This window comes from Oncorhynchus kisutch, linkage group LG27 (genome assembly GCF_002021735.2).
Source record: "Oncorhynchus kisutch isolate 150728-3 linkage group LG27, Okis_V2, whole genome shotgun sequence".
Classification (NCBI taxonomy): domain Eukaryota; kingdom Metazoa; phylum Chordata; class Actinopteri; order Salmoniformes; family Salmonidae; genus Oncorhynchus; species Oncorhynchus kisutch.
Window position 1 is genome coordinate 20,787,655 of NC_034200.2, and position 121,896 is coordinate 20,909,550.

The 121,896-nt window shown below is 41.2% G+C and overlaps 4 protein-coding genes across 11 annotated transcripts; 2 read left to right on the forward strand and 2 right to left on the reverse strand.

The window, feature by feature from the left end:
* The first annotated feature begins 16,280 nt into the window (after positions 1-16,280).
* LOC109871882 (protein canopy-1) lies at positions 16,281-31,700 on the forward strand. 3 transcript variants are annotated; one of them, XM_020462898.2, is made up of 7 exons: positions 16,281-16,428; positions 16,537-16,639; positions 20,959-21,061; positions 23,845-23,960; positions 27,533-27,742; positions 28,634-28,730; positions 29,622-31,700. In XM_020462898.2, the coding sequence occupies exons 3-7, from the start codon at positions 20,968-20,970 to the stop codon at positions 29,660-29,662; spliced, it is 558 nt and encodes a 185-aa protein (XP_020318487.1). In that variant the 5' UTR covers positions 16,281-16,428; positions 16,537-16,639; positions 20,959-20,967; the 3' UTR covers positions 29,663-31,700. The 3 variants fall into 3 exon arrangements, with proteins under 3 accessions (XP_020318487.1, XP_020318488.1, XP_020318486.1); XM_020462899.2 differs by lacking the exon at positions 16,281-16,428 and adding an exon at positions 16,766-16,883 and having other exon boundaries at positions 16,439-16,639; XM_020462897.2 differs by lacking the exon at positions 16,281-16,428 and having other exon boundaries at positions 16,439-16,639.
* On the reverse strand, positions 31,301-48,387 carry LOC109872297 (homeobox protein engrailed-2b-like). Of its 2 annotated transcripts, XR_002252436.2 has the most exons (3): positions 48,232-48,387; positions 47,639-47,795; positions 31,301-38,271 (listed from the first exon to the last, which is right to left on the reverse strand). XR_002252436.2 is itself a non-coding variant. In XM_020463483.2 (2 exons), the coding sequence occupies exons 1-2, from the start codon at positions 40,673-40,675 to the stop codon at positions 37,943-37,945; spliced, it is 798 nt and encodes a 265-aa protein (XP_020319072.1). In that variant the 5' UTR covers positions 40,676-41,109; the 3' UTR covers positions 31,301-37,942. The 2 variants fall into 2 exon arrangements, 1 of the variants encoding a protein (XP_020319072.1); XM_020463483.2 differs by lacking the exons at positions 47,639-47,795; positions 48,232-48,387 and adding an exon at positions 40,207-41,109.
* Positions 48,388-50,027: 1,640 nt separating this feature from the next.
* On the forward strand, positions 50,028-60,238 carry LOC109871951 (PAX-interacting protein 1). Its single transcript, XM_020462995.2, has 20 exons — positions 50,028-50,265; positions 51,088-51,222; positions 51,344-51,387; positions 51,506-51,569; positions 51,691-51,801; positions 52,340-52,975; positions 53,136-53,931; positions 54,138-54,232; positions 54,358-54,453; positions 54,745-54,882; positions 55,176-55,297; positions 55,500-55,684; positions 55,821-55,932; positions 57,423-57,525; positions 57,711-57,879; positions 58,312-58,412; positions 58,603-58,737; positions 58,841-58,916; positions 59,031-59,091; positions 59,846-60,238. The coding sequence occupies exons 1-20, from the start codon at positions 50,185-50,187 to the stop codon at positions 59,859-59,861; spliced, it is 3,276 nt and encodes a 1,091-aa protein (XP_020318584.1). The 5' UTR covers positions 50,028-50,184; the 3' UTR covers positions 59,862-60,238.
* Positions 60,239-67,177: 6,939 nt separating this feature from the next.
* LOC109871726 (sickle tail protein) lies at positions 67,178-121,446 on the reverse strand. 5 transcript variants are annotated; one of them, XM_020462701.2, is made up of 20 exons: positions 120,956-121,446; positions 100,612-100,904; positions 97,921-98,116; positions 97,463-97,661; positions 96,741-96,837; positions 86,986-87,791; positions 85,636-85,763; positions 85,305-85,474; positions 84,309-84,493; positions 82,535-82,671; positions 82,113-82,260; positions 81,490-82,021; positions 80,941-81,232; positions 80,481-80,737; positions 80,045-80,215; positions 75,500-75,619; positions 72,452-72,535; positions 70,201-71,832; positions 69,466-69,603; positions 67,178-69,309 (listed from the first exon to the last, which is right to left on the reverse strand). In XM_020462701.2, the coding sequence occupies exons 1-20, from the start codon at positions 121,179-121,181 to the stop codon at positions 69,301-69,303; spliced, it is 5,820 nt and encodes a 1,939-aa protein (XP_020318290.1). In that variant the 5' UTR covers positions 121,182-121,446; the 3' UTR covers positions 67,178-69,300. The 5 variants fall into 5 exon arrangements, with proteins under 5 accessions (XP_020318290.1, XP_020318292.1, XP_020318289.1 ...); XM_020462703.2 differs by having other exon boundaries at positions 67,178-69,603; positions 71,734-71,832; XM_020462700.2 differs by having other exon boundaries at positions 67,178-69,603.
* Between the last annotated feature and the right edge of the window lie 450 nt (positions 121,447-121,896).

The following is a 121,896-nucleotide window of genomic DNA, read 5'->3' on the forward strand; positions in this document are numbered from 1 at the left end:
CTGGGATCTGCTGATCAAACATATGCTGTCCTGGGAACCTTGGCACTCTGAATGCCAGACAAGATAAAAAGAGGGGAAGTGAACATGAGGCGCTGTATTGCAACACTTCCGCTGATCTGATGTGACATCTCTACTTCTGTTGCACCTTAGGTGCAGGACAACACTCAGCAGGAGATCATTGTAAGTATGTCTCCACAAAGGGAGACAACACTAGAATACAGTGATGCCCTCACATGCTCACACAGATTCATCACTGGAGTGTTTGTTTATCAGAAAGGAGCGTTAAGTGACTGATAAAAAATACCATTTCTGATTGACCACCAGTTTGGTTCAACGACAGCAAAGGCAAAGCAGATCATCTGACATGCTAAAAAATACCAAACAGAATGAACGGCCCTTGTTCATCTTAATGTACTTCCAGCAGACAGGTGAGGGAGGTGATCTGAGATGGTGATTGAATAATACAACTCCACTGACTGAACAAATCTAGCCTTCAGTGTCCAGCCTTGTCCCCATTAACAGAGACTCAGTTAATTATATATCTATGCAGACAGACAGACAAGAGGAGCACCTCGCAATTATGGTCTTAATTATCCCCTCGAAAAAAGTCAGCTCCAAACCCACAGTAGGATTTAAATGAAAAGAACCACAACAATGCGATAGCTTTGTGAAAATGTGATAACCAAGCATGTTCTCCTGATAGCTAATCCCCCCATTTACAAAAATATAAACTGTTCAATGGGACTCTTTGGGATGAGGTGTGGGATGGGCAGAGTGGAAACACAAGCAATTTGTATGGAGATTACAGTTTCTGTTAGTGCTCTCAAATCTTTCACATCTTGAAATTGGCTTGCATTACAATTAATTGGAGAGAAATTAACTGCAATTGACCTTGATACTGTCTGCATGATTAATTTCACAATCTGATTAGACAGCAACAAATGCCTGCCTTGCCTTCCTTTCACTACTGTGGAATCAACATACAGTCTATGTATTACCAGCTTCCCTCACATTCATGGGAGGAATAAAACACTCAAAATGAAGAAGCATCCCCTTTTCCCTGATATGTGTAAATATACGTGCCTGGACTTGGCTTGGCATACATAGCCTGGCTGTGACACAGACTGGAATCAAATTTACTCCATCCCCTTTGGCATTAATAAGCTTGCCCCACAATGTGTCAATCAGAGCCACCTGATACCAGGGAAATGCAGCCTAGCCTACTGCACGCTGGAGGGGGCTAGACATTAGATCCCCACAGCCCATTTAGACTCTTTATACGGTTGTAATTAATTTACTGAACCAGTGAATGCTCAAAAATATATAGCTTTTTTTTTATTTTTGTCTGACTTTGATTGCACCACTTTTTGTACATACATGGAAAAGCTTATAGGCAGGGAACCAAAAGAGAGTGATACAAAACTACTACTTTTTTAGAACCTCTTTTTAGTTTCCGTCATTGGGGTACGCCTTGATATGCTAGACCCATGACTGTGCATCCTTCATCCTTCACAGCAAAACTAAGCCCCGCCCCTTGCCCTCTAAATGAAATAAATCATTAAATCCCTGATGCTCATATCCAACATTTCCAGTTGTGCAAGGATGCTTATCAATGTTTACCGATTCTCCAACCGTGTTTAGCCATGGCGAAGCGTTAAATAGTACCCCCTCATCCGTCACCCACCACCCCATGTGTGTGCTGCCCATGTTGGTTTGGAGAAAGAGTGAGCAGCTGCTACTCTCTGGGTGTCTCTGGGGACCCACAGCAGGCCTGGGTTTGCTTTGTGAGCACATCAAGGGCACAGCAATGAGAGGAAGGAGATCTTTACAGATACAATGAACAGAACACTCTCGCTCTCTCTCCTTGGAAAGTATATGGGCTGTAGTACCTATAGGCCTAGATACACATCTTCCATTTCCCCTGAGAGGTAGAGGTAAGCCAAGGACGTGCAGTCCTCTGAGGCAGAGGGTACTGTAACATGTGATGAAAATGGTGATTGTATAAATGGTCTTTATACATTATAGGTTTGTAAATGTAACACTGTTTCGTAACAGAGCTGTGCCAACTAGGTGTTGGGGAGAAAGCACTTAATTATATTTATTAAATATCTCAACATTACAATCCCATATCTTTTCAATATTGTCCCTTTGCGTTCATTTTTAGCCGTTTCATATTCTTTGTTCACTTTTAAATCCTATCCCACACAACCTCTTTCAAAAACGCGTTTCACATAAATAGTTGATGCCTGTGTGCTGTGCCTGTGTGCTGTGCCTGTGTGCTGTGCCTGTGCCTGTGTGCTGTGCTGTGCATGTGTGCTATGCCTGTGTGCTGTGCCTGTGCCTGTGCCTGTGTGCTGTGCCTGTGTGCTGTGTGCTGTGCCTGTGTGCTGTGTTGGCTGGTGAAATAACAGCACAAGTGTTATTCCTCGTCGTTACGATCAAACTCAGATCATACACATTAAATCGAGGAACACATAGGACATCAGATAGGTAAAAAAAAAACAGGGCAGATAGGAGGAGAACACAGCCCCATGCTTAAATTTAGACAGTCGAGGGGTGAAGGAGCGGGGGTATATTTTGGTCTGACGAGTCCCTCGGCTGTGTGTGTATATATTAAAGCTGTGATTGGATATTATCCCTGAACTGAACCCAGGAGCAGGACAATACTGATCATAAGGACTCATCAGTGTCGACACAAACTGTAGAGGGAGGGACAGATATTACACATACAACACAGCTGTTTAGAATGGGCAACTAGTGAAATACGTCGCAAAGCTTCATTTTGGAATGGAGTAGCATATTCATTCTTTGTGAAACTGTATGCTGTATTTTATTTGTTTTTGGCCAACATTATAATGAACATGTCACTGTCTGTGGAAGCTATACCTTGTACAGCAGTGGTGTAAAGATCAATGACTGCAGGCCTACAGTTGAATATCCTGTGACATCCCTTTAGTGAACATCACCTGGAGCACTGAAGAAAGCCAACAACCCTGACATGCTCCATATATTGTACATGTACCTGAATACTTCACACACAAGTAGCCGTCAGACGTCAGAGAAATGCCACAGTAAATGAGTGTACAGTATTACTCACCAGTGAATAAAGATGTTGACTGTTCATCCATGCTGCTCCTCCTCCACTTGACTCTGCTTTTGCAAGACTACCCCTTTTACACACCACCTGAAAACTCAGAGTATGACTAAAGGGACTATGGAATGGGAATTAAATGTATCATAATTGTATACATGTTTAAGCTGGTTATGCTAGACAACGGTTTTAATTAAACCCCATGAAAGTTTTCAAACGGGCATATTGCTAGCTCTAACAGATATTTAATTAAAAACCTAAAAACAAGGAACAATATGGTAAATCACAGGCAAAGCACACATTTCCTTTCATGTCATGCGCTCACACAATGGACGATTGCCAAGTCATCTAATATAATCCATGTATCAACATGGATATGAGAAGGAAATTACTTGGTTTAATTGTCTTTTTCTAAAGCAAACTCATACTACACCCACAAGGACATGTCAATAGAAGGGTAGAAGCTACCTGAAAAAAAAAGACGTCTGAGAGGATGGCAAACATTGCCACTATATAAACATGGTTGAAATAAAAATTGAAGGGCATCCCATAGGGCAATTACATTCATCCGCAGGCTGAGCGGATGGTCGGAGGCTGGAACATAGTTGTAAATCATTTGTACACTGCAAAATGATCACAAGAAGCCCAAATTGAGAAAGTATTTGACAAAAACAGAGTAATTTCAAACCTTGATTATATTGGGATACAATCACATAATATGGCATAATCATAATGCCCCCTCTATTTATGTGTGGGAATACTTGAAAACAGATTTCCTCATTTAAAAATCCCTTTAGGATGATTTCCTAGTGATTTTACAGTCTTTTATGTCCAACATCGAAAACAAAATACAAAAGTAAAAAGAAATTGGGGGGGGGGGGGGGCAGCCTACTGGGGAACCCTGCCATACGGGTTCCTGCAGCTTCACACACCAATAGGCATTCTTAAAATACTATAAGAAAAACATGGAAAAAGAGACGTGCTTACAACATTTCAGAAATCAGCATCTGAGGAGAAAATATTCCCTAGAAGTACTGGTAATACAGTTCAAATCAATAACACAATTTATGAAAATAACCTGGCTCAAATGGGAATAGGTCCAGAATCGTAGATGGAAGCTTGAATACATAGCAAAAACATACCATATTATTTCAACTGACAGGCAATCTCCTTTAATGCTGCGAATCAACAAGTATTTCTCTGATACTAAATGTCAAGATTAATTCCACCACCCTACGTAATAAGATCTTCAAATCAGTAGGCTTGAAATGCTTCCAACCAATAAAAAACTCTGTCACAGAGTGAATTTGGCTCCTCTTAAAATGGGTTGTATCATGAGTTAACACTATCTCTGCTGCCTACATCCAGAGAGGTGCCCCTGTTTTTCAGACAAAAATGGCACATCTGGGTTTCATTTAAAAAGATATGTGAATGATTAAAACAGTCAGCCCACTTTTTTGAAATACTTATTAACAGAAGTGTAAAAATTAATGGCATTCCTAAAAGTAAAGATGACAGAGTGCATCAACTACAGCAGTGTGCCTGTCACATTTGTAAAGCGACCAATCTCCCTACTACCCCCTCCCTCGATAAGCCACCAACCCCTCTCACCCACCCCAAAATCCCCCTCTCCCTGCCCTTTTGTTCCCCACTCCAGACACAAACAACGTGGCTCCCTGCTACAAATGATGGCAACATAGCTTAGCATAGAGCCTGCTGCACGACCATACTCACTGCAGAAGCGATCTGTGCATGTCTACCAAGAGGTCCATCTTTGAGTAACAAAATATTTTTAAAGATTGACTGGTGACCACGAGTTGTCAGTTTCATTTAAAAAAATGAATCACTCAAACTAGGGGTAACATCATAGACACTGTGTATAATTCAATTCTACAGAATGTCAAGATACAGTCTATGGTTAGGACAGTTAAATATAAAGTGATAATATAAGTCATACCTTATTATCTGGTTGCATGCAAGGATTCAAAAAGCATTGCAAAACTTTGCAGCAATATCCTGTGAATTAAAAAGTGACATCTTATCTTGGTGTTATAGGAAGCAACACATCTTTATCCATGGTGTAGATAAAGAGAGAGGGTTTTCTACAGTGTCCTTGGACCACATCGTATGCGAGTAACAGAACATCGACCACGGTGGAGAGGTATCACTCCAACACCAGCGGGGTAATCTAGGGTCTCATGAGAATGTAAAAACAAAGTCAGAGGAGCAACAATTATCCTCATTACATCCATCTAAAGAGGTCGATACTCTTTTATCCAGTGAAGATCTTTATCAGATCTAGTCTTAGTGAGGACAGAGGCCATTGTATTACCTGTCACTTGTAATTGGCAGTGAATCTCTGCAGCACAATGAATTTCTCTCCAAAGGGCCACAGCTCCCAAGGTCAGTGCAGAAAGCAGCAAGAAGGACGACAGAGGAACGTCAGCTCCTGCCAAACAAGCTGTCAGGACAAACTTTGTCAGTCAGGGCACAGATAGACAAATAAACTGCTAGATAGTAATAATAGATGTGATCGTCCCCCTCCCCAAACCCAGCCCATCCATCCTCCATCCCTCCCTCCCCTGGGACTAGAATAGATCTGAAATCTTACCTTCTTTAAAAATCCAATGCAATGTTATCTTTCGTGATACAAAAGAAAATAATACTTACTTGAAATTCATTACCTTGAGTCATTGATTTGGTGTCATCTATGTGGATTTCACCCAACGATGTGTATAAACCCTGGATTGCTGATGCTATGTACTGGCCAATGCGAGGCTTTGAAGCCACTGGAGGCCATATTGGTACTCCACAGAAAGAGCAGTCCTCCATAGGAATGAACGGAATTCTACAGTATTTCAACAAAATGTATTTAAGTATTTATTTCTTGTAGACTTAAAAAAAACTTTAAGGAATATTATTGTATATGTTTTTTTATGTTCAGTTCACTTAACATAATGTAAAAGCATGTAGTTAGGTGTCTGAAATAAAATAGACCTGTCAAAAACGAATGTAGACATTAATAAATATCTTCTATAGCTTCCAAAATATATTTTTTCACAATGGAGGAGTTCAGTGGTGGGTCGAGGCCAAAATAAGTGAAGTCGATCGATCTGCGGAGAGAGGATCTCATTTTTTGTATTTGACATTAAATAATTTCTACAAGACTTGTAAAATATGTCAGCACCTCTAGTTTGTGCACATTTATCTAAAAACATATCTTACCTGTCTGGTCAGGCAAAATCCCGGTACTGCTAAATGCCACCACTATTCGATGATCCAATCAGAACTCTAGTTCACTACATCATGGAAAAAGCAAGCAATATTTTTTTAAACATTTGCATGTGTTACTGTTGTATTGTACAAGAGCCAGATAATTTTTTTTACAGTTGCACTTTATAAGAAATATGTTCGGTAATGTCTTCATCCTGCAGTGTAAATTGCTAATCTTATTTTATTATGAACAAAGAACGAATGAAGATATTCAATAGCTGTTATATTCCTTACTTTGACTAGTTTCTAAGTTAAAAACCATAAAGCGCTCGATGACTACATTAGCATTATACAACTGTGGCAGCATTACTACAAGAACTGACAGTCCTCATCTCTCTCTCTCTCTGCCTCAAATCTGGTCCCAAATGAGCTTTTCAATTTCATTTCCTGGACAACAGGCATGAAAATAGACCCCTCTACTGACAATGCACGTGTGAATGTTAGAGGAGGAGAGTCAGAAGATTGTATACAACTTGCCAGGATTTTATGAACCTCACAATGAAAGGGAGATGGCTCATGCCCAAGCATTCCTCATTAGCCATGGCTGTTCGACACATGACAGGAACAGCTTAGCTGATAGGTTTATTGAATGGTCTCAGGCACTGTTCTTCCCGGGCACTGTTCCTCGAGATCTTTTTGCAAGGCTCATTGTGGTAGGCACAGTGAGAAAGATCAACAGTGAAATGCTCATCTAATAGTCTGGGGTCCTTGCCTGCAACAATTGCCAACATGCATGGCTCCCTCGTGAAAACCGATAAAGCAAAGTTCATGTACTTCCTAGAGGGATCAGTAAACCCACCAGCCACAGTGGGATGCAACTACACTTGTTCAAGTTATGAAACAGCAAGATACATTTGGAATGTTTGCCAACAGGGCACTAAAGTTCCTGATAACTACAGACAAAGCCAGCTAATCTAAAGTGGTAGATTTTGTCCCAGACACATACAAAACAATGGGCATCAGGAACGCTGAAGGAAGTCGTTGAGCAACAAAAGGGTGTCAGGTGACTAAAATATATTTGGACGACCAGAAAACCCCCAAACAATGGTCCAAATTCTTGTTGTGTGGCGATAACAAAGAATGTCTGCAACAGTTTGTCTTTGTGACATGATCCAAGACCAGGAAAGATCTGATTGAGGACATTACCCTAATAGATGGACATGGATCTGAGTGCCATGCGCTCAGAATGAACAGCAGCGGCACAGATCTTGTGGTTTTACCACTGCCAGCACTGTTCACAATACAACAGGAGGCCGTCACTTGGCTATTACTGGATTGCGAGCATGCATCACAGTACAGCACACATGTAGTGATCAAGAGTCCTGACACTGATGTGTTTGTACTGGCAGTCAATGTTTGCAAGGTTGGAGAAAACCTGTACTCCACACAGGGAAAGGGGATAACACACGCACTATACATGTCCAAAGGACAAACGACCACCTGGAAGAAGAAGTCTATAATGCTCTGATCGATCTCCACTGCTTCTCCAGCTGTGACACAGTGAGCGCTCTAGCACTCTGCATGGCATTGGCAAAGTGAAGGCAGCAAATACACGACTCTAGCCATGAACATTGCTCTACCTTCATACAGTTGGGAACAGCTTTCCAACAGCCACCAGACCTACAATCCATAGAAGCTTTCACGTGTTCAAGAAAGTTGTCAGATGTTCAGGAGCAGAAAGCGCTCAAATCAAATCAAATGTATTTATATAGCCCTTCATACATCAGCTGATATCTCAAAGTGCTGTACAGAAACCCAGCCTAAAACCCCAAACAGCAAGCAATGCAGATGTAGAAGCACGGTGGCTAGGAAAAACTCCCTAGAAAGGCCAAAACCTAGGAAGAAACCTAGAGGAACCAGGCTATGTGGGGTGGCCAGTCCTCTTCTGGCTGTACTGGGTGGAGATTATAACAGAACATGGCCAAGATGTTCAAATGTTCATAAATGACCAGCATGGTCAAATAATAATAATCATAGGCAGAACAGTTGAAACTGGAGCAGCAGCACAGCCAGGTGGACTGGGGACAGCAAGGAGTCATCATGCCAGGTAGTCCTGAGGCATGGTCCTAGGGCTCAGGTCCTCCAAGAGAGAGAAAGAAAGAGAGAATTAGAGAGAGCATACTTAAATTCACACAGAACACCGGATAGGACAGCGGAAGTAATCCAGATATAACAAACTGACTCTAGCCCCCCCGACACAAACTACTGCAGCATAAATTATGGAGGCTGACACAGGAGGGGTCAGGAGACACTGTGGCCCCATCCAATGATACCCCCGGACAGGGCCAAACAGGAAAGATATAACCCCACCCACTTTGCCAAAGCACAACCCCACACCACTAGAGGGATATCTTCAACCACCAACTTACCATCCTGAGACAAGGCCGAGTATAGCCCACAAAGATCTCCGCCACGGCACAACCCAAGGGGGGGCTCCAACCCAGACAGGAAGATCACATCAGTGACTCAATCCACTCAAGTGACGCACCCCTCCTATGGACGGCATGAAAGAGCACCAGTAAGCCAGTTCTAGTCAGGATTCTAGCAGCCGTATTTAGCACTAACTGAAGTTTATTTTGTGCATTATCCAGGTAGCCGGAAAGTAGAGCATTGCAGTAGTTTAACCTAGAAGTAACAAAAGCATGGATACATTTTTCTGCATAATTTTTGGACAGAAAGTTTCTGATTTTTGCAATGTTACGTAGATGGAAAAAAGCTGTCCTTGAAACAGTCTTGATATGTTCGTCAAAAGAGAGATCAGGGTCCAGAGTAATGCCGAGGTCCTTCACAGTTTTATTTGAGATGACTGTACAACCATTAAAATTAATTGTCAGATTCAACAGAAGATATCTTTGTTTCTTGGGACCTAGAACAAGAATCTCTGTTTTGTCCGAGTTTAAAAGTAGAAAGTTTGCAGCCATCCACTTCCTTATGCTCAGTCAGAAGACTACAACCAAACACAGACTCCTCGCATAAACACATCCAATGGACAAACTACCAAGCAGGAGAAGCCTACAGGAGAAGCCTGCAAAGCCAGCCAGAGATCTCCACCAATGGCCCATGGCTGGAAGATTGAGGGAGACTTCTTTGTGGTCAACTGGATAACACTCCCTCCTGCCCCAGTTAGCATCTTGGAGCTTGTGCACTGCTCCTGCAAGAAAACTCAATGTGTAAAAGGGAGATGGACCTGCAAATCGAACGAGCTACCATATACAGATCTGTGTCTTTGTGTGAACTGTGCAAACTGCACATCTAAGTGTAGCCTTTATCACATGACAGTGACAAAGTTGATCTGCTCTTGAATCGGAAAATTATGTTGACAAACTTTTGTTCAATTATATGTTACTTTTCCCACTATAATTTATGTCTGGTCAACCATAGGGAAGGCAAGTGAAGAATTATACATTTTACACTACTTACAAAATTGTGGATGATGTCTCTTCTATCTGATCATGTTCTCCAAAGCCCCAGCCTTCACATGGAACTGGGACCTGGGCCCTTACAGGTCTGCACTTGAAACAAGCCGTACCTTCCAGGAATATCCACACACAGACACCACCGTTCAAAAGTTTGGGGTCACAAAATCTCCTTGTTTTTGAAAAAATAAATAATAATAATAATAATAATTGTCCATTAAAATATCATCAAATTGATCAGAAATACAGCATAGACCTTGATAATGTTGTAAATGACTATAGTAGCTGGAAACAGACACCTCACAAGTCCTCAACTGGCAGCTTCATTAAATAAGCAGAGTTCTTCTGTCCTGTGTCTGTGTTATTTTGCCCATCTTAATCTTTTCTTTTTATTGGCCAGTCTGAGATATGGATTTTTCTGTGCAACTCTGCCTAGAAGGCCAGCGTCCCGGAGTCGCCTCTTCACTATTGAAGTTGAGACTGGTGTTTTGCAGGTACAATTTAATGAAGCTGCCAGTTCAGGACTTGTGAGGCATCTGTTTCTCAAACTAGACACTCGAATGTACTTGTCCTCTTGCTCAGTTGTGCACTGGGCCTCCCACTCCTCTTTCTATTCTGGTTAGGGAAGGGAGTCTTCACGGAACAGTTCCTTGGCAATTTCTCACATGGAATAGCCTTAATTTCTCAGAACAAGAATAGACTGACGAGTTTCAAAAGAGTTGACAAGTTTCAGAAGAAAGTTCTTTGTTTTTGGCCATTTTTGAGCCTGTACTTGAACCCACAAATGCTGATACTCCAGATACTCAACTAGTCAAAAAAGGCCAGTTTTATTGCTTCTTTAATCAGACAACAGTTTTCAGCTGTGCTAACATAATTGCAAAAGGGTTTTCTAATGATCAATTTGCAATTTAAAATGATAAACTTGGATTAGCTAAAACAACATGCCATTTGAACACAGGAGTGATGGTTGCTGATAATGGGCCTCTGTACACCTATGTAGATATTCCATACAATATCTGCCGTTTCCAGCTACAATAGTCATTTACAACATTCACAATGCCTACACTGTATTTCTGATCAATTTGATGTTATTTTAATTGACAAAAAATGTGTCAAAAACAAGGACATTTCTTAGTGACACCAAACTTTTGAACGGTAGTGTACACTTGGAGTTGGAGTCATTAAAACTCATTTTTCAACCACTCCACAAATTTCTTGTTAACAAACTATAGTTTTGGCAAGTCAGTTAGGACAAGTACTTTGTGCATGACACAAGTAATTTTTCCAACAATTGTTTACAGGCAGATTATTTCACTTCTAATTCACTGTATCACAATTCCAGAGGGTCAGAAGTTTACATTCAATAAATTGACTGTGCCTTTAAACAGCCTGGAAATTTTCAGAAAATTCTGTTATGGCTTTAGAAGCTTCTGATAGGCTAATTGACATCATTTGAGTCAATTGGAGGTGTACCTGTGGATGTATTTCAAGCCTGAAGGTACCACGTTCATCTGTACAAATAATAGTACGCAAGTATAAACACCATGGGATCACGCAGCCGTCATACCGCTCAGGAAGTAGACGCGTTCTGTCTCCTAGAGATGAACGTACTTTCATGCGAAAAGTGCAAATCAATCCCAGAATAACAGCAAGAGACCTTGTGAAGATACTGGAGGAAACGTGTACATAGTATCTATATCCACAGTAAAACGAGTCCTATATCAACATAACCTGAAAGGCCACTCAGCAAGGAAGAAGCCACTGCTCCAAAACCGCCATAAAAAAAGCCAGTCTACGGTTTGCAACTGCACATGGATCATACTTTTTGGAGAAATGACCTCTGGTCTGATGAAACAAAAATGGAAATGTTTGGCCATAATGACCATCGTTATGTTTGGAGGAAAAAGGGGGAGGCTTGCAAGCCGAAGAACACCATCCCAACCGTGAAGCACTGGGGTGGCAGCATCATGTTGTGGGGGTGCATTGCTGCAGGAGGGAGTGGTGCACTTCACAAAATAGATGAGATCATGAGGTAGGAAAATGATGTGGATATATTGAAGCAACATCTCAAGACATCAGTCAGGAAGTTAAAGCTTGGTCGCAAATGGGTCTTCCAAATGGACAATGACCCCAAGCATACTTCCGAAGTTGTGGCAAAATGGCTTATGGACAACAAAGTCCAGGTATTGGAGTGGCCATCACAAAGCCCTGACCTCAATCCCATAGAAAATGTGTGTGCAGAACTGAAAAAGTGTGTGCGAGCAAGGAGGCCTACAAACCTGATTCAGTTACACCAGCTCTGTCAGGAGGAATGGGCCAAAATTCACACAACTTATTGTGGGAAGCTTGTGGAAGTCTACATGAAATGCTTGACCCAGGTTAAACAATTTAAAGGCGATGCTACCAAATACAAATTGAGTGTATGTAAACTTCTGACCCACTGGGAATGTGATGAAAGAAATAAAAGCTGAAATAAATCATTCTCTCTACTATTATTCTGACCTTTCACATTCTTTAAATAAAGTGGTGATCCTAACTGACGTAAAACTGGGAATTTTTACTCTGATTAAATGTTAGGAATTGTGAAAAACTGAGTTTAAATGTATTTCGCTAAGGTGTATGTAAACTTCCGACTTCAACTGTACATACAGAGAACCTTGAAGAATAAAAAGTGACATGACAATGTATTTAACATGTCGGCCTCCAGAGAAAATAGCATTCTGACATAGAATAGAAGGTTACATTACATACTATTGGTACCATGGCCTACCATTAACTTACTATTACTAATAGCAAACAAACATAACGTTTCCAAAATGTTACATTCTATAACGTTATGTAACAAATTGTGCTCTAACCCTGGTGAATTCCTCAGCAGCTGGAAGTCGGCATTTAATGTGAGGGAGGCACTCATCTTTCCCTGACCTCCTGTATCTCCTCAGTCACACTCCTGAATACACTGCATTAAAAGCTTGCTTACATAGAATGTACACACACCTTTTATGTCATATTTCAATACTAAAATGATGGAATATGATCCTAGAACGCCTTACCTGAAAGTACTTCATTCCTTCTTCGCTGAGCTTGTTTACATCCTGTTTTGATGAATATGAGGTCACACTAAGATAAAACAAATTTAGTTTTTTTAAAAGTACACTAAAAGTACACTACCTTATCAGTCATCTAGGGTTAATACATATATGATGGGTTTCACCCTGGCCTGGACATTTTGTCCTTCAGTGTGAGTAGTTTGGTCTCCACCCCCCTCTGCCTCATCGTCCTCACATCTCAATAATCAGTATTTTCCAGAATATTCCCATCGTTAGTCCCCAGTTCACATAGACATCTAGTAATATGTGTACCCCAAAGGTTCCTATTCGGGTCCTACGAAGACCAAAGGTGGGCTATAGGCCTACTGTTAGGCCATGGCTAGAAGAGGGGGGACACCACTGACACCTACCTGTTCATTATGCTGTAATTCAACTCCAGTGACGTACACTAACTTCCCCCCAAAATACTATCAATCCATGTGAAAACTGAGCACTGGCATGCTCCTGCGGTGCCAAGCTGGTTGCAAGTTTTCCCAATGGCTGTTGGTCAACGCAGTCACGTAATCCCTGTTTGCTGATTTGTCAGGAGTAGATAACACATCGTACTGTATGTTTACTCTGACCTTGTTCTCATCCAGAAGCTCTCTGGGACATCAAAAAGCAACCTTTCAACTAAATGCTTACCTTTACCACTGACGGCTGCAGATGGGGGAAAAGTTCATCCAACCTCTTAGTTTGGGCCTCCTGCCCATTGTGCTAAAGGTCATCATTCAGCTCTTCATATGACATACCAACACAGTTCTGGGAAGCAAGACCTACTATCATTATATCACTATCAGTCCTTACTGAAGACCAAGTAGATAATAATTTACCATCAGAATTGTATCACTATCAGACATTTTTACACACTATATACAGTACATGCTGAAATGCAATTCAAGATCCATTCTATGGGGGCTCTGTAGAAAGCTTCACATTGATGGATATAAATATTTCAAAAGTGTCTATTTCAACTAATAGTTGAGTAATAATACTATTCTCTTCCAGAATAAAGAACCAACTCTATCATATCTATCACAATGTTTCATTTCTATTGAGACTTCTCAATGTACACATACTCCCCATTCATAAGAGAAGGGGATTTGTGGATAATATGCTGTTACTGGTCAGAAAACCAGGTTGAATTCCCCTGTGAAGGGACCACCTGTCACTAGCTGGAGGCACAATGTGAAACCAACAGTCATTCTAGCACACCTCTAGTTTGCTGATAGTGCTTGACTACTTTGAATTACTAACCACCAAAATTAAGAGACAAAAAACATTTTTATGTATAGAAAAGAAGCACCATGATATCATCACTTTGTCCATGAATGCAAAACAATGATGTCTAAATCAACACAAGCAATGGAAATCTCCTTTATCACAGGCACAGAATTAAGCTAAGCTAACATAACTAATTGTTCATTTCTAATAGAATGGACTAGGGTGAAAGGGTTATCCTAAAAGCCTGCAAGGAAGAATGATACCAGCACACCCATGGTTATTATACAATAAATGAGGGTTACGGTATTGACTACTACCCGTAAGATGAATGATAAAGGGTTAATAAAAAGTTTATAAAAGGTTAATTATTCGTTTATAAGATGTAAACAAACTATTATAGCACATTGTTGAAATTGTGTTATTGTTATTGACTGAGGAGCTACTCACTGATATACAACACACCCCTGTAGCCCCCACAAGGTGGGGGGGTGGGGCATGGGCTCTCTGGAGATCCCCCCGCTCCCCAGATAGCATATGAACAGGTAATAAGCATGACAACAATATTTAGAATTACAGAATTTTGCACATTTTTCTCTCTGCACCATGGCAATCTGTAGAATTGCAGGAAATGATCTTTAAAAATGCTAAATTCTCTCAGCCTTATTGCAAAATGTGTAGAATAGCATAAGATTAGATATATAATTGTACATTTTTCTATTTGCCCCATGGCAAAATGTGTAGAATTGTAGGAAGTTAGCTGTTTCCCCCCCAAAAATTGTCAGGCAGGTCACCCATGACACTGCTACAAGTTAGGTTTGTTTACCTGCACCTGCCCGCAATTGTTAATAACCCATCTGCAACCGCTCTAACAGGCTATGTGATGAAGTGAAAATCTGAGGCCTGCACCCGAGCCTAACCCACAAATAAAGATAATGCACTATAGGCTACAGTCAAATTTTTGATAAGGGGTGTAGGATTTTTTGTTGTTGCCTGATTTAGATATGTTTCTGCTTATATTTTCCAACATTTTGGTAGGCTATTTGTTAGTCAGCTTGTCTATAAATATATAGGCCTACATGCAGCTTCTCATGTCATTATATGTTTCCCTAGAAGACAAAATAAACCCTTGCTCACCAGAATGTCATAAATTGATAGAATGAATGCTTCAATCTAGTTGACATAGGTAAAGTTCTCCGTCATCTTTCGTGAAGCAAAGACGTTTAGGGACCGGTGAGGAAATGCAAAAAAATATTCTTTAAAATAATCTGAAGTTTGATGTTTTATACCTTCCAAAGTTCTTATCTGTATATAATATCGTTGCGGTTTTGACATTCTGCTTTTTGATACTACTATGACGAAGCTTTGCTGTGTCTATGCTGGAAGTGGCACGCTTTTATTCCCTCACTAGCCTATTTGACGTGTAAACAAATAAACTGGAAAGATTTAATTTGCAAAATTTCAAAATGACATCCGATTGTAAGAAAATAGAATGCTGTGGAAAATGACCCAACATGTTTCTGATAAGATTTCAGTTCAGCTTGGATGCATATTTTATGTGGTTGAAATACTATCAGCCTTTATGATGCTGATAAAGATAGCACCTCTACAGATAATATCTAATTGTGCATTCCCATTCTCTCAAGATGCTGAAATAAATAAATAATATTTATCCACTCCTGTTCCCAAGTCCAAATTGTGTCTACATTTTCTGTATCATTTTACTGGAAGACATTTTTAATTCTGCAGGGGTTATTTGAGGCTATGTGAGAGGTGTTAGACCTAACAGTCAGTGTCCAGATTTCAGTTTCCATTTAACCCATCTGGACAGTAGGCTACAGTTCAATTGACATGCCATAGGCCTATTTGAAGTCAACATCATATGACTGTCAACATTGTTTACCACTTCACCAAGTCGTTCCTTAACATTACTTTTCTGGCCCACCCTTCTCTGTATTTTCAAATCTCCTTTCGCAGATTTTCTCTTATTGAATTAAATTGAGAGACTGTCCTTTTTGCCTCCTTGGATTCACGTGGACTTTTACTGCCCGGTCAGTTATAACCGCGAAGACTGCGGGTTATGAGTCAACCCGCGCATCACTAGCTAATGACTCACTCACTCACAAGCATCAATTTAAAGTTCCCTCAAAAGCATGCGATTGTTTGGTCGATCTGGAACACACCTCAGAGCAACTAGACGCCGGTGTTCTCAGCATGTTCATTCAAGAGGCAGCGTTCAGTCATTGGCTATAATGTGCTGAGTTTACACAATACTATTGGCTCACTCAGATGTCATTGTTGTTTCCTAGCTGAACGTGGCAACTCCTGGAACAAGCATGTAAGTATGCACTGTCAGTAGACTAAGGTAGATGATCATGTTTCATTCAAAACAGATGAAGAGCAAAAAAAGAACTTCACTTTAGCCGTTTGTTTTATGTTCAATCAGAATCCACAACGTTGTCTCAGGGGTCTGAAGTCCGAATTCACCGATATAGCCCACCGTGCTGAAAAGTTGTTCCCCATTCTCACTCACCTGACCGTTGAAACAGGTAAGTTCACGTTTAGCCAAGGGTCTATTGCAAGCTAGTCGCCTATTATGCTTCTGACTGATGGAATTGTTAGTTCATGTCAGGATAGCATTTGGTCTGTCTTCATAATGTTTTTACCCTCCGTAGGCTACATGAAAAAAGGCTGCCCGACAACTTTATTTTGTTTCTCTATGTTGCATTCAACGCAGTCAACGTATTTTGACGCTTTCAAAACGCCGACTGGATGCCAGTGACATGTTGATCAGTATGTATGGACCACACCGCTTGCGTCGCAAAATAAATGTACACATTAATGTTATTTAATCATTGCACCCACAATGCTCGCGCGCGTCTGCGTGACCGCTGGCGGGCGTGCGTCCGCCATCGCGCGCATGTTTATTTTGACCAACACCAGACGCGATCAGGACACGCAGGTTGAAATATCAAAACTAACTCTGAACCAACTATATTAATTTGGGGACAGGTACATAACGACACATGGTTGATGATATTATCTAGCGTGTCCTGCGTTGCATATAATCTGACTGAGCATACAAGCATCTAAGTATCTGACTGAGCGGTGGTAGGCAGAAGCAGGCACGTAAACATTCATTCAAACGTTGTCCTTATTACAAATAAATAAATAAAATAATAAATAATCGTCCGATTGTGATTTTTCAACTACCGTTAGCGATTATTGGAGGACCAAAAAAGCCGATACCGATTAATCGGCCAATTTTTATTTATTTATTTGTAATAATGACATTTACAACAATACTGAATGAACACTTATTTTAACTTAATATAATACATCAATAAAATCTATTTAGCCTCAAGTAAATAATGAAACATGTTCAATTTGGTTTAAATAATGCAAAAACATAGTGTTGGAGAAGAGAGTAAAAGTGCAATATGTGCCATGTAAGAAAGCTAACATTTCAGTTCCTTGCTCAGAACATGAGAACATATGAAAGCTGGTGGTTCCTTTTAACATGAGTCTTCAATATTCCCAGGTAAGAAGTTTTAGATTGTTGTTATTATAGGACTATTACCCTCTATACCATTTGTATTTCATTAACCTTTGACTATTAGATGTTCTTATAGGCACTTTAGTATTGCCAGTGTAACAGTGTAGTTTCCGTACCTCTCCTCACTCCTCCCTGGGCTCGAACCAGCAACACAACGACAACAGCCACCATCGAAGCAGCGTTACCCATGCAGAGCAAGGGGAACAACTACTAGAAGGCTCAGAGCGAGTGATGTTTGAAATGCTATTAGCGCGCGCTAACTAGCGAGACATTTCACCTCGGTTACACCAGCCTCAGCTCGGGAGTTGATAGGCTTGAAGTCATAAACAGCGCAATGCTTGATGCACAACGAAGAGCGGCTGGCAAAACGCACAAAACTGCTGTTTGAATGAATGTTTACGCGCCTACTTCTGCCTACCACCGCTCAGTCAGATACTTAGATACTTGTATGCTTGTATGCTCAGTCAGATTATATGCAACACAGGACACGCTAGATAATATCTAGTAATATCATCAACCATGTGTAGTTAACTAGTGATTATGATTGATTGTTTTTTATAAGATAAGTTTAAGGCTAGCTAGCAACTTACCTTGGCTTACTGCATTCGCGTAACAGGCCGTCTCCTTGTGGAGTGCAACAAGAGAGAGGCAGGTCATTATTGCGTTGGATTAATTAACTGTATGGTTGCAAGATTAGATCCCCCGAGCTGAAAAGGTGAAAATCTGTGGTTCTGCCCCTGAACGAGGCAGTTAACCCACCGTTCCTAGGCCATCATTGAAAATAAGACTGTGTTCTTAACTAACTTGCCTAGTTAAATAAAGGTATTCAACTTTCTTTTTTTTCCGGCAAATCGGCACCCAAAAATAGCCATTTCCGATTGTTATGAAAACTTGAAATCGGCCCTAATTAATCGGCCATTCCGATTAATCGGTCGACCTCTAGTCCAAACACACCAAGAAATTTGTGAAGAGAGCACGACAACACATTTTCCCATTCAGGAGACTGAAATGATTTGGCATGTGTCCCGAGATCCTCAAATTTCTACAGCTGCACCATCGAGAGCATCCTGACCGGTTGCATCACTGCCTGGTATGGCAACTGCTCGGCATCCGACTGTAAGGCGTTACAGAGGGTAGTGCGTACAGCCCAGTACATCACTGGGGCCAAGCTACCTGCCATCCAGGACCTATATACTAGGCGGTGTCAGAGGAAGGCCCTAAGAATTGCCAAAGACTCCAGTCACACAAGTTATAGACTGTTCTTTCTGCTACCACACAGCAAGCGGTACCGGAGCACCAAGTCTAGGTCCAGAAGATCCAAAACAGCTTCTACAATTAATCAAAGGGCCACCTGGACTATTTGCCTTTCCTTTTTTTTACGCTATTGGTACTCGCTGTTTATTATCTATGCATAGTCCCTTTACCCCTACCTACATGTACAAATGACCTCAACTAACCTGTATCCCCGCATGTTGATCCTCAAACCTGGAGCCCCACAAGGGTGCGTACTCCGCCCCCTCCTGTACTCCCTGTTCACCCATGCCTGCGTGGCCAAGCACACCTCCAACGCAATCAACAAGTTTGCAGATGTCACAAGAGTAGTAAGCTTGATTACCAACAACAACAACGAGGCCCTGGGAGTGTGGTGCCAGGAAAATAACTTATCACTCAACGTCAACAAAACAAAGGAGATGATCGTGGACTAAAGCAAACAGCAGAGGGAGCATCCATCCATCCACATCGACAGGACAGCAGTGGAGAAGGTGGGAGCTTTTAAGTTGCTCGGCGTACACATCACTGACAAACTGAAATGGTCCACCCACACAGACAATGTGGAAGAAGAAGGCACCTCTTCAACCCCGGGAGGCTGAATACATTTGTCTTGTCACTTAAAACCCTCACAAACTTTTACAGATGCACAATTGAGAGCATCTTGTCGGGCTGTATCACCGCCTGGTACAGCAACTGCACCGCCCACAACTACAGGTCAGTACAGGTGCATCAAAGCTGGGACCGAGAGACTGAAAGAAGCTGTTTATCTCAAGGCCATCAGACTGTTAAATAGCCATCACTAGCACAGAGAGGCTGCTGCCTGCATACACAGATTTTAAATTAATGGCCACTTTAATAAATGGAACACAAGTCACTTTTATAATGTTACAATGATGTTTGCATATCTTGCATTACTCATCTCCTATGTATATACTGTATTCTATACTATTCTACTGTATCTTCGTCTATGCCGCTCTGACATTGCTCGTCCATATATTTATATATTCTTAATTCCATTCCTTACTTAGATTTGTGTGTATTGGGTATATGTTTTAGAATTGTTAGATATTAGATATTGCTGCACTGTCAGAACTAGAAGCACCACCATTTCGCTACGCCCGCAATGTGTGTAACCTTTATTTAACTAGGCAAGTCAGTTAAGAACAAATTCTTCTTTACAATGACGGCCTACCGCGGCCAAACCCGGATGACGCTGGACCAATTGTGCGCCGCACTATGGGACACCCAATCACGGCCAGATGTGATACAGCCTGCAAAACACGTGTATGTGACCGATTTGATTTGATTTGACTCTGTACCGGTACCCCCTGTATATAGCCTCGTTTTTGTTATTTTATTGTGTTACTTTTTATTTATTTATAAAAACAAATGTTTTACTTTATTTTATTTTTTAAATATCTTCTTAACTCTATTTTCTTAACTGCATTGTTGGTTAAAGGCTTGTAAGTAAGCATTTCACGGTAAGGTCTACCTACACCTGTTGTATTCGGTGCATGTGACAAATAACCATTTTATTTTATTTGGTATTCAGTATTTGTTTACATCCATGGCCACTCTATTCCGGTGCCGCTATTTTTCAATAGCAGGCTTTTCACTACCAGCTTGAAGTTGTAGACTAAGTTCTGTTTGAATATTTTGTCTAAAGATGACACAACTTGGCCAAGTTGTGGCCAACCTCTGACACACTTGTGGAGAGGCAGTCAGTTTTGTGGCCATGTTAAACCTACTTATACTCGGCCTCTGTACAATTATACCCCTTCACAGACGGAGTAACACATTGAAGTGCTACACATTCTTTTTTTAATGTCTAGACAGTTTGTGAAAATCTTTTCTTTCTTTTTTTAAAAACATTTTCTTTCTTAAGAAAGGCAACTTTTACAGTTATTTGCCTCCCAACCTGATTTCAGAATATGACTTGCTATATAGACTGTGGGAGGCGATGAATGGCAAATACCTTTTTTGTATTTGTATAATGAATTGGCTTTGCTTGCTTGCTTTATACATATCTCTTTCCCTCAGGCAACAAATATGGCATCATGGATTATAAAAATTGCCTTGATGGCAATGAGTATCTTAATCGAAACTACAGAAGGGAAAAAAGACAAGGTGCTGTATTGTTCAGGTAAATTGTGATGTTTATTTGTCCAGTTGGTCCTTTTTTACCTATTAGACATGGGGTTTTCAGGATGTACATGTAATGCAATAGTTATTGATAGTAAATGCAGTCTATAGATTTGCATAGTGAACAAGTATTGTCATAAAATATAAACTTTTGTGAAAGTTGAGTCACGCAAACTAAAGTCTTGTAAGCTCGTTTCATATCATTTGACCTGCCAGGGCAGCAGTTTCCTATTCTAGATTTGATAGTTTTCTTGATTATCAACCGTTTAGTTTTTAACCTTTGCTAAACACAATTTACACGTACAATTCTGGACAATCATTTTATTTGTTTTTTTTGGTGCAGTTTGTAAATATTTCTGTTGAATTTCAAAAGTGTACGAATGACAGAGAGTTACAACTATCTTTATCTAAAAATAAAAAAGGATCACTATGGAAACCTTTAATCATAATTCAACTTTTTCAGTTAATACATAGTTTTAGTCATTTTATTTTACAAAGCCAAATTGAACTTGGTGAAAGGCAGCTCATCACATGGCCATTTTCTTTCTTTGAACACTACAGCGACACCAACACTACAGTCTTACCAAACCTTGGAGTCATCCTTGCATGACTATGTAACACTTGTCAAGCTACCAATACAAAGTCTCAGCACGATACGCCATTAGTGTAGCCTACTGTGCGTCATAGTATCGATGACATTTTAAGAACTGTTAGAAGCCCTCCAGTCATACAGTCTGACATCTGGCATGAAAATCCTGTACAATTCTTAGTGAAGCATTACCCCCAATTGTAGATCTGATTTTTAAAATATTTTTTTTAACCACAACGACCAAAGCCTCTGTTTTTAATTAAAGAGTGACTGGATGCTATCTAACTTACCATTCTCAGGGTTAAAAGGTTAATGTACTTTGGTGTTGATATAATTTATATACATTTTATTTGGACCTCGTCAAAAGACGAGGCTTTAACACTTTTTACAGCAGTTTTCATACATACTCATTGAATTGAGCTTTGCTTGATCGTAACACTTAATCATTGAAATGGTCTTGAAAAAAATGTAATGGATAGCTGAATAGAGAGTGTGGAATGTGGACACATAAGGAGATATCAGTATACAAAATAGTATTGCATGGCTCTAGTCATGTTTTTGCATTTCCTTTGATGCTTTTGTGAGTATTAAGACTTTTGTTAAATAAAAAAGTAACACAAGTAGCATTTTAGTAACATTTTATTAAACTGTTATCATATTTTGAGCTATATACTGTATGTTTTCTTATCAACAGTTCTATAAATATAATTGCTTATTTACTTGTGTTTCTAGTAGTATCTCAATGTTGCTGTCATTCTGTTAATCATCCATCTGTCAAGCTTATTTCATTTGAACAGTTTTACTTTTCTTTACCTGTGGGCATACTATGGATCTACAGTTGAAGTCGGAAGTTTGCATACACCTTAGCCAAATACATTTAAACTCTGTTTTTCACAATTCCTGACATCTAATCCTAGTAAAAATTCCCTGTTTTAGGTCAGTTAGGATCACCACTTTATTTACATAATTTGAAATGTCAGAATAATAGTAGAGAGTGATTGATTTATTTCAGCTTTTATTTCTTTCATCACATTCCCAGTGGGTCAGAAGTTTACATACACTCAATTAGTATTTGGTAGCATTGCCTTTAAATTGTTTAACTTGAGTCAAATGTTTCGGGTAGCCTTCCACAAGCTTCCCACAATAAGTTGGGTGAATTTTGTTCCATTCCTCCTGACAGAGCTGGTGTAACTGAGTCAGGTTTTGTAGGCCTCCTTGCTCACACACGCTTTTTCAGTTCTATCCACATATTTTCTATAGTGTTGAGGTCAGGGCTTTGTGATGGCCACTCCAATACCTTGACTTTGTTGTCCTTAGCCATTTTGCCAGAACTTTGGAAGTATACTTGGGGTCACTGTCCATTTGGAAGACCCATTTGCGACCAAGCTTTAACTTCCTGACTGATGTCTTGAGATGTTGCTTCAATATATCCACATAATTTTCCTTCCTCGTGATCTCACCTATTTTGTGAAGTGCACCACTCCCTCCTGCAACAAAGCACCCCCACAACATGATGCTGCCACCTCCGTGCTCCACGGTTGGGATGGTGTTCTTTGGCTTGCAAGCCTCCTCCTTTTTCATCCAAACATAATGATGGTCATTTTGGCCAAACAGTTCTATTTTTGTTTCATCAGACCAGAGGACATTTCTTCAAGAAGTACGATCTTTGTCCCCATGTGCAGTTGCAAACTGTAGTCTGGCTTTTTTTATGGCGGTTTTGGAGCAGTGGCTTCTTCCTTGCTGAGCGGCCTTTCATGTTATGTCGATATAGGACTGGTTTTACTGTGGATATAGATAGGCTTTGAAATACATCCACAGGTACACCTCCAATTGACTCAAATTATGTCAATTAGCCTATCAGAAGCTTCTAAGGCCTTGACATCATTTACTGGAATTGTCCAAGCTTTTTAAAGGCACAGTCAACTTAGTGTACGTAAACTTCTGACCCACTGGAATTGTGATACAGTGAATTATACGTGAAATAATCTGTCTGTAAACAATTGTTGGAAAAATTACTTGTGTCATGCACAAAGTAGATGTCCTAACCGACTTGCCAAAACCATAGTTTGTTAACAGGAAATTTGTGGATTGAAAAAGGAGTTTTAATGACTCCAACCTAAGTGTATGTAAACTTCTGACTTCAACTGTATATATCCCTAACCTATATTGTACTAATCTATATCTGTTTCTTTTAGCATGCAGGGCTATTGTTGATGAGCTCAATTATTCAATCAGTCAGATTGATCCGAAGAAGACCATCAATGTGGGAGCCTTCAGACTCAAGCCTGATGGGAGCCTGACTGATAAAAAGGTAGCTACCTAAGTAAAAGCTTGTTGCCAAAGTGCACTCCGCTGAAGGCAAACATCTCATAGTACACACACGGCTATTGATTGAACTTCCTGGAAATAAAATATTTTATGAATTTAGAGATTGGATAGATGCATCATTCATATAGAATGCAAATTTATACCTAAAATACTTGACAAAACTTAGGCTAGGCCTAGTGGTTTTATAGTAGTTCCTGGTTTCCTGTAGCCTCGCAAGCCACCTGATCTCGTGAGCTTACATGAATGTTCGCTGCACAGTGGTAATCGTCTGGTAGTTACGTGGCTCGATTTCCTGAGTCTCGTACCTTGAGAAATGGAATGTAGTGTATTGTGAAATATCCCGGCAGAAGAAAACAAGAAAAGTAACATCAGTATGTAACTTCATGTCAGTTTGTGTCATTGTAAGCATTGGTAAATGCTTTATCACCGTGTTTCACCTACATTTCCGAAATCAGAAGCTTTGCTTATTGGTTAACCCTCTGGAAATTCAAAACCACGGTCTTCTCCTCTTTTCCTAACCAAGCATTGTTGTAGTGTGAAGAGGTCAGGCCTGGTGGTGTTCCAGTGTCATATCCCTAGTGTCCAGGGACTGTCATTAGCTGGTCAGCTCATCTGTTGATCTCAGGGGTTAATCCCCTTTTGATGGTAATTGATAGCTAATAACATGCTGTTTATTTACCTCGGCTGCTTCATGTTTTCCTCTTCCCCTTAAGTTAACTTTCAATTAAAAGGGATTATGACATATTTCCTAATATGACAACTCCAGTTCTCTCATTCATATTGGTTTGAATGTAATCAAACATACTATTATAAACATTTGAGTTGTCTTGGTCTTCTCTTGCCATCATCATTCCTTCCTGTTCATTATGCTCAATCTATGGATCAACTGTGTATGTCATATTCACAGACTCTCATTAAGTGTTTTATAAAATAGGGTTCATTTGAAAAATGCTAATTACAGTTTGTATACCCATGTGAGTCTTGTTCATATTCCATTTTGTTTGCCCTCAAGCTGTGGGGGTGTGCCTCTGCATTACCCCTCTTGTTGTTAGTAGAGAGAGAGTGTATGAATGCAATGATATAGCGCAACTATAATTACTGAATCAAAATGAATGTTGAGAAGAGTTAAGTAATGACTTAAGTAGTTTGATATTACAGTGCTCTGAACAGTAAGCACACTGACTTTTAAAGGGGCAATCAGCAGTTGCTACGTCCACTTTTGGACTTATAAATTAATGATATGTACCCATTTGATTCTTGAAAAATATAACATAAAAATGCCTCATGAGCTTAGTTGAACTGTCATAACTCATCAGAACCCCAAATAAAAGCATGTTTTACTCCAATGTTTAGAAACAAAGAAAATGTAAGCAAACACTGTTTATCCTCAACATGGTTAAAACTATAATTTTGATATCATGGATGGTCAGATCTTGCATCCATAGCTCTGTTATATGAATTTGAGTGATTACATTTCACCAGCCCATCTCTTAGTTTTTTACTTAATCAGTGGTGGGGAAACGCTTTGTTATTGTTTCAACTGATGATTAGCCCTTTAAGTGAAACGGCCAACAGACAGTGATGGCTGATCAACTTCTGTACTAACGGCCCTATTGAAGTGTAGGCCTACCTGTTGCGCTAATCAATGGCTTGTTATGACTTCTGAGCAGAAATCAAAGAAACCCTCCCCCACCCCACTGGCTTTTGACCCTGTCTGAATCAAGGAGGGAGGGGTGTCCAAGCTCAGATTCCATCATACGAGATTAGCTGGTCTTCAGTCTCCTTTGCTCTCCAGCAACCAGTGGGGCTCCCTGAAGGCAATGTTCACACCACAATGTTAAACAATGAATCATTAAGCCAAAGACATTGAACTTAATTGAATAAGTTGATGGAAGTTGTTCATGTCTTACCTTTTTCTGTACACACATATATATATTTATTTATTTGTTTTCTTCATTTATTCATTCTCAATTAATGTCTATTAATGATTCTGGTTGGACCATAGAGAGAAATTGTTGTCACTCTTCATTAAATTCAATTTCTGGATTGTCATGATAAAGGTACATACTGTGGCAATCGCTTTTCTGAAGACTATAACAACATTACACATTGTTGTAAATGGTGGCATTAATAGATTCTAGTTTTTATGAATTTGTGTTTTTCATTGGTCCATATTATTCTCACAAGAAATTGAAAGCCCCTTTCCTCAGTGTTACAATAATGGCTGGTTTTCAAATGGGAATTCAATGGAAGATAGCATCCCTGAGAAGCCTTTTCTCTGCCAGGCCTGCCTAGTCCCCTCCTCATTCTTCAGGAAATGTGTGATTGACTGGTCCCTTTCAAACCCCTCATACTGGTAAGGAAGGAATTTAATTCCACAACATTTTCAGGATTGCTTGATAAGGTTCTGCTTTAGGTTGGATTTTTTTAATACTGGACGTTTTTATTTCTATATATTTTTTACATTTAAGGTAGATGTTTCTTTAACAACTAAGTCAAGATCTCATCATACATTTTCATAAAATTCACTAATGGTGTAAAATAAAAATATAGAAACTAAGAATATCAAAATTGCATGTTAGAATCTTTAGCCCAATAATTGCTGTTATGGTTGAATGCAGTGCACACTTAAAATTCCACTTTGTTTGTTTTTTTGTTTTGCAATAACCTATTAGTTAACAGTTCAACATTCATGTTGAAGTCGTCAAGCCTTTGCTTTCTTTGATAGACCATCCTCAATATGAACTATTTATCTCTACATTCAAATAGCTTCCTGTCCTTTACATTGAAAAAGGAGAGATGTGTGGCAGGGCTCAGGCAGTTCCCTGAAACCTTTTTATCTTATTTGTGAGCAGATGGCAGTGAGCCATGGAAGCCCCTTTGTGTCACTAAGAGTCAGATATAAAAAAGGAGGAGGGGGAAATGCTTCTGTAATGTAATCAGTGGGTCCGGAAGGGTCCATACTGAGGATGAAAGGGGACAATAGGGTCAGGGATATATCTACATTGCACAAAATCCAGTTCATCTGCAATATGCCTCCCCCCTTCCCCTCACCCAGCATCTTTTGACCGGAATTGACAAGGAAAACTTCCTGCTTTGATCATTCGAGGGTGGAGAAGATGAACCACCAAAAGAGACCAAAGGATGAGACTGAACTGTTTACCCTGCACTTGGCTGCTGTTTTGGCCTCCCCCTGCTCCTTAACTCAGCCCCCCTCCCCGGCACTTTCACTGCACCCAGTCACCCTTTCCCCTCTCTCCTTCTGGTGAGGCCACGGGGGCGGGAGCATAGTGCACCTTGACCTGTCTAGACACTACTGCATGTTTTGTTCTGTTTCCAAGGGGAAGGGGTATACTTCTACAGGTTAAATGTCATAGTTCCAGCATAGGGGAAGTAGGGGTTGTTTGTGTGATGGGAATAGTAGTTAGGGGTCACCAACATGACCCAGACGGATCCTAAGCAACGTCATAGAACTGGACTCCATTAAGTTAAATTTAGATTAAACCTGATACATTTTTTTATATATATATACTTTTGTGTCTTTTTATCCACCAGGTCCCTCTTGCTAGATCTGAGACCAACTTGAGTGAGCTTCTGGATGGAGTTTGTGGTAGCATGAGTGACTATGCTCTTCATGTGGACCCAGACACCAAGAAAAAGCTATACAAAAGATTTGCTCCAAGAAGTTCTGATGCTGGGGATTTTCCTGATTTTAACAATTTCAAGTTCGATGGCCCAGGGGGATCCAATGCCCTACAATTTGCGGTTAGTTTGGCAATAATTTATTAATTTACTCACATATTAATATTTTTTATTTTCAGTCATGCTTTCATATAACATTCAGATTAGTATGTGATGTAGCTAAATGATTTCCTATGTTCTGCATGTCCACATACTTTTTCAAGTATTAGCCTTTCAAAAGTCTATTGAAATATTGGTAGCGGTGGGTAACTGCCTCTTATGTTTGGTTAACTGAGGTAAACTTCCATTTTAATTTTGAAAGCACAGAAGTCAATGTTATGCCTTGGTCGTAGATATCACAGCTTCATTTGATCTGAAAATCCAGTTCCGTTCTTAATTGGGCCCGTAACTTTTTAAACTGTCAGTTGGTATTGTTTTTCCACTTTACTTTAGTTAAGGTATATTGCATGCAGCGTAGTCTATAATATAGAAAGACAATAAATATCTGGAAATATGTGTATTAAAGCTTGCATTTTAAATTGTCATTATTATGATTATAATTTGTTTTTACAGTTTTTACAGTAACATTCAGTGTTGAAGTTTTTCATTCGGGAGACGTGCCAGGGGTTAACCCAAAATGCAGACGATAACGTATTTTCCTTTGTTCCTTTACAATTATATTGAGCTCTTGCATGTAAATTGCACATATTTAAGATCAAGTTAGGCACCACAAGCAAGTAATCTTATGATGCGCAAAGATGTGTGTGTGGAATCGCCAACTTGGAATCGTGTTGCCTATCTATGTTACATGAGTCATCCAAGATGGCTGAACAGCATGGCGAGAGGAAAAATGGCAGTCTCACTCACTGCTGTGCCCACTATTGTGTGAAACTACATGCTTGTGAACCTCTCATGTGCAGAGGACCTGGTGTGCTGTCTGTTGTGTGGTAACCTATCCCCTCTCTTCTGTTACAGTGTGAAAGCATTGTGGAGGAATTTGAAGATGATATCATCTCTCTTTTTGCCAAAGAGACAGACCATGTGGTCGACAAGTTATGCAATGAAGTATCAGGTACGGTTTCAGACATGTTGTGGTTTCTCACTCACCAGGCCTCCTGTTTGCCCCTTTCTGCATAGATACTAACTAGAACTGTTATTACTCACATTATTAGCCAAATGTATAACACCATTAGGTTTTGATTCGCTTTTTTATATGAATTTATTTAAATGACTTACAATGATTATTTGTTCATAGAAAATAGTGTTTGGGCTTTGGAGAGCTTTTGATTTGTAAAGAATAGAGTACAGATGCCCTGAGAATTCTCAATTTGGATATCGTAACATTTTAATATCGCAATTTTTCATGGCGCTACCCATAACATGTTTAGATGAGTACCGTGTGTGCCTACCAGGGAATACAAACATGACCACTTGTTTATTATGCATCCTAAAATAGAATATGAAAATGGATACATACAGACAATTACCATTTAAAACAGCTCTATTTGTAGTGTCATGATTTCCCCCTTACGTAACTATCGTCTTTGATCCGCCATTTTGTTTCAACCCTGTTAACTGACGGTTCTGAAACAGAGCAGCGTAACATTTTTAACAGATTGTTTTTGAATCGGTATAAAGTCACGGAGGATGATGTTGTGGATTCATATGAAACTGATACTCTATTAGATGAGCAAAATAGCCATTTTTGTTTAACAAGATTGCGGTTGTAGGCCGATAGTTTGAATGTGCTACGTGAAGTATGAGTTATTTGGAATTTATCATCCGAATAGAAACCACCGCTCCTATCTCGTATGTTTGTCAATATGATGTAGTTTGTTTTTCTGCGAGTGTCATTGCAGTAAATGTTGTGTCACCTACTGGATGTCTGCAAATATTGATAGTTATTTTCAGCAGGCCAACTGACAAGATGGCGGTCTAATATTTGTCAATATTTCATTTTCAGATCACTGTAAAGGCACAAAATTCCAGAGTGACGAACTATAGTTTTACATGCGTCTCTGCTGCGGGTGATTGGACCAGTTTAGATATATATTTCAAATGAAGAAATAATGCTTGAAGGATGTTGTATCAATCAAGTTGCATTCTTTTAAATAAAGTTTTCTATTTTAAATGGGGATGCTGGTATAATGTTGTCAGATACACAGAATTGTATCATGAGATAGAAAGTCAGGTTTGTTTCTTTAGGTAATCCTAGTAGGCCTAATTTTTTTAAATGCAGGAGGAAGAAGTGGCACTCAAAATAATAACATGGGTGTAAAAAATTAAAAAGCTAAGTTTGAATGTGCTGTACTCAGCTGTGAGAGACTGAGGAGGCCGCCATGTCAAAAAAAAGATGGCGTGGCAACCTACAGACAATGTCAAAGTGAGCTGGATCAGCAATTTTTGTCTATTTAAAACCACCTTCATCAGCTGAACAGTTCTAGAATTGTTTGTAATGTTATAGAATTCCGACTGTCTTGATTATCCAGAGGTCAACCGTTGGAGATGGTGGATTTCTGCATGGCAGATTGCATTTGATTTGCACGAGGAATTCTTAGATGAAGGAGGGAGTTGATTCTTGATTTTGAAATGGGCAGTCACTTTACGTCCTGTCATCTGCAACAATTGAATTCGTCGTGGTATCATTTTAAACCTTTGTGAGCTTTAAAATCTGTGCGAGTATGTCAAATGTTATAACAATTTATCCTAAAAAATGTATCCTCCCCCAAAAAATACACCTGTTTGCTTGATCTTATTTTTAGATGTTTTGTATTTTGTTATTTGAACTTTACGTTTGATGTTATGACTCATTTTTTTAAGGATATAGATCAGAATAGACCTGGGATGTTCTATTTATCGTTATCACATCAATTTGGGCAATTTATCACAATATGAATTTTTGTCCATATTGCCCAGCTTTAGATCAGAACATGTGAAAAATGAATCCAAGGGGATCTCCCTCTATCAGTGAATTTGCAATGTTACCAAATGTTTGCAGTGGGGGGAAAAACCTACATGAGAGCCTTAATAGTTATACATTGGCCTGATATAACCACCTCCCTATAACACAAATTAGTCTAAGTGCCTAAATCAAGTAAATTATCGTCCCAATTGTGATAACACTCATATCTCAGAGCACACCGGTTGTACATTCTCCTACAGATTGAACACTTCCTCCAGAGGAGATTTCTTTGTGCTATATATGCCAGGAAAAAGCTCAACTTCATGGACAATTTTCATATAATGACCCTCACAGCTTCATCATATAATGACAATTTTGGGGCGTTTATGATCTAAATATTTTAATTTCAAGGGAAATAATTTATCATTTTGGTACAGTTTTACACAAAATGTATCTATACTTCTTTGTGGAAATATTTGGGTCAGTTTTTGAAAAACATGTCAGACCTTTGGCCAAAGAACAAATGCATGGCTTTCACTGGCTACATGTGACAAATGAAACCCTATGAACCAGACTAGTTGAATACAAACAAGATACAATATATAATTTTCATTACCATCAGGAATTACAGCATTTTCCCCATACTGCACTTCCAGTTCTTTCAAAACAAAAGTCTTCAACTTGTTGCATTTTCCTTTAAATTGTGTGTTGGGAGTTTGTTCTGGTTTAAGAAAGTGTAAGCTTTTCTTTGTGTGTATAGCGTCTCTGGGTGTCTAGGGCTTGAGCTTAACTTCATGACAGATCAAGGGCTACCAAGGTGCTGTTGGCAAGGGGCTCAAAGTGGCAGGACAAACTGGACCACTAAATGCTCATTTTTTATGCATGTTAGTTCCTTTGCAGTATGCTGAGTGGACTGTTGGAAAGGGTTTCTCAGATGAAATGCAACCCTCACACAGGTAATGAGAACTATATGATAAACTATTTGTACAATTTCTCAAATGTAATTTCAATGGGCCTGGAAGACCATCTCATTCAGAAATGTTGTGAAAGTGAATCTTTCCCTTTGTCTCTATAAAGTTCAGTCACTGAGCTGCGGCATTAACTTGTATTCTAACAAGATTAAAATATATTTGTCCTGGAGATTAGCATACTTAAGTCCTCTTTTGCCTTTTTGCTAGTGGCAGTGTGCTTTGATCTGTGTTGCGTGGCAAGAGCCTAGCTTGGGCCCGGCCATCCGAGTGCCAAGTGTGAAATTGGCCTGATGTCATCCCTATTCTTCACCATATACATCTTTCACCAGCTTAATTATATTTCCGCCACAAAGCCCTAGCTCTTCATTCCATATTCAAGTTTGACTAGGAAGCGTTTAAAAACTATGGATGAATAACTCAGTGGGGGGAAGGGACAGGATGGGTCTTTTGTTTGAGAGACACACGAGGCATCCAATACTTTTCTGATAAGTATGTTCTTTTTGAATCAGACTGCCCTTTGCCTCTGCCAATTGGAAGAGGTTAAATTTTATGGCACAGGATATGTGAACTTATGATAACTAACACGTAGGGCAAGCTATTTATTTAGTTGTCTTTGGGCATTTGAATGTGGACCTTTTTTTAAGGTCTTGTGACTAGTGGTGGCTGGAGTGGTCAAATAATTTTCAGGTCGAGGCAGGCAATGAAAATGTGTTAGAACTTACTATCCAAACTTTAACTTTCATCAACATGAAGAGTTCTCCATGGACTTGTTGTGTACTTGATGCACAGATTTGTCCTGTTGAAGAAAAAAATAATATTTCAAAAGATTATTCTCTAATACTACTAACCACCTAGCAATTTTATGAAGTTGGCTTTAGCTAGCACATATAGGTTCCCAATCTCCCTAAACAGAAGTCTTCAACTTGTTGCAATTTCCTAGAAATTGTGTTTTGGGAGTTTATTCTGGTTTAAGAAAGTGTCAGCTTTATGTGTATAGCTGTCTCTGGGTGTCTAGGGCTTGAGCTTAACTTCATGACAGATCAAGGGTTACCAAGGTGCTGTTGGCAAGGGGCTCAAAATGGCTGGACAAACTGGACCACTAAATGCTAATTTCCTATGCATGTTAGTTCCTTTGCAGTATGCTGAGTGGACTCCTGGAGGGGGTTTCTCAGAGGAAATGTAACCCTCACACAGGTTATAAGGACTATGATAAACTATTTCTCAAATGTAATTTCAGTGGTCCAGGAAGACTATCTAATTCAGAAATGATTTGACCACTTGTGTGTTGTTGATGCTCAGTTGTGTTGTTGATGCTCAGATGCAGAGGTGTCATGCCCATAGGGGGCACGTGCTCCCTCAGATTGGTCCTGTTGTAATACTACTAGCCACCTAGCCGTTTTATGAAGTTGGCTTTACCTAAGACATCTAGGTTCCCAAACTCATGACTAGCTACCAAGAAGCCATTTCAGGCTATCAATGCTGTTAGAATAGCTAACTTGTTTCGTGGTACGTGCCCCAGCATACTGCAAAGGAACTATCTTAGCTGGCATGACTCACATTCCTTTCAATATTTTACCCACATTAGTGCAGAGAAGCATATTTAATTCTACAAAAAAATGTAACTACCAGTCAGGAGGATACAGAAAAATATGCAGAAAAATACACCTTTTTTGACAGATCTTAATTTTAGCCAGTTTGCTACAACAACAAAATAATCCTGCAGCGACAGGAAATGTGGATGAAAATTAATGGAGATTTTTTTTGTAAGGGTTGATGTATTTTTTGTTAGGGCAAATCAATTCTGACACTTTTAAAGTGGAAATTACACACTTTAGAAGCCTTTTTAAACTTTGAATACACTACAATTTTGCATTTACTGATGTACAAGAAAATTCTCAGCATCAAAATAGTCATCAAACATCTACATCTGTAGAATTAAGCATAATGATTATGGCTCTAGATTTCAGTAAAAAAATGGACTGCTAAATTCTCAAATTTTGGACTGGGGTGGGGAGGGGCTAGCGTAATTTGTTCCCCATCATATTTTTGAGGTGCTCAATAGACATCATTCATCACTGTTATTGAGAGTTGAGCTACAAGCTTATTGAGGATGGATTTTTTTTTGAACATTTTGATATTTACATAATTTTACGAGACTCCTTTTTAGGGACATTTTGAATTGTGATGTGTTGAAGAAGTGATGGGTTAAAGGAAATGAGCCTCCTGCAGCTGTGACCGAAGGCTTTGACCTTCATCGGGCTCCCGGCCACAGACTCCATTGAGGAACCAACCAAGTTGCTCAGCTCAGCGTCTGAGAGGCACCAGCTTTTCTCAACCCAGAGAGCTCATCAAGTCAGTGACCGTTGGGTGTTACTTCCACATACAAGCTGGGAAAGAATAGAAATGCAGATGAGGTTCTGGGGCATTGAGGAGCAGGTCAATACTGCGAATGGTCCGCACAGATAATTCTCCCTTTTGTGTTTGGATCCTTTTCTATTTTTTTTTAAAGCATCAGGTAATACTGAGACCGCAGAGTGTTGTAACCTGTATTGGTGACTGAAGTTCAGTCATATTTGATTGCGTTTTAATTGCTTGGTTATGTATGGCAGTTTTGAAATCAACATGAGTATAGTGTATTATGATCATATTGAAAAGGTGTCATTGTGATCTGGATTTGACCAACCTTACTTGGTTGATGTATGTTAGGGGAAATTGATCTTGTTGATAAGAGACTCCGTTACAGGCAGAAACTGGGGATGGGATAGCTCTCAACATTCTGGGTTAGTAACTTCTCTGTTTCCAAACAACACAGAAAAGTCTCAATGTTCATTTAATGAGGATATGTATCTTATTGAACCTACTAGTTTGAATGTTTCCATAAGCTTTTAATTCCCACTTTGTTATCTGCTGTGGACATGTCTGACAGAGCAAATTATTTCAAGGTAAATGTTATTTGTAGCAACTGAGTGAAGATGCTGTCATGGGATTCCTACAACACTTTGATTTCCTTAAAGAGTTTTGGCACATTTTTAAGCAATTTCTGGGATACAGAAATAATGTGTACAACTGTACTACATTTTGCTGTTGAGATGCTGGGTCTTCATGTTAGGCTCCTAAGCTCTATTCATGACTACTAAGTATAGGTGGCTTGCATTCAGCATAGTGCACCGTTGACTTGAGAAATGGAAATCTGTATTTTGACTTCGCTATGACTTGTGGGGTGGTCACCCGACTAACATGAGGTATACTATGCTGCATATCACTTAGGCTGTCTATAACATCATGGTGCGCCTTGGTGCAAGTTCATGTGTAACTTTTTTTGTGGTCAACATTTCGGTAGTAGTTTTCATTTAGTAAATACATTTTAGACTGTTTGCCTGGTGAAACTAACAGTCATATTTTCCATTGTCATTGGGGACAAGATACTTTCTCTATATACCATGTTTGAATTCTGTTCATTTTGAACAATTCAACTTTTTTTTAAGGAACTTGAACTCTGCAAGTAGTCCTATTACAGTAGGCCATTACTAGCATTTAATGTCAATGTAAACACCACTTTAATTGCAGACTGTGAAATAAAGTATAACCAAAATTTTGATGCATGAAATAATGTATTCTTTCAAGGTTTATTTAGCTGAGGACCACCTGCAAATAGCCAATTACACAATGCTGTTTACTCTTTATGAGAAAACAAGTCCACATATGTCTATTGAGAGCTAGCCCATCCAACAGTGAACTCGCATCATAGTATATTCCAAAAACATACCAACTGCTTATTAGAGGAAAATATTTTGAAGTTGCCCTATTGCCCACATTTTGTTCTGTACTGGTTAGCAGAATGAAATTTCCCCTGCTGTCTCATTAACCTTCAAGACAGGCCAGTAATTGTTATGCTAATTGATATTACGTTGTTTCAACACACATGTGACTTGGCCATATCACATTTATGCCTCAGAAATTATTTCCAGAGTGGATGTTTCTGAATTAACAGTAGGCTATTAGTCAGCCTGTATTTTAAGAGTACTAATTATGTTGTTTATTGTTTATAAGCACAAAAGAAAATAAAGGATTTAAAAGTGTGTTAGTATTCTTGTGGTTTATTTACTTACAGTTAAATACAAGGTTATGATACAAATTATTTACATTTGTCTGATATCAAAGAATACTGGGGGGGAAAAAACACAACCAAAACTTTGTCCTTCTTTATACAGGTTTCAAAATGATGTTGTAAATTCACGTTGTATACCATCTCTAATGGTAATAGCCCATTCCTGATAGAAACATGTAATGTGTTAGTTCTTTGTAGCACAGTACTCATAAGAAAAGTTCATTTACGGAACTTTTAAGGCAAAGTGTGTTTTAAGTTTGGATTTTAATTTACACACACTTTAATATTGACAATGAAAGATAAATTCACATCATAAGACCACAATTTGGTATGGATACAGCAACGTTTGTCTCACATGATATACAGGTGACAGATTGCAGCTTTCATGCAAAGGCCTCTAAACGTTTCATTCACAAAAACAAGGTATTGCAAGATAAATAAGTTATGTAAACATTCCAGAAGTCTCTTTTCGAGAAACATGACCACGTAGACTATGAGTATTGTTCATAAATATGAATGTTATGTTATTTGCAAATAATATGGATTTCATACTATAGAACGCATGGACTATTTGATATAGATAGGTGCGGTAAAGGATTCAATGGAACGCAGACCAGATTGGCGCACATTCAACAGATCTGCTCTAACAAAGTGTATTTTCTTTAAATCTGTCATATATTGTAACAGGCCCACAATATGGTTACTTAAGTCCGATTTTGGATATATTTGGCTGTTTTCGCTGCATAACATGTAGAAGTTGTCCCTTTTCAGGTTTAGAAGAAGTGACTGCTAAATGCTAACTCCTGCTCGTATAAACTGGTTAGCATAGCTAGCGTACAGAAATCGGTGGTGGTAGTCAAATTCGTTTGTAACTGTAATGCAGTTGATTGGTAACGATTACATGAACATGTGTTTGTGGTTGACATCCATACACGTATTATACTCCGAGTTTTACCTCAACATAGTGTGAAATACACATATAAACAATAGCCTAAATTTAGGCTACTTTTGCTGGGGGACAATGAGACTCGAGATCTTGACCCCATGGCCCTTTCCCCTAATCGTTTCCATGGCAATTCCAGTGATTTGGTCGAGTTCGATTGACCTCTTTACCGTATCTATTGCCTACATTATTTGTACAGTAAACCTATATATGACGCCCGTTGACGTTACTTCATCCCTGAAGTTGTTAATAAAACTATAATGATTGAAATGAAGACATACAGTCCGTATAGGCTTCACTTGGCACTGAAATCCTGATTTGAGCCGGGGTAAAAATGTATTTTGTTGGTAGTGGAACTGACCCAAAACGATTGCATTTCCATGATAATTTCAAAATGGATATCTGTTCAATTCCAGTTGTTGCCATCCACCACTCCTCCCTATTTAAAACCCATTGGATATGAGCTAAGCGCGCATGACTTAGCATTGTTAACCAATGGAAGTTGGTGTTATGCGCTTGCATACCAGACACATATTTCGGTTTATATAATACTGTTTTGTTTTTCTTACAATATGCTATCTATTTCAACAGAGGTCCTTTAGTGAAAGTTAAGTTAGGTTACATTCCTTTTTAGCCTCAACTCATTTCTATAGTTTGGGTCAAGTTTAAAGTAACGTATAGGCCTGTTGAATATATTTATTTGTATCAAATCTGTCTCATATCAATAGCCTATAAGTAGTCTAGGCCTACCCAAAGCGGAATTATTTTGCTGAAATAATTCAAATGTAATGCTCACGAGAACTATAGCCTAGCTAATGCAGAATTCGAATATAAAAAGACATTCTTATCAGATAATACGCATAATTCAATGCGTATGGTCCCTCCATATCAACTCAGAAAGGCTGTATTTTTTACACAAAACAAAGGAACCTCAAATGTATTTTCAACATAAACATCAAAATACAACGAAACAGTGTGATAAAAATTAAAATCATAGATAAACACAATTTAGGCTATTTAAATTCACAGTTTGCAAAATGCAGCAGAAAAAATCTTTGGACTTCAGCCTGTTTTCATTATTTCGTTAAACATGTCCACAAAGTCAAGTACGCCTACCAACAAAAAAAAAAGAACAACTTGCTAAAAACCCAACAAAAACCCAACAAACTTTAATGATGATGAAGCATTCTAAAGTTTCAGGGAGTACATGGCAAGTGTCAAAACACAAAATGGTTTAGTCCCTATATACTGTATATAGGCTACAGAAAATTGCAAAATCCTGTCTCATTCATGTTTAAATATCTGCTGGTATTATGTACACTGGCCCTTTAAAGTTATTTATTGCATTGTTTATTTTTCTTCAATCGCTGTCTGATTTTTCATCCTTAGATGATGTGGCATGATTGTATAGTCCTTGTGCCATCAGGTGCAAGGCTAAAGAGTTTTTATTTCCAGTAGCCTTCTTTATTTTGGCCCTCTTGTTTTGAAACCAGATTTTAATTTGAGATTCGTTGAGGCCGAGTTCTTGTGCCAGACTTTGTCTTCTCTGTTCGGTCAGGTACCGATTAGTCTGAAACTCCGTTTTTAGTCTCTGGAGCTGTTCTGCTGTGAAGGCCGTTCTTGGACGCTTGTCATCCTTGCTTGGTGTCGTTGTCGTGGTCGACTTCTTTGGTTTTCGAGATCTTGGCCCTGTAGATTAGAATACATTCAATGACCAAACTTTGAAACGAAAAAAAGTATACTTTCATCGTCCTCAATAACATGATCACTAATGTCAGACTAATTAATATGATGATCATCAGAACCTAGTAACATGCAAGAATAGGCCTAGTTGTAGGCCTAGTAGCCAAGGAGGCCTGGTAAGCCATATGGGCCTTTAGTAGCAGGCTAGTAGAATAAGTATTGTGTTTGGTATTAATATGAGCCACATTTCCAATATAGGCACAATAAACTATAGGCCTAAATGTCATTATAATTTAGTGTAGCCTATTCTAAAAGGGTGCGGGGTTTTGTGTGCATAGTAGACGATGATGGTGTTGATTGGGGTGGGGTTAGAGGGAGGCGGTATAGGCGCCCCTTTCTCACTGTTACCATAGGAACTACATTTATAAGCTTGCATTTTCATAAATGTGTAATGAATATTGTCAACATTTATTGAAACTCTGCTGTTTTGAGTAGGCTAGTTCTACACCAAATAAGAGATCGATTCGCAGCTACACGTTTATTGGCTTCACAATATACCATTTGAATATTATTATGCTCAATTGGCCCATCTTCCATCGAAGCATATTTTTTTCGTACTGCAAAATACCCTCCATTTTCTGGAATGGATTTTATTCCGTTTATTTCGTGATATGCACGCCTATGCTATTTAAGACTAAGTTTAAACAGTGGGAACGGTTTTTGTTTAGTAGCATAATGAAACGTTCTTTTGTTTGCCTATTATTTTTGAATTGTTCGGAGAAGTGAATGTATTCATACCATTATGCATAATATAGGGACTATAGGCAACATGTTATACGACAATGGGATATTAACAATATTAACTTTGTTAGTGCTTCTAAAGCTAAATTAATAGTGCAATATGACAATTCCTAAGTTTAATAAACGATGTTAACTAGTAACTAGAAATTAAATGAAAATGGCCAACTATAATAGTTGCTCTGATACACTTCTGAAGTTGAAGAAAAAATAAATAAAACAAACATTCAGCTATAGGCCATAATGGAAGATTGACATTAATAATCACAACCAGCAGCTAGGCCTGAGAATAGTTTGAGAATATTATGACAACTACAGGCTAAATATATCGGAGGAGAGAAGTAAAAGTAGCTAAAGTTTTATTCCTAATATTTTCCCCAGTTCTTTTCTCCAAACTTTGCACTCTAATTGTCTGATTGCACTCATATTATATTGCATGTGGACGGAATACACTTTTTGCCTCGCTCCATTGTAAACAAAATTCAAATTATATGTTTTTCTAAAGACTACTGAGGAACAATGGTGTAAACGTTTCACTACTGCTTTAAAAGTTACTTTGAAAGTTTACTACTTCGATATTTTTAATATTTCGATAGATTCAAACCTTTTTTCTCCAAAAATTATTTACTTCTATTTTTTCTTCTTCATTTTCTTTTTTTCTCTCTTTATAATTCAACTGGAATTGTCAGCTTGATAATAATTGCATGACTAGCCAAATATTTGTATGGTGACAATAGACTTATAATAGGCTAACAGTAAAAATAAAATGTACTTGTAGTAGCCTGACATATAGGCTATTTGGTTTGTAACCGCCAATATTATCCAATCAGAATTCCTAGGATAATCGAGGATTTCTGTAGTTATGGATAAATTCGGAATATTTTTCATTAATTGGCAGGTAAAAAAAAGATGTAGAATATTATTTTATTAATTTCCTAAAAGTTCAGGACAAAGCCTTGAAAATATGTTACACAAAGGGATACTTTAAATCCTTGTATTATGTGGCTGTAGGATGTGGTTTCAGGTTTATTTTTCGACATATTTAGTTCACCAAGTCAGTTTATATTGCACTCAAGCGATCCAATGGCTCATGGTATTCATATTCGGACTAAATACTAAGGCAATAAAAATACTAGACGTTACCTGATGATGGTCGGTCCGAATATCTTGTACAATACACCCAGGCTGGCCAGAGCATAGGTTTCGACGAAGGTGCAGAATTGGCATGAGAACTTTCCGAGTCGGAGCTCAGGCACTGATCTCCAATTTCTTCTCCGGGCTTGAGAAGCGTATCTGCAACAATATCTGCTTTTTTTGGCTCACTGACTGAACGAGAATTCGATGTTCCTTCCCCTGACACCGTCCCACCGAACTGCCCAGATTTTGGGGGAAGGCCAGGACTATTCTCTCGTCCATTGAGGTGATTCTCATCATAATTAAAAGTCCCATCTTTCCTCCGTCCAAAGTCTGGTCGTAAAATATTATCAATATAAAAGTTGGTGATCCGGTGCGGTTGCTGGTTCCCAGGTGCTTGGAGAAGAGGAAGAATAGCTCTGTTGGACTCTTCGCCCGAATCTTGATGCTCTCTATTGCCATTAGAATTTTCTTCCATAGTGAAATACTCAATGTCCAATTGTGGCACTTTTCTCGCTCTCCCACACAAAAGTATAAATATGAATTTATGAGGTTTCTAGTTTATTCCTCGTCCAATGCGTTTTTCAATAAAACGGAATAGGAAATAAAAACTAGTTCAGTTTTTTTCAGTATCTAGTTGTGGTAGTAGGCCTACTGAAAATCCGCCTCTTGCCTTTTTCACAAAGAAAAAACATACTTTAAAATGTATTTCTCCGCCTGGTTATGGTTGATATTTGTTGAGGAAGTAGCCTACCATATAAAATGCTGAGTTGTAGTGGTTCCCTTTTAGGACAAATCCAACATTAATGCTTCAACTTCTAAACTACGAGTAGATAGAGGTGCTAACTGCTCCTGAAATACTTCCACTATGGATTTTGGTTCTTATTTTTAATAGGCTACGAGTCCCCCCAGTGACGTTGCCGTCCGGTATCCAAGACACGTGCCTTGGACCAATAGAGTTCCTGAAATGTTACCACATGACCGATGACTCTACACTTGACAGCACCCATACTCCCAATTCCCAAAACTCTAGTATTAAAAAAACATAAACAAGTAGGACACTATTTCTGATTCAGTCAGCCATCCCAGGTAATTTTTTTATAATCAAAACCAAAGTATTTTCTGCAGAGTTTTTTGTAAGGCTATAGAGAAATCATTTCGTTGGTTTCTCGGTTCAAAGAGCACTAGGCATGCCCATGAAAAGGGGTATCCCCGAATGGGGGTGGGGGGGTGAAAAACTCAAATAGGCCTATGTTTTTAGAATTGAAAATAGTTGCATCATATTGATGGAGACGATTACCAAACATATAGGGATGAGCCAGCACTCGCTAAACGCTTTAGCAGTCCCCATCATTACCGAAGAAGTTCCCAGCGGTGTTTCCCTACTAGGTGCACATGATGGGTGGTTCACTTGCGAGGCTACTCGTTTTTTCGGCTATTGCACTTGAAGCAGTCCTATATTTCAAATTACATGGGGAATTTCATATTCGCCTATGGTGTCAAAGTAGCCTAATCAAAGATGGTGCATAATAGTCATCCGTCGTTGGTGTCTGGTTTTCTAATTAACTGATTGGCTACAATTCTACATAAAGATTGTTGCCCTAGTGGACGCTGACTATCTGTTTGGTCTTTAAGTCCATTCATGAACCAAAATTGGGTTGCGCTTAAAAAGGACCGTGGCGCTTTAAATATTGGCGATGCAACACAATGCTGTGATTTCACATGTTGCAGTTAAGAATTGAAGCCTAGTCTTCTCTCAGTGGCCTAAGCCATGGGTGATGTCCTCAGGTCCAGTCTTTAGGTAAAATGCAGCCATTAGCCCAAACAGGATAGACTATAGGCTAATGAATAATCATGAATGCTCATTCAAGGTTTGTGGTGAGGTATTTTGCAGAGCAGCATAGCCTAGGCTAGCCCACATAGGCCAACTCGTTCTCTCTTAAGTGGGATGCAAATTTGTTTCAGCAATGTCTGTTATTATTTTTTAAAGACAAACCTAAATCCTTTATGGCCAAATAACTATATCTTATGATTATTTGCAAAAGTCCCACATGGCATTTTTGACTGTATAGTGGGTCTATATACTGTCTGTCATATATGCCTACAATCGAAGAGGGTCATTTCGACATATGCCGAGCGAAATGAACTCCTGTTAACAAGAGCGCATCTTGCACTTCAAAATTGGTGCACTATAGGTGTGCAGTAGGTTATACTAATAGAGCCGTATTGAGCACATCGTTATTTTCTATTGCCTATAGCATCACCAAAAAACTCGATGTAGCCTATTGTTGGAAGAGGTCATATACCTGAATCCATATTTTGTGTTTGCTGGCCTATAGTTGGGGGAAGACAGAAGTTACTCCAAATGTTATCAACGATCCGCAAAAGATTACTGTACAAAAATAATGCACGAGAATAGCCTATTGATAATGATGGCTGTCGTGTTTTGACGGGAGTGCTTGTAAGTCCAACTATTACGAAAATAAATGTTTTCGACTGCTACTTTAAAAATATGAAATGTCCAAAACTGGCTGCTGTTTGAGAATATTGAGTTGGATTGAGCTGATCTATTTTCCCCTTTTCATTGTCTTAGTAGATGGATGTACAGGTTACGGGTTTATACATCACGAATAGAAAACCTTTGCATATAGGTCTATCAAAAACAGGTGGGGAAAAAATGTGTTCACGAAATAGTGTCAAATCTTTGCGTTATATGGCTGTATTAAATCATAAAAGGTTTTGAATCATTTCTACCCCCCCCCCCCCAAAAAAAATGTGGACCTAGTGTCTCAATATATGTTTGTGATTAGTTTTGTTTAGGGTATTTCTGTCGTGATACAGGCTATTATGACTATGTTTGCATATCATATTGATGCCATATTGATTAAGGTATTTAAAAAAAAAAGTGCACCTGCACCAAACATTAAATGCAGCATTTAATAGCACTTAAAAGGACAACGTGCTTTGCTTATGAACAGCTTTTGAAACGCTCACTTTTATCATGGACGGTGAGGTATAGGCTACATGTGACGAAGCAAACACGGAAATTCCAATTGGCTGAAAAACTTTTGGGGGAATACTACATTCGTGTTCCAATTGAAACTGATGTGCCGCAGACGTGTTGACGTTATTTGAAATGATTTACGCTGTTCTACAATGCTTATTTGCACATTTACCAGAACTCATTGGTGAAGTCGGAGCCTGTAATCGAAAAGACAGCTTGAAGTTGTCAGAGGTCCAAGCAGATGTCAGATGGGTTTTGTTGAGCCTGTATTATGGCTACTCCATTATTCGAAATGTCGTTTAACCTGCTTTGAACTTCTCAGGCAAAACAAGGATCCTAAAAGGACATTCTATAGGCCTAGCCTACTTTTCCGTCATTTAAATCAGGGCAGGTGATAGAAAGTAGATCCTCCCTTCAATTACCTTTTATTTAACCGCTTTCCCGAGGATTTACAGTCAAAAGTCCAAATACTTACTTCACTTTTGAGCAGTAACTTTAGCTAATTAATAAACCCCAACATGGGTGTAATGTTTATTTTATATTAAGCTCATGCAGATTCGAAAGCCTACTGAAATGGTGACTATGCCTTGTGTAATTGAGCAAAACCTTATCTTATATAACCTAATATTGCAATTGAAGTGCAAAGATGAACACATGTGCAGAGATGAGAATATTAGCCATTGAAATAGATTTCATGGACATGTCTGTGCTTCATGGTGACATCCTCAACTCCCACAATCTGCAAATCTGTCTGTAAAACAGAAATACAATTAGGCGTAGGCTATTGATTGCAAATGTGCAATCCGTCCCTTTACAGAGTTGGTCTTAGGCCAACTCATATTTTTTTCAAAATGATAATTAACTGCTCATATTTAAAACATCGCAGTTCAACCAACCTCTATGCACCTTTTCCTTAAACACTTTTCTGTATAGACTATTGTGATTATTCAACTCAATAAATAAAAAATCTGCATCATGACTTAGCCTAAACAGTTGGGAAAATATTGCTTTATGAGTCTAATAATTCTAGTCTAGCCTATTTGAACGGAATAATCTCCAGCCATATTTATTAGGCCTACCTGATGCCCATTTTCGTTACTTCCATCCTAGCTCTCCTAGCCCAGCCAAAACATTCTATTCGGGTAAATGTATCTTTCTATTTGGTTTATCTTCCCCTTCAGAAAGGGTTATACGCTAGAGGGTCAGAGGGATTTGTGAATGAACGCTAAAGCGTTGGCTGCAGCTCACAGATCATAGTCTCAGATCAGCAGCACACAGATGTGCTCTATTGAATGGCTGTGATATCTGCTCTGTAACAATGCAGGGGTCATGTGGGATACTGCTGCTTCCTGTTGGCCTTTGAAAAACAAACGGAGGGAGAAAACACTAAGGGGGTCCCCGAGGATGCGGATAAAGGTTAGGCTACTGACCACTTCCTATTTAGTCTGGAAAGCTGTTGGTGAAAATTGTGCGGCACACTGGTCTCAACTCTGAGAAGGTTTTTCTGGCCAGGACATATCCAACTTTCATAGTGTTTTCCTTTAGGTTAGATTATGTAGATCTGTTTAACATACTGTATAGGCCTAATAACTAAATCGTCCCGACACATTTTATCAGTTGACCAAGGTTTCCCAAAGTCGGTCCTAGGCCCCTCCCGTGCACGTTTTGTTTTTTTGCCCTAGCACTACACAGCTGAATCAAATAGCCAACTCATCATCAAGCTTTGATTATTTGAGTCAGCTGCGTAGTGCTAAGGAAGAAAAAACAACGTTCACCCGGTGTGGGGTGGGGGTGCGCGTCGTGGAACACACCGTACACGTCGTTCAATATTATTTTCCATAGAACGCATAGCCCCTCGTTGATTATCCCTTATATAACCCATTAATGTACAACGATGTTACATCACATAATGTCATATCCCAGGGAAATTAATCGTGAATAACGGTAAAATAAATCCGTTACAAAACTCAATTGCTTGTTGTCAATGATGTAATTTTAATATAGGTATAGGCTACGTGTCATTTACACGTGTATTTGTCCATAAACATGTAACTTATTGGAGAAATAGAGTGAAACTAGTTTAGGACATGCTGGTTATCTCCTTATAGCCTAGAGCAGAGGTACTCAACTCTTACCCTAAGAGGTCCCGTCCGGAGCTTGCTGGTTTTCTGTTCTGATAATTAATTGCACACATCTGGTGTCCCAGGTCTAAACAAATCCTTGATTAAAGGGGAACAATGAAAAAATGCAGTGGAGCTGGTTTCGAGGTCCGGAGTTGAGTTTGAGGGGCCTAGATTATTGATCTGTCCCACTGTCCGCACTTTCCTTTAAAGTGGCCAAGTCTCCTTGACCAGTGACGAGACGTTGAAAGGGCCAAGGGGACGATTGCTTTTGGGGTTTAATTACTGGTTCATCACCCTGATCGCCCTGGCGTGGACAAATCCCATCTGAATAGGCGTTTGAAACTGAGCCAGTCTGGGTTTCTCCAGTCAACTCCACTCCAGTCTTTTCCTCTGCTTTTTGGGGTACCGTGGTTGCAGCAACTACCAGGCTACAGCGACAAAAGAGGGTTTTGGTCCATTGCATTTTAATTTCGGTCAGTTCAGTAAAGACATTATGGCGTAATTCAGTGAAATAGAGTACTTGATCAATTCTTATAGGCCTATATAATTATTTGGATCTTTAATTTAATGGAATTTAACTGACACTAGCCGTGCAATTTAGGACCACTTGATAATGCTAAGCAAAAGTGTCTTGATCCATTTACAGACAATGATTGTGTTCTCATGTGCATAATACGAATTTAGTGGACTTTTACTTGTCTTCAGTAGTCTATGATACAGTATATTACGTTTGAGTCATTGATCATAATTGAAAGTTAAACAATAATACATTATAATATTCTAAGATGATTTAACCCGTAAACTCACATTTGACACTAATTTAGCACTGTAGAAATACGCACGTACATTCAATAGTGAATTTACAATACGCACAACTGTTATGTGACATCTTTTCATGGCTCATATGAGACATTTGATTTGATAAAATACCTGTCCTCCCATTATAATGCATTTTGTCAAGAATACTTCATGAAGAGCTTCACACTCTCTCAGAGCTAGAGACAAGGAAATATGAAAAAGGGTGGAACGCAGAAATGTTTGAAACCTGGTGCCAAAATTGGTTCATTCGAAGTGCAGTAAATGCATTTGCTTGATGTTAAATATTATTTAACAAATAATCTATGTCGTGAGGACTTTAATCATTTGTCAGCATGGAGGTCAACAATAGCCTATACTGTACTCCGTTCAAAGACTCAAGTCACGAAATGCATTGACTTAGAAATATTGAACTTTTGAAAGACTGAGACCACTGTGTTGTGCTTGGTGTAACTGGCTTGAATATACAGCATTATAATTGACCATGAAATAACATATGTTTGTTTTCAATTACTTCTCATAATATGCATTGATAACTTAAGACCTTGACCGAATGTAGAATAACATTTAGAAGCTATCTCCTTGACAGTACCTTAGTGATGTGTTATTTCATCTACCAAATAGTATTGTTCTGATAGATTATCAGGGAACAATGCCCCAATTAAAAAATGTGTTGCTCCCTTTTATTAATCTGATACCACTGATTGAATCCCTGTGTAAGTACTAGTGTATATGGACCCCAGGGATATTTTATTAGACATGTTGGCTCTTTCCTTTTTGCTCCAGCAGGTCATTTTCAGGATTTCAATTAACAGAATGTTATCAAAATGTAATAGTCCTGATAATATTTCACTATTTCTTTAGAGAATATTTCCATAATTTAATTTATGTTACCCCCATATTGAAATTAACAATAGGTAGCCTATGCTGTACCATAAAGGTTGATGGTTTGACCTATTGGCCCTAGAAAATGTTTGAAAGTGCCTTGAAGTGTGTGCACAATGCACATGCGTTTGTGTGAGTGATTTTCTGTGATTTCAAAAATAAAGTAGTTATTGAATTTATTTTCCCGGGCAAAATAAGTAATAATATCTCTTTCCACCAGGGGTCTCTGCTTTCCATTATCCAGAGTTATTCTGATAACCAGCCGGCATATAAGCAGAAAGCGTAAACAGTGCTATCTAGTGGTGCATTTGGGTGAAAATATTTGGGATACACATGGGATTTTATAACATTTCTTTCAGTTGATTTTCCAACTGTAATCTAATAACATTTTGGCATATCAGATACTTTTTTTTTAACATGTTAACATGCTAAACTAAAAACCTGGTTTATGGTAATTGTCCAAACAATCTGTTATGTAAATAGGTCCATAAAATTAATAATTGTCATTACAAAATGATCAACATAGGCCACATGTGATACATGATTCATGGATGGAATACACACGTATCTTCATGACCCGAGGCACAGCTCGTATAAGAAACAGAACCGTTACCATGGAGTTGATCCAGAGAGGAAATGTTGGCCCTGCTCCCAGAAATTTCTGGGCGGAAGGCTGACTGTCAGTACCCCACCAGGACTGTATAAGAAGCTGCCTCAGAAGGGAAGGGACTGATACTGGATGGTTGCTGCTGGTGAGCCTGGTGGCAGACCTGTTAGTGAGAAAATAGACGAATCAGTGTAATTAAAATTAAAAACTTAAATAAAATATAGACTACAAGGTCTACTTGTGATGCTTAGTGGCAGCTTGTTGTAGTCCTGGGAAAAACATTCAGTGAATACAAAGAAGATGGATTATTTAAATGGATAGTTCACCCAAATTTACCTCATAGAAAGTCATCTATGGAACCAGAGAATCAGTGGCCCAACAATTGGGTTTGTTTATGTGCTCTACGAATGATCAGATGTTTCTGATGTCGAAAATATATGAAACATTTTCACTGTCCAAAATGTTTCCAAGGACCTCGGAACAGCATGTTAGCTGTTGCTTCAAGATGGACTCCCTGTCATGAAATCATAGAGCCATAATGCTCACTACACTTAATTTATGAACTGACATGATGTACTTGCAATTGAACAGGTACTTACCTCAATAGTCATGCTTGATTAATATAATCCTCTTGAGCATGCTATACCTGTAAAGGAGAAAGACAATATGCTCGCATGGGTAAAATTTACTTTAATCAAACTGCTTCACCTTGTCAAACACTTCAGATAAAGGATGCCAAATTCTAACTCTGAGGTCACAAGGTCACATTCTCATATGTAATGTAGCTGTCAATTAAGTGATCCCATTACAGATTTAATTGGATGCATTTCAGAGTTTGTCAAGGTCTTTTCACACGGATGTCCATAATTCACTATGGCTATTTAACTATAGGCTATTTCATACACACCCGCTGTGGCCAGTTTGACAGGACTTCAATTTGACACCTTCTAATTAATGAAGTAATTAGGCCAATTAGCTAAGAACTGTGGAGGAATTATTTCCAGAGTAGAAGACATCTCTAAAAATGTGAATTACACGTGTTTGAAATATAGGGAAACCATGTTACGGTCTCAAGAATATAGAAAAGAACCGTCTTTATCAGTCCTACAGTCAATGGTGTAGTGGAGGGTAAACGCAAGTAAACACAGTTTACGCACCTTTTTTGTAGAAAAGAACTGTCTTTATCAGTCCTACAGTCAGTGGTGTAGTGCAGGCTAAATGCAAGTACACACAGTTTACCCACCTTTTTTGTTGCCCAACAGTTTACCCACCTATTGTTTTGCACTACATCATTGCCTATAGTAGATGTTAGCCTGATAGCAGTCACAATCTAACATACACATTATTACCCTTAAAGATGAATATAGTACGTTTATATAACTTTTATTCATGGGGGGGGGGAGGCCTTTAAAACATTCTGCATGTCCACACTTATGATCTGTCTTTGTTTGCATGACTTGCCTCATATCATAAATTGTGACTGCTACAGTCTGATAATATGGCTCTTTTCCTGCTCTGCCACAGCTAGGCTAAATAAAAGGCCATCGTCACCACATCTACATCAAGCGCTGTCTAGGAGCTGCCTGCCTTTTTCTTTTTCCACATTTGGTTGTGTTACAAAGTGAGATTAAAATGGATTTAATTGTCGTTTTGTGTCAACAATTTTTGTAAAAAAAATTGTGTGGGGGGGGGGGGGGGGGGGGAATAAAACACTTCATCAGAAGTGTTTAACCCCCTGAGTCAATACATGTTATAATCACCTTTGGCAGCGATGACAGCTATGTGACTTTCTGGGTAAGCCTCTAATATTTGCCATCGATTTTCAAGCGATTCAATGTCATCTTGGTAAGCAACTCCAGTGTTGCCTTGTGCTTTGGGTTATTGTCCTGCTGAAAGGTGAATTTGTCTCCCAGTATCTGTTGGAAACCAGACTGAAGCATGTTTTCCTCTAGGATTTTGCATGTGCTTAGCTCTCTTTCGTTTATTTTTTTTTATCATAAAACACCCCTTAGTCCATGCCGGTGACAAGCATACCCATAACATCATGCAGTCACCCCCATGCTTGAAAATGTGAAGTGTGGTACTCAGTGATGTGTTGGATTGGCCCCATACATGCTTTGTATTCAGGACATAAAGGTAATTTTTTGGCCAATTTGTTTTGCTGTTTTACTTTAGTGCCTTATTACAAACAGGATGCATGTTTTGGCATTTTTGTATTCTGCACAAGCTTACTTGTTTTCACTCTGTCAATTATTGTGGAGTAAGTACAACGTTGTTGAGCCATCCTCAGTTTTCTCCTATCACAGACATTCAACTCTGTAACTGTTTTAAAGTAACTTAATTGTTGTCCCTGTGCGCCCCTTTTGAATCAAGAATGTTATTCTGTTCCACTCCCCTCATCGTCACATCCTCCGGTCCATGGCGCGCGCACAGTGAGATTTGGCGCTAGTGTTGCCTTGAGATGAACATTTGCAGTGGAATAACTTTTTCATGTCCTTTAACTTGCTAGTTATCTTGTTTTACATATACCGATTAGCATTTTATGGATTGTAATGTCGGGCGAAGAACCGAAGGTCCCAGAAGAGCTCTTCAAAGATGTTAAATTCTACGTGGTCGGGGACATTGACCAAAAGGTGAAGAGCTCAACGTTAGCTAGCTAACGTTAGCCAACCAATGTTTACCGATAGCCGTTTAGCTTAACGAAAAGCTAACGACCAGTCTACTGTTCCAATTTCACCTCAAATTGATCATTTGTAACCCGAATGGTTTGCGGATGTGCCGTTTGAATTAATGCATTTATTGCGATTTACAAATAGATATGTAGTTGTCATTGATCCAGATGAGGTTACCGAACTACCATAACCAGCTGGATGCTAGCGGGCTAGTTTTGATAGCTACCTAGCTTGCTAACCATTATCCTGGCATTCTAGGGACTTTGTTATCCAATTCAATGAAGCTAGCTAGCAAGACAAAAACACAGAAATGTCCTAATGTTTGAATTGTATGTGTATGGATTACCATAGAACGAGATGGATTGACAATATATTGAGGTGAGAGCCCATCGTCCGCTTGCTGAATTGTGCGCCTGACATTGCGCATGTGCGAGGACATGCCCGCCATTGTAGAGCTACAAGTTCTAAATTCCTGCCAAATAATGGCTTAAATTTACTCTCTAGTAACTCCTGTAATTTGATCAATCGTGTACATAGGGTATATTAAAAATCAAAAAGTCATTTACTAATACAGCTGCAATCAACAGTATCTTCTATTGATAATGTCCATTTCAGGCCACCCCATGATTTATGAATAACATCTTGGAAACCTACTGGCTTACATTATCACACTTTGGTTTGAGACAGGATTTTACACATGGACATATGATGTGCCTATAACTGGTGCAATCGACCCCAGGTGTTCTGTTTTGTTTCATTGGTGTGATTTCATGTGCACTATAGGTTGTCCAGCTCCTAAAAGCGGGGAAAGGAAAAGAGGTCTCATACAATGCCTTGGCTACACACATCATAGCAGAGGATGGGGATAACCCAGAGGTTGGGGAGTCACGAGAAGTCTTTGACCTTCCAGTTGTCAAGGTATGGGTGTGAATTGTAGATCCCTTTTATATAGTCAATTCACTAACAAACCTGTAGCCTTGTTGGTGCGAAGGGAAGAGGAACAGCTCAACCATTAAACTCTGTTTTCTTTGTTTTTCAGCCGTCTTGGGTGACTTTGTCCGTAAGATGTGGAGACCTGCTACCGTAACCTTTCTTTTTACGAGCAATTGATTTGTGTTTCTGATTTGATATTCTGACACTTAAGCTGAACAAATAGCCTAACACTTGAGTTTAATGACTTCCTTGACAAAAGATAATACAGAGTTACAGGATTCTCCCCAGAGTCGGGACAAATATTCTTCGGTGTCACGGCATGTCTGCCAAAGGTATGTGCCTTTACATATTACCTTTGAACTATTGTGCACATATCTATGAAATGGTTTATGGATTCATATGATGAGTATTTTATAGAATGTTAACATCTTTCTCATGCATTTCTTTGTTTAGCTACCAGAAGATCTCAACACTCTTTGGGCCTTGATCACTTTTTATGGCGGTGACTGTCAACTCAACCTAAACAAGAAATGCACTCACCTGATTGTTCCAGAGCCAAAAGGGGTAATTATTTTTCAATTCTATAAGAGCCATAAAAAGTTGCTTTGTCATTCTTGTGTTATGGAATAAGTGTTTTTTTCATGTAAAATAATTCCAATGCTCCCCTGACTCAAAGGCAAATATAGGGGTGAAAACATGGAGCACATGGACAAATTGGTGAATTGAACAGTCTTTTGAGAAAGAATGTCTGCATGTTGCTATTTTTAGGATATTTTGAGGCACCTGCTGAAGCCTTCCTTGTGTTGGATATTTTATTAGCCTTGCTTTGGCTTGTTTTACTGCTGTCTTTGTGCTCAGGCACCAGGAGGTAGAGCTTGTCTGTGGGTTGTCTAGTCCTTGCTTAACCACTGGACACAACACATCTTTATTACTTCAGGTTGTATTCTAATAAAACAATTCATCTTGACATCTGCAATATTGATAGCAATACTGTGTTGGTCAGATGACACCACAACACCAATTTTGCAGTAAGTTACACAGTAAAATATTGTACACCGGAAGTGTATGTCTGTAGATCCATGGTGTAAATTGTGTGTTCCAGGAAAAGTATGAGGTCGCCCTGAAGCACAGCAGCATCAAAATCGTCACGCCGGAGTGGATCACACACTCGGCGTTGGACAAGAGCCGTAAGGATGAGGCTCTATACCACCCCCGGTTGACCTACCAGGAGGTGGAAGAGGATGAGGAGAGTGAGTATGAGTCGCTCTCCGAGGGCAGCTACAGCCCTCCAGGCCGCAGGCGCCCAGGCCCCAGGTCCCGGAGATCCAGCTCCTCCTCAAGAGACGACTCCCCTGCTAGTGGCAGAGGAGGGACCTCGCCCAAAGCCGAGCGACGAGACGAGCTCATGTTCGATGACTCGGATGACTCTTCCACGGAGAAGGAGGAACGGAACCTGAACTGGACCCCAGTAGAGATTACCGGGCCACCCCCGGGTCCCAAACGCAGACTGCAGCCAGGGAAGGACTCTGGCCTGATCAACCTCTGTGCCAGCGTGCCCCCTGTGCCAGGCAGTGCAGGGCCACCAGACACCCGGGCTGCCCTGGGACCCAGTGGTGCCCAGCCGGGGGCAGAGAGGCCAGAGGGCATGGCAGGCTGGAGCCCAGCGGCCAGGACGCTACGGAACATTACCAACAACTCTGACATCCAGCAGACAACCAGACCCTCCAACGTTGCACATGTAAGAATACTGTCCTTTAATGTGCTCAAAAGCTTTATTTCTTGCTTGGTTTCTTTTTGCTTTAGTGGTATAAAATACTTGGATGTCAACATTTCCTAGGCCATTTCTAAAAGCAGTGCTAAAATGTAAATTGTTTGGTTTCTTACCACGGATCCTACAGAGTCTCTCTGCCTCAACAAAGACATTGGAGCAGCAGCAAACAAACCAGGGCCAGCCCAACACCCAACCCAACCCGCTCCTGTTCAACCAAGTGAAGCCCCAAGGTCAGCAGCAGCTCACAGTCGAAGCACAGCAGCAGTTACTGCAGCAGCAGCCCCACCAGGTCCCCCAACAGCCACAACACCCACCTCAGCAGCTGCCACAGCAACAGCACCCCATGCTGCAGCATATTCCACCACAGCAACTCATGCAGTTGCACCACCAGCAGCAACAGCAACCGCAGGTTCCTCAGCAAGGTTTCCCTCCACAGTTATCACAACAACCGGCCCATCAGTTCATCCAGCAGAAGCAGCCGCACCAACAGCAGATCCACCAACAACAGATCTTCCCCCAGCAACAACAACAACAGCAACCGCCACGTGCATTCTCGCAGCAACAACTGCGACCACAGCAGCTCCCTCGGCCGCCCATACAGCAGCAGCAGCTCCAACAACAGCAGCAGCAGCATGCTTTACAACAGCAGTTACAGCAGTTCCAGCAGCACAGGCTCCAGTTACAGCTCCAACAGCAGCAGAATCAGCAGCAGCAACTCCATCAACAACACCTCCAACAGCAGCAGCATTTCCTGCAGCAACAGATGCAGCAGCAGCACATGCAGCAGCTTCAACAGCAGCAGCAGCATCTCCAGAGCCAGCAGCAGTCGCTGCAGCAGCATCCGAGCCAGCAGCAGCAAGGGTCACTACAGCCTCAGCTTCCTCAAGTGCACCAATTGTTTGGCCACGAGCCAGGCCAAGAGAGTAAGTTCACTCTTACCGACATAGGTATCAGTCAGTTTCACCTTCTGTTTCAGTTCATTACAAAAAAATCTATTAGAAAAATACATAAAAATTACATGAAACAATTGTGATCGGATGAAATACAGCCAATGATCATCATTATGTTTTTAATGGTTGTGATTATGATTTTTTTGACTAACCAATCATCTTTCTATTTGCTGCTGTAGTTCCAGAAGATGGCTTCTTGGTGGGCTGTGTGTTTGCTATCGCTGACTACCCAGAGCAGATGGCAGACAAGCAGCTCCTAGCCACGTGGAAGAGAGTAAGAGAGAGACTTTCAGTCTTTTCACGGCCTTATCTTGTATCTGAGCAAACAGCATTATAACTGCATTTGTTCAACTACTATTTTGCCCCTTGCATTGCTGAGTTGTATTTTGTCAATCACAGATTATCCAGGCCTATGGTGGAATTGTGGACTCCTCTCTCAGCAACCGCTGCACTCACCTGCTCTGTGAAACTCAAGTCAGCAGCATGTATGTCCAGGTAAGCATCACTAAATCGTTTTTCATCTCAGCTAAAGGGCTCCCGAGTGGTGCAGCGGCCTAAGGCACTGCATCTCAGTGCAAGAGGCACTGATAGGGAGTCCCATAGCGCGGCAAACAATTGGCCCAGCGTCGTCCGGGGTAGGCAGTCATTGTAAATAAGAATTTGTTCTTAACTGACTTGCCTAGTTAAATAAAAAATTAAAAGGCCTGCTTGAAGGCCAAAATCTGTTTGTGTGTATGTCAGTTAGATGAGGTTTTAAATGTAATCTCTCTTGTTGCTGTACCTCAGGCCCTACGAGAGGGGAGGCGCTGTGTCACTGCCCACTGGCTGAACACCATCCTGAAGAAAAAGAAGATGGTTCCTCCTCACAGAACCCTACACCTCCCCTTCGCCTTCCCACCAGGAGCCAAGCCCTGCTCACAACACGTACGCATCACTTCCTTTTTATCGCACCCCATTAAAAACATCTAACATGGGTTGCGGTCGGTAGGTTTTTAATTTGAACTCCAAAAGCTTTCAATTAGGATTTTAGCTGCAGATTTGAATACAACATTCTAGGTATTGGGAGGCACAGTAACTGTACACTAGTGGAAAGGTTTTAATTATACTTTGGTGTATGACGAGGTAATGACTAGACTTGCAAGCCTATGACTCATAAATGGCGCTTATAGCTTAGCTTCTATACTAAGTCATTGACATTGCTATCATTCTCTCCTCAGATCATCTCCGTAACTGGCTTTGTGGACTCAGAACGCGACGACCTGAAGCTGATGGCCTACCTGGCAGGAGCCAGATACACAGGCTACCTCTGTCGTAGTAACACTGTGCTCATCTGTAAAGAGTAAGAGATGACCTTGATATGTTCTCACCTATTATGAATGGCATGTAAATGTTGTTGGCACAATCAAGTCATTGGCGTATTCATGTTTGTGTGGATGTGTGTCAGGTTAAATTAATGTGTGTGTTAATGCTTGTATCATGTCTGTTTTACTCTACTGTATTAAACCCATCTATTAACCCTTTCTCCCTCCCTGTCTCATTAGGCCCAGTGGTCTGAAGTATGAGAAGGCCAAGGAGTGGAGGATCCCCTGCGTCAACGCCCAGTGGCTCTGTGACATTCTCCTGGGGAACTTTGAAGTCCTCCGGCAGGTCCAGCACAGCAGATACTCCAACTTCAACCTGCAGGAACCACTCATCCCCAACCAGCATCTGGTTCAGAACCTACTGGGTACATACAGGGTTCAGAAGTCTTACAGTGGGGGGGCAAGGGGACTTGAAATGGAAGTTTTTGTTAAGCTGGACAGTCATCTGTTAAACATAGGTGTGAATATAATTACTTTTTATCCTTTTGGACTTAATTTTAGGTGCTTGGCGGGCTCCTGTGAAGGTTTCGCCTGACGCGTTGGCGGCATTGCAGTTGCAACAAAAGCAGAAACAGTCTGAGTCGAACTCCCAGCATCCAAATAAGAAACCACGGTGAGACTCCATCACCCTCGTTTTCAGTGGTGTGTAGCATGGTATGAAGATGAGTTAGACAATCTGCAGAATTTGTTTGTAATAATATTTGTTTCTAAAAATGCATCTTTGTATATAGGGATATGTGACTTTCATTGATCTTATGACAGTTATCTATCTAATCAACTAACTGTTTTAATTGTTATCCGATTTTAAATTAATCATGTAACAATTAACTCATTAGGAATTTGGGGCACCACGAGAGTGGTTGTTTAAAGGGTCACCATCTCCCAAATTAACTAAATGATTACACAGGATAACTTACACACTTAATACATTAGGAAAAGGTCCCTAGCGGACTGACACAACATATGACGGCTTGTTACACATCGACATGGAGAGAGAAAAAATGTACTCTTACCGTTGATACATTTGAGAAACTTTTCTCACAGTAATCATATACTTTGTACACGAACTGCCGTCCGTTTGGAGTAAGAAATCGTGAATGTATTTACGTGTGAATGCCTTCGTTCGCTGTGGATCTCTGTCGGAACCAGCCCTCCCTCTACGAAGGGTGATGGGCCTTTCAGCGGCACGCTTGTAAGGCTCTGATTGTCCAAAAGGGGTCTCCTCCTACTGTTGTTCACTCTGGAAGATGCCCCTTGGAAGGTAGGCTAGCCAGCTGTGTCGACGGGTTCCCATTGGGTGATGAGAGTAGTGTACTACAGTGATTTGAGAAGAGTAGTAGAGTGGTCCCACTTAAATGAGCTTTTCTAGATACCTTTCTTAGGACAGCTAATTAGCTGTACCAGTAATTGTCTGAGAGGGGAGTTTTCTTCTCCAAATCGTGTTGATATTCAGAGTTCGACCACTTTGGACGTGTGCTGCAGCTACACGCCTCTCTTGTCTAAATGTTAATTTCCTTACCAATCCTTTTATGTACTCTAGTCGAAGGGGACGGTTCTGTCAGGCTCACGCTTTCTGACCTCACCCGGGGCGTGGCTACTAACTGCAAAATTTTATAGGAGAAAAATTATCTCATGACTCCTAAAATTGCATTCGGGTCTTATTTCATATACAACGTAGAGGATGGAGACTTCGTACATGTACTGTTATTTCCTTTATAACATTTTAATGACATCACAAAATATCAACCCATATGACATTAGTTTTCTATAGATCACCACTGACCATTCCCCACATTCTTATGTTACAAATATTTTTCCACTATTCACTTTTTGAACGTGTTAGTTTCGTCGGGGAAAGTCTGTTAACAAAGACAATCCTTTAGTTAATACTGGCGAGGGAGACCCTAGATCTCCTTTAATTTAAGACTGTGAGTTGTCAACCCGGCGGCAGCTCCCTCCTCCCCCCTCTGTGGGTGGGAGAAGGTCTGGTTACTGTCAGCCATTGCCAAGCTGATCTGACCCATTCGGATCCTCACAGGACAGTCATGACAGATACAACTCAAAGTTTATCTCCCAATGACCCAAATATTCTCTCAATTGTAGACTTGAGGAGATCGAAGCCCCAACCAAGAAGCTTCCACCAGAATCCACACCGTACATTTTCTTCACTGGCTTTGAGCCAACACAGGTCCAACAATTCATGAAGGTAATTGTTATTTCTTTGTTTGTGCACAGCTGAGCAAGAGTGCAGGAAACAGCCTTTGTTGTGAATTACTGTTGGCAAGAATATCAATCACCGATATTTAGGTAAAAGTTTTTACAGGCTCACATCCGATTTGCAGCACGCTCTGCCTCTAACAATGCATCCGATGTCCCTTTCTGTCTGTTCAGAGGCTGCACAACCTTGGAGGGGAGATCGCAAAGAGTGCTCAAAAGTGCACCCATCTGGTGGCCAACAAGGTGACGAGGACTGTGAAGTTCCTCACGGCGATGTCCATTGTCGAGCACATCGTCACCCCTGAGTGGTTAGAAGAGAGCTGGAAGAGCCAGAAGTTTGTTGGTACTTTAAAGCGAGAATCCTTAATCGAAACAATGACAAAGTGGTCACCCAGCCTCTGCTTTAGTAAAAAAAAAGCTGAGGGATATGCCTGAAGAAATGTAACCACTCTCACATTCGCAGACTGAGCTATTGATGCAAGGACAAATAATATAGTTTTAACCATGTTTTAAGGCTATATGATAATTGACCTAAGCTCATAAGGCATTTTATAAGTTATGTTGTTCAAGAATCAATGGGTACATATCATAAAGTTAAAAAATGTATGTAGCAACTAAGGATTCTTGCTTTAAGTTGGCATTCAGTTATCAGATAAGGGATCTGTGGGAGGGAGTTTCATGTTGCGGGATACTGTTGTGAGGTCATCCTTTTTGTGTGTGTGTTCTTAGAGGGAGTCTGTTTGGCTTTAGAGTATGTGTGTGTTTGTTCATTCAGATGAGCAGAACTACATGCTAAAAGATGCAGAGGCAGAGGTGCTGTTCGGCTTCAGTCTGGAAGAGTCACTGAAGAGGGCCCACGCTGCACCACTCTTCAAGGTTAGTGATCCCATACACTTGTGGAATCTATCCCCAATATCCATCTGCCTGGTTAGTGGACACCCATGTGTGGATATTTGGAAATATTTAATTTTTCTGTTGAGTCAGATTGTGATAAGAGTCCATTTGTCTGATTGGATGCATTAGATTCCCAATTAAACATGTCTTCTGTTTTCTTCTCCCTCCCTAGGGCAAGTATTTCTATATTACCCCTGGGATCTGTCCCAGCCTTACCACTATGAAAGCCATCATAGAGAGCGCAGGAGGCAAGGTGCTTCCCAAGCAGCCCTCCTTCCGCAAAATAATGGAGCACAAGCAAAATAAGGTACTGGTCATCTCCATGTAGATCTGTTATAACTGTGTACTTGAAGAATGACGGAGGTGATCTTCTATTACTAAACTCATGGAATGTTTTCTGTTATTTTCAGAACCTTCCTGAGATCATTCCGATATCCTGTGAGAATGATCTTCATCTATGTAGAGAGTACTTCTTGAAGAACATTGGTAAGAGGAACCTGTCAATGTGGACATGTGCTATGAATATGGCTGATTGTTATGGCATCCTGTTTTGACTCGAGGCTAAACCTGCCTCTTGTCTCCCCTGTTTCTTCCTTACAGACGTTCACAATGCTGAGTTTATATTGACTGGAGTATTGACACAGAACTTGGATTATGAATCATATCCTTTTAAATGCAAGAGAAGGAACGGTCTCCCACTGTGATAAGTACCTATCAGCAGTGAGATTCTGTGTTTTTCATGCTTTACAGGGGATTGCCTTTCGGATTCTACCAAGCACAGCCAAAAACAAGAGTGTCAATTGATTGTAATGATTCTTATTGTGATTAATTGAAACCATAACAAAGTGGCCACCCCACCTCTGCTGAGTGATGGGCCTGGTAAAATGTTACCCCCTTCAATTTCAGGACTGACCCTCCATGAGGTCAAAATTATAATTTTAACCATGTTTTGAGGCTATACGGCAGGGGTAGGCCACTAGATTCAGCTGCGGGACGATTTTTGTCTGGGGGTACAGAAAAATATATATAATTTGTAGACTGCAAATTGACAACAACTAATCCCAAAAATAGTGTTTTTTCAAATACAATAATGTCATACTTTGATTATATTGGCATGATCACATACGCCTTTTTTTGTGTGTGGGAATACTTGGGAACGGATTTCTTAAATTTAACAAATGTTTTACTGAATTCCCTGTGGTTTTAGTATTTTATTTACCATTGGGAGTAAAACAAGTTTATATTTTGCTTTCTGATGAGGTACGACAGTTGAACTAACCTCATGAGGCATTTCTAAGTTCTATTCTTCAAGAATCAATCGATATATATCTTTAATTTACAAGTCAAAAAATGCATGTAGCCATTAAGGATTCTAGATTTAAAGCCCTGCTCACCACTTTCCTTAACAATCTCACAAATAAATTCACATGATGGCAAAGACCAAGGAGGAGAAGACTAGAAGAAGTCCGGTGACGATGAGGGTTTTAGTGAAGTGCATTTTTCCATTGACTGAGGTCCTGTACTGGAGGAAACAATGAAGACGACTGAAACAAGTTGCAATGTACAGTCACTGCTGTACAGTCACACTGCTCTTGATATTTTGCAAGATTTTGTACCCTGTGAATAGATAATCGTTGTTTTGTAGGTTTTTGTAACAATCGCTAATAATGCATACATAAATTGATGTTATTTTTGTGGACTGAATGTTTAAATTATGGATTGGTTTTAATTTTTTAAAATTGTATTAAGGTTTCTAGCAATTATTCAACACTTTTGGAATAAAATCAGAAGTTTGTTGTCAAAATGAATCTTAGATTTCTTTGCTTTCTCACAAATATACCTCTAGATATTCATGGAACAGTGCTGAAACTCTTATGCCAGTGGCAAATTTACAATCGCAAACTAGAAGCGGAGTTTGTTTGTTTCATGTATTGAACCAAACAGCACTGACTACCAAAACCACTGCACTGACCAGCTTTCCCTGTTTTCACTGACATATTCAGTCAGCCTGAATGACTACAGTGCTGCATCGTACACCTCGGTCATCATGAAAACCTTTGAGCATCTCTTCCTGTCCCATCTCAAAACCACCATCGACACCCTCCTTCGTCTACAGAGCCAATAGATCTGTCTGTAGACGACGCTGTCCCAAGGACATGCAAGAGGATATTGTTTGTGGACTTTAGCTCAGCCTTCAAATCAAATGTATTTATATAGCCCTTCGTACATCAGCTGATATCTCAAAGTGCTGTACAGAAACCCAGCCATTAAACCCCAAACAGCAAGCAATGCAGGTGTAGAAGCACGGTGGCTAGGAAAAACTCCCTAGAAAGGCCAAAACCTAGGAAGAAACCTAGAGAGGAACCAGGCTATGTGGGGTGGCCAGTCCTCTTCTGGCTGTGCCGGGTGGAGATTATAACAGAACATGGCCAAGATGTTCAAATCTTCATAAATGACCAGCATGGTCGTATAATAATAAGGCAGAACAGTTGAAACTGGAGCAGCAGCACGGTCAGGTGGACTGGGGACAGCATGGAGTCATCATGTCAGGTAGTCCTAGGGCTCAGGTCCTCCGAGAGAGAGAAAGAAAGAGAGCATATGTGGGGTGGCCAGGCCTCTTCTGGCTGGACTGGGGACAAAAAGGAGTCATCATGTCAGGTAGTCTGGGGCATGGTCCTAGGGCTCCGGTCCTCCGAGAAAGAGAAAGAAAGAGAGCATATGTGGGGTGGCCAGTCCTCTTCTGGCTGTGCCGGGTGGAGATTATAACAGAACATGGCCAAGATGTTCAAATGTTCATAAATGACCAGCATGGTCGAATAATAATAAGGCAGAACAGTTGAAACTGGAGCAGCAGCACGGTCAGGTGGACTGGGGACAGCAAGGAGTCATCATGTCAGGTAGTCCTGGGGCATGGTCCTAGGGCTCAGGTCAAGGCAGAACAGTTGAAACTGGAGCAGCAGCACGGTCAGGTGGACTGGGGACAGCAAGGAGTCATCATGTCAGGTAGTCCTGGGGCATGGTCCTAGGGCTCAGGTCAAGGCAGAACAGTTGAAACTGGAGCAGCAGCACGGCCAGGTGGACTGGGGACAGCAAGGAGTCATCATGTCAGGTAGTCCTAGGGCTCAGGTCCTCCGAGAGAGAAAGAGAGAATTAGAGAACGCACACTTAGATTCACACAGGACACCGAATAGGACAGGAGAGGTACTCCAGATATAACAAACTGACCCTAGCCCCCCGACACATAAACTACTGCAGCATAAATACTGGAGGCTGAGACAGGAGGGGTCAGGAGACACTGTGGCCCCATCTGAGGACAGCCCCGGACAGGGCCAAACAGGAAGGATATAACCCCACCCACTTTGCCAAAGCACAGCCCCCACACCACTAGAGGGATATCTTCAACCACCAACTTACCATCCTGAGACAAGGCTGAGTATAGCCCACAAAGATCTCCGCCACGGCACAACCCAAGGGGGGCGCCAACCCAGACAGGCTGACCACATCAGTGAATCAACCCACTCAGGTGACGCACCCCTTCCAGGGACGGCATGAGAGAGCCCCAGTAAGCCATTGACTCAGCCCCTGTAATAGGGTTAGAGGCAGAGAATCCCAGTGGAAAGAGGGGAACCGGCCAGACAGAGACAGCAAGGGCGGTTCGTTGCTCCAGACCCTTTCCGTTCACCTTCCCACTCCTGGGCCAGACTACACTCAATCATATGACCCACTGAAGAGATGAGTCTTCAGTAAAGACTTAAAGGTTGAGACCGAGTTTGCGTCTCTGACATGGGTAGGCAGACCGTTCCATAAAAATGGAGCTCTATAGGAGAAAGCCCTGCCTCCAGCTGTTTGCTTAGAAATTCTAGGGACAATTAGGAGGCCTGCGTCTTGTGACCGTAGCGTACGTGTAGGTATGTACGGCAGGACCAAATCAGATAGATAGGTAGGAGCAAGCCCATGTAATGCTTTGTAGGTTAGCAGTAAAACCTTGAAATCAGCCCTTGCTTTGACAGGAAGCCAGTGTAGAGAGGCTAGCACTGGACTGTTCAACACAGTCATTCTGGACTTGCTACAGCACAAACTCCCCCAGCTGAACGTATCGGACTCCTAATTGCTCGTGGATCTCTGACTTCCTGACCAACAGGACACCGCACGTTAAGATGGGACAACATATTTCAGAATCCCTATCAGCACAGGGTTGCATGCTCTCCACCCTCTACTCCAATGACTGCACCTCCAACGACCCATCTGTCAAAACACTCAAGTTTGCTGATGACGTAAACCTGGTCATCCAAGTAGAAAGGTTGGTGGCCTGGTGCAGTCGCAACGACCTAGAACTCGACATAGTCAAAACCGTGGAGATGGTGGTACACTTCAGGAAATGCCCCCCCACCACCTCCCCTTTCGAGATTGATTGCTCAGCTGTCAGCACAGCCAAGTCATATTTAAATTCCTGGGGACCATCATCTCTCAGCCTCAACTGGGAGGACAACATCACAGTGGTGACCAAGAAGGCTCGACCAAGGATGTACTGTCTGCGACAGCTGAGGAAACTCAAACTCTTGGACAATTCTGGTTTGGATCTATACGTCCATCATTGTCAATCCTCATCTCTTCTATCACCATCTGGTTTGGCTCTGCCTGCTGCAAGTGCAAACTGCAGTGCATTGTTCGGTCTGCGGAGAAGTTCGTAGGCTGTCACCTGCCCACCATCAAGGACCTGCAGAGCTCCAGGACTAGGAAGCATGCAGGTACGATCATTTCCTACCCTGCCCATTCCAGACCCCCCATCTTTCAAAGACTCCACTCTGGCAGACAGGTTAGGCCAATCATGACCAATACCACTCTCCCCCTGAACAGTTTCTTCCCTGCTGTGGCCCTCATCAACCAGGCTCATGGGGATTAAGTGACTGCATTGGGACGATTACTGCACCTTGTCATCAATGACCTCAAATACCAATCTGCACTATACTTCATTTTCATTATGTACACCTCTGGTCTTCCTCACAACGCTGTATATGCACTGTGTAAAATCCCTCTGTTTATATAGATATATATTCCCACTGCGATCAGCCTAAACTCCAGTGTTATGTTTACTGTACCGATACTGTATATGATGTATGATGTTTATGTGGACTTGTGTCTATTTTGTTTGTATATTGTCTATTGCTGGCAGCACCTTCACAATGAAGCAAATTCTGGGTATGCGTAAATGTACAGTACTTGGTGAATACAGGTGATTCTGAAAATGAATATGGTCTTTATTCTTGATCTTACTTTTAAGACATAATTCCTCAAAGACTTGATTTAATTAATTGTTAATGAAGTATTAAAGTAGTTAATGGTGATAGAAAATTGCTTGCTGTCAGACAAGTGCCTGGAGTTATCTCTTGGCCCCTCTGGTGAGTGAATAGCCTGAGGTGATGCCCTCAAAAACACTCAATTGAATTAGTGCCTCAGCCAAGGTCGTGTGCCAGAAACGCTTTTGGGGAGCTGAGCATGTATAGTACATTTTTTTCCAAAGAAGTTGAAGTTTGGGAATCTGGAACCAAGTAATTGTTGGTGCATTGTTGATTTTAGTTTTTGGTTTATATATATGGTTTGTGTCATATTAGATATCCTGTACTGTACGCAATGGTATTATCTTCTACTGACATATAGTTTTCTTTTGAATAACCTTCATTTTTTCATACTTGTATAACAATAACCTTGATATGCCTGTTGTCTGGACCCATGTGTAACTATGGACAGGAGACCCTCTTTCTTGAGACCCTTGGGTTTGAAGAAATCTTGCACTGTACAGGGATTCATAGTAATCTAAAAATAAACCTAGCTCTAATCGAACAAAGGATGTACCAAATCAGTAATAACGGAATTAGGCTACAAGAGGAAAGTCCATTGAATTAAAAAAAGAACAAAGACAGAGGGTACCTACAGTTTGATGAATAGTTAGTAGCTATTATTGAACTAAAATACATGTCTCTATATGCCAGAGCTTACCATCAGTGCCCTCCTGAAATGAATTGCATAAAGCCTCTGGACTTAAAGTATATTGCACACACTTTCATTATTGATTTAAGTCATCAGGTGTCGTGGCACATCTGTGTATGAGGGTACTGTACTATGGTCATTTTGATAACTAACCACAACAAATGTTATTGGGTTGTTGCTGCATGTGTTCTGGAATGAAAAAAATTGGTTTGGTTAGTATGACCTTACTGTAGTGTATGTGTGTGTACAGGTTTCTTAGATGGGGTGACCCGTTGAAAATCATGAAAAACCGACATACTATGAAACCTTGCACTAGAATGTTAAGGCTGTCATTCTGTCAATTATAATTTAACAATCTAGCTTTTGGTACTAGAATGAATAGTAGACTGTTTTAAAATATGATAACCATTCATGTAAACAGCTTTTATATTTTATGACATTTAGATTGATAGTACTGTCTCGCTTCCCCTGAATGGTGTTACAATAGTGGGACAGGGACATTTCAAGCTATGCAAATTCACAAAATAAACCTTTAATCAATTTAAATGTAATTTCCTTCATTAGATATTCTAAAGTACTGTACATTGAATTATGTTGTTTTAGTTGTTCATAACATTTCAAAATCAAGTCTAAATAGCACATAAACCGTATAGGATGACAGTGGAAGGAAATAACAAGGGTAGGAAAGGAAGGACACTGAATGTAAGAAACTTAGGGTAGAAAATATGCTCCATTTGTGAAAGGGGACAGCATTTAGGGAATAATAGAGGTGTTTCAGGATCAAGTAAAAGCTGTGCAGAGTCCTTTAGTTATGTTTTCATCAGGAGCTTGGAATGTCCCCAAAATTGTAAAAACACCGTGTTATCTATAAACCTCTACAAAATCTCATTGATACTTTAATGTGCCAGGTGAAGTGGGACACTAATGTATTTCTAACGAGAAAATAGTGCCCAACTTCATCTACCCACTACAGTTTACTGTCACTTACTGTCACCCCCCCCCCCCCAAAGAAAGTATTATTTGTTTGCTCTCTGCAGTACTGGTGTGTAATCATTAGTCCAAACAGTTGTGTTTTGCAACTAAAACGAGAGTTTATATTGGAAATATTTGTCACATTTGCTTCCTTTTTAAGAAACGTCTTGCAAAAGTATCTGCATAATGAATATCTAAAGGCTCTATTTAATCTGCATCGTTTAAACCTTTCAGATTGTGCTATAGAAATGTATATGTCATTTCCGATTGAGCCAAGATATGCACCGTTTATTCAGTCTCTGATAACGCGGGAATATTGCCTTTAAATTTCAATCACGCTGTAATGCTGAACTTCCGCGATATGGATTTATACCAAAAAAGGCCACCACTCACGTGATGCACTTCTATTGATTTAGGGCAACAGTGTTAAAAATGAAGACAATAGATTTGAACACATTCTACCCTAATCTATGTTTAGCCACAATAATGGCCATTGACTGTGACCGACCATAGGAAGCATTTCTTTACACAACACTGGTCACCAACACTTGTCCTGGGGAGCTACAGGGTCATATGTAGACTTCTGTTCCTGCCAAAGAGCAATACTTTAACATTTTCCTTCATTCCACTAATGATCAAGCCCTTGATGATTGGAATTAAAGCCTGTACACGCCAGGACCAGGGTTGGTGTCCACTGCTCTATGGTGTGATTTAATAGGCTTTTTAATAGAATTGTCATTCTTGGCAGTACTGGATATGTTGGTATTTGTAAATACAGATTCTTACTGGGTTAACAGCTTGACTTCTCCCCTATCATGCCTTCTACCATTGCTGAAGATCTAACAACATGGAAAACTAATTCACAATTCTAGTATTACAAGCCACTTTACATACAGAAAACTACTTGGCTAATTTGGCAAGCATACTAATTCACATCCTCATTACAGTAATTCCAATTAGAAATGCAAATTAGGGAGCCACATCTTTGATTAACTGACAGAAAGTTCCTTGTTGGTTTGTGGATGTCCTCCTAGACTTGTGCTGTTGATGTAGCTCTACCATAATGCATTGGGAGATATAATAATTAACCCTATGATGCTAAAATGAGTTATTTTTAATTACCAGCCATCCATCCCTCCCTCTGAGTTGCATCTCACAATCTGGACTCTCTTCAACTTTCCTGTGTTAAATATGATGCAGAATGATGATATGCTAATTACAGTAGATGGGCATTGGGATTCATTATGTCTGGAATTTACATATGAGCTAATTATCATTTAATGAAACTAATTACTAATAATTTACTAATTAAAAGGATGAGATATCTCATTATGTTTCTTTCCCTCTGTGATAAATGTGTTAATGACATTCTCTCAGATATTTGTCAAGTCTAAATGTGTTTTTATGTAATGTTTATTTCTTTGTCAGAGCAATATCCATGACCTAATCAGAGACCATATTTAAGATCTATTGTTTCAGCTCTTTTAGAATTTCACACATTTATTTTGGACTCAAAGCAAATTATTGCTTCAAAATCTGTTTGAAATCTGTATTACATTTACGTATAGTTATTTTATGTAAATTATTCTGAACATTTGAAAAATACTGCTACGCAAAAGCTGTCTGGCTGCCCTCTTTCCTGTGTAAAATTGCATGTGTACATTGCCCTCTGTTGGGCAATAATAGGAAGTGCAAACTTATTTTGCATCAATACCTACGCCAGTAAACATATTTTCATACAATTATACAAATGAATATAACATGAACAAATAGAAGCCTACAGCAAATCACTAACAGAAAGCCCTTTATTCGTTTTTCAACCTCACAAGTATTTCATTCCACAATACATTTTTACAACATTGTTTACAGCTTTACAAAATCAGAGAACACTAAATAGGAGTTGTGCAAACACAATAGTTCTCTAATATTACAGATAAATATGTCAAATCTCTATAATGTACTTGTATGTAAACTTCTGTCACTAAGTATGAATGTAAACACCAGTTACTGATATGAATATAAGAGTATCACAGTAAGCTATTTGGTTAAAATAAGTAGGTGCCATCCCAAAGGAAAACATTACAACATCCACACAGTGCATGTCTTAGATACATGGTCTGTAAAACCAAATACTTTGGCATTTACCACATCTACTGCCATAAAAGTCCTCTAAACATCACTTTGATTGTACAGTAGCTATCTTGTTAGCTCAAACAATTTGGCAGTGCATAGGAAGCTTAAGAAATCACCAAACTCTTTTTTTCCTTAAAGTTCCACTCACACTCTACACATCTAAGATCATTGCATAGAAGAGATTCTCTGACAGATGACAAGTGAATGACAGATGCTAGATGAAATTTACTATATCTATCTCCAAAATCATTTGATTTCCTTATATAATAAATTGTTATTTTAGATCAAATCTGCATATTATCTGTCACTCAAATTCTTATAAAATATACATTATATTCAACACCATCAATTAAACCAAAGATTTCTCACATCAATAAAAATAAAATCCAGATTTCCAGCACCACCAAACTGCATTAGCATTAATTCTAGAATGTTTGCACCTTTTTGTGTTGATCATTTGTAATGCAAAGTAGTTATCTTGTTAATATGGTTATCATCATACAAAAGCCGAGGCAGAAATAAAAAGGTCCTCTTGCTCAAAGTGAGTGTTGAAAACCAGGTCAATGTATTTTCTTTTTCAAACTGTTCATTATCAAAAACGTATGGAAGGGATAGAGAGAAACAAGACTGCCCTGTAATTGTATTATGTTGCCATGAAAACAGCATTTCCCTCCACTGTAATTTATAGATATAAAAATATCATGATATGTCCTTAGATAAAGAAGCTGCTGGTGTTTGTGTGGTTTTGCTGCTGTGTCCACATTGCATCTTGTGACCGGTGAAGCTGGGTATATGTGCAATGCGGTGGATACTCCTTGCACCTTGACTCATGGCAGTCGGGGAGAGGAGGGAGGGGAGGATGAGGTGGAGGACGTGGATGTGGGGGACAAAGAGGATGAGTTGGAAGAGGGGGAGTTGGAGGAGGAAGAGGAAGATGAGCAGTAAGAGAAATGGCTGGGTCGGCCATTTTGGGTTTGAGACGAGAGGGAAAGATTTTGACGTCTGTCATTGAGAGACGGGCTAGGAGGGACAAGACGACTCAGATTAAGAGACGGGATGAAAGACTTGTGTGAGGAGGATGGGAAGGATGAAGGTGATTTAATAGGGTTAGGCACTGAGTTAGGATCTGGGGATGATGTGTTTTTTCCAGAGCTATGACAAAAGGTTGGGATCTTAGAAGCAGGTAAAGCAAGGAAAGAATGGTTACTATCCCCACCTGCTTTCTTAGTACTTCTGATGGCCTGCGAAACAAAGATGGCAGGAGACATGGAATGTCAAGAAAGGCAAAAGAAGTGTTATTATACAAAGATAAATAAACAATGTTACAAAGCAAACAGATGACACTAAAATACACAAAAAATAGATGATTAATTGAAAATATAAACAACCACAGTAAAACAGATGAAGTCAGGAAATGATCTAAAGGGTTAATGATGCCCACTAATTAACCAATTAAATGCACTTACTCATCAAGCACACGCAATGTTTATGACATAAATATCATGCTACTCAGGGTGAGATGAAGAGGGTTAAAGAATACATGGATAGCTGACAGAGGGTGAATTTAGATGGATCATTTGAGTTGCTTTAGTTTAAGTTTAGAGAATCGCATTTATTTGCAAAAAATGAAAATGCTTAATTCAAGGAGATCTTCAAAAAGTGAGGTGAATATATCCTTGCCAATCTTCTATCCTTGTCTCCATCTCCAAGGGACTGAAAGTTACATGCTGAGCATGCTCATGGAGCATATAGAGGTGAAGAGGGTACATATGGTAAGTCAAAAGGTCTTGAAGACATAGGAGAACAAGACAGAGAACGCATGGATTCAACAAACATCTTATAATTGTACAGTTTCCAATGCTTTACATGAACGCACTTCTCTACATCATGAAAGTGGTTCCTCCAATACTTCCTGACACAGGCCATCTTATAGTAAAACTACCTGTCGAAACTGCTTCCGATTGCCCTGGAGCTTCTGAGCTTTTCCCCCTGGTTTGTCAGCTGACCCGGCTGGTTGCTGCCAGGACTTTGCAGATGCAGAACGTGACATCTGACTTGAAGAAGGAGAGCCACTGGTATTCTGTAAATATTCAAACAGACAAAAAGAAACACAAAAATGATACTGTATTTTAGGGACGGATTGTGAAAACACCTAAGAGCCGAAGCAACAACAAAGAAAAACCTGTATCCAGAAATAAGATTCCAGCATGCTTACAGTAGGTTTGTGTTTCCCAAACTGGGGTACAAGCAGGGGTATTATTGGGGTACAAGCAGGTATTTTATTTTGTATATGTAGGGAGCTGGTGGGTCAAGTTATGAGTACACAACTTTTTTCCAAGTTTGGGAACCACTGACCAACCTGCACCAATTCTGAGAGCAGAGCATACACAACAGAACCACAAGTACAGTATAAAGCCAGTCATTTTAAAGCCTGTCACTTTGATCCAGACAAAGTTAACTGTTCAAAGTTCACAAAAACACATCATAGCAACCCAGATCCCAAGGGACAACAATCATGTCAGCTGACACCACAAAGACAGCTTATAAGCAGAGGTAGATCCCAGTTGTATCCCCAGCAACACCTGAAAAACATGTTAATCTTTATTGGTTAGAGGTTGGAAATCTACCAGGGACCCAGCCACCAGTGCAGTTAGAGGGAAGCAACTTTAAGAGAGACCTGTTTCTTGGAGCTGCTCATGATGGACGGTCTGGGAAGCTGTGGAAGTTGTGGTTTGGACTTCTTACTCTGAGGATTAAGGGACTTAGAGACCTGAGGAGGGGCAGACCTCTTGGAGGGACTGCCCTCCCTCTCTTGTTTGAGTTTCATAGCGGATGGAGACTCTTCACAGGAGTCTATCTTAAGCGCAGAGGGGCTTATATTATCCACGATGATCTCCTGCTTTTTAATGGTCTCATCTAAACTGTTTCTGGACTCGTAGGTGTTCTTACAGATCGCCTCTGTTCTGTGTTTAGAGTTTGACCAGGTGAGAGTGCTTGATGACATTACGTTATTCACAGTGGTGAGGTGACTGGAGTCAGTTTGGGGTTTGCTGCTGTTGATCTCAAACCTCTTGGTCTCCTTCATGTGTCCGTCCTCCCCGTCCTCATAGACCACCACCTGGAGCGTCTTTTTGCCTGTTTTGGTCCCAGTGCGAATCGCTTGGCTGATGGCCGCCAGCTTTTTTTTGGGGAACTTGAATTTGAACTTATTTTTGGACTCTGGTTTGCTGCCATTTGAGGACTCTGTTTTAGACTGTTCTGGCGATGAGCACTCTGATGTACTTGTCTGTTGCGCAACCACAGCAGGAGTATTACTGTGACCGTCTGCAGTGTTTTCTGTCACTGCTGTCTTGTTTGCCTGTTGGAGATCAGTGTTAGGCTTTACCTGAGGTACATTCTTCTCTGCTTCCTCATTCTCCTCTTCGATGCTCTTCTGGTGCAGCATCACATCCAGCTCCTCCTCACACTCAAAGATGGTGGACATACGCTTGTAGGCCGACCGGATGTCCATGGGCTCGTCGAATATGATGATCACAGGCTTCCTATCGAAGCCACAGTGCTCCTCCTGGCTGACGCTGGTGGTGGTGTCGTTCCCCACCTTGACGGTCTGAACCTCGGACCCGTTGGTCCTACTTACTATCTCCTGGTACTGCCTGGTGGACAGAGCCTGCACTCTTTTGCTGGTAATCATCATGAAGGAGATGTTCTCAGGGGGAGGAGAGCCCTCCTCGTCGGGGAGGTCAGGGCTCAGGCTGCTGCTCTCCTCTACATACCGTGGTGCTCTGCCTCTGGATGACCTAAATACTACCTGCTGGCTCTGGCTGTCATCCAGGTTCACACTCTCTACTGGTGGAGAAGACAATGGACTACCTGAACCCTCCTGAGCTATAATAGTCATAGACTGATTTACTGGTACTGGTGGAGATGATGGTATACTGTTAGCAGGATGAGTGCTCAATTCGGTAGGTGCAGGTAAGTCCTTCTTCTCTGCAGGTATTGTAGAACACACAGGTTCAGCCACCTCCTCTTTCTGACTCTCAACAGGATCCTTCAGGTCATTCTCATCTACGAGGTTTGCCTTCTCACTATCTTCTCCAACTGCTATCTTTTGTGTTTCAGGAGGACAATCTTCGCACTCCACCACTAGAGGTGACTCATCTGCTGTTAGTAACTCTAGCTGCTGGGAGTCAAGCATATTTGTGTTTGCCACCTGTGAGGGGGACACTGTTCCCTCTCTCCCTTCCGATTGGTCTGTTCTTCCCGATGGAGGCTTTTCATTGGATATCTGTCCCATAACATAATACATGACCTGGGAAAAAAGGAGGGAAATATCTATTAACGTTAAAAAAATATACAGGTAACTGCCAAAATAAAGGAAACACTGAGTAATTTAGGAATACAACGTATATTGAAAGCAGGTGCTTCCACATAGGTGTGTTTCCTGAGTTAATTAAACAAATTTAAAATTAAAAATTAAAAATTTAAATCCCATTATCCTTAGGGTCAGTTGACCATTATTTTGGCTACCATGGCTAGAAGAAGAGATCTCAGTGACTTTAAAAGAGGGGTCTCAAAGGAGCATAGAGGGTTTAAAGACAGTTTGTGTGTCTCAGTCACCAAATCTCAACCCAATTGAACATTTATGGGAGATTAAGGAGCGGTTCCCACGGCAATGTTTTCCACAACCACTATAAACAAAACACCAAATTATGGAATTTCTCATGGAAGAATGGTGTCGCATCCCTCCAATATAGTTCCAGACACTTGTATAAACTATGCCAAGGCACATTGAAGCTGTTCTGGCCACTCGTGGTGGCCCAACGCCCTATTAAGACACTTGATGTTGGTGTTTCCTTTATTTTGGCAGTTACCTGTATATACTGTATTCAGACTGAGGAACATGGGTAATATGGGGATGAAAGACTTACCCTGGGACTCTTTGGTACAGTGTCAAATCTGTTTTCATCGGTGTTGAGCACACTTTTGTCTTTACCCTGGTTCTCCTGACTCTCCTAGGACAGTTTAGGGGATAACATCATTGCACAACAGCTCTTTGAATTCAGTTTACACTTTCATTTACAGTGACGAGACCAGCCATGGCAGCCAAGAGAGCATGCGTAGAACACTAAGGGAAATAGAGTCAAGCACAATGTGATAAGAATGTGATAAGGGAACAAAATATCAGATGCAGATTCATTCACAAAGCCAGGCAAGAACACTGCACAGTGTGAATGATTAGTCCGTAATCTCAAAGTGGAAGGGAACTGGAAATCAAGAGCAAATATTTTCCAACACCAAGAGACACCATACATCTTTTATATGAGACATCAGTCAATTCTTTGAAAAGCAGAGATAACATTTTCATGAGAAAAAAACATGAGAAACACCAAACCTCCGCCCCCCAGGCCATTCCAGCAGCAATAGCAAAACACAGCACTGAGTGGCAGTCAGACTAGTATTCAGAAGCACATTCAATCACAAGCAAGCTCTAGATCCAAGCTTAGACCAGATTCAGAGGCTGATGAAGCTGAAAGCACAAACTGTCAGGCCCCAGATCAAATTAGTGTTAGAGGCCTAGATAAGCATTGAATTAAAAATCCAACCTTATTTACATAAGTATTCAGACCTTTTGTTATGACAATCGAAATTGAGCTCAGGTGCATCCCGTTTCAATTCAACATCCTTGAGATGTTTCTACAACTTGATTGGAGTCTTCCTGTGGTACATTCAATTGATTGGACAATATTTGGAAAGGCACACACCTGTCTACAGTTGACAGTGCATGTCAGAGCAAAAACCAAGCCATGAGGTCGAAGGAATTGTCCGTAGAGCTCTGAGACAGGGTTGTGTCGAAGCACAGATCTGGGGAAGGGTACCAGAACATTTCTGCAGCATTGAAAGTCCCCAATAACCCAGGGGCCTCCATAATTCTTAAATGGAAGAAGTTCGGAACCACCAAGACTCTTCCTAGAGCTGTCCGCCTGGCCAAACTGAGCAATCTGGAGAGAAGAGCCTTGGTCTAGCCTTGGTCTAGGTTAGACTACTGCAATGCTCTACTTTCCGGCTACCCGGATAAAGCACTAAATAAACTTCAGTTAGTGCTAAATACGGCTGCTAGAATCCTGAATAGAACCAATTATTTTGATCATATTACTCCAGTGCTAGCCTCCCTACACTGGCTTCCTGTTAAGGCAAGGGCTGATTTCAAGGTCTTACTGCTAACCTACAAAGCATTACATGGGCTTGCTCCTACCTATCTATCTGATTTGGTCCTGCCGTACATACCTACACGTACGCTACGGTCACAAGACGCAGGCCTCCTAATTGTCCCTAGAATTTCTAAGCAAACAGCTGGAGGCAGGGCTTTCTCCTATAGAGCTCAATTTTTATGGAATGGTCTGCCTACCCATGTGAGAAACGCAGACTCTGTCTCAACCTTTAAGTCTTTACTGAAGACTCATCTCTTCAGTGGGTCATATGATTGAGTGTAGTCTGGCCCAGGAGTGTGAAGGTGAACGGAAAGGCTCTGGAGCAACGAACCGCCCTTGCTGTCTCTGCCTGGCCGGTTACCCTCTTTCCACTGGGATTCTCTGCCTTTAACCCTATTACAGGGGCTGAGTCACTGGCTTATTGGTGCTCTTTCATGCCGTCCCTAGGAGGGGTGCGTCACTTGAGTGGGTTGAGTCACTGATGTGATCTACCTGTCTGGGTTGGCGCCCCCCCCCCCCCTTGGGTTGTGCTGTGGGGGAGATCTTTGTGGGCTATGCTCGGCCTTGTCTCAGGATGATAAGTTGGTGGTTGAAGATATCCCTCTAGTGGTGTTGGGGCTGTGCTTTGGCAAAGTGGGTGGGGTTATATCCTTCCTGTTTGGCCCTGTCCGGGGGTATCATCGGATGGGGCCACAGTGTCTCCTGACCCCTCCTGTCTCAGCCTCCAGTATTTATGCTGCAGTAGTTTATGTGTCGGGGGGCTAGGGTCAGTTTGTTATATCTGGAGTACTTCTCCTGTCTTATCCGGTGTCCTGTGTGAATTTAAGTATGCTCTCTAAGTATTCTATCTTTCTCTCTCTCTGAGGACCTGAGCCCTAGGACCATGCCTCAGGACTACCTGGCATGATGACTCCTTGCTGTCCCCAGTCCACCTGGCCGTGCTGCTGCTCCAGTTTAAACTGTTCTGCCTGTGATTATTATTATTTGCTGGTCATTTATGAACATTTGAACATCTTGGTCATGTTCTGTTATAATCTCCACCTGGCACAGCCAGAAGAGGACTGGCCAACCCTCATAGCCTGGTCCCTCTCTAGGTTTCTTCCTAGGTTTTGGCCTTTCTTGGGAGTTTTTCCTAGCCACCGTGCTTCTACACCTGCATTGCTTGCTGTTTGGGGTTTTAGGCTGGGTTTCTCACAGCACTTTGAGATATCAGCTGATGTACAAAGGGCTATATAAATACATTTGATTTGATTTGATTTTGGTTAGGGAGGTGACCAAAAACCTGATGGTCACTCTGATAGAGCTCCAGAATTCTTCTTTGGAGATGGGAGAATCTTCCAGAAGGACAACCATCTCTATATCACTCAACAAATCAGGCCTTTATGGTAGAGTGGCCAGACGGAAGCCACTCCTCAGTACCCAAGAAGACTTGAGGTTGTAATCACTGCCAAAGATGCTTCAACAAAGCATCTTTAAGTAAAGGGTCTGAATACTTACTGAATGTAAATGTAAATGTGATATTTCAGTTCAGAATTTTTTTATACATTTGCTAAAATAAAAAACACAATGTTTTTGCTTTGTGATTATGGGGAATTGTGTGTAGATTGATGAGGAAAAATAACAATTGACTCAATTTTAGAATAAGGCTGTAGCGTAATCAAGAGGTCTGAATACTTTCCGAATGCACTATATAAGCAATGAGTGCAGGTCTCAGGTCAGACCATAGGCACACCACACACAAGGGGTTAGTAATAAGGCATCTGTTACCTTAGGGACTTTGGGTGAAAGGGAGAGCTCTGGTTCTATCTGTCTGACTTGTGATGCAGTGCTTGTGAGGTCTACAATGCACTTTGTGCCTACATCTCTAAGAGTGCACTTCTGAAACACCTGAGGAGGTCAAAGTGCACTGATTAGATTACAGATTCCAGATTGCATGACAAGGGCTCTGTACAACAAATGCTGAGTTAAATATCACACTATCTGATGTATTTGGCTATTCTTGTTCACACAGACATTCCTCCATTGAACAACACAAGGTGACATACATGTAAAGTGTTGGTCCCATGTTTCATGAGCTGAAATGAAAGATCCCAGGAATTTTTCATATGCACGAAAAGCTAATTTATCTCAAATGTTGTGCTCAAATTTGTTAACATCCAGCATTTCTCCTTCGCTAAAATAATCCATCCACCTGACAGGTGTGGCATGTCAAGAAGCTGATTCAACAGAATGATCATTACACAAGTGCACCTTGTGCTGAGGACAATAAAAGGCCACTTTTAAACATGTAGTTTTGTCACACAACACAATGCCACAGATGTCTCAAGTCTTGAGGGAGTGTGCATTTGACATTATTTTAGTGTTAATTTATCTACTATAAGCCGCCTCCAACGTCGTTTTAGAAAATGTGGCTGTACGTCCAACCGGCCTCACAACCGCAGACCACGTGTAACCACGCCAGCCCAGGACTTCCACATCCGGCTTCTACACCTGCGGGATTGTCGCTAACCCAGACAGCTGATGAAACTGTGGGTTTGCACAACCAAAGACTTTCTGCACAAACTGTCAGAAACCGGCTCAGGGAAGCTCATCTGTGTGCTCGTCATCCTCACCAGGGTTTTGACCTGACTGCAGTTTGGCGTCGTAACCAACTTCCGTGGGCAAATGCTCACCTTCGATGGCCATTAGCATGCTGAAGAAGTGTGCTCTTTATGGATGAATTGTGGTTTCAACTGTACTGGGCAGATGGCAGACGTATGGCGTCATGTGGGCGAGCGGTTTGCTGATATCAACATTGTGAACAGTGTCCCATGGTGGTGTTATGGTATGGGCAGTCATAAGCTACGGACCACGAACACAATTGCATTTTATCGATGGCAAATTGAATGCACAGAGATACTGTGACGAGATCCTGAGGCCCTTTGTCATGCCATCCCGCTGTCATCATCTCATGTTTCAGCATGATAATACACGGCTCCATGTGGAAAGGATCTGTACACAATTTCTGGAACCTGAAAATGTCCCAGTTCTTCCATGGCCCCAATACTCACCAGACATGTCACCCATTGAGCATGTTTGGGATGTTCTGGATCGACATGTACGGCAGCGTGTTCCAGTTCCACCAATATCTAGCAACTACGCACAGGGATCGAAGAGCAGTGGGACAACATTCCACAGGCCACAATCAACAGCCTGATCAACTTCATGCAAAGGAGATGTGTCGCTCTGCATGAAGTATCTGTGAGCAACTGATACAGATCTGTATTCCCGGTCTTGTGAAATCCATAGGTCAGGGCCTAATGAATTTATTTAAATTGACTCAGTACCTTATATGAACTGCAACTGGGGCGGCAGGTAGCCTAGTGGTTAAGAACGTTGGGCCAGTAACCCAAAAGTTGCAAGATCGAATTCCTGAACTGACAAAGAAAAAATCTGTCATTCTGCCCCTGAACAAGGCATTTAACCCACTGTCCCTAGGCCGTCATTGTAAATAAGAATTGGTTCTAGACTGGCTTGCCTAGTTAAATAAAGGATAAAAAAGTATAGAAGGAAAGATTGCAACATGCAAATTGTTGCACTTCTATTTTTGTTCAGTGTAGTAATGCATGTACACTAGTGTTAATGTTTATGTTAAAAAGGTCCAAAATGGACAAATGCTTTGTACATACACTATATAGACAAAAGTATGTGGACAACACTTCAAATTAGTAGATTGTACGACAGCGTCTGCTATTTCAGCCACACCCATATCTGACAAGTGTATGAAATCCATAGACAAACATTGTCAGTAGAATGACCCGTACTGAAGAGCTCAGTGACTTTCAACATGGAATCGTCATAGGATGCCACCTTTCCAACAAGTCAGTTTGTTAAATTTCTGCCCTGCTAGAGCTGCCCCAGTCAACTGTAAGTGCTGTTATTATGAAGTGGGAACATCTAGGAGCAACAATGGCTCAGCCCGAAAAGTGGTAGGCCACACAAGCTCACAGAATGGGACCGTGCTGAAATATGTAGTGCATAAAAATGGTATGTCCTCAGTTGCAACACTCACTACAGAGTTCCAAACTACCTCTGGAAGCAACGTCAGCACAATAACTATTTGTCAGGAGGTTCATGAAATGGGTTTCCTTGGCCGGGCAGCCTAAGATCACCATGCGCAATACCAAGCGTCGGCATAGTGCCAACTGTAAAGTTGGGTGGAAGAGGAATAATGGTCTGGGGCTATTTTTCATGGTTCGAGCTAGGCCCCTTAGTTCCAGTGAAGGGAAATCTTAACACTACAGCATACAATAACATTCTAGACGATGCTGTGCTTCCAACTTTTTGGCAACAGTTTGGGGAAGGCACTTTCCTGTTTCAGCATGACAATGCCCCTTTGTTGAGATCGGTGTGGAAGAGCTTGACTAGCTTGCAGAGAGCCCTGACCTTAAGCCCATCGGACACCTTTGGGATGAGTTGGAATGCTGACTGCGAGCCAGGCCTAAATGCCCAACATCAGTGCCCGACCTCCCCAATGCTCTTGTGGCTGAATGGAAGCAAGTCCCCGAATGGAAGCAATTCCCTGCAGCAATGTTCCAACATCTACTGGAAAGCCTTCCCAGAAGAGTGGAGGCTGTTATAGCAGCAAAGGAGGGACAAACTACATATTAATGCCCATGAATTTGGAATGAGATATTTGACGAGCAGGTGTCCACATACCTTTGGTCATGTAGTGTATTTGTGGTATGTACAGTTGAAGTTGGAAGTTGACATACACTTAGGTTGGAGTCATTAAAACTAGTTTTTCAAACACTCCACACATTTCTTGTTAACAAACTATAGTTTTGGCAAGTTGGTTAGGACATCTACTCTGTGCAAAAATGGTTTACAGACAGATTATTTCACTTATAACTCACTGTATCACAATTCCAATGGGTCAGAGGTTTAATAAACTAAGTTGACTGTGCCTTTAAACAGCTTGGAAAATTGCCAAAAATTCCCAAAAATCATGTCATGGCTTTAGAAGTTTTTGATAGGCTAATTGACATCATTTGAGTCAATTGGAGGTGTACCTGTGGATGTATTTCAAGGCCTACCTTCAAACTCAGTGCCTCTTTCCTTGACATCATGGGAAATCAAAAGAAATCAGCCAAGACCTAAAAAAAAATGGTAGACCTCCACAAGACTGCTTCATCCTTGGGAGCAATTTCCAAATGCCTGAAGGTACCACGTTCATCTGTACAAACAATAGTACGGAAGTATAAACCACATTGGACCACGCAGCCATCTTACCGCTAAGGAAGGATGTAATGTACTTTGGTGCGAAAAGTGCAAATCAATCCCAAAACAACAACAAAGGACCTTGTGAAGATGCTGGAGGAAACAAGTACAAAAGTATCTATATCCATAGTAAAAGAAGTCCTATATCAACATAACCTGAAAGGCCGCTCAGCGAGGAAGAAGCCACTGCTCCAAAACTGCCATAAAAAAGCCAGGTTACCATTTCCAACTGCACACGGGGACAAAGATTGTACTTTTTGGAGAAATATAATCTGGTCTGATGAAACAAAAATAGAACTGTTTGGCCATAATGACCATCGTTATGTTTGGAGGAAAAAGGGGGAGGCTTGCAAGCCAAAGAACACCAACCCAACCGTGAAGCGGTTGGTGGCGGGGGTGGCAGCATCATGTTGTGGGGGTGCTTTGCTGCAGGAGGGACTGGTGCACTCACAAAACAGATGGCATCATGAGGCAGGGAAATGATGTGGATGTATTGAAGCAACATCTCAAGACATCAGTCAGGATGTTAAAGCTTGGTCGCAAATTGCTCTTTCAAATGGACAATGACCCCAAGCATACTTCCAAAGTTGTGGCAAAATGGCTTAAGGACAACAAAGTCAATGGATTGGAGTGGCCATCACAAAAACCTGACCTCAATCCTATAGACAATTTGTGGGCAGAACTGAAAAAGCGTGTGCGAGTAAGAAGGCCTGCCAACCTGACTCAGTTACATCAGCTCTGTCAGGAGGAATGGGCCAAAATTCACCCAACTTATTGTGGGAAGCTTGTGGAAGGCTACCCGAAACGTTTGATCCAAGTTAAACAATTTGAAGGCAATGCTACCAAATACTAATTGAGTGTATGTAAACTTCTGACCCGCTGAGAATGTGATGAAAGAAATAAAAGCTGAAATATATAATTCTCTCTACTATTATTCCGAAATTTCACATTCGTAAAATAAAGTGGTGATCCTAACTGACCTAAGACCGGGAATTTTTACTAGGATTAAATGTCAGGAAATGTCACTCTGTATCTGACAGAGTGTTTATTTACCTGTAGTTCCTTCATGAATGTATCCTCCTCCTCATCTTCTTCTTCATCCTCCTCTTCCTCTGGCTCAGCTGAGGCTGTGATAACAGATGTGGTTTGGGGCTTGGGCTTGACCTCTGGGGGCTGTCTGGTGGGTTTGGGACTGGGTTGAAGGAACACCTCCTCTTCATTGTCCTGAAGGGGATAGTAAAACACTGACTTGGAAACTTGAAAACTGTCTTGAATAAATTGACACTCTATCCCCCACTAGGTCATATGTGCATCATATGCATACACTACTAAAGATTCCATTTGACTTGCAGTGTTACAAATATTATGTATATGAATGTTGGGTCACATGTTGAATGCTTATTTCTAGACACTGAGGTTATCCTTTTGAAGACAAATGTCTTGGAATGCTGCTTGACTAGGGAAACTGCCAAACAAATTAGTCACACACCCGTGTGGTGGCAGCTTCGTTCCTGGTAGTAAAGACCACTTCTCCAGACCTCCCTGTGGTCAGCCCTGGGCTTGATGGTGAGGTGAAGAACCTCCGTGGTGGGGGCGGTGGAGGGGACTTCCCTGCTTTCTCTGGGCTGTTCCTCATCTCTCTTTCCACACTGGGCCTGCGAGGCTTCTCAACCATAGGCCTGTGTGGTTGCTCAGGGCTGTCCTGAACAGTCATCTCAGAAGCCACATTGGCTGGCTGAGTGGGTTCTGTCAGACGACGACACACAGACACAGACAATGTACTGTACACTGTATAGAATGTACTGTACTTTACAAAACAGAAAATAATATTGATATATTCGCATTTAGTCAAGATACTAATCCTAAACTGAACCCAAATAAAACAGAACACATGTCCTCCCATAGTTTCCAACATTTTAATGGATCTATTAACTTCCAAAGTTTCTTACCTGGAAGAGATGCCTCAGTAGGTTCAGGAACATCCATCTCGTCTAGCAGTGGAGTGTTGAGGGGCATCTTTGGGTCTGGGAGGGTCTGGGGGAGAGATGGCTGGTCTGGAGCTAGGGGTGGATTGGGAGACTGAGACTCACTCCTCCCCGTCTCGGTCAACTCTAAGTCAGGGATGGCCATCATTAGGCTGGCCTGGGCCTCCTGGAGAATCTGCTCAAACTGACTCCCAGCAGAGGTGGCTGATCTCTGTGGTGGCCTCCCCTCCTCCAGGTCCCCCTCTCTCTCTGCAGCCTATATGGTGGGAGAGAGAGGCCCAGACATCTCAACTCATACCAATCTGAAATTTAGACGCACTTTGCTGAGATTACTTTCTGAGAGAACTGGCAGAAGCCTATGATTAATCAGTTATACTATGCTCTATGATTATATTACACAGTAAGTAACAGACCACTGTGGTTTATAGACACTCTCCAGTTCAACCTAAGACACCTTGTCTCATTGAAGTCAATTAGATAATTGCTGAGAATATATATCAGACGGATGACTACCTCAATGTCCATGACTTTGTTTTTGATGCTGCCCCTGTTGGTTTGGTTCTCCGCTGAGCCAGGTGGTTGTGTGGTGGTTTCAGTGCTGCTAGCCGTGGGGGCCGGTCCATCTCCGCACCAGGTGATCATTCTCTTCTGCAGGGCTGGGCTGTTCTCCCGACTGCGGGGACTGACCTTGGCCACGGTGGGGGAGTCTCGGCCATGGGTGGGGGTCAGCGGGGGGCTGGGGTGGTGGTAGGGCGGCAGGGCCACTGAGTGCTGACACGGTTGCATATCGACGGGAGAGCTCTTCACACGGTGGATGACAACAGGAGACGTGGGGGCCATGTCTGGCCTGACTGCGGGGTTCTGGCCCTGGAGCTGGGGTAGGGGCGGTCTGACAGAGGACCTGGGCTGGGGATTGGGGGAATCCACAGTGGGGCGATTCCTCAGTGGGGGATCGGACTGGGTAATGGCAGGCTCTACAGCCCCCTCTATGAATGCTTTGGCTGCTCCAGGCTCGGGATCGTGAGGATGATTCTCTGTGACACATCTGAAGGGAACGCAACATGACTTTATTCGACTACTCAGATCATCAATCGTCCTCTTACATGTTATGGAGGATATACAGGGGCAGCATGTACCTTCTGAGACCGCTGAGAGCTTCTGTCAAGGCTTTGACCCTCTTAAGCATGCTGTCCATCTTGTGAGGCTCCTCCTTCAGAAAGTGCACTGCCTCTACCTCCCCACGCAGAACTGTCCGCATCTTCCCCTGGAGGCTAGGAAACTCACCTGACGAAGGGAGGGAGGGAGAGAGAGGGGGAGGGAGGGAGGAAGTAGTTGGGCCATCAATCCAAATGTTGTCGCACATTCAAAGAGGCATCAGCTAACCCTTACCTTAAAACATGACATAACTGGCTGTGAATAACTATTGGATTTGATTAATGCTGCTACTGTGGCTGTGGAATAACTCCTGCTATTGGTAACTCTGAATTGCTTGCACAACATCTTCTACCTGTGGTCAGTGATGTGCTAACCTCTAGCTGCAGCCCCAGACAGTGCTCACCTTTAAGCCCAGCCAAGACCTCTCCCACCCTCCTAAGGTTGACAGCTCCCTCCTCCACATCCCTGAGGGTGACTGACAGCTGACCTTGGCAAGAGGACAAGTCTCTTCTCAGACAGTCTACGTACTCCTCCAGCTCCCTGAGAGACATAGGTTAGGTTACACTGGCCATTACATTACAGTAAAAACAATTGTCATGCTTGGAATGACAAGGAAAGACATTGGAGATTGGCCTGGCCCTATGTTGTGATTGTGTTCACTGCGCAACAAATGAATTGTTCAGTTTTTCACTTCTCATAGCCTCCGTAGTTTTTGCATGTTGATTTCTCCTAATGTAATAACCAGCAATAGACAAGATGGCAGAAAACATTGAGTTCATGACATGCAATTGATTTCAAACTTTTGCAGTATAATGTTATAGATAAGATCATGTTTAAAAACCTAAGCTTCCCATTACCCTTCGATACCGTTTTAAGCTAGCCCTGATGTTATGCCAGGAGGGAAGTTCAAACATAAAGATACAGTGTTGCTGACAGAGTAGAAACCTGTTTGACATGCTCAGTCAGAAGCTGTTTGTTGACAACAGTCTGACATGCGCAGTCTCTGTGTCAGCTGTTGCAATCAAAATACTCAAAACAGGTGTTTAACAACCAGATGCAGAACAATGACCATGACTAATGTAAACTTATTTTAGTCAATTAAATTCCTGCTGAAATGGTTGAATGTAAAATGACCATAACGGTTGGATTCTTCTGAAGCAACAATGCTTCATCCAAAGTCACACAGCAAGTACATGCATGTCTGGACCTAAAAGGGACTCACTATCCAAAATAACTACGGTAAGCGTGAGAAAGTGTGACAAATAGCTGTTTCCCAATATCTGTTTTCCCATCCAAACAGTGCTCTCAAGATTACATAACAGCTACATACAGTATATGATAACAGTTGTTCAACATGTTTTTTCTAACGCCCCCAGTGAGCCTATCTCCAAGATCAATTTAGTCCAATGAGCTGACATTGACTCCATTATTTATCTCTCCTATCACAGTCTGTAACACAGTCCCCCCAGATCACAAGGGAAACAGCCTCACTTGCATATTTAAACATTGTGCAACATTATTAGACATTTTTGGCAGAACACCAATGACTCATTCCATAGCTGGGATACTGTATGTACCACATTCCGGGTCAGAGGAGGCTGGTGGGAGGAGCTATAGGAGGATGACTCATTTTTGCATAACATTTGTTATATCACTGGAAACCGATTGCATAACCACAGTTGATTTATTAATCCCACTTTAGCTGAAACTAATTGCGTAATTATATTACTTCACATTTCAACATGAGATAACGCAGTTAGTTCACAATGTTAGTTTCAGCAGCTGCAGTTTTGCCACATAAAAAAACAAATATGGCATCTGGAGCGGATTACTATCGTCTGATTACTGTTTATTGTTCCAATTGTGAATGTTGAAAGGCTACCATAGCACATCAAATTAGAATTCTAATCCAATGCTTTAAAATCATAATATTTAAGTATGCAAGGTAGCATTTGGTTGGACTATTTGGTATTTGGTGAATACCATGTGTATCCTGTACATACGACTAATAACACTTGAAACTCGAACTTGGAAACTAAGATCATATTATTTACTCTTTTTTGACCAGCACCAAAGAGTATGCAAAAGTAAGATAGGCAAAATAAAGTCAATGCCCTCATTAAATGTCTATCCTGTCAATCAGTTTGTGGGGCTCTACAATACTTCCAAACCCTTACCTGAGCTGGGCTAGTACTCTCTCCTCCATGGCCAGGTACTTGCGTCTCTCCTCATCCACTGTGGTCCTCTGTCTCTGGGCAGGCTCTGTCTCATGCTGCTGTCTCTGTAAGGTCTCAGACATAACCCCAGTCAGCTCCTGCTCCGCTCTCTTCAGCATCACCCTCACACTGTCTTGGTTCTGCATCTGTGGATGGATCATCACACCCACTGGTCTCAGGACTCTCAGTGGTATTACAAACAGTATATCTAATGACTTATATACAGCTATTTGATGAATGAATGTGATGAATGTAATGGCTGAACTTGTTTTTGGAGGACGACATAAAAACCTAATTAAGATGTACTGTATATATGCAGATTTGGATCATCGTGATGTGTGGCTTGAGTACCCAAATCTCTTGATCACATACAAAAATACACCTCGTAAAAATATGCTGTGTACATGTCCAGGTAACTGACAAAATAATGGAAACACTTGAGTAAACAAAGCAGGTTCTTCCAAACAGGTGTGGTTCGTGAGTTAATTAAGCAATTAATATCCCATCATGCTCAGGGTCATGTATAAAAATGCTGGACAGGCCATTATTTTGGCTACCATCCCTATGCCCCCATACAATGACAAGGACTTCATCCACAGGGCACGAGTGGTCACTGAATGGTTTGATGAACATGAAAACGATGTTAACCATATGCCATCGCCGTCTCAGTCACCAGATCTCAACCCAATTGAACACTTATAGGAGATTCTGGACTGGCGCCTGAGACAGCGTTTTCAACCACCATCAAAAAAACACCAAATGATGGTGGAATAATGGAGTCACATCCCTCCAATAGAGTTCCAGATACTTGTAGAATCTATGCTAAGGTGCATTGAAGCTGTTCTGTCACTTCATCAAGGCACTTTATTTTGGAGTTCCCTTTATTTTGGCAGAGTTACCTGTACATTGTATCTATGCAGATAACGGATTAATGTAATGCGCAGTTGGCTTGACTACCTGTAGCTGTCTGAGATGGTGCAGCTGCTGTCGCAGATCAGTGACGTTCCTCCTGACAGTGGTCAGTGTGACCTGCAGGGCGGGGTCAGGGGGATGGGCCTGAGAGACTAGAGCACTGGTGGCGTCTGCCAGGAGGGCAGGGCTTCTGGCTGCAGGAACTGGTGACACTCCTACATATCAGATCAGTTAGACATAACTCTATGAGTAACTGTAATGTGGGATTAAAATAGGGAAGATACAAAATAACTTTCATTAACCATGTATGGAACAACAAAAAAACGAATACAACACTGACTTTGTAACACTAATATAGTTGTGTAATAACAGTTACCTGCACTGTTGTTTACATGGAAAGGAGAAGCAGTCCTCCCATCTCTCTCAGCTGGCCCAATAAAAAGTGCATGCTGAACAAGGCCAGCAAGACTGGCGATCTGTTGTTCCATGGCCTTCATTCGCTCACTGCCAAAAAACAATACGTTTGTCCCAAAACAATACGGTGCTACCTACGTAGTTCACAATACTGTGCTATGTAATTATTATTATTTTTAAAATGTTTATTTAACCTTTATTCAACTAGGCAAATCAGTTAAGAACAAATTAGTATTTACAATGATGGCCTAGGGACAGTGGGTTAACTGCCTTTTTCAGGGGCAGAACAACAGATTTTTACTATGTCAGCTCTGGGATTCGGTTACTGGTCCAACGCTCTAACCACTCGGCTAACTGCCCCCCCAAACAATACATTGTTAACAATACAGCGCTATTTACTTCACAATACAGTGCTATGTAGTTCATAATACTGTGTTGTGTCGTTAGTTCACAATACAGTGCTATGTAGTTCATAATACTGTGTTGTGTCGTTAGTTCACAATACAGTGCTATGTAGTTCACAATACAGTGCTATGTAGTTCATAATACTGTGCTGTGTAGTTCATAATACTGTGCTATGTAGTTCATAATACTGTGCTATGTAGTTCATAATACTGTGCTATGTAGTTCATAATACTGTGCTATGTAGTTCATAATACTGTGCTATGTAGTTCATAATAATGTGCTATGTAGTTCATAATACTGTGCTATGTAGTTCACAATACAGCGCTATGTAGTTCATAATACTGTGCTATGTAGTTCATAATACTGTGCTATGTAGTTCTTAATACAGCGCTATGTAGTTCATAATACTGTTCTATGTAGTTCATAATACTGTGCTATGTAGTTCACAATACAGCGCTATGTAGTTCATAATAATGTGCTATGTAGTTCATAATACTGTGCTATGTAGTTCATAATACTGCGCTATGTAGTTCATAATACTGTGCTATGTAGTTCATAATACTGTGCTATGTAGTTCATAATACTGTGCTATTGTAGTTCATAATACTGTGCTATGTAGTTCACAATACAGCGCTATGTAGTTCATAATACTGTGCTATGTAGTTCATAATACTGTGCTATGTAGTTCACAATACAGCGCTATGTACTTCATAATACTGTGCTATGTAGTTCATAATACTGTGCTATGTAGTTCATAATACTGTGCTATGTAGTTCATAATACTGTGCTAGTGTATAACAATATTGTGTTATGTAGTACTGTGCTATGTGCTATGTTCATAAAACCCCAAGTTCAAGTGGTAGTTTGCCTCAGACTGCCCAGCACTTCTCTCAGTTTTTTGTCTCACCTGGTCTGAGGGTCATTGGGGGTGAGGTGACCCTGGAACAATTTGTCGCCATGGTGCCCTGGGGGGAACTCCAGGAACACAGGAGAGGACACAGAGGACACACCACCCCTGGTCCTGTTCACCACCTCTACAGTATTACCATTACTCTCCCTCCGCAGGGACCGGCCAATAGGAGACCCTCTCTCCGGGGCCACAGGGCCATGGTTGTCAATCATCCTGACCTCATTCACTCTGTGAGGGGAAGGTGGTGGGGTTTTGGTGCCGAACGTCGGTAGTCCCTGGTTTTCACCATACCTCCGGCACTTCTGCCTGTAGAGGGAGTGCTGCTGCTCTGGGTTCTCTGAATAGGAGGCTGTGGACTTGCCCGAAGCCCGGAGGAGGCCACCACCCATGTCGACCACGTCCCCCATGTGGCTGCCCCCCTGTGAGGAGGCGATACTCAGCCGGGCCTCCTGGACAGCGTAGGGGTCAGTGACGTTGACATACAACCCGTCGGCACGCACCAGCGCCATACTCTTACTGCTCAGGTCCTCATCAGGTTTGACATCTCTTCTCTCCAGGATGGCGCTGGGGCATGGGGTGACGGACCTGCTGGGTGGCCCGCTGGACATGTTGGCCCTGGGGAGGGTGGCACTGCCTGGCACCCCTCCCCCAGCCTGGCGACCATAGGGGATCCTGGAGGGGGAGGAGGGCATGGAGCGGGCCATGGGGGGAGACATGGACCCCTGAATGGCGTGGACAGGAATGCGGGTGGATTGTAAAGTGTGGACAGGGCTATGACTTCCATACAGTATCTCTCTTGGTATCTGTAGACAGGAGGAAATTCAGAGAACATATCATCTTAAAGTCAATGGAAAGAGACTAGAAAATACAAAAGAGACTGCTAATACAAAACTTGATGAGCTATGCAGAGAGATTCTCAGTCATTAGGTTAGCAGTATGTCTGTGTCCTCAACAATTAATCTACAAAAAACATCTTCTCTTGTCCCTCCCTGACTGTCATACATGTCAAAATATTACCTTCAAAATGACAAATCGCAGACAGAACGAGGATCTGTTCTGACAAAGGCCATATACAGAGTGTGAGAGAAACAGAGAGGAAATCACATCCACAAAGGTTGAATGGTACCATAGCTAAACAACACTGTCATGCCTCGCCATGTACAGAGCAGACACAGAGCGTTTGTTGTGTTCACTATGAGTGCAGGACAAGATCAATATGCAGTATAAGGAACTCCTAACATGACCATTGCATTGACATATAATTCTCCCTGATCTGCCTCTTTGTCTGTACTCACTTCCGAACCTTTTCACAACAACAATCCAAAAAGATTGTTTACATCATCATACTGTCAAATAAAATGGACTCGTTTCCGTGAAACAGTCAATTAATGTTGATGTTTAAACATACAGCACGGCTTTACGATGACCTTTTTTACAAGGAGCAAGTGTGTGCCAAAGTTGAAAAATGTAAGAGCACACAGTAATCTTTGTAGTAATGGTACAAGCATGGCAATCATGAATCTGCGCTCAGTGTATTCTCCATGGCACTCACGGGCTGCAGTACAGTGAAGTAATCATTGTAACAATTATCATCTGGGTGATTTTTAAATGGGCGCATATGCGAGTAAAATGGTTGCACTGTAGAGCCCTCTGCAGCTAATGTTTTATTTTTTTTACCTCCAATTTCATGGTATCCAATTATTAGTAGTTACTGTCTTGTCTCATCGGTACAACTCCCGTACAGGCTCAGGAGAGACAAAGGTCGAGAGCCATACTTCCTCCGAAACACAACCCAACCAAGCTGCACTGCTTCTTAACGCAGCGCGCATCCAACCCGGAAGCCAGCCACACCAACCTAGCGACCTGGTCAGCATGCACTGTGCCCGGCCCGCCACAAATCAAATCAAATCAAATCAAATTTATTTGTCACATACACATGGTTAGCAGATGTTAATGCGAGTGTAGCGAAATGCTTGTGCTTCTAGTTCCGACAATGCAGTAATAACGAACAAGTAATCTAACTAACAATTCCCCAAAAAACTACTGTCTTATACACAATGTAAGGGGATAAAGAATATGTACATAAGGATATATGAATGAGTGATGGTACAGAGCAGCATAGGCAAGATACAGTAGATGATATCGAGTACAGTATATACATATGAGATGAGTATGTAAACCAAGTGGCATAGTTAAAGTGGCTAGTGATACATGTATTACATAAGGATGCAGTCGATGATATAGAGTACAGTATCTACGTATGCATATGAGATGAATAATGTAGGGTAAGTAACATTATATAAGGTAGCATTGTTTAAAGTGGCTAGTGATATATTTACATCATTTCCCATCAATTCCCATGATTAAAGTGGCTGGAGTAGAGTCAGTGGCATTGACAGTGTGTTGGCAGTAGCCACTCAATGTTAGTGGTGGCTGTTTAACAGTCTGATGGCCTTGAGATAGAAGCTGTTTTTCAGTCTCTCGGTCCCAGCTTTGATGCACCTGTACTGACCTCGCCTTCTGGATGACAGCGGGGTGAACAGGCAGTGGCTCGGGTGGTTGATGTCCTTGATGATCTTTATGGCCTTCCTGTAGCATCGGGTGGTGTAGGTGTCCTGGAGGGCAGGTAGTTTGCCCCCGGTGATGCGTTGTGCAGACCTCACTACCCTCTGGAGAGCCTTACGGTTGAGGGCGGTGCAGTTGCCATACCAGGCGGTGATACAGCCCGCCAGGATGCTCTCGATTGTGCATCTGTAGAAGTTTGTGAGTGCTTTTGGTGACAAGCCGAATTTCTTCAGCCTCCTGAGGTTGAAGAGGCGCTACTGCGCCTTCCTCACGATGCTGTCTGTGTGAGTGGACCAATTCAGTTTGTCTGTGATGTGTATGCCGAGGAACTTAAAACTTGCTACCCTCTCCACTACTGTTCCATCGATGTGGATGGGGGGGTGTTCCCTCTGCTGTTTCCTGAAGTCCACAATCATCTCCTTAGTTTTGTTGACGTTGAGTGTGAGGTTATTTTCCTGACACCACACTCCGAGGGCCCTCACCTCCTCCCTGTAGGCCGTCTCGTCGTTGTTGGTAATCAAGCCTACCACTGTTGTGTCGTCCGCAAACTTGATGATTGAGTTGGAGGCGTGCGTGGCCACGCAGTCGTGGGTGAACAGGGAGTACAGGAGAGGGCTCAGAACGCACCCTTGTGGGGCCCCAGTGTTGAGGATCAGCGGGGAGGAGATGTTGTTGCCTACCCTCACCACCTGGGGGCGGCCCGTCAGGAAGTCCAGTACCCAGTTGCACAGGGCGGGGTCGAGACCCAGGGTCTCGAGCTTGATGACGAGCTTGGAGGGTACTATGGTGTTGAATGCCGAGCTGTAGTCGATGAACAGCATTCTCACATAGGTATTCCTCTTGTCCAGATGGGTTAGGGCAGTGTGCAGTGTGGTTGAGATTGCATCGTCTGTGGACCTATTTGGGCGGTAAGCAAATTGGAGTGGGTCAAGGGTGTCAGGTAGGGTGGAGGTGATATGGTCCTTGACTAGTCTCTCAAAGCACTTCATGATGACGGATGTGAGTGCTACGGGGCGGTAGTCGTTTAGCTCAGTTACCTTAGCTTTCTTGGGAACAGGAACAATGGTGGCCCTCTTGAAGCATGTGGGAACAGCAGACTGGTATAGGGATTGGTTGAATATGTCCGTAAACACACCGGCCAGCTGGTCTGCGCATGCTCTGAGGGCGCGGCTGGGGATGCCGTCTGGGCCTGCAGCCTTGCGAGGGTTAACACGTTTAAATGTCTTACTCACTTCGGCTGCAGTGAAGGAGAGACCGCATGTTTTCGTTGCAGGCCGTGTCAGTGGCACTGTATTGTCCTCAAAGCGGGCAAAAAAGTTGTTTAGTCTGCCTGGGAGCAAGACATCCTGGTCCGTGACTGGGCTGGGTTTCTTCCTGTAGTCCGTGATTGACTGTAGACCCTGCCACATGCCTCTTGTGTCTGAGCCGTTGAATTGAGATTCTACTTTGTCTCTGTACTGGCGCTTAGCTTGTTTGATAGCCTTGCGGAGGGAATAGCTGCACTGTTTGTATTCAGTCATGTTACCAGACACCTTGCCCTGATTAAAAGCAGTGGTTCGCGCCTTCAGTTCCACACGAATGCTGCCATCAATCCACGGTTTCTGGTTGGGGAATGTTTTAATCGTTGCTATGGGAACGACATCTTCAACGCACGTTCTAATGAACTCGCACACCGAATCAGCGTATTCGTCAATGTTGTTGGCTGACGCAATACGAAACATCTCCCAGTCCACGTGATGGAAGCAGTCTTGGAGTGTGGAGTCAGCTTGGTCGGACCAGCGTTGGACAGACCTCAGCGTGGGAGCTTCTTGTTTTAGTTTCTGTCTGTAGGCAGGGATCAACAAAATGGAGTCGTGGTCAGCTTTTCCGAAAGGGGGGCGGGGCAGGGCCTTATATGCGTCGCGGAAGTTAGAGTAACAATGATCCAGGGTCTTTCCACCCCTGGTTGCGCAATCGATATGCTGATAAAATTTAGGGAGTCTTGTTTTCAGATTAGCCTTGTTAAAATCCCCAGCTACAATGAATGCAGCCTCCGGATAAATCGTTTCCAGTTTGCAGAGAGTTAAATAAAGTTCGTTCAGAGCCATCGATGTGTCTGCTTGGGGGGGATATATACGGCTGTGATTATAATCGAAGAGAATTCTCTTGGTAGATAATGCGGTCTACATTTGATTGTGAGGAATTCTAAATCAGGTGAACAGAAGGATTTGAGTTCCTGTATGTTTCTTTCATCACACCATGTCACGTTGGCCATAAGGCATACGCCCCCGCCCCTCTTCTTACCAGAAAGATGTTCGTTTCTGTCCGCGCGATGCGTGGAGAAACCCGCTGGCTGCACCGCTTCGTATTGCGTCTCTCCAGTGAGCCACGTTTCCGTGAAGCAGAGAACGTTACAGTCTCTGATGTCCCTCTGGAATGCTACCCTTGCTCGGATTTCATCAACCTTGTTGTCAAGAGACTGGACATTGGCAAGAAGAATGCTAGGGAGTGGTGCACGATGTGCCCGTCTCCGGAGTCTGACCAGAAGACCGCCTCGTTTCCCTCTTTTTCTGAGTCGTTTTTTTGGGTCGCTGCATGGGAACCATCCCGTGGCACTGGTTGTAAGGCAGAACACAGGATCCGCATCGCGAAAAACATATTCTTGGTCGTACTGGTGGTGAGTTGACGCTGATCTTATATTCAGTAGTTCTTCTCGGCTGTATGTGATGAAACCTAAGATGACCTGGGGTACTAGTGTAAGAAATAACACGTAAAAAAACAAAAAACTGCATAGTTTCCTAGGAACGCGAAGCGAGGCGGCCAGGAGTCACTAGTGCGCAATGAGACAAGGCTATCCCTACCGGCCAAACACGGCCGGCTGCAACAGAGTCTGGGCTAGAACCCAGAATCTCTGGTGGCACAGCTAGACCACTGCGATGCAGTGCCTTAGACCACTTCCCCAACCGGGAGTACTTACTGCAGCTAATCTAAGCAAATGTAGGCTAATAATTGAGGTTTTTTTTTGTACACTCTTAGAAAAAAGGGTTTCAAAAGGGTTCTTCGGTAGATACCTTTTTGGTTCCAGGTAGAACTCTTTTAGGTTGTATGTATATAGAACCCTCTGTGGAAAGGATTAAACCTGGAACCAAAAATGGTTCTTCAAAGGGTTCTCATATGGGGACAGCCAAAAAACCCTTTTAGGTTCTAGATAGCACCTTTTTTAAAGAGTGTACATACACTTCAGATCATGTACTGTAGCAAATCTAAGCAAAAGTACAGTAGCCTGATAGTTGACTGTAGTCTCAAGAATATACTTCTTATAGTATTCACACTCTTCTTAGTCCTCATGCTACATGCTTTACCTTCAGCAGATTTGAACAGTGATAAGAGAGTTCTACAATGGTTGCATGATGCAAGAGAGGTGTGGGCTAACTTGGCTCTCTGCTATTTCATAGGGATTGTTTATTCCCCCTTCATAAGGCAGCGTGTCATAACAGATACAACTGCAATTTGAATATTCCAGTATTAACCCTAGAGTCAAAGAGGTGACCTCATTTACAACGACCGCAAATAAAGTGAAATAGAGTATTAAACCGATTGTATTTTTATGCAAATAAGAGAGCAGCTCATTCATACACAACAAGCCATCTGCTATGTTTGCTATAGTTATAGTATTTTGTGCATAATTCTAGCATAATTATCTTCATGACCTTTTGAGCTTAACATTGATACCACAATATTTCCACAACAAAGCACACATACATAGACAATTAACATACACTCTTATAAAAAAAGGTTTCCAAAAGGGTTCTGCGGTTGTCCCCATAGGAGAACCCTGCTTGGTTCCAGGTAGAACTCTTTTGGGTTCCATGTAGAACCCTCTGTGGAAAGGGTTCTACCTGGAACCAAAAGGGTTCTACCTGGAACTAAAAAAGGGTTCTTCTAAGGGTTCTCTTACGGGGACAGCTGAAAAACCCTGTAGGCCTGCTACAATGGAAATATGTTCTATCTTATTCCCCCCCATTAACCTTTGCTCATCCTGTGATAAAACAACAACAATATTTTTAGAGCACGGCATTATCAATGTTATCTGCTCAGAAATACCCCAAAACACATACCCCATCTATGGAACAACATGCTGGGCTGACCACCAGTGGGTACAGTAATAAACTTAAACAAAGCCACATTTTCAAGCTGCGATGCATTCCAGACCAGTGCAAAAGTGAGATCATCTTTCATCCATGGGGCCTAACGGTCTCTGCCTATCTATATCTGAGGTGATCTCTCATAGGAGAGGAAGATCTGCGCTACCACTAAACTCACATAAATACTCTGATCATACAGTGAGGTGAGCCTGATTTAAGGTGCGAGTTAAATCAAGTAGATCGGAGGATCAATCTGAGGATGATCAGGCAGGCTCTTCCTCTGGTGGAGGTACGATGCGGTACGTCTATCCGCCAATCTAACAGGACGCTCTGGAAACAACAGAGCAACAGGACATCGGATCCCTAGGCATTACTTCTCCTCAGACCACAAAACAACGTGCTGAAAACAACACCCACCGAAGGAATTTGAGCGCTTTCCCAGTAGGATTTACATGCCTCCCAATCCCTCATGGCACCCTGGCTCTGTGATAAAGCTGATAGTTGGAAAAGAAAAGACTCTTCTCAAGCCTCTACGGCCCCATCCAGTGCCCAGTCCCTGACAGCTGCTGAGAAATATGATGCAAATATGCCATTGTGTAATGCAGCAGGATATGAATAACACACTCTGTCAGACATATCCAAACACAGCTTCAAATCGAATCAAATTGTATTTGTCACATACACCAAATACTACAGTGGAATGCTTACTCACAAGCCCTTAACCAACAATGCAGTTTTAAGAAAAATACCTAAAAAAACTAAGAAATAAAAGTATCAAATAATTAAAGAGCAGCGGTAAGGTAACAATAGCGAGGCTATATACAGGGGGTACCGGTACAGAGTCAATGTGCAGGGGCACCGGTTAGTCGAGGTAATTGAGGTAATATGTACATATGGACTATGTCACTATATTGTAGACAGCCACTATCTGGAGAAAGAAACAAGATACAATATCATATGACTTTCAACAGTTTGTTGAGACACATCTTATGTGGCTATGGTATTACTTTACTCTGGCTTTCTTTCTATATGACATGAACTAAATCAGTGGTGGTCAATAATATCCTAATGTTGACATTTTGTTGCTGTAATAGAAGTACAGACAATTCTACTGTAAATACTTGTCATTTCTAATCCAGAATGGGAGCTTGCCTCGAAAGGATCAACGTAGTAGATATTACATTAGTACATGTAGCATGGTTTCAATTCAGACCAATGTAGTGATCCTATAACATGGCTAATGTGATTATTGGATAAAAGACAGTTATGAGAAGAGTGAGTGTATCATATTATCAGGATCATGGTATACTGACTGGTACTACAGGGGATTCCTGTCATGTGAGAGAGGAGTTCCTGAAAACAGAAAGCTTGATCGTGTTACCTCAGAGTAAAACGAAAAAATTTGAATAGTAAAAACACTGACATTTCCTAAAAAGGATCAAATTTAATCAAGATCGTCTCCCCAGTGGATTCTAGAGGCTCCAGGATATTGGTTCCTCTGACTAGGAATCTCAACATCAGCAGGAAACCAATGCAGAGGGGCATCATAACTGCTTATTAGGGTATACCCAAACACAGAAGAAAAACCCTGCTTCTGATCCTGCTTCTGCTACAGTCGAGAATAAACAAGGCTGCTTTTATCCCTGTGTGTCTCAACATGATGAGCTACGGGCCCCTGCAGAGGTGCAAAGAAGAATTACTTTGAAGTACTACTTAAGTAGTTCTTTGGGGTGTCTGTACTTTACTAGTTATATTTCTGACAACTTTTACTTCTACTTCAATACATTCCTATATAAATGAATGTACATTTTCCTCCATACATTTTCCCTGACACACAAAAGTATGTTAATTTGAATTCTTTAGAAGGACAGGAAAACAGTCCAATTCATGCCCTTATTAAGAGAACATCCCTGGTCATCCCTACTTCCTCTGCATGTGTTTAAACACACGCTTCGTTTGTAAATAATGTCTGAGTGTTGGAGTGTGCCATTGGCTATACATAATAAAAAATAAAATGGTGCCATCTGATTTGCTTAAAATAAGGAATTTGAAATGATTTAGACTTTTACGTTTGATACGTACAGTACATACACTACCGTTCAAAAGTTTGGGGTCACTTACACATTTTTTGTCCATTAAAATAACATAAAATTGATCATAAATACAGTCTAGACATTGTTAATGTTGTAAATGACTATTATAGATGGAAACAGCAGATATTTTATGGAATATCTACATAGGCGTACAGAGGCCCATTATCAGCAACCATCACTCCTGTGTTCCAATGGCACGTTGCTAATCCAAGTTTATAATTTTAAAAGGCTAACTGATCATTAGAAAACCCTTTTACAATTATATTAGAACAGCTGAAAACTGTTGTGCTAATTAAAGAAGCAATAAAACTGGACTTCTTTAGACTAGTTGAGTATCTGGAGCATCAGAATGTGTGTGTTTGATTACAGGCTCAAAATGGCCAGAAACAAATACCTTTCTTCTGAAACTCATCAGTCTATTCTTGTTCTGAGAAATGAAGGCTATTCCATGTGAGAAATTGCCAAGAAACGGAAGATCTCGTACAACGCTGTGTACTACTCCCTTCACAGAACAGCACAAACTGGCACTAACCAGAATAGAAAGACGAGTGGGAGGCCCCAGTGCACAACTGAGCAAGAGGACAAGTACATTAGAGTGTCTAGTTTGAGAAACAGACGCCTCACAAGTCCTCAACTGGCAGCTGCCTTAAATAGTACCCACAAAACACCAGTCTCATCTCTGTTTCTCAAACTAGACACTCTAATGTACTTGTCCTCCAATACTTTTAGACTTTTACTCAAGTAGTATTTTACTGGGTGACTTTCACTTTTACTTGAGTCATTTTCTATTAAGGTATCTTTACTTTTACTCAAGTATGACAATTGGGTACTTTTTCCACCACTGTCCCCTGGTTAGGGATTTAGGAGCGGAAGCTTCCTTGGTGCCAAATATATAGACAGCTAGATTTAGGCGACTTAGGGGAGTTTGTGCGCTTGGCTGTGTTGCCGTGCAAGGTCAGGCTTCACTAACCCCGCCGTCGGCATTGTTGGACCTTGCGTTGCTGCGATTGAAGGCGTGTGCAGGGTCTTTGTGGTACACCTTCAGACAGCAGGCAGGTGTGATATTTCTGGAAAGAAGAAAGACACGTCAAAGTTACACTGGTTGAAGTAAACACAGGTCGTCGCCATCTAACAGCCTAACAGTGAACTCCACTCCACTGTATAACTGGAAACCCTTCCGGTACTATATTCATCAGTCTACTGTAGTGTCTGTGCAGATTAGGGTGTGGTCAAGACAGACACCCTGTTATCAGCAGCACACGCTCAGACATTGGCCTCCTCTCTAATTTCCTCAACAATACCACGTTTAATGCCTCCCTGCCTAAACTGAAAGAGCAGGAGGTGGAGTATTATTCATGCAGCGCTTTGGACGCTGAAATGCCAAAGTAGGGACAAAATGAATTGCAAGCCTCCCCTGTAATTTTAAGATCCATACTAAAAGATGGATTGTTTTAACAGCATAGATAGGACATAATTTACTCTATTACTATATAGTAGTATACATGATGCTGTACACAAAGCTTGACAATCCCTTTTTTGCCCAACCTCAACATAAGAGTAGCATTAGGTAGTATCATATTACTGTACCCTATAATCCTTCCAGTGTTGCACTATAGACTAGCATAACATGCTTATTGGAGGGGAAAAGTCATTTAAAAAAGTAAAGTAATAAATATAGCTAGATGAACTCACCTGACATCAGTTAGCTCGTAGTATATATTTCTTGTGTCATCCTTGATGTAGACGGCCACACTGGGAGACTCCAGCATCTTTATGGTGAGCTGATGGGGGAAGGCACTCACAAACAGAGCCCTGACGGTGTCTCCACTGGTGATTTCATTGGGCATCCGGATCTGCTTGGTCTCCTCTGCGTACTGCAGGTACAGCACACCTGGAGAGGTGAGGGTGAGAGAGTGAGAGTGAGAGTGATAGAGAGAGTGAGAGAGAGAGAGAGAGAGAGAGAGAGACAGAGAGAGAGAGAGAGAGAGAGAGAGAGAGAGAGAGAGAGAGAGAGAGGGAGGGGGGGGGGACATGTGAGTGCTCAAGGAGAGTGATTGTGTGAGAAATTGAGTGATAGAGAAAGCATGTCATCACACACTGAGAGCCTGTGTGACACAGAGCTTGCAAGAAAGAAAAGTCCTAGTACCTACCTAGTGATCTGTCCCTGGTCTGGTTGGCAGAGTGGACGACCGGCAGGCTGGCCCGTGCCCGACAGCCCCGGGTGAAGGCAGCAGGACCATCTCCCTCTGACATGGTCTCCTTAGACTCCAGAGAGACCACGGAGAGGTGCTCCAGTTGCTCCCCTACACCGGGCGGGGGGCTGACAGAGTGCGGGGGGCTCCTGACCTGGAGAGGCAGAAGGAGAAATGAAAAATTGAGGAACAGTCACCAGCACACACTCACTAAAATCCTGTAGTCAAAGATGTGGTGTATTCAACCTTAAGCAATGTCTACTTCCACTGCATGACTGTGAAACATGCACAGACACACACACAGTAAGTCTTTAAGTCAACTACAAATTTGTAATTCTTGCAACAAAAAACCCCCCAGATATAATCACGTGTGATGTGAATGTGTCCCTGATGCATCCTGCATCTGTAGGGGGACTTTTGGGGACATCTGCAACCTGATACAAACACACACACACACACACTGAGTCACTCACTGCATTTCCATTTTAAGCTTGGCACTGACTGGGCTATGGTGACACACTGGTGAATAACCACCTCAGGCAGCTCTATGGATCAGAGCGCCCTGTCCACTTCACTTTGACTGGCATAATAATCATTACATTACAGAATTACAGAATTTGTTCTTGACTGACTTGCCTAGTTAAATAAAGGTTCAATTTTGTTTAAATAAAAAAGTGGGAGTAAAACCATGTACCACACATAATAACTACAGACAGGTACAGTGTAACTACAGTGTAATGGCAGGTTCACATTGTGATAGTGCTTACAGCTTGTACAATAATGCAACACAGTAAATGTAGCACATTGTAGCTAGTACATGTTAAAGCCAGTGTCACTAAAGTTGGACTCACCGATCTGACTATCAAAGCTTGTAAAAGGTCCCCTCTAGAAGGACCTTGCCATTTCTGAGGGGTGAAAACAAAGGCTCCACTTTGTTCAGCTACAAGCCTCTCAGACCAAGATGGACTCAGCCTGTCAAGAGTTCATTAGAACAAAAACACTTCCAAGTGTGCCCCCAAAACGTATGGACCCCATCTACAATTGCATACTTTTCCACCATAAGGTAGCACTCAGTTACTATTCAAGATGTTACTAATAGTGAAGTGAGAGGAGAGTGCAGCACAGTGAGACCACTAAGGGAAGAAAGCTGGGTCCAAGCATTAGTTTGCTCAAATGGCCCACTTTGATCTCCTCTAATCGCTGGCAGAAGCATGGGCTTCTGAGAGACCAGACCATGATCCATCTGCTTTGGTGAGATGCCAGGTCCTTGAACTCAATTGTACAAATGTTTTATCCTCAACCCCTCCCTTGTATTGCAAACCATTAGAATGATCACACAACAGGTGGATGGATGAGCATTTGACTCCTACAGCAATGTTGACTTTACCACATAAGAAGAGGGCTATGGTTACACTGCTCAATTTTTGGACTTTATAATATGTACCCATTGACTCTTGAACATAATTTATAAATGCCTTATGAGCTTAGTTCAACTGTCGTACCTGTTTTACGCCAATGTTTGTAAACAAAGCAAATATCGACAAACGAGACTCAAAACATGGTTAAAACTATAATTAGTATATCACGGATGGTCAGTCCTTGCATCCATAGCTCTGTCTATTAATGTATGAGCGGTTACATTTGTACAGCCCCATCCCTCAGCTTTTAACGAAACAATGGCGGGCAGCCAATCAGCAGCTGAAACAATTAATGCAAATATACAGTGATGTGCTTGGGGTGTATTTGTATTTATTATGGATCCCCATTAGCTGCTGCTACTCTTCCTGGGGTCCAGCAGAATTAAGGCAGTTATACAATACAGGCGCTAGACTAAATTGGGGGGAAAATACAAAATACAAAAGAATAGATCTACGTTACTGGTAGCATAGGCTACACTGACTAGGAAATGTTTAGGGCAGGCCATTGCGGGTATCTGCTATCCTCATATCGAACAAGTTTTACGTTAATCTGCAAACCACCAACAAGTTATCACTAGCCTACTGTAAAAACATATGCACTATACCTACTATAATTGCACAACTAATAGTAAAGTATGTAAAGTAGTCTTATGTACTTTCAATGATAAATTACCTGAACGTAAATATCAAAGCCTCATTCGGAAACGATTAACATCCATCTTTAAAATGTCGACTCTGATTTTAAATGCGTCAAGGTGATAGCGCGCTACATGCGATGCGCCCTTCTACTTAATTCCGAACAAAATAGGAGGCTTCTTTCGCAATGACTCCAACAAAACGGCGTTCGTTTGTAAAATGAGCTTTCCTTGAACTTGCACTTCCATGAAGTGGCCATGGAAACAAACCCCACCTAGCCCACATGCGGGTCTGGACTTACCCGTCAAACTTGCAGAACAGTCAAAGTTTATTTTTACCACATGGGAGAGTGCATGTCCACACTTCTAGCATAAGCGCGCGCACGGCACCTCCCCCCTGACGCGGCAACGGTTATGTATACAGACAGGGCGCCTGCTATTTCAGGTAGGATGGACAATAGGCTAATCCTATGGTCCATTCTTTATGCTGTTTATGCTGTCAGTCCTGAGAATGTTTATTCACCTGTCTATTTCCATAATTTACATGCAGGGAAATCAGAACCAACAAATGTTTTTTTTTAAACATATTCACTTACATCTCTGAGGCGGTCCTGATGGCCCATGAGGTGGTCCTGATGGCCCATGATGACAGCAGCATGGTGAGGATACCTCTGCTTCAGGTGCTCCAGGAACACCTCTTTCTTCCTCTCTATGTCAGCGTGCTGCATGGTCAGGGGGTCCCTGGTGCTGCGGTGCCCTTGCCCTCCAATGGTGTACCTCCTGGGGACAGTGCTAGGGGAGTGTGGCTCAGAGTGGTGGTTCTGGTTCTCTAGGTGGAGGCGCTTTACATCCTCAGGTGATGACAGTCTTGGGTTGTTGTTTCCTGACTCTATTGGTAAAACAGATATGAAATATTAAGATATCTGGATTCAAACACACCAAACATATTATGTTGTTATGAAGTAAAAAACAACATCAACCAGTCTTACATGGATTCTGACACATGCTCACTAATATATCTACCCCTGGATTGTTAATTGGACTCATTCTGTGATTTCTTGATTTCCTGTTTCGATTTTTGATTATTTGTGTATTTGTGAGCCATTCTACTGTTGGAGCTAGTAGCATAAGCATTTCACTGCACTTGCTATAACACCTGCAAATCTGTGTAACCAACCAATTAACTTTGATTTGATTTTGATGATCATGCATGATGTGTACAACAGTATTTAACGTGATGAGTAATCATAGTTGTCTTGTTCCATGAACCTTCAGAAAGTTGTTCTGTTCTGAACAATTCAATGGGTGACAGTCTAAGCTGCACTCATCTCCGGTCATGAGTTCAAAACTCAGCACATTTGTTTATTCATGCAGTGAGCACACGAATACAAAAGCAACATTAACTGTCCCTGTATACTGTATTCAAAGATGCAGTACAGACCACTTCAGCATTGGTATGTACATATATTACCTAAATTACCTCCATCAGCAAGAAGCCTGAAGATGCACAACACACAACTCTGAACTCAGGCATGTGCCATACTACGTATGTTGTAAATCCAGAATCCAGAAATGTGGATAGAAAAAGAAAACATTTGACCATGTATGGCTTAAGAATGATAAGGCTACCATGGAGTTTGATTTTATGAAAGGTGTTATCACCTAAACATCTTGAATATGAGGGCTTAGAATCTCAAAGCAGGCAGACCCAATGAGAGAGCAGTGCTAATCCACTTAATTCATTATATCACTCAGTGTTGATTTAGTCTGGAGTCAGACTGTCTGTAGGCAGAGCTCCACCTGTTTTGCATGTTATTTCGGCATTCATTTGTGTCACGTATCGGTTTGCAAACAATGTAAAACAAAAATAAAATCCTTGAGTTAATAAAGCTGCATACAAATGTGGTAGCTCCAAAATGCAGGTGTTTCAGCCTAGCTCAGTGCTTTTTGTGGTAAAAGGGCAGCCAGCCAAAATACATAGCAGAGGCATTGATAATCTTCTCTAGTTGCGACGTGATTAGCTCAGTGTTCTGTCACTCATGGGGACAAAACGTCACCGCCGAAACTACAGAGCAAGCTAGGCAGTTCAAGCACTCTTGGGTGCTGCCATAGATTTACATTAGCAGTGCCCATCCAGGAAGGCTCAAGGTCATTGGCCACAGATAATATTACCTCAAATCACATTATATCTACCATAGCTTTGATTGGACTGATCATGTCAACATCATACTTTCACAATCTTAGCTAGCAAGCTAAACAAGCAATTATCATCATGAATCACATTGACAATCTACTGGCAAATCATTTTCAATCCTTGTCAGATGAAGAGAAGTTATGAGTAAAATGTATCGGTGTTTATTGTCCATTGGACATAAACATTACACAACAAGTCGGAAATCGCAAATTCAACAATGAAGGGTTTGGAAGGAAACAATGGCTAACATCAAGCAATCACTATATTGCTTCCCCTGCTTGCTATTTGGTGGAGAGGGTAAGTGGTCCAAGTCTGGGTTTAAGGATTTAAAACGTGTCTGAAAGGGTCTCTTTTCCAAGCTTAAAAGGATAAACATTCACACGCAGCATTCAAAACAACTGGAAACTCTGAACTTTGAAATCTTGGACTTCAGTGCTTTCAAGACAACTGTGAAAAAAAAAAAAAAATTTGGACTGGGAAAATTCTGTCTCGGAATTCCAAGTCGGGAACTCTGTTCTCTTTCTCGACCTCCGATCTGAAGATCACTGACGTCATGGTTCGACTTTGTTTTTTTACGAGTTCCCAGTTGTCTTGAAAGCACCAGATAATCTAAGACTTTGATGACAAAGTTTGCTCACAAGAAGGACCGCTGCGCCACTTTCAACTGAGCACAGCACAACAATGGTGAGTCCAAAAATATGTCTTGTATTTTGCTAAATGAATTATGCCAGGGTGATCAGTAGCTAATAAAGAAAGACTAAGTGTATGTTGTGTAGCAAGCTGTTAGCATCCCATGTGTCTTAACCTAAGAATTTGGTCCCTTTCCCCCTCAGAATTTATCCTACGGTTTTGACTTGGTGTACAGGGAGAATGCAGTAAGAATAGCATGTGTTATCAATTTTTTCACTGTATATTTCAAAAGTGCTGAACAAGTAGTTATATCGACCGCTCGCTCATTAAAGTTTTGATCTAAACGACGGTTTATTAAATTACGGCCTTATGCCATGGTTTGTACATCTCAATTGTTATATTGGCTTCGGAAATTATTCAGACCCATTGACTTTTTCAACATTTAGTTTATTTACAGCCTTATTCTAAAATTGATTCATCATTCTACACACAATACTCTATAATGACAAAGTGAAAACACATTTTTAGAAAGAAAAAACTGAAAAAACCCAGAAATACCTTATTTACATAAGTATTCAGACCTTTTGCTATGAGACTCAAAAATGTATCTTAGGTGCATCCTATTTCCATAGATTATTCTTAAGATGCTTCTACAACTTGATTGGAGTCCACCTGTGGTAAATTCAATTGATTGGACATGATTTGGAAAGACACACACCTGTCTATATAAGGTCCTACACTTGACAGTGCATGTCAGAGCAAAAACCAAGCCATGAGGTCGAAGGAATTGTCCGTAGAGCTCCGAGACAGGATTGTGTTGAGGCAAAGATCTGGGGAAGGGTACCAAAACATTTCTGCAGCTTTGAAGATCCCCAAGAACACAGTGGCCTCCATAATTGTTAAATGGAAGATGTTTGGAACCACCCAGACTCATCCTAGAGCTGGCCGCCTAGACAAACTGAGCAATCGGGGGTGAAGGGCCTTGATCAGGGAGGTGACCAAGAACCCGATGGTCACTCTGGCAGAGCTCTAGATTTTCTCTGTGGATATTGGAGAACCTTCCAGAAGGACAACCATCTCTGCAGCACTCCACAAAAATCTCTGCAGCACTCCACAGTATTATGATATGCAATGGTCAATATGCCACGTTCATTGGTTGTGAGTTGACAAAATGTGAATGCAATAGGTCAATAGCAAATATCCTTCTTATGATTGAGTAAAAACTGAACACTTGCCCTACATCAGGCATTCGACTTTGGAACGTCTCTAGAGAGGTTGTTGTAAGGTAGATAACATTTTATGACATTCTGTTCCGTACAGATTGCAGGCTGTGTAGGTGAGCAGTTTGACAAAATTATAAAGATACTTACAATGCTTTAAATGCTTTAATCAGAACATGCAAAAGCTGTGTTTACTTCATCCTGACTAATGACTAATGCCCTGTCCACATTATCGTGTAGTATTTAGCACAACTTCAGGCAAAGAATGCTGTGAAACATTGAAGTTGACATTTTAAGTGGACCTAAAGGTATGCCTTTGATGAAGGCCATTTTGGTTAAGCAGAAATGACTTTTAGAATTCTGCTAGAAGGGCGGAGTTTGCCTGCGCGGGTTGTACGGGAGATGATGTCACAGGAAACAAGTGGCATAGATTTACACAAAGCTGCAGTATCGTAAGAACATACCTGTTGTAGGATAATTGCAAATCTTATATAGGAAACAATTCAATGATGGGACAAAAGCATCACCAAGAGAAGACTCTTATAGGTTATGTTCAACATATATTTCCTTCCTGCTCTAAACAATGCCTATCCCACGAGAAAGCCATCCCTCGTTGGTTAAGGCTCTGCTGGAAAACCGACTCGCATCTGCATGTGATGCTTGCTGGGAGATGATTGCTATCTTTCCAATCTAACACAGGCAGCCCTAAAGCAGTAATCAGCCAAGTCCGGAGCAAGTCCGGAAATGGTCCCCTAACCTTTTCAGATTTTAAACAAAGGGGATACAAGCAGCATAGCCCAGAGGATGTCCTCAACCCAGCATGGAGGAAAAATACATCAACAAAGGGTGTGACACAGACTAAGTTCAAGGAGGGTCCTTCTTTGATTCCAGAGGAAAGCTGGGCTTGTAACCAGAATATAGCTAATTCAGATCCTCTCTACAACAGCTTTTCTAATTTCAACCCAGTTAGATATCAACTGTGTGTGAGTTTAAATCAGCAAGACATCCTATTATACTCAGGTTATAAAGGAAGAAAGCATGAGACAGGAGGCAGAGACAGTGGCATGTCAGAGACCCATGTACACGTACGAGTCCTGTTGTAGTGAAGCTGGACTATTTACCTTACTGGAATTAGGTAAGAGGAGCCAAGGGCGAGAGGGAACCCATTCTGGCATGTGCAATGTGCTGTGAAGCCTCCTCAGGAGGAGGGCGGGGAAGGCAGGGATGCACATGTACACAGCTGTTGAGAATTTCACCCAAGTGCTTCTATCTTGGATTTGAAACCTATTCATTGTTGATTTATCATAACCAGTTAAATAGGCAGGAATAATTTGTTTTCTGCTGTATCATTTGAGTGCACAGTAGCTCCTAAACCCAAAATAGACCCTAGGTCAGTTGGTATCAAGTTATTCACCTGTTATTCACTAGGGGTGTGTGCTGTATCAAATCTCAGCTCACATGATGTTATTACTTCGATGTGCAGCTGCTTGAAGAAACAAAATACGATACAGAAAGTCCACACATAGCCTAATATAATCTGACACTATAGTGTATAGTATGTAATTCTGGATTATAGCCCAGACCTACAGTTCATCATGATGTAGTCATAGTTGTCAGGAAATATGCATAGTGTTTGTTGTAAGACTTAAACACTTCCGAGTTCAGACATCTTCTCTGCTTATCAAAGTTGCTGACTAATTGATGAATTTATGAGAAATGGGTTTGTAATTCACTTATGTAATACTGTTTTGTATGGTAATACCACTCGAGAACCTTGTCCTCCCCCTTGTCTTTTATCCTGTTTGAAATATTTAAGCTGAGCGGTCCCCACTTGAGAGTGTTTAATTAGGCTAAAACGGGGTGTTAGTCAGCTAATACTGGGAATATTATGAAGTATCTCTATAACTATAGCAACCTCTGGCTGCTGCTTTTGTTCAGGTTTAGTTTACTGGTGATTCCTCAATGACACCTTGGATAATTATTCCCTAACATGACAGTGACAGTATCAAAACACATCCACCAGAAGAATACTGCACAGACCACACGCAGCAAGAGACGAATCAGCAGAGAAAGTAAAATCATGAAAATAACATTTAGTCTTCAGTAAGATTATATTACGCTATGGGCTTACCTCTTCTCCCTCTCCAGTGATGTTTGATGTCATGATACTCCATTACTTTGTGCCCTATTCTCTTAAACACTACATTGACAGAGCACACAGTGTTCTCTACATTGACAGAGCACACGGTGTTCAGGTCTTTCTGTTGTGTAAGTTCATACATGGAAAGTTATGGTTAAAACGTGTCTGTGTGTGTTCCTGAGGAAGCTCCATTGTAAAGCTGTCCTCACTTTTTCCAGACACCTTTTTTTCCAGCCCTTGCCTGCGTGTTGGGGAATACTTGGCTGAACCAATTAATAAACATATAGAGTTGAAGTCGGAAGTTTACATACACTTAGGTTGGAGTCATTAAAACTCGTTTTCAACCACTCCACAAATTTCTTGTTAACAATCTATAGTTTTGGCAAGTCGGTTAGAACATCTAAGTGCAAATCAATCCCAGAACAATAGCAAAGGACCATGTGAAGATGCTGGAGGAAACAGGTACAAAAGTAGCTATATCCACAGTAAAACGAGTCCTATATCGACATAACCGAAATGGTCGCTCAGCAAGGAAGAAGCCACTGCTCCAAAACCACCATAAAAAAACCAGACTACCCTGAGAGATGGGTTTGTAATTGAGGCCCTGACCTCAATCCCATAGAACGTTTGTGGGCAGAACTGAAAAAGTGTGTGCGAGTAAGGAGGCCTACAAACCTGACTCAGTTACACCAGCTCTGTCAGGAGGAATGGGCCAAAATTCACCCAACTTATTGTGGGAAGCTTGTGGAAGGCTACCCGAAATGGTTGACCCAAGTTAAACAATTTGGAGGCAATGCTAACAAATACTAATTGAGTGTATGTAAACTCCTAACCCTCTGGGAATGTGATGGAAGAAATAAAAGCTGATATAAATCATTCTCTCTACTATTATTCTGACAGTTCACATTCTTTAAATAAAGTGGTGACCCTAACTGACCTAAGACAGGGAATTTTTACTTGGATTAAATGTCAGGAATTGTGAAAAACTGAGTTTAAATGTATTTTGCTAAGGTGTATGTAAACTTCCAACTACAACTGTACATATCTTTACAACATAACATGTTCCAGATGGTCAAAGATTTAACAAATATATCTTATAATATTAATTTACTGTCTATTTCTCTTTGTCATGTATATATATGTTTTTACATAATTGTTCTGTACTTGACTTTACTATTTAAATTTTTGCCAACTTTATTTTTACTTCACTACATTCCTAAAGAAAATAATAAATAAGAACTTTTTACACCATACATTTTCCATGACATCCAAAGTATTTGTTACATTTTGAATGCTTAGCAAGACAAGAAAATGGTCTCATTCACACACGTATCAAGAGAACATCCCTAGTCATCCTTACTTCCTCTGATCTGGCGGACTCAGTAAACACAAATGCTTTGATTGTAAACTATATCTGAGTGTTGGAGTTTGTCCCTGGCTATTCGTAAATTCAAAAAACAAGAATATCTTGCCATCTGATTTGCTTAATATAGAAGGAATTTGAAATTATTTGTACTTTTACTTTGGATTCTTAAGTATACAGTGCATTCAGAAATGATTCAGACCTCTTGACTTTTACTTTTTCATGACAAAGCAAAAACAGGTTATCAGAAAATGTTGCTAATATATAAAACATATAACATATCACATTTACACAAGTCCTCAGACACTTAACTGTTGAAGCACCTTTGTCAGTGATTACAGCCTCGACTCTTCTTGGGTATGACGCTACAAGCTTGGCACAACTGTATTTGGGGAGTTTCTCCCATTCTTCTCTGCAGATCCCCTCAAGCTCTGTCAGGTTGGATGTGGACTGTCGCTACACAGCTATTTTCAGGTCTCTCCAGAGATGTTTGATCGGGTTCAAGTCTGGGCTCTGGCTGGGTCACACAAGGACATTCAGAGACTTGTCCCGAAGCCACTCCTGCATTGTCTTGTCTGTGTGCTTAGGGTCGTTGTCCTGTTGGAAGGTGAACCTTCGCCCTAGTCTGAGTGCTCTGGAGCAGGTTTTCATCAAGGATCTCTCTGTACTTTGCTCCGCTCATCTTTCCCTCGATCCTAACTAGTCTCCCAGTCCCTGCCGCTGAAAAACATCCCCACAGCATGATGCTGCCACCACCATGCTTCACCATAGGGATGGTGCCAGGTTTCCTCCAGAATTGACACTTGGCATTCAGGCCAAAGAGTTCAATCTTGGTTTCATGAAACCAGAGAATCTTGCTTCTCATTGTCTAAGAGCCCTTTAGGTGCCTTTTAGCTAACTCCATGTGGAATGTGCCTTTACTGAGGAGTGGCTTCCATCTGGCCACCATAAAGGCCTGATTGGTGGAGTGCTGCAGTGATGGTTGTCCTTCTGGAAGGTATCTCCACAGATGAATTCTGGAGCTCTGTCAGAGTGATCATACGGTTCTTGGTCACTTCCCTGACCAAGGACCTTCTCCCCCGATTGCTCAGTTTGGCTGTGTGGCCAGCTCTAGGAAGAGTCTTGGTAGTTGTAAACCTCTTCCATTTAAGAATGATGGAGGCCACTGTGTTCTTGGGGACCTTTAATGCTGCAGAAATGTTTTGGTACCCTTGCCCAGATCTTTGCCTTGACACAATCCTGTCTCGGAACTCTACGTACCATTCCTTCAACCTCATGGCTTGCTTTTTGCTCTGACATGCACTGTCAACTGTGTGTGCCTTTCCAAATCATGTCCAATCAATTGAATTTACCACAGGTGGACTCCAATCAAGTTGTAGAAACATTTCAAGGATGATCAATGGAAACAGAATGCACCTGAGCTCAATTACGTGTCAGATAGCAAAGGGTCTGAATACTTATGTAAATAAGTTATTTCAGTTTTTTATTTTAATACATTTGCAAAAATGTCTAAAAACCTGTTTTCGCTTTGTCATTATGGGTTATTGTGTGTAGATTGATGCATTAAAAAAAACATTTTTTTACAGTAAGGCTGTAATATAACAAAATGTGTAACAAGTCAAGGGATCTGAATACTTCCCGAATACACTGTATTTTAGCAATTACATTTACGTTTGATACTTAAGTATATTTAAAACCAAATACTTTTCGACTTTTACTCAAATAGTATTTTACTGGGTGACTTTCACTTTTACTTGAGTCATTTTCTAGTAAGGTATCTTTACTTTTACTCAAGTATGACAATTGGGTACTTTTTCCACCACTGAGCATCAGGCTATGATATTTGATGTGTCACATTTAATATTTGACTGTTCATAAGAACAGAACTAAATTTGACATGATAAAATAATAATTTCATATAGGAATGCTTTTGCATGGTGCACTAGCGTATATACATGTGTACTGTATTAGGTTATTTAAAAAGCTCAAATTAATATAATCACATCATCATGATGATTGGAAATGTAGCCTATATGTTCATAAATAAAATAAAATTCTCCTATAGCAGAACATCTGACATTTCAGCTAACACATTCTGTATATGGTAACTATACGGTTTAGTTTTTCAGTCAACCCCCCCCCCCCCCGCCCAAAAAAAATAAAATAAAAAAAAACTGACACATTTTGTTCAGCAGTTGAATTGATTCAATATGAAAAGCCTGCCAAGTGAATGTGTCACTTAAGGTCCACTGTGTGACAGTCCGCACAAGTGGAGATAGGCAGAGACAGAGAGGGAGGGAGGGAGAGAGAGAGAGAGAGACAGAGAGAGAGAGAGACAGAGAGAGAGAGAGAGAGAGACAGAGAGGGAGGGAGGGAGAGACAGAGAGAGAGAGAGAGAGACAGAGAGCGAGAGAGAGAGAGAGAGACAGAGAGAGAGAGAGGGAGGGAGGGAGAGACAGAGAGAGAGAGAGAGAGACAGAGAGCGAGAGAGAGAGAGAGAGACAGAGAGAGAGAGAGAGACAGAGAGCGAGAGAGCGAGAGAGAGAGAGAGAGACAGAGAGAGAGAGAGAGAGAGAGAGAGAGAGAGAGAGAGAGAGAGAGAGAGAGAGAGAGAGAGAAGGGAAGGGAAGCAGCAGATAGGGCTGCGAAGAAGAGAGGAAGCCTAGTCTTTCGCTCTCCTTTTGACAAAGCTGAGCTGATTGATCTAGTTCACTTCAGCCCCGAAGGTGGATCTCTGGTCTGCCATGCTGCATTGGTTCACTGACTACACTCTACACTGCCAGCAAGCGAATGCTTCAGCTTCAACTACATATCGCTTTGTACAATGCTGGAAAATGCCACTATGGTTATAAGTAGGATTTTTTTCTGGATGGGTTTTTGTATCCTTATCTTAGGGTCGTGTGGCACAACCATGAACATTCTGAGAATTGCATCTCAATGCCAGTGGCGTACTGCTGTTTTTTTTGTGGGGCCCCTATTAGGCTTGAACATACTAGAGGGGCTATGTCGTATACCCTCAAAGCAGAGGCGTCATGCCCATAGGGGGCACAGAGGCAGTTTATGTTTAACAAATATTTGTATTTATTTTATTTTATTTGTTTTAATTTAATTTCAGTTTTTGTTGTTTCTCTGTAATACTACTAGCCATCTAGCAATGTTATGAAGTTATCTTTAGCTAGCCCAGATAGGTTCAGAATCTCCAAATCTCATAACAAGCTACCAAGAAGCCTGTAATATGTGTTTTGGATGGGATGTTAAATGGGTATCCTGACTCTCTGTGGTCACTAAAGATGGTACTTACCGTACAAGTAGAGGTGTTTACTCCACTGTCCTGGCTAAATTCCCAATCTGACCCTCATACCATTATGGCCACCTAATCATCCTCAGTATCCAATTGGCTCATTTATCATCTCTCCTCCCCCTTGTAACTTCCCCAGGTTGTTGCTGTAAATGAGAATGTTTTCTCAGTTAACTTAGCTGGTTAAATAAGGGTAAAATAAAAAATGTAACACATAAATAAAATAAGTCATTTCAGGCTATCCATCAAGTTAGAGCAGCTAGCTGGCATGCCTGCTGGCAAGGTTAATAGACCATAGAAAAGCAAGCAATAACTAGATATACTGAATAAGACTCACAGTCCTTTCAATCTTTTACCCAGATTTTAGCAGAGATGCAGAGAAGAATATTTAGTTTCTTTTAAAAAAGAACCACCAGTCAAGAGGATACAGACAGCTCAAGATGTATGCTTAGATACGCAGAAAAAAGATACTGTACATTTTTTTTTACGTATAATTGATTAAACATAATGATTATTGCATTTAAAAGGCTGTTTCAGGGGTTAGAAGTCTAGCCCCCCTACAGACCATCCTCATGTAGTTTGTGCCCCCTCAGATTTTTGCCTCGAAGTTCCAGAATGGGGTGAAAATGGGAGCCATATTGGTCAGGGAGAAATCCAAATCAGTCTAATTGGAATGAATGGCAGTAGAGGCATAACCCTGATTCTACTTACGCAGGAAAATACAACAAAAGCATGTGATATATCAGAACTGATGAAATACATTTATTGTAACCTAAAATATTGTCATATAATCATAAATAGAGTTTATGCGGGTTTAATAAACATTTTCTCTATAGCCTCTAAAATATATGCAAACAGACCATAATGTCAACATTTTTGTTTTCTTGGAAGGCTGAGAATGCTATTATATGATACAATATCAGTAGTTGCTTTTACAACTTGTCTAAGTCCTGATTTCAGCCAGTGTATGACTGTAGATGGACTGCATTGTTTGAATAGAATGTTGGCACATTGGCAGTTAATTAGAAAAAGGTATGGAATTTTTCCTCTAAAACTGCCTGGCTAGCTAGCTAACAAACATACAGTACAGATAAATTATTCAAATTCATTATTTTAACGCAATATTTTATCACAGCACTGGCAAACCATTGGGTGGGGGCTCCCAGAGCCTGTGGCCGCCCCTGCATAATATGAGATGGTTTGCTCTGGCAAAAGACCCCTATTGGTGGGCCAGAAGTACACAGATTTTCGTAAAAGTAACTCTCAATGTGTTGAGTAGCATGTCATATTCCAAGACAATAACACATGGACACTTCACTCACAAATGTGGACTTCCAAACAAAATAAATCCAAGGTAAAAATGAAAAAGCACTCTAAACATTAGAGGGTATAACAACAATCAGAGTTGGAGGTGGTGATAAAAGTGTCCGGTCTAGAGGAGGATGACCACATATTGTTGATATTTTTTTATATGATGCACTTCACGGAGTCGGAAGTATGCTATGATATGGTATGTGACAAGGTTCATATGACCTCATGAGCTAGAAAAAAAAACGTATGAGACGATTGTGAAGGAGTCCTGGGAGAGCAAAGCCATACTGTAATAATGTTTTACTCTCCATTTCTATCTGCGCCCAAGGCTACAATGCCATCCTATTCAGACCCCTCATTTACTAGTCAAAGTAGTGCACTATGTAGGGAATAGGGTGCCATTTGGGACACTACCTCGCTCTGTCAGAATACAGCCCTCCTGATCACTGACTCAATAACAGAAGTTATGCCGCCAAATGAAACTCCCGAAGGACGGTGGCGTGTCTGTTAAGAGCTGACACTGAAAATCCACTTATCTTTTCATTATCTAGATTGCCCAGCAACTTAATCAAAAAACCTAAACCCTGTATCCATCTCATGTAAAGATGTGGGGAGGTACGCCTCACCCACTTGAAATCAAAACCTGTGTTCAAAGTCATTAACTTGACCCTTCAGTCAGTTTTGAAAGATGTTGAGAGGGTGGTGTTAATGTGCTGCCTGGTATAGCCTACTAGGCCTATATATAACACTGATGGCATCCTGTAGCAATAAAACACCTAATATCACAGACAGACTTTCACAATAATAGCTGCCTCACATGACAGCAACCTGTTGCTTGGTTCAGGGTACTATAAATAGAATGAAAGTCTAACCTGGTTATGTACTGTTTAATAATAAGACATGCCCTATTATGCTCAATATCCGCTTTTATTAACTTCGCAAACAACCGTTTCCAAATGACTGCTCTTCTTTTGCTGTGCTTTTGTTGCATATAAGGTCATTTGGCATGCTATCAAGAAGGATTAGGTTAATTACAATAGTTTCAGTAACCTTGTGTGAACTTGCCCCAACATGGCTTTAGGGTACACTAATCTAATGGGTTATTAGCATCAGCTCATACAGAATGCGCTTACGTCTTCTCCCCCTAGCTTAGACACCCTTGTTGCATGATTTACATCTCATATTATGCTACCAGTACTAATGTGTGGGGGAGTGTTTTCAATAACTGGCTTGGTGGGGGCTGTCAAGCATGTGGCGTGCAGCAGAACTTTACAACAACAATGAAAGCACAGAACAATAATTCCCTTATATACTGTAGGAGGTTATGGACACCAAGAGAGGCGGGCCTGTATGGCTAATCGTGCCTGTATGGCACGATTAGCCATAACATATAGCTACAGATAATGAAAGGCTGTGTCTCTGCTCCTCTATTGGCCTGTCAATCTACCAGAGGAAAGATAAACAAACGCCAAAGAAAACTTTCATTCAAAAGGGTAATTTTCAAGTTAAATAGGTACATATCTGCAGGTTAGATGGGTAGCTACTGCAAATCAATCTGAGTCAACCATCAACTTGGAAGAGAGGAGACATAGTTCCAGTTATAAGTGCGTCGTTTGGAGAATTGAGGATGGGGATGTGGGAGAGCAGGAAATGGGAGAGCAGGAATGATTTATATTGTTTACGGGGACACTGGCGTCCATGATGCCAACTGTATGCATCTCATCCCAAGCCTACACCAAAGCCACAGAAATAGCCATGTCATGCCAGTATCACCTAAATCATTCTCAACAAGGGATCAACATGAAGTCTAAATGGACTGAGCAGCTGTTTCAGATTTTGTGTTGTGTTCATCGAAGCACGCGTCACAGTTTGTGACTATATAAAAAGACAAATGTCATTGGACCTGTAGTGTAGAGGCTGTAGCAGTGGGAGGTGGGGGTTGGGACTGACGGGATAGGATGGGGCGGAATTCTGTCTGATCTGAAATCACGCAGCTGTCAGAGCAAATCAGGGACTGCTAGCTAGGCTGCTGCCTGCAATGAACATTTTTAACAATTTTGGAAGCACACTCACAAGGGTTACATAACTGAAAATGAAGTGACTTAGTCCAAATGAAAAAAAGTCTGTTATGTCTAATTAGGCACAGATAAGTATTTTTGGGGGCAATAAGGTATACAATGTAATGACTTGCAGAAAATATTATTCACATCCTGAATCCATTTCTACCCCACATCATAAAAAACATTCTTCATGTTTCCATTGACAGAGAGCATTTGGGTACAACTTGCTCATAATGTGGATCATTAATCTGATAGTGATACCATCAGATGTGGCCATCAATTTAATCTAGCCTACTGAATGTTGCTGTTTAAAAGCATAAACTTTCAACACACGTCAATACTTAAAAACAGATCTCTATCTTTGGAAACAAGGTGTTGATAAGGACAACATCAACTTTATCGAAAAAATAGGCATCACTTTGAAGCTGAAACCTGTGAAAGAGTTGAGTGATCTTGTGGTTTAGAGAGAGATTCACTTAAACCCCCCTTTCTGACATCAGAAACAGACGCTTAAACTGCAGGAATGATTTCCACCAGACGGTGTCCCACTGCAAGTCTTTGTGAGGCGAAAAAAAAAGTACATTAAAAGTGAAAACGACAGCTATGATTATATACACCATTCACAGATTACTGGGAGTGTTGAGGCCGGACAAACAATTAGAAATGGGCAGGTATGAGCCTCAAGCCACCGTTTAGAGATACAATTACACTCTATGCTAACTCTAATAACCGTGAAACATCAAAAATCTGTGACAGTTAATCATACACACAAGAAACGCAACAGGTTATTTACTCCAAACTAAATAGCAAAATACCTTATCACTCACAATAGAAGACCAGTACTATTCTATTGTATCCTATTTTAACTCTACTGTATGTCATTTGCATTTCACAGCAAGTGCGAGAAGATGTGTGAGAATATTTAAGCCGAGGGCTCAGTGTGAGAAAGATAGTTCAACACAAAGTAAGGAGAAAGGGAAGACATTTCAAAAATAGGATCGTTTAAGGCAGTGGTCTCTACCCATAGCGGTGGAACTGCATTGGGGTTGCCAAAATGTTTTTTAAAAATACAATATAGAAGTACATATAGATTATTGTATGAGTCAATATACAAACGTTTTGAGAAATATAATTGGAAAGATACAATTTCACTGAGTAAAAATGATTGATGTAAAAATGAAAAATGACAGATTTTAAGGTTGTGTCATTAGATTTGCAGCGGGGTGAAATTATTGGGGGAAAAATGGTGTCCCCAGAAATTCTGGCAGAAAAAATTGAGTCCCCATTGAAAACGTTTGAATAGCAATGGTTTAAGGGTGGTTTAGCGTAACAGTCTTGTATCATGTCCCGAGAGGAGAACAGAGGATTAGTGATCTTTCTCCGAATTCATGGAGCCGCTGGTGTTAAGTCTGCCACTGGCAGCAGCTGACGATAGATAGACAGCCACAACAAATGTAATCTGTTAGTTAAAGGACATGTATTGCAGCCATTATTCGTCAGCTCAAACGACCTAGGGAACCTGGGGAACCAGCCTCTCCGTGCATGCATGAAGACAGAATTAAATGTACTTGTAAAATACACTGAGAACTGGGCTTGGAAGTCTAGCAATATTTTCAGAACTCCAAGAGGAAGTTCCTTAAATGCTGAATTATAACATTGAGCGAGTTTTCCTATGACTTTGTTAGGATGTTTCTGGAACATCCCACTTGACTAAAAACATCCCAATAAAAAGCTGCAAAGAAAAGGAAAATAAAAATGAAAGTGGAAAGCAAAAATACTTTGATACTTTTATACTTTACTTTATACCTGTGAGTTGAATTCTCTCACTCCCTCATTTGTACCCTGGATAGTGTGAGAAATGTTTTTTCTCTTTGTGACTGATTCCAGCTGCAGAGTTGGCAAAGTCAAATTCAATTTGCAACCAGACGGTCTGCTGCAGCAGTTGCTTTTGAACAGGGGCAGGAGATTAGCTCAACTCTACTGAAAGGGAATGTGATGATAAGAGGGCAAATGTAACTAATCAGCACAATGAGAGCTACAAGGATTGACCCGAGGGCTTAATCCACTGGCCGCTGAGGGGGCCTAGGCAGAACAATGTGGTCAGACTCATGTGCTTCACCCAGGAATGCATGACAATACAAAATGACCCTCTGACAGGGTGATCTAAGCTCCCTGCATACAGTACAGTAATTGTGTGTGTGTGTGTGTGTGTGTGTGTGTGTGTGTGTGTGTGTGTGTGTGTGTGTGTGTGTGTGTGTGTGTGTGTGTGTGTGTGTGTGTGTGAATGAAACGAGGGAGGGGGGGGGGGTGTATGACTGCTACGGCACAGAGTCATGTACAGTTTTGAGAATGACACAAATATTAATTTTCACAAAGTCTACTGCTTCAGTGTCTTTAGATATTTTTGTCAGATGTTACTATGGAATACAGAAGTATAATTACGAAGAATTTCACAAGTGTCAAAGGCTTTAATTGACAATTACATTAAGTTGATTTAAAGAGTCAATATTTGCAGTGTTGACCCTTCCTTTTCAAGACCTCTGCAATCCACCCTGGCATGCTGTCAATTAACTTCTGGGCCACATCCTGACTGATGGCAGCCCAGTCTTGCATAATCAATGCTTGGAGTTTGTCAGAATATGTGGGTTTTTGTTTGTCCACCGGCCTCTTGAGGATTGACCACCAGTTCTCAATGGGATTAAGGTCTGGGGAGTTTCCTGGCCATGGACCCAAAATATCGATGTTTTGTTCCCCGAGCCACATAGTTATCACTTTTGCCTTATGGCAAGGTGCTCCATCATGCTGGAAAAGGCATTGTTCGTCACCAAACTGTTCCTGGATAGTTGGGAGAAGTTGTTCCCGGAGGATGTGTTGGTACCATGCTTTATTCATTGTGAGTGAGCCCACTCCTTTGGCTGAGAAGCAACCCTCACACATGAATGTTCTCAGGAAGCTTTACTGTTGGCATGACACATGACTGATGGTAGCGCTCACCTTGTCTTCTCCGGACAAGCTTTTTCCGGATGCCCCAAACAATCGGAAAGGGGATTCATCAGAGAAAATTACTTTACCCCAGTCCTCAGCAGTCCAATCCCTGTACCTTTTGCAGAATATCAGTCTGTCCCTGATGCTTTTCCTGGAGAGAAGTGGCTTATTTTCTGCCCTTCTTGATACCAGGCCATCCTCAGTATTTGCCTCACTGTGCGTGCAGATGCACTCACACCTGCCTGCTGCCATTGCTGAGCAAGCTCTGTACTGGTGGTGCCCAGATCCCGCAGCTGAATCAACTTTAGGAGACGGTCCTGGCGCTTTCTGGACTTTCTTGGGCACCCTGAAGCCTTCATCACAACAATTGAACCGCTCTCCTTGTAGTTCTTGATGATCCAATAAATGGTTGATTTAGGTGCAATCTTACTGGCAGCAATATCCTTGCTGTGAAGCCCTTTTTGTGCAAAGAAATGATGACGGCACGTGTTTCCTTGCAGGCAACCATCGTTGACAGAGGAAGAACGATGATTCCAAGCACCACTCTCCTTTTGAAGCTTCCAGTCTGTTATTCGAACTCGATCAGCATGACAGTGTGATCTCCAGCCTTGTCCTCATCAACACTCACACCTGTATTAACGAGAGAATCACTGACATGATGTCAGCTGGTCCTTCTGTGACAGGGCTGAAATGCAGTGGAAATGTTTTTTTGGGGATTCAGTTCATTTGCATGGCAAAGAGGGACTTTGCAATTCATCTGATCACTCTTCATAAAATTCTGGAGTATATGCAAATTGCCATCATACAAACTGAGGCAGCAGTCTTTGTGAAAATTCATATTTGTGTCATTCTCAAAACTTTTGGCCAGGACTGTACTGTCGGCTACCGTAGCACTGTAACACTGGCTGTACATCATCAGATCTATTATTCATTTGTAGTGCAGAGAAAGTTCTACAGAACTTCGATACAGCATCCTATGACTGATACAGTACATCAACAGAAAACAAAGAGTTAGTAAATTGCCACTAAAGGCTTGCAGTACAGCAGTGACCGCCTTAGACTACATGCTGAGTATTACAAAACATTAAGAACACCTGCTTTTTCCATGACATGGACTGACCAGGTGAATCTAAGGGAAAGCTATGATCCCTCATTGATGTCACTTGTTAAATCCACTACAATAAATGTAGATGAAGAGGAGGAGACAGGTTAAATATGTTTTTTTAAGCCTTGAGACAATTGAGACATGGATTGTGTATGTGTGCCAATCAGAGGGTAAATGGGCAAGACAAAAAATGTAAGTGCCTTTGAACAGAGTATGGCAGTAGGTGCCAGGTGCTCTAGTTTGTGTCAAGAACCAGAAAGCTGTTGGATTTTTCACACTCAACAGTTTCCTGTGTGTATCAAGACTGGTCCACCACCCAAAGACATTCAGCCAACCTGACACAACTGTGGGAAGTATTGGAGTCAACATGGGTCAGCATTCCTGTGGAACGCTTTCGACACCATGTAGAGTCTTTGCCCTGACGAATTGAGGCTGAGGGCAAAAAGGGGTGTTTGTCCGGTATATGTTTGGTATACTCTATAGTCTATAGACATTAAAGGACCAGTGCAGTGTTATATATATACAATACCATTCAAAGGTTTGGGATCACTTAGAAATGTACTTGTTTTTGAAAGAAAAGCACATTTTTGTCCATTAAAATAACATCAAATTGTTCAGAAATACAGTGTAGACATTGTTAATGTTGTTAATGACTATTATAGCTGGAAACGTCAGATCTTTAATGGAATATCTACATAGGCGTACAGAGGCTCATTATCCGCAACCATCACTCCTGTTGTGTTAGCTAATCCAAGTTTATAATTTTAAAAGGCTAACTGATCACTAGAAAACCCTTATGCAATTATGTTAGCACAGCTGAAAACTCTGGAGCTGATTAAAGAAGCTGTCACGTCCTGACCATAGAGAGCCCTTATTTTCTATGGTAGAATAGGTCAGGGCGTGACTGGGGTTTTTTCTAGTTATTATTTTCTATGTGGGGTTCTAGTTTAGTTTTTCTATGTTGGTGTTTGGTATAATTCCCAAATAGAGGCAGCTGGCTACCGTTGTCTCTAATTGGGAATCATATTTAAGCAGCATTTTTCCCACCTGTGTTTTATGGGATATTGTTTTGAGTTAGTGTATGTTACACCTCTTTGTTACGGTTTGTTGTTTGTTTCGTTCTTTCTTTGTTGTTTTCTGCGTTTCTAATAAATAATATGTGGAAACCATATCGCGCTGCAGCTTGGTCTGATAATTATTCAGACGACTGTGACAGAAGCAACAAAACTGGCCTTCTTTAGACTAGTTTAGTATCTGGAGCATCAGCATTTGTGGGTTTGATTACAGGCTCAAAATGGCCAGAAACAAGAATTTTCTTCTGAAACTCATCAATCTATTCTTGTTCTGAGAAACTAAGGCTATTCCATGCGAGAAATTACCAAGAAACTGAAGATCTTGTACAATGCTGTGTACTACTCCTTTCACAGAACAGCGCAAACTGGCTCTAACCAGAATAGAAAGACGAGTGGGAGGCCCCGGGGCACAACTGAGCAAGAGGACAAGTACATTAGAGTGTCTATATTGAGAAACAGACGCCTTACAAGTCCTCAACTTCATTAAATAGTACCCGCAAAACACCAGTCTCAACGTCAACAGTGAAGAGGCGACTCCGGAATGCTGGCCTCCTAGGCAGAGTTGCAAAGAAAAAGCCATATCTCAGACTGGCCAATAAAAAGAAAAGATTAAGATGAGCAAAAGAACACAGACACTGGACAGAGGAACTCTGCCTTGAAGGCCAGCAATCTCTTCACTGTTGACGTTGAGACTGGTGTTTTGCGGGTACTATTTAATGAAGCTGCCAGTTGAGGACTTGTGAGGTGTCTATTTCTCAAACTAGACACTCTAATGTATTTGTCCTCTTGCTCAGTTGTGCACCGGGGCGTCCCACTCCTCCTTCTATTCTGGTTAGAGCCAGTTTGGAAACCAACAAATGCTGATGCTACAGATACTCAACTAGTCTAAAGAAGGCCAGTTTTGTTGTTTCTTTAATCAACACAACAGTTTTCAGCTGTGCTAACATAATTGGAAAATGGTTTTCTAATGATCAACTGGCCTTTTAAAATGATAAACTTGTATTAGCTAAAACAACGTGCCATTGGAACACAGGAGTGATGGTTGTTGATAATGGGCCTATGTAGATATTCCATAAACAATCAGCCATTTCCAGCTACAATAGTCATTTACAACATTAACAATGTCTACATTGTATTTTTGATCAATTTGATGTAATTTTAATGGACAAAATGTTTGCTTTTCTTTGAAAAACAAGGACATTTCTAAGTGACTCCAAACTTGTGAACGGTAGTGTATGTGTAATCCTTTGTTCTCTCCATTTTTGGTGGGATGGAGTTTTAACCTCCATGGTGACATCACCAGGTGGTAAATGAGTTAATAGAACAATAAGTAAGAGAGTTCCAAACCTTTTCTGCAATAAGTTTTCCCCTCCCCACACAGACCGCTCCCAGACAGTTGAACAAAATTCTTGCTTGAGAAAATGCTTTTTTACTAAGAAGATATTTTAGTTTTAATTGAAATTTTAATTGAAAATAATCACAGTAAGGAATTGAATTGTTAGCCAAAAATGTTTTGTTGTTGAAATAAAATCAGCTGCATTGGACCTTTAAGACTTCCTACCTTTGGCTGTGATGGAGCCAGACTTTTGGTGTCCCCCCTCCAGTGGTGTCTGCTGGGCGGGTTTGGGTCTCACAGCATGTAGGTTCCCCTCACTCCCAGCCCTCATAAGCCTCTCCCCGACCCGCAGCATACAGGAGCGATTACCTGCCGGGCACTCCTTCCTCTGAGAGGGCTGCTTGGACCCTGCCGAAGAGGGTCTGCCCTGCCTGGATGACTTGGATGTCATCTTTCCACCGGTCAGATACTCCAGGGCGTCTTGTATATCCCTACGGCTTGCTCCTCTCTCTCTCACACACTTCTGTCAGTCAGTCAATCCAGTTGGTAATCAAACTCTCCGGGTGAGTGTCAAGTATTGACTGGACACGAAAGCTGAGCAGTCTGTCGCCTACAAGAAAAATGTATTTTAAGACAAAGCCCAGCTCCTTAGTTAGATAGACTGTAGTTCATCAGCTGAGAGTCGATTCCACGTGTGCCGCGCTGTGCTGTGCCTTGCAGTACGGTCTGCATTGGGAGAGTCACAAGCCCTCTCTCTCTCTCTCTCTCTCTCTCTCTCTCTCTCTCTCTCTCTCCCTCTCTCTCTCTCTCTGTTAATCTCTTCACATGCTTATAGTAAACAATCCTTAAATGATCCCACACTGTTGACAAATGACCCCTAATCTAGTCAAACGGCTGCCAGGGGTAAAAGTTAAACCCATCATTAATATGAAGGTAATCTCAGAGCAGAATGTTTAGCCTAAACCATATGAATTCATAAGGCTGCAAACAGCACAGATGATTACAGTTGACAGTTGTAATGCTTCTGCTGGGAAGGCATGGATTCCAGCGCAGGCAGGCAGCTACAGCCTCACTAACAGAGAGGCAGATATATTCTGTAGAGTAGTGAGCTCTGCTCTCTGATAGGCTGCCTCTTGGAAATAATGCATGCCCTCCCCAGCTGCTGG

What these genes read in the sequence shown, in the direction of transcription:
- LOC109871951 (XM_020462995.2), top strand. Translation starts at nt 50,185, where the DNA reads ATGTCGGGCGAAGAACCGAAGGTCCCAGAAGAGCTCTTCAAAGATGTT. An exon ending in CCACGAGCCAGGCCAAGAGA is followed by an intron (nt 53,932 to 54,137) that starts GTAAGTTCACTC and finishes TTGCTGCTGTAG; the next exon opens with TTCCAGAAGATGGCTTCTTG. An exon ending in ACTGTGCTCATCTGTAAAGA is followed by an intron (nt 55,298 to 55,499) that starts GTAAGAGATGAC and finishes CTGTCTCATTAG; the next exon opens with GCCCAGTGGTCTGAAGTATG.
- LOC109872297 (XM_020463483.2), bottom strand. Translation starts at nt 40,675, where the DNA reads ATGGAAGAAAATTCTAATGGCAATAGAGAGCATCAAGATTCGGGCGAA. An exon ending in TTCGGACCGACCATCATCAG is followed by an intron (nt 38,272 to 40,206) that starts GTAACGTCTAGT and finishes TCTAATCTACAG; the next exon opens with GGCCAAGATCTCGAAAACCA.
- LOC109871726 (XM_020462700.2), bottom strand. Translation starts at nt 121,181, where the DNA reads ATGACATCCAAGTCATCCAGGCAGGGCAGACCCTCTTCGGCAGGGTCC. An exon ending in CCCAATGACCCTCAGACCAG is followed by an intron (nt 85,764 to 86,985) that starts GTGAGACAAAAA and finishes GTTTTTTGGCAG; the next exon opens with TGAGCGAATGAAGGCCATGG. An exon ending in CTGTACCAAAGAGTCCCAGG is followed by an intron (nt 71,833 to 72,451) that starts GTAAGTCTTTCA and finishes CTTTTTTCCCAG; the next exon opens with GTCATGTATTATGTTATGGG.
- LOC109871882 (XM_020462898.2), top strand. Translation starts at nt 20,968, where the DNA reads ATGGCATCATGGATTATAAAAATTGCCTTGATGGCAATGAGTATCTTA. An exon ending in CAAGGTGCTGTATTGTTCAG is followed by an intron (nt 21,062 to 23,844) that starts GTAAATTGTGAT and finishes TGTTTCTTTTAG; the next exon opens with CATGCAGGGCTATTGTTGAT. An exon ending in GGAGCCTGACTGATAAAAAG is followed by an intron (nt 23,961 to 27,532) that starts GTAGCTACCTAA and finishes TTTATCCACCAG; the next exon opens with GTCCCTCTTGCTAGATCTGA.